The sequence below is a fragment of the Peromyscus eremicus genome, chromosome 10, assembly GCF_949786415.1.
Source record: "Peromyscus eremicus chromosome 10, PerEre_H2_v1, whole genome shotgun sequence".
Lineage (NCBI taxonomy): Eukaryota > Metazoa > Chordata > Mammalia > Rodentia > Cricetidae > Peromyscus > Peromyscus eremicus.
Genome location: NC_081426.1, coordinates 96981666 through 97125844, shown reverse-complemented (window position 1 = coordinate 97125844; position 144179 = coordinate 96981666). Strand labels below are relative to the sequence as shown.

At 42.7% G+C, this 144179-nt stretch overlaps 1 protein-coding gene across 4 annotated transcripts; it reads left to right on the top strand.

The window, feature by feature from the left end:
• The first annotated feature begins 47652 nt into the window (after window positions 1-47652).
• Window positions 47653-118754, top strand: Rnf212 (ring finger protein 212). Of its 4 annotated transcripts, XM_059274981.1 has the most exons (14): window positions 47653-47737; window positions 71567-71693; window positions 71887-71947; window positions 88064-88125; window positions 96661-96735; window positions 99910-99966; window positions 100491-100549; window positions 106265-106317; window positions 106424-106475; window positions 107746-107788; window positions 109461-109524; window positions 115989-116061; window positions 118033-118196; window positions 118569-118754. In XM_059274981.1, the coding sequence occupies exons 3-14, from the start codon at window positions 71941-71943 to the stop codon at window positions 118679-118681; spliced, it is 822 nt and encodes a 273-aa protein (XP_059130964.1). In that variant the 5' UTR covers window positions 47653-47737; window positions 71567-71693; window positions 71887-71940; the 3' UTR covers window positions 118682-118754. The 4 variants fall into 4 exon arrangements, with proteins under 4 accessions (XP_059130964.1, XP_059130961.1, XP_059130963.1 ...); XM_059274980.1 differs by lacking the exons at window positions 47653-47737; window positions 71567-71693; window positions 71887-71947 and adding an exon at window positions 83288-83493 and having other exon boundaries at window positions 118049-118196; XM_059274979.1 differs by lacking the exons at window positions 47653-47737; window positions 71567-71693; window positions 71887-71947 and adding an exon at window positions 83289-83493.
• The last annotated feature ends 25425 nt before the right edge of the window (window positions 118755-144179 follow it).

Genomic DNA, 144179 nt, shown 5'->3' with positions numbered 1-144179 from the left:
ACTAATGTAATGCTGTCCTTTCTGGACAAGCGGGACATAAGGAAAGCCATGGTGATATTTTATTTGTACTAAAATGTGACTTGTATGTTAATAAATAAAGTTGCCTGGGGGTCAGAGCTATTAGCAAGCCATAGCAAAAGCTGGGCGGTCGTGGTGCACGCCTTTAAGCCCAGAACTTGGTAGGCAGAGCTAGGTAGATCTCTGTGTGTTCAAGGATACAGCCAGCATTGGAGACACATGCCTTTAATCTCAATATCAACCATAGAAGACCTGGAGGTCTGTACAGACAGGCAGTGACTAGGAGGTCATGTGGTTGGGTTTACAACCAATGAGAAGGCAGAACAGAAACTATAAAAAAAGACAGACACAGGAAGTAGCTCTCTTTTGGAGAGGTACAGCAACAGTGAAGTGTAGCATGAATCTTAAAGAGTCTTATTAATAAAATCAAACCCAAGGCCAGTTATTGGGGTCAATGCTGGTGAATCAGAGAGACAGAACAAGCCACAGCTACCTCACCTTGCTAGATCCTCAGCTGGTCTTATTTCCTCAGACTGGAGGCCTCTGAGTCCTCATCCAGAATGAATCTCAGCTGAACTGTGTTGCTCCAAAGCCTGAAAGCTTAACCAGCCAAATGCTTCTAGTTTCTCATCCTCACGCCTTATACACCTTTCTGCTTTCTACCACCACTCCCTGGGATTAAAGGCTTGCTTTCTGGGATTAAAGGCGTGATGAGTCACCATGCCTGTCTGTATCCTTGAACTCATGGATTTCTGTCTCTGGAATGCTAGGATTAAAGGCGTATGCTATCACTGCCTAACTAGTGGCTTTTCTGTTCTCTGACCCCAGATAAGTTTATTAAGGTACACAATATTTTGGGAAACACAATACCACCACAGTGAAGGGTAAGGTTTTTAGCTCTTAGCTATTGCTCTGACCTCTTGGCTTTCATCTCTGTATTGCCTCTGTGTTTCTTATTTAATAAGACTGTTGGTTACATCTACAGAAAGCGACCACTGTACTCTGCCAAGACAGGGTAAGATGGTCTTTCAGAATTCCTGCTTCTGAAAATAGTCTGTTGTCAGGGACAAGGATAGAATCTCTAGTTAGTGGAAAAATACAGACCCCCATAAGACAGGGAACTAGATCATCTTACAGTCAGGTTGCCTAGCAACAGGACATTGAGGCAGACCCCTTGACCCTTTCACCCTGTAAACATCCTATGCAAACATCCTTAGCTTGCCCCACCTTATGCAGATGACAGCTTCTTGCTCCCCCCTTCCTGCAGAAACTATATAAACCCTCTTGGAGAAAAATAAAGTTGCACCTTGATCAGAATCCAGACTTGGTGTGTTTCCTTGTGTCTCCTGTCCCTATCATTCCGTCCTTAGGGTGGTCGAGAACCCGTTGAAGCCCTGCAGGCGGGGCAAACTGGCGCCCAACGTGGATGAAACCACCTCTTGAGGATTCGGAACGTCGTCTCCCGGAGGAAGACCAAGGCCTTGGTGAAGTTGTTGGATCCCCCTGAAATCGCCCGGTTCAGGACGCGATCCCGGAGGAGGGTGGAGACGACGCAGGTAAGAAAGTGATGAGCCATGGGACAGGCAACATCGTCACAGGATTTATTTATTTCTGGCCTAAATGAGCCCCTCAAGATACAAGGAACTAGGGTAAAGAAAAAAGATCTTAAAGCCTTTTTTGATTATATTATAGACACATGTCCTTGGTTCCCCCAAGAAGGAACCATAGATGAAAAAAGTTGGGCACGTCTCGGGGATTGTTTAGATAATTACTACAGGACTTTTGGACTAGAGAAGGTTCCCGTCACCACATTTTCTTATTGGAAGCTTATTTATGACATTCTTAGGGTCTAAATATTCCTCTGACATACAAGAGCTTATTAATATAGGAGAAAAAATCTTCAAAGAAGCCTTTTGCTCCCCCTCTACCTGCCCTAAGACCCCCCGAGCGCTTTCTGGTCCACCTTCAGTCTGTCCCTCGGTTCACGACCTGCGCTCTATGGAAGAGGGGATGCTCACAACTTTTAAACCTAGGAATCCCCAGGAATCTGCTTTTGCCCATCCCCATGCCTCTGTTAATAATTTGACCTCTAACTCCCTTCTAGACCCCACCGAGGAGGCTTCCCTAGAGAAAGGGGCGGCCTGTTACCATAATCCAGACTGGCCCCCCTGCAAAAATCTCCCCTTAACACAGGAGTCCTTGGGCCCTTTTATACCACCTCAAAAATCTCCGGCAGTTCCCCCTTCTGCAATGCCCCCTCCCTATATTTCTCTGTCTTCCCATTTTTGCGGGCCTATTCTTGATGAGTTGGCTCCCCCTGTCCCAGATCTCGGCTCACTGAGACCCTCCAGGCTCGCAGGGAACATGTTGAGCTTTTAAGGGAATTGAAAACTCTTGACAAAGAACTTAAAGATCTTGCCCTTGAAATGGTGGCTCGGTCCGCTAAAACCATCTCAAAAATCTAGTAAATCGAAGAGTAAGCCTCAGCCTGTCCTGGCGTTTCCTGTTACCAGGAGTCAGACCTCTGGGGACTCATCCGAGGCAGCCGCCCAGAGTGGCCCCTCAGGGGGTTTGGAAGATCAAACTGAGGAGAGGGAGGAGGGGGAGGAGGGGGAGGAGGGGGAGGAGGGGGAGGAGGAGGAGGAGGAAGAGCGGTCACCAGAGGACCCCCCGCCAGGACAGACTTATCACAAATTAAATTTCCGCCTAGTTGAAAAGCTGAAATCTGCCTGTGCTCAGTATGGTCCTACGGCTCCTTTTACATTAGCCTTGGTGGAAAACCAGAGCGAACATTGGTTGACCCCTAATGACTGGTATTTTCTTGCCCGTGCGGCTCTTTCTGGGGGTGACTTTGTCCTCTGGAAAACAGAATTTACAGAAAATTGTCGAGAAGTTGCTCAAAAAAATACTGAACAGCCGTCCTCAAAAACTTGGACATTAAAGAAACTCCTTGGCAACCCCCCTTATGATACAAATGCAGCACAGGAAAATTCCCTCCTAGCCTCCTGGCCCAGATTCAAAACGCGGGGGTCCGGGCCTGGAAACGCCTGCCCCAAAAGGGTTCGGCTACCACCTCATTAGCAAAGATTCATCAGGGCCCTGATGAACCTTTTAGTGAATTTGTCTCTCGCTTAAATGATGCAGCCGAGAGACTTTTTGGGCCGAACACGAAAGCACCTTTGTTAAACACTTGGCCTTTGAAAATGCAAACCCTGCCTGCCAGGAAGTCCTCCGCCCTCATAAAAACAGAGTGGACCTGTCTGAATATGTGAGACTCTGTTCAGGTGTTGGCGCCGCCCATGCCATGGGATTAGCTATAGGTGCTGCCCTCAGGGCTTCACAACAGCCTGGAGCCCACACCTGTTACTTCTGTAAACAACCCGGACATTTCGCTAGGGAATGTCCCCAGAAATGTCACAGCCTCGTGCCCTTAGCCCAGCCGGCTCAGGAGGCCGCCTCTATGAGGGCCCTGCCTTCCACTCTCTGCCCTCGCTGCAACAAGGGCTGTCATTGGCTACAGAATGCAGGTCAAAAGTCAATTATCTCGGTCAGCCCCTTCCTCCGAGGGTGCCGGGAAACTTCCAAAGGGGCCAGCCCCTGGCCCCAATGCCTCCAAGAGTGCACCCTGGGGCCTTGAGGTCCGCTCACCCCCTAACTCCCCAGCCTCAACAAATTCTCCCGCCCCAGTTCCATTCTCCTCCCTCCGGAGAGCAACTCCAGGCAGTGCCGGATTGGACTTGTGTGCCGCCGCCGAAACAGTATTAAACTCCCTTGAAGGGGCTCAGGTCATCCCTACAGGGGTGACAGGGCCCCTACCTCCTAATGTTTGTGCGCTTGTCCTTGGCCGTGCTTCTGTGGCCCTCCGAGGGGTCCAGGTCTACCCTGGCGTAGTAGATAGTGATTTCACAGGTGAAATTAAGATTCTGGCCACTGCTGTAAACGGCATGGTCACAATTCCTCAAGGTATGCGCCTGGCACAGCTAGTTCCTCTACCCTCCTCTGTCTGTGATAATCCCTCAATTACAAACACCCCTCGGGGGTCAGCTGGATTGGGCTCCTCGGACGCCTACTGGGTCCAGCCTGTTACTCAGGATCGCCCTACTCTCACTCTTACTATAGAGGGAAAGAAGTTTCAGGGTATCTTGGATACAGGGACAAACACCACAGTCATTTCACATTCTCACTGGCCGTCTGCTTGGCCACTGGTTCCATCCCTCACCGATTTAAAAGGAATCGGGCAGTCTAATAATCCTTTAATTAGTCTCACCTTAGATGCTGCAGGGCATTCTGCCGCTGACAGGCACTGGCACCCTTCTCCAGATGCCACCCGGCCACTAGCCATGTGGCGAGATCCCCTCACGGGGCATTGGAAGGGCCCCGACCTGGTCCTTATTTGGGGACGAGGTTCGGCCTGCATTCTTGACCAGATACACTCTGCTCCCAGATGCAGAACGCCTGGTTAGAGCTGTAAATATACCTGATCTGCCCAGGACAGATAGCCCCTCTCCTGAGGAAACTTCTTCTGTTTCAAATGCTGTCCCTCCAGCAAGCCCTCCAGGCTGTTGTCCTCACCCACAGCAAGCCCCACCAGCCCTTTAGCTCTGTTATCACTCTGCAAAGAGTTCCTGTGGGGGGGACAGTGGGAACTTTACAGCAAACTGTGTTTGAGACCTTTCACACAGTATACAAGTCCCATAGTCAATCATGTTCTGGGCTGTGACACTGCTTGTCACAAATCCAGTCTGACAGCAGGGGTCATGTTTCCAAGGGCAGTGCTGAATTTTCATCCATGGTGTCAGAAAGACTTGTCGGACCTGCTGGCCTTGGTGTCACAGGTGGTCACAGCCGTGTTGGGCCAGCTTGACATAGCCTGTGGCTGGCAGGTAGCACAACAAACAGGGTAACACCAGAGATGCCACTCAGGGCACTTAGGTCCCTTCCACGTAGACTAACCTTTTATTCCTCAGATCAATTCCTAGATCTCTAGGAAGAGAAGCCGCGCTGAGACGACTGCCTTGATGGGAGCCTGTTACTGCCATCACCTTAGCAGTCCTTCTGGGGGTTGGAGCAACGGGAACAGGCTCAGGAATTGCCTCTCTGGTCCTGTCCAACTAACATTAATCTGAGCTTTGACTGTCCATAGACGAGGATATTGCTCAATTTGAACAGGGAATTTCAGCCCTCCAGTCATCCCTTTCCTCCCTAGCTGAGGTAGTTTTACAGAACAGGAGAGGCCTGGATCTCCTCTTTCTACAACAGGGTGGTCTTTGTACTGGGCTCAAAGAGGAATGTTGCTTCTTTACAGACCACACCAAGATAGTCAGGGACAGTATGGAAGGTTAGAAAAGGACTAGAAAAAGAAAAAAAAAAGAGAGAGAGAGAGAGAGAGAGAGAGAGAGAGAGAGAGAGAGAGAAGGAGAACAAGAGCTTGGGTGGTTCTAGAATTGGTTTTCCAACTTCCCTTGGCTAACGACCCTTCTTTCCTCCCTCCTAGGACCTGTTGTAGGCCTGCTCCTGGTCCTTGCCTTTGGGCCATGGGCACTTTCCTGGCTCACTCGGTTCATCCGAAGCCAAATAACAGACCTGCCAGCCAGGCAGATCCAGGTTCATTACCATTGCTTTGATATGCAGGACTCCAGGGTTGAAATTTCCCCTGATGGGAGATGCCCCACACAGACCCCTTCACTCCGGGGAGGCTGCACCTGTGTGTGGGAAAAAGGCTCGCTCAAGGCATGATTGGAGTGCAGCTGGGACTGCACAGGCTGGGGACCATGGTACCCCAAAATCCCGAGAGCCTGGATTATATGCCCTGTTGCATAGCGGTTGTGCAGTAACAGCCTTGCGCTTACCCATTCCCGCTCCCTCAAAAAACTGCACGGTCCATTGATTCCTGCACTATGGGGACGCCTGTGGTGCTTGAGTCTGGAGAGACATTCCCTCTCGGACCTTTTTTCACAACCTTTAGAGGGATAGGGCCTCTGTAATCCTCCATGCAAAGCCTCTTTCAGAGTCCTCCTTTTAGACCATTTGAACCTGGTTTATGTTGGCCCTTAGATTTATTACTAAAAAGGGGGAGATGTCAGGGACAAGGATAGAATCTCTAGTTAGTGGAAAAATACAGACCCCCATAAGACAGGGAACTAGATCATCTTACAGTCAGGTTGCCTAGCAACAGGACATTGAGGCAGACCCCTTGACCCTTTCACCCTGTAAACATCCTATGCAAACATCCTTAGCTTGCCCCACCTTATGCAGATGACAGCTTCTTGCTCCCCCCTTCCTGCAGAAACTATATAAACCCTCTTGGAGAAAAATAAAGTTGCACCTTGATCAGAATCCAGACTTGGTGTGTTTCCTTGTGTCTCCTGTCCCTATCATTCCGTCCTTAGGGTGGTCGAGAACCCGTTGAAGCCCTGCAGGCGGGGCAGTCTGTCAGATATTCTAGGCCTATAGCCAATTTGAATGCACCAACAATGCTAAGAAACATTAGGTGACTGTCCAGGCTGCCAGCTGTCTCTGTCTACTCTTGCAAGATTCCTGAACATTGCTTGCATCCATCTACCATTTTTAAGGTACCATTATATTCCTTCTCAGGTCTTTGATGGGATTGAAGACTAGCAGTTATAGTTACAACTTAGTATGTGTATATATATATATATATATATATATATATATATATATATATAATATCTTAGAACATACTAAGTATTAGATTCAGGTTCTTTATGATAGAACACCTTTTGGAATGATCTTTGTAACATGCCATTTACTTATGCTCTATACTTCTCTGGATTTTGTATGTGTTTGTTGCTTGATATTGTTCGCATTGGTTGTAGTTCCATCTTATCTAGGTCATTATCCCTCATTATTCCTGGACAATATTTGATAACCATTCCTTTGTATATAGTCTTGTATTAGGTTAGAACCTTCTTATTTAGGCAAAAAGGGGGAGATGTAGTAGGTAGCCATTCCAGCTTTCATCTGGAAGTTTCAACTCCCATTGAGGCTTCAGCAACTGTCACACCTACAAGGTAGGGCCAAGGGAGGACCCTGGAGACCCGAGATTGGGATGGGCCAGTGCTCTCTCTGTTCTGGGACCGTGGACAGTGGAGGATGAATGAGCAGAGCTCCAGAGAACACCACTGGACTGCGATACACCTTCCCCAGACCCTGCGACCTACCTATCCCTTCATTTGTAAGTTACCCACTAAATAAATCTTCCTTTTAACTACATGGAGTGGCCTTAATAATTTCACCAATAAGACAGAGTCTATCTGTGTCATCCTGGCTGTCCTGGAACTAGCTTTGTAGACCAGGCTGGCCTCCAACTCAGATATCAGACTGCCTCTGCCTCCCAAGTGCTAGGATTAAAATCATACATCACCACAGCTCAGCTAATTTTACTTTTCGTGTGTGTGTGTGTGTGTGTGTGTGTGTGTGTGTGTGTGTGTGGCACTGGGTACAGGTGTATGAGTTCCTAAGTTGAGTTCAGTGATCATGAAAGACAGAGGCAGGGTACTCAAGGCACATCTAATGAGCAGAGAATCATATTTAACCAAAATTTGCAAGAACCTCTCATTGACCAGCATGGGAGTGGGGCCTGACTCCCCTCTTTCCCAGCTGAGTGCTGGGATTACAAGGGTGGGACAGCACGCCCGGCTCATGCAGTACTGAGAGGATGGAACCCAGGGCTTTCCCCTCCACTCATAAGTCAGATCCCCAGTGCTGCTGTCCCTTGCTTTTGTTTTATTCAAAGTTAATTATAATTATTTTTTAAAATTCTTCCTTCCTTTTCTTTTTTCTTTCTTCCTCTATTATGCATGCTCACTCCAGTAAACCCAATACATCTGACCTCTCTAGGCACCAGTACTTATGTGAGCAAAGCCACAAACATATACATTTACACAGTTAAAAATAATAAAAATGAAAACAATCAGCTACCATGGCATTTAAAAAAAGAATGTAAAAGCAAAGGAAAACAGGGCTGGGGATGTTATGAGGCTTCCAGTGGTGCTGGGTTAGGAATTGAGTTGGTCTAGGCTGTCTTGTCACAGCACACAGGCAAAACAAACCCATTTCTGACAGTTGTTGGAGGATAAGAAGAAGCCTGGGTACTGATTGGAAGTCTGTCTATCTTTCTTCTTTTTTTTTCAGGGTTTCTTTGGATAGCCCTGCCTGTTGTAGAACTCACTCTGTAGCCCAAGTGGGCCTCCAAGTCTCAGCCTCAGCCTCAAGAATGCTGAGAACACAGGTCTGAGTAATCACTTGTGGCTAAAAGTTGGGATTTTTTTGCTGTTTGTTTAGTCTTAGTACATGGGACTCAAATCTAATAGTAGTAGAAACAAACTTGGGAATCAGTTGCTCTGCCTTAGTAACTCTGAGACCTTTTGTTTTTCTGGGGATTTTTTTTGGGTATTGTTGTTGTTGTTGTTGTTGTTTCCTGTCTGTAAATCATATTTCTTTTCTTTTTCTTTTTCCCCCTCATCCCAGACAGGAAGCTAAATTTTTATGGTGTTTTCCTTTTCACGTGGAGTGTACTGTGTCAGTCAGGAGAGCCTCCTCACAATTCTGCATATGCAAATTGGTTTTTAGTTCTGGCCCTCTAGAGGCTAGGAAACACAGGGAACAAAAAGGATCTTGAAAAATATGTCACATGGTTGCCTCCATCTTGTTGAAGTCATCAGCCAAGATGGCTGCCATCCTTCTGAATGTTTCCTTCTTGGTGAGGTAAACAGCCATGCTGTAGGCTAAGTGTAGTTACTGGAAAGTTTTGAACTGTGACCCCACTACCACACACATACACAGGCACACCCAGAGACATGTAAATTCAAAGAACCAAGGAGATGCCATAACAGGCTGCTCAGTCTTCTCTCAGAGATCAGGCCTCAATTTCAGTTTCCTGAGACTTGAGCAGGCAGTTTCTTGGAGGGCCATGAACAAAAGACACAGTCCTTTGAGTAGCTCCCTTTCTGCACATACACTGACTACTCAAGGTTCAGTCAACTGTTTAGTGTCTGGGACCCCTCACCAACTTAGAGCTACATGCACAAGTCAAGGACAGAGCCTGGGCCACTAAGTCAGTCCCCACAGTCAGTACATGCTAGGCCAGTCAGTCTTCATGGCAGCTCAAGGACAAAGCCTGGGATTTGTCCAGGCCTGCCCAAAAATGGTAACTGTAACCCCCAACTAACCCTAGCCAATTAAAAGTTACTAACATGATTGCCACTCACATAAACCAATCCTAGTCTGTTCCTAAGTAGTCTGTAAACCCCAAGCCCCCTTGCCTTAAAAACCCTGCCCAATCACTACTCAGGGTCTCTCCTGCTCTGTTGCTGTGTCAGATGGACAGAGAGTCCCAAGTTAACTCATAATAGTAAAAAGACTATGCTTTTGTATCAGATTCAGTCTCTTGGTGGTCTTTGGGGGACTCTGGGTACAACAAAATAAAATTTGAAAATAAACTAAACATACAATAAAGTAACAGAACAAGAAATTAAAAACAGACAAAGAGAAAAACTTTCCCAGAGTTGCAGAAATAAAAGGAAGCCTGGTATGGTGGTGAAAACCTTTAATACCATCATTCAGGAGATAGAGGCGGATGGACCTCTATGAACTAGAGGCAGATCTGATCTAGGTAGTGATTTCCCAGGCTATGTAGAGAGGCTATGCAGTCACGTGTTTAGGTTTACAATCAATGAGAAGGCAGAACAGCTAGACTATATAAAGACGTACACACAGTAAGTAGGCCCCTTTTTGAAGAGCTCTCTTGGCTGAAGCAGGATTGCTGAAGCAGGAAGGGTAAGGCTCTTAGTTCTGACCTCTTGGCTTTCTTCTCTGAATCGGCTCTGTGTTTCTTATTTAATAAGACGGTTGGTTACATCTACAAATGGCGTCCAACGTGGTGGCAAGAATTTCCACCTAAAAACTGAGAAAAAAGATTCTAAAACGGAGCTAAAAACAGCTTCCTAATTGTCTCTCTCAAATGAGCAGCAGCTGCCGGTTTGAGCTACTGGCGGGTTCCTAGCGTGTGCGCTTGACCTGCAGTATGTCGGGAATGAGGCCTCTGCAAGTGGCACATTAAGCTGCATAGTGGATTTAGACTTTGCTAGTACAAAACAAAACAAAAAAAGGTTTCTGGGCTACACTCTGCTTGGATAAAAGCATAGACCCACAATGGCTCCCAGAGCTGGTGGTAAACCACCGCCATGTGGGGAAGCTGAGGTGGGCGGAGCCAGCAGCCACAGCTGCTGCAGGTTAAAGCAATAGATTCACAATAAGACAGATTCAGATGTAATAGTTTACAATGTGTGTAAAAATGTACATAGGCTTGAAAGAGAGAGAAAAAGGAATATATACAGTTATATAAACAAATACATAGTTTAAAAAAAATAAAGTCTTTAAAGAGACAGTAAAGTTAATATAAAAAATAAGCCACGTGAAGATGAATATTACACAGAGAATGTGGATTGTGTTGTCTTTGGGACTTTTAACTGCAGAAAAACATTTGATTGTAAAAGCTGTTGAGTTATGCCAAAATGTATATTTTAAAGATACCTTGACTTCAAAATTTGAATATAAGGATATGTTGCTTTGGAAAAGAGTCTCTTTTGTTTCCACAGAAAGCCAGAGGCTATGGATTTGTTCCAGATTAAGATACATCAGGTTTGACCAGCCAAGACTCCCTGAAAGGTCTCCGATGACACCATGGCCCAGATAATCCAACGTCCAGATCGGATTCAAGGCAACTGGCTCAGACGATACAGCCTCACGGACTATTCCATAATTCTAAAATTTTCTTTGTATCCCCATAAGATACAGCGCCCCCCTCCAGCAGGAAGTAGTAAGAGAAGCTACGCCCAAATTCCCAAATTATATGTAATTTTACTTTGTTAAGGTTAAAACCTTCCTTTTGGAAAAAAAAAAGGAGGAAGTGCTGTGGGATGTTCTGTATGGCAAATGTGTTGCTAATTAGTCGACAAATAAAACACTGATTGGCCATTGGCTAGGCAGGAAGTGTAGGCGGGACAAGGAGGAGAATAAAGCTGGGAAGTGGAAGGCTGAGTCAGAGAGACACTGCCAGCTGCCACCATGACAAGCCGCATGTGAAGATCCCGGTAAGCCACAAGCCATGTGGCAAGGTATAGATTTATAGAGATGGATTAATTTAAGCTGTAAGAACAGTTAGCAAGAAGCCTGCCACGGCCATACAGTTTGTAACCAATATAAGTCTCTGTGTTTGCTTGGTCGGGTCTGAGCGGCTGTGGGTCTGGCAGTTAAGAGAGATTTGTCCTGAGGTGAGCCAGGCAGGAAAACTCTAGCTACACCCCTGTCCCAACTAATTCATTGAATAGAAAATATATAAAACTTGGAATCAAAAAACAAAGAAACAAACAAAAGAAGGCAGTGCTGGGGGCCTGGCTCATCAGGAGGAGGGAGCCCTGGCCTAAGTGCCCAAAGTCCTGGGCTCCATCCTCTGAACTGCAGAAACTCATCATGCTGGACCCATCTGCAACCCTAGCACTCAAGCACTGGAAATAAGCAGATAGCCTGGGGAGGGGCTGCTTCCATGCTGCTTTTCAGAGTTGGCCCTTTTCAACTTTTTGAGGGAACTCTATGCTCGTGGGTCTTTTAGGTGCTCTAGCATGCTCTCAGACTCTAGGTGTGTCCTTGCCTTGCTGAAACCTTCTCTTTCCTCTGTCCTCTGGTAGGGAGACACAAATGCAAAATAGTTGCTCAGATCTGAACCCCTGTTCTCAAGAATGTGCAACAGGCACTCTGTCTGATCTAACCATCTCCCCTCTCTCCAGGTTGGTGCTTCATTTATTTTGTTCGATCTTGATTTTATGACTTGTTTTGTGTGTGCCTGCTTGCATGCCTGCCTGCTTGTCTATCAGTGAAGTGAACCGTGTGCATGTCTGCCTAGTGCCCACAGAAGGCAGAAGAGGGGTTTGGATCCCCTCTAACTAGAGTGACAGGTGTTTGTCAGCTGCCATGTCAGTGCTGGATTTGAACACATCCCTCAGGAGAGGTGGTACTTTTCACAGCTGAGCTATCTCTTCAGTTACTGTATCTATCTATCTATCTATCTATCTATCTATCTATCTATCTATCTATCTTTTTAATGTAGCCCCGGCTGTCCTAGAACAATTCTGTGGGATTGAAGCTGGCCTCTTCTATGCAGCTAGCTCAAGGACAGCTTGAGTTATGTGAAAGATCCTGTCTTTAAAATAGATAGATAGATGGATAGATAGATAGATAGATAGATAGATAGATAGATAGATGATAGACAGACAGACAGACAGAACAAATAAATACAGTCAACTTTGAATAAACAAACACAGAACAAGGAAAAGCAGAAGCCAGTTCAAGGGCAGCCCGGTGAAAGATTCTGTGTTTAAAGTAGATAGGTAGGTAGGTAGGTAGATAGATAGATAGATAGATAGATAGATAGATAGATAGATAGATAGACAGAGACAGAACAAATAAACACAATCAACTGAATAAACAAACACAGAACAAGAGAAAGCAGTGCTGGGTATCTATCTGGCTTATGAGGGGAAGGGAAAACCATGTCCTAGGGTGCTTCAAAAGCCCTGAGCTCTGTCCTCTGAGTACTGCATAAACTTGAGTGTCTGTAATCCCAGCAATCAGGAGCTGGAAATAGAAAGATCAGAAGACCATCTCCAGCAACATAGCAAGTAGGAGCCATTCTGGTTGAAAATAGATCCTCTAAAATAAATAAATAGAATGATACTATTTTCTGACTCAAGAGAAAACATTTAAAACAAATCACTAAAACAATGTATTATTTCTGGAAATAAAATACAGGTGGGAATTTTAACTATTCCACTGCTGTTTTAATATGCTTTAACTCAGTATTTAGTCTGAGAATTGGGGGTGGGGTGGAGATGGGCAGCAGTGGCAGCAACAAACACAACAAAAACAAAACCCCGAGCAAGCGGTGAAATGTTTTTAAAAGGACATCTAAATGGCATAGAACTGCCATCACTGCTTCCCTCCCTCACCATCCCCTAATTATGCCAGCCGTTGGCCCCATATACTCCTGTAACAGATATGTCAGTCATACTAACCTTAACCCTTCAAGGCTGTGATCTTTGAAGAGGTCTCTGCAGATGAATGGATTGGGGCACTGTGCTTGTCTGGCATCCATGTGCTCCTGGTCTGGTCTTCCAGTTACACACAAGTTAGATATTTTCCTTCTTCATTGCCTCGGCAAGTGTTCTACAAAAAACAAATAAAATGAAATAATGAAACTGAACTAAAGTGAAATGCACAGGCAGCAGCAGGATCCCCTTTGGAAGTAGTGCAGTCGCTGCTGTTGCAACAGCACGCACATATCTGGGGAAGAGAGCACATGTGCAGCTCTGTGCTCCATGCTCTGAGATCAAACGCAGCTGAGCTTAGGGCTGCGAATTGGAGGGCAGAGGAGGAAAAAAGACAGACAGAGGGCAAGAGGCCAGTGGGAGTGGAGGAACCAAGGAAAGACTAGGAGGAAAGAAGAGAAAAGCAGAGGAAGGAAGTAGAGGAAGAGGCAGGGGAGGGGTGAAGAGTCAGTGTCAGTTGTGGGGGAGTGGGCAGGAAGTTGAGCTTAGGATAAGGCAAATTATCCACAAAGTTGCATCAGTAGATACTAGTGGCAGAGCCACTTCATCTTTTAAATCATCTTAATGCTACAAACTTACAAAAAAAATGTGCTGATGAGCCCCTGAGGAACAAAAGCTCCCTGGGGGTGGGTGGAGGACCTCTCATTTCCCTCTACCCCTGGGTACATCTGTGGTAAAGTGAACATGGCCTTGGTTTAGTCCAGAACATTCACCATCCTAAGAAGGGCAATGAAGAAAAACTGACTCCTGTCCCTTCTGACCACAGGGACCCTGGACAGTCAGCCTCTGGGGAAATAAGTGAAGCCAGGGCCTTTCCCACATCTCAAGAAAGGTGGCAGACACCATCCCATCTCCTCACCAGCTGCTGAGGCTTTGTCTTCAGTGAAGACTCTCTCTGTCACTCCATCAGCATTCCAGTAGGAAAAGGAGCAAACCTGCCACCAAGCTCCTGACACCTTTGACTTTGGAAGTGGAGTGCTTGGGAAGACGGGTCCTTAAGGACCCCTTCCCCCAACAACAGTGACCAAGAAACAAAGTAATCCTCTCAGGGAAGCATGGGCAGCTCAGTTATTTGTCCTGGTCCAGGGGTGAGTTGAAGCTGATTAGAGGGGAGCTGCTCCACAATCTGCTGCAGAAGTGATGTGACAGCTCCAGCACGTTGTCAGAGCCTTACAAAGAGAAAAGGGATGGTACTGGTAGTGGCAGCACAGGCTGGGGCATTAGCACTGGTTTTGGAAATCAGTAGGCAGGGACTATTGTCTAGGCCTGAGCACACAAGAAGAGTCCTCTAGTTCTCTGGTTGGCTGGCACCTCCTCCATCCCTTCCACTTAATGGTGTGGGGGGCACAGTTCCTCCAGACAGCAATCACAGGAACCTTATTCTCCCACTCTCTCCTTCCCCCTCCACTGGGTGCAGTAGCCTGCTCTCAAAACCTACCCCAGGCTTCTGCACCAAGCCCATCCAGCTACCTTAAAGGCTTTCTCCCCTGAAGCCCTTTCCTCATTCCTGCATTGCCAGCTCCCTTTACTCTCCTACATAATCACATCAGCACACAACCCCTTGATAACTCTTATCTTTTAAAAGCATCCTCCAGGGCTCAGTGGTTAAGAGTGCTTACTGTGCTTGCAGAGGACCAGAGTTTGTTCCCATCTCCTACACCTGGCAGCTCATGACAGGCAGCTCCTGATCTAGAGGATCTGGTGCCCTCCTCTGGTCTCTGTGGACACCTGTAATATATATGCACATAACCACAAATAAGTAATTAAAAAGAAAATAAATATTTTTAAAAGCATTGCCATCTCACCACCAGGGGAAAGTCCTTTTGGTAAATGATCCTGGGAGACTGGAAAGTCCATGTGCAGAGGAATAAAATTAGACCCTTATATTTTTTCCAAATATCAGTTCAAAGTGGACTAAAGAACACATGCAAGACCTGAATCTACTAAATTCTTACAAAAAAACCTAGAACAAAAGCTTACTGGCAGGTATGGCAGCTTACACCTCCAATCCTTGGCAGGCAGAGGAAGGAAGATGCTAAGTTTGATAATAGTGTGGGCTAGAGAACAAGCCCCTGAAACAAAAGAATAAGGGCTGGAGTGATAGCTCAGTGGTTAAGACTGCTTGTCCTGCAAGTAACAGGGCCTGAGCTGGATTCCCAGCATTCATGTGAAAGCTGACAGTGCTTATAATCCCAAAACTGGCAGAGGGAGCCAGGTGGACCCTGAGAGTTCACAGTTCAGCCAGTCTATTTAAATAATAGCAAGCTTCACATCCAGTCATTCAGTCTCAAGGAAACAACCAAAATGTTGACAAAGGAAGACACCTGATGTCCTGCTCTGGCCTCTGCATGTGGATGATTGTCACATACACACACACACATAAAAAAAATCCTGCTCTGGCCTCTGCATGTCTATACATAGTTACATATGGATGCCTGTGAGACATACACACACACAACACATCAATTATAAGCAAAGTTTGGGGCTGGAGATATGGCTCAGCAATAGAATATTTGCCTAGTATGCACAGGTCCTGGGTTTGCTCCCCAGCGCATCACAGTCTTGGCACATTGCTGAGGTTGCAGAAAGGTGCCTGGCATGGGAAGAAGAATGTGGATGCAAACCCCAGCCCTGCTGTTCAACAGTGTATCTGCTATTGGACTCACATGGTTCTCCAGCTTTCTTAGGAGCATAAAGTAGATACTACTCAGGCCTGCAGGGAACAGAAACTGAGGGAAGAACTGTAGAAGCCCTGGGGTTGGGCCTGTTCTCCTTCCGGTTGCTTATCAGGGCCAGACTGGAGCTGTCCTTTGCAACATCCATTGCTCTGACTACTCTGAATGGCTCCAAACTACACTAGACCCTGCATGGGAGCCTCAGTTCACATGATCTGTTCATAAAGACTACATTCCGGTAGTATCATCCCCTGGGAATGGGCCCTGTGACATTAATAAGATAATGTGTGTAAGAGAAGTGATACTAGGAATAGAAGTCAGACTCTTGCACATGCTAGGCAAGCACTCCACCATTGAGCTACATCCTTAATCCTCTTTATGTGTATTATTTTGAGACAGGGTGTGAATAAATTGACTAGGCTGTTCTTCAACTCACTGTAGTCTAAACAAGCCTCCCACTTATGACCTTCCTCTCTCAGTCTCCCAAGAAGTGGGAATTATAGGCTTTTCCCACTAGACCAGGTGGATATTTATTTGTTTGTTTATCTACATATCTCTTGAGCCTGGGTCTTACTACTTTAACAATATAAGGAGTTCTCATAAGAATTAAGTATAACCCTTTTGTGTCAGATTGTTCTTTCTTAGCTTAACTTTTAAGTTTTTCTTGAACTGAAGTCATTGGAAGTTAGTTTTAATTCTGGTTGTGAAGCTGAAAATGATTTGAGACAATTAAGGCTTAGTGGGTGTTGAGGAGACTGGAGTTGCAAGGCTGGGCCCTGTATGAACCTGAGATGAGCTTTACTGGGTTTTATAGTGCATGCTACATTCAGTGCAGACCATGCATTGGTTGGTCAAAATGAGGGAATGAGGAGATTTTGGACACTGCATTCTCTTAACCATGTAGCAGTCCTGCTGACAAATCAGGAACATTGTTTTTGTTTATAATAAAACTAAACAATAACAACAACAAATATCACCCCCCCCCAAAAAAAAAAGCAAAATTTAAAATAATTTTTAATGTAAGCTTGAAAGTTGAAATTTTGAGGTAGGATGTTACAAGGAAAGTAAATCTTTAAAACAATGAAGTAAGAAAGTTTGAAAATGTAGGTTTGACTAACACTAACCATAAAACACTGTGATGGCTACTTTTATGTCAACTTGACACAAGCTAAAATTATATGAAAGGAGAGAAACTCAGTTGAAAAAATGCTTCCCTAAGATTCTGCTGTAAGGAATTTTCTTAATTAGTGATTGATGCAGGAGGGCACAGTTCATTATAGTAGTACAATTCCTAGGCTAGTAGTTCTGGGTTCTATAAGAAAGCAGGCTGAGTAAGTCATGAGGAGCAAGCCAGTAAGTAGCACCTCTCCATGGGCTCTGCATCAGCTCCTGCCTCCAGGTTCCTGACTTATTTGACTTCATGTCCTGACTTCCTTAGATGGTAAACAGTGGTATGGAAGTATAAGCCAAGTAAACCCTGTCCTCCCCAAGTTGCTTTGGTCATGGTGTTTCATCACAGTAATAGTAACCATAAGATGCCTAACCTGAATCTTGACCCCTAACCACACCCCCACCCCTGACCCCACCCCTGACCCTGACCTGAACCTGGCCCTGGATTTGACAACAACCTCAGATGCTGGAACAGTCAGGTGATAATTGTAGGGACTCTTTCAGTCTGAGGAGATACTATAATTGAAGTTGTAAGTGTTCAAATTTTGACTGTTGTGTTCAGGAGTGTTCAGCCCTATGTAATCCAACAACCTCTTGAAGTTGGATGCTGCTCTTTACTTAGAGGTGGCCTAGCAGGTTTTTGCTTGTTTGTTTTTCTTAAAACTGTTCTTTCTTTCCACAGAGAGTGGCTGTGTTCTTTGGTTTCTTGCCATACCTACTTACACTTAACATAGATACCTGTGTATTCACACACACTCACACACACACACACACATCTTGCAGATCAACTTTCACAAGACAACCTCAAACTACCACTTTTCCAAATCCAAAAGAGCTCTTTCACTAATACTAATGATTCCATGCAAACACTAGAGGTAAAAAGGATGATAGTCTAGACTATCTGGTCTTAATTGACTAAGACGTGGCCCACTAGTTCAAGAGAAAGCTCCTACAGAAGAGGTCTGTCTTAGTGTTTACTATTGCTGTGAGTAGACACCATGACCACAGCAACTCCTGTAAAGAAAACATTTAATTGAGGGGGCTTGCTTACAGTTCAGAGGTTCAGTCCATCATGATGGGGAGCATGGCAGCATACAGGCAGACATGGTGCTGGAGCTGAGAGTCCTACATCTTGACTCAGAGGCAATAGGAAGTCCACTGACTGTCTCACTGAGGGAAGCCTGAGAAAAAGACCTCAAAGCCTGCCCTACAGTGAAACATTTTCAACAGGAGGTGTGGCACAGATTAAAGGTGTGTCCTCCAACCTCAAGGTTTGGATTAAAGGCATGTGTCATCCAGCCTGCTCCAACAAGACCACAGTTCCTCCAACAAGGCCACGCCTCCTAATAGTGCCACTCTCTATGAACTTATGGGGGCCAAATACATTCAAACCACTACAAGGTCCCAGAGTCACGTAGAAAGGACACTCTCCAAACTGTTAAGCTACCTGCAGCCTGTGCACTGTGTGCCAGGTTCCCAGCTTTGGTGAGCTATCAGTTGTCTTTGAGTCATTTCTACTCCTAAAAGTTACACCTGGACCATATTCCTGTAAATAACCCCAATAAACCCCATTGGTTCACCAAATTAGTGTTATCTATCTATACTTTGGTCTGTTGTGAGTTCCCTGTGTGGAGTGAATAGACATGTGTGTTGCATCTTCCCAGGAAAAATTTTGCCACACAACACAAGTTAACAACTGAAGCTAATTATGACTTCTCCAAATACCAACATGTTGGTCAGATATAGGTGGTTTAGGTTAAGTATTTCACAACATCTTGGCTCTGATCCACTATGGCACTTTTATACTCTTGAAGCATTCTTTGCCCTCTTTCTATAGCTCAATGATCAGAGACATTCATTGCCCATGGATGCTGATTATTGATGCTCCAAGTCTCAGGATTCTGGGTGTCTAAGTTACAAATGAATATTTGTTAGAAAATGATCTTCCTTGAAAAAAGACCTGAAGCTCTGTGATAGGGCTTTTGGCATAATTATTGTGAGATGTGCTGACCATGGGATAGGGCAAACATAAAGTGTATGGTGTTAAGTAATATGCTAATAGAACAAAGACACGGACTTCCTGTGGCTTTAAAGCTGTAATTGCTCACTCAGCCCAAAGCAATGGGAATAGGTGAGTAATGCTTCCTTAATGCCTCTACCTGCATAGTGAAAGTGTTTACTGTTGGCCATTTTCTCTTCTTCCCTGTTTGGGAGTATTATTTGTATAGCCTTGAAATATATTCAAATCTGTGAACATGTATTTGGAGTGTGCGTGCCTAGACATTTTTTTTTATATTGAAGAAAAAAAAAATCTTACAATCCTGAGACTGTGTAAAACTTTTCAGTACTTAGAAGTGAATTTAAGGGTGGTCCAGTTATTTTTATTGCTTTAATCTTTCCCATTTATATAAAAGTCAATGGTCACCTACCAATGAAGCAATTACGGTTCTGCCAGACATCTCTGAGGTGTCCTAGAAGCTCCTGCCTTCTTATCCACCTTGTGATTTCATGTAAAATGTGAAGCACTACACTTGCATTCAGCTCACCAGTAGAAGTTGTGCTGACAAAAATCAAGCCGACATCTAACTAAGCAGTTTGGTCCCGTAGGGCACTGATAACCTCTGTTCAAAGCTCCTGGTAGACTTTGCTTGTTTTCACTCCAATTTTTTGTTACTCTTTTGAAAGCACGTATCATCTTACATAAAAATTATCAACATCAACTCAAACAGGAGCCCTTCCCTGCTATATGGAAATCTGCTGCTTTGAATTTTTCCCCTGTATGAGGTACGGGGCAGCACCAGCATCACCATGGCTCCAGTTTCAGCTAACAAAATACAGGTCCTTCCAGAAACTCAAGTGCAGCATATGATGGCAAAACTCTGCTCAAGTCTAGGTTTTGGTGGGCTGAGTCAGACTGTGACCTTTAGATGGAAAAAAAGAGTCAACTTTTAGGCCCATAGTCTTAGTAATTGGGAAGGGCAGGAGTCCCAGACCAGGAGAGAGAAAAATACCGCTGTACTAATCTGGAGTCCTTTTGACCTCTGTAAAGTGGTTCCAAGTTTTATGACTGTCCAGAGAGCCAGGTATAAATTGGACAGAGATTTCTTTGGTCTGATGTGAAGCATTTTTAGGTTTATTTTTAATTGTTTATCAGGGATATAAGCAGTTATTATTGAGAGCAGTCATTTCAAATCATATTTGAAACATGTTTGTCCCTTGATATGAAGTCTGTGAGTAAGGCAAACCTGTTTCTTTGTTGTAATAATGAGACCTAGTAGTTTTGGAAAAAGCAAGGCTTGATTATGTATATATAAAATGAGTTAACAAGCTGGCTATAGCCTTGTGGAAGAAATCTGGTTGTCTGATGCTACTAAGCCAACAAAGTTATAGTTAGCCTAGCCATCAATTACTGTCAGAGATCTGAGAAGGATAAATTATACCTGAATGCAGACCAATCACTTTTTGAATCTATAAAAAAATGACAGAGACTTGTAGCATGAATCTTAAAGAGTCTTATTAATAAAAGCAAACCCAGGGCCAGTTATTGGGGTGAATGGTGGAAGATCAGAGAAGCAGAACAAGCCACAGCCACCTCACCTTGCTAATTCCTCAGCTGATCCTGCTTCCTCAGACTAGATGCCTCTCAGCTGAACTGTGCTGCTCAAAAGCCTAAAAGTTTAACCAGTTCTTTTCCCAAGACTTTGGAATATTTGGTTATGAAAGCATCTAGTTTTTTTTTTTTTTTGGTTTTTTTTTTTGTTTTTTTTTTTTTTTTTTTGGTTTTTCGAGACAGAGTTTCTCTGTGTAGCTTTGCGCCTTTCCTGGAACTCACTTGGTAGCCCAGGCTAGCCTCAAACTCACAGAGATCCGCCTGGCTCTTCCTCCCGAGTGCTGAGATTAAAGGCGTGCGCCACCACCGCCCGGCTTCGCATCTAGTATTTTTGTCTTTTCTTAATTTTGACTTTTAACCAAGCTTAATGATTTTGTTCAGAGGTATAAAGCAGAGAAGGATGCTTTGGATGTGGATAAGATCTGCTCCAGGTATCATGCATTTTGATGTTTATTCCTAAACCAAATCTCAGGATGATGCCTGAGAAATGATACCCAAAGTTGTCCTCTTGCCCTCTTATAAACATTGTATCCTGTTGTTGGGGTATTCCACTCTTTTGAGTAAACCCGCCACCCAGCTCCCCAGTAAACCACAGAAGCTTATTCTTTTTTTTTTTTTTTTTTTTTTTTTTTTTTGGTTTTGGTTTTTTGAGACAGGGTTTCTCTGTGTAGCTTTGGAGTCTGTCCTGGAATTCACTCTGTAGCCCAGGTTGGCCTCAAACTCATAGAGATCCACCTGCCTCTGCCTCTCCAGTGCTGGGATTAAAGGCAGGCAGCACCACCACCCAGCCAGAAGCTTATTCTTACTTATGAATGCCCGGCCTGAGCTTGGCTTAGTTTCTAGGCAGCTTTTCATATTTTATTTGTACTAAAATGTGATTTTAATTGTATGTTAATAAATAAAGTTGCCCAGGGGTCAGAGCTATTAGAGCCATAGCAAGAGCGTGGTGGTGGTGGTGGTGGTGGTGGTGGTGGTGGTGGTGGTGGCACACGCCTTTAATCCCAGCTCTTGGTAGACAGAGCTAGGTAGGTCTCTGTGTGTAATAGGAAACAGCCAGCATGGAGACACACGCCTTTAATCTCAATCCCAACCATAGAAGACCTGGAAGTCTCTACAGACAGGCAGTGATGAGGCAGTCATGTGTTTGGGTTTACAACCAATGAATTGGTTGTAACTAGAATTAGTTAGTACTCTATATGACCATTCATATCTTAACAAAGTTTAAAATGTATATATGTATATATATTAATCTTGAATATTTTGATATAAAATTCATACTTTAAGAAAAGTTTAAAGAATCAGAATAGAATCAAAGAGTTGAGATTAGTAATAGAATAGTCCCTTAATTAATTTGGCTTTTCTCCTGTCCCATAGCAGAAGATGGCTCTTTTCTGGCATGATACAGGGAGTTTGCATTTTCCTTTTAACAATATGCTTGAGTTTAAAGAACTCAAAGAGAGAGCCATTCTCCAACTCCAAAGTCAGCTTTAAATTTTAATTGAACTGGAACTATTAGAAGACCAATAGTGTTAAATGTCTTTAGAGAAGAGCAGAAACAAACATTTAGGAAGACTTATAAAATTTTATAGATGATATACCAATAGGCCATTTTACTCTGCTTCCTGCGATAGATGATTTGTCCTTTTTCTTCAGTTGTCTCATTTGTCCAGTGTTCTTCAGATTCCTTAGCCTTCATTCTCCTAAAAGACAAAAACAAAATCCTTTCCCCAAGACTAATTTTGGGGAGGTTCCTTTTTGGCAAGTTATTATCTGATTAAATAAAAAGGTATGTGTTACGGTATAAGTTAGTTTAAATTGAATGTTCATGCTGGTTAATGAACTATCACCTCCTCTAATTAAGAGGTTTCTCTTGTTCCAATCAAACCTTTATCAATCTTGATGGTATCCACAGCTTATCTTCTCCTGTAGAAACAAAAGCAAAACCTCATCCCCAACGTAACACATATCCTGGTATCCATTCTGAGGTCAGCACATCCTTGAAGTATATAGGCTGATTTAATTTTGTAGTTTTTTCTATTATCCAATGTCTCTCTGCAGCTGTTGTTCCTTTCTCATTGGCATTGAGAAAATTCAGAGTTAATAAAGCATTATGCAGTCTATTTCTGGGGATTTTTGTTACCCCTTTCTGTTTATATAGCATAACCTGTAACATGCTTTATATTGTAATAAGCAAAAAAACTGTTTCATTTTAACAGAGACATATGATGGACCATGGTCAGTTTAAGTTATGATGGCCATAACTTCTAGCAAATGAGTGATTACAGAATCAGCTTTTTCAGAACTGAAAGCAGTCGCCCATTGAAATCCTGAATAAGTATCAATGGTATGGTGTACATATTTCAATTTTCCAAATTCTGCAAAGTGAAACACATCCATCTGCCAGATTTCATTCCTCTGAGTACCCTTTGGGTTACATCCTGCTGGTAATGGCATTTGATCATAAAAGGAACAAGTAGGACATTTCCTTATAATTTCCTTGGCTGGTTGCCAGGTTATAGAAAAATCCTTTTTTAAACCTTCACTATTGACATGATATTTTTTATGAAATTCTGAGGTCTCCAGCACATTTCCTATCAATAATTTATCAAATCTCATCATTGCCTTGTGCTTGGCAGACCAGTATGGGATTGGATGTAAGTTATATATAAAGGATGACTCCTTTTCCTGATTGTATCTTGTAACTGAATAAATAGTGAAGTTAATTCTGATGCATCAGGGATAAATTCTGCAGTCTCAAAATGTAATACCACTGTGGTGGTATTTTACTTGTACTGAAATGTGATTTTAATTGTATGTTAATAAATAAAGTTGCCTGGGGGTCAGAGTTATAGAGCCATAGCAAGTGCGTGGCGGTGGTGGCGCACGCCTTTAAGGACCTGGAGGGCGGTACATACAGGCAATGACAAGGCAGTCACGTGTTTAGTTTACAACCAATGAGAAGGCAGAACATCTAGACTATTTAAAGACATACACACAGGAAGTAGGCCTCTTTTTCGGAGAGCTCTCTTGGCTGAAGCAGGATAGCTGAAGCAGGAAGGGTAAGGCTCTTAGTTCTGACCTCTTGGCTTTCTTCTCTGAATCGGCTCTGTGTTTCTTATTTAATAAGATGGTTGGTTACATCTACATTTGTCGCCCAACGTGACAAGAATCCATTAAAACCGCTTAACTTGGCTTGGCGGCAGGTCCGGGTTCCCGCCAGGGCAGCTATATACATTTTAAACTTTGCTAAGATATGAATGGTCATATAGAGTACTGATTAATTCTAAAAAAAAAAGGCTTCAATTAGCTGCATATATATGTCTTTGTGTTCGAGTCTCTTATCAGTTTTCTGCAGGAATTCACGGCCAGGCCTAACATCAACTGAAGTTTCCAGGAAGAAGTTGGGGCCCCACAACAACAACAATTCCACGTGGACAATAATAACATCACTAAGCTGACAAACATCATCTACATATCAGCTTTGAACTACAAGGTGCTCAGAGCAATTTTGAGATGACTAGCTGAGATGATCCAGTCTCAAAGACTACTTGAATAAGGACTTGAGATAAACCCTGAACTTTGGCATTATACACAGAATGGATAATGAAGGATATAGTTACCTTTCCTAGAATTTGACAATTAACCTAAAATTTTTCTTTCAGGATAAAGATACCTTCGCCCATACCCAGCAGGAAGCAATTTTAAGAATACGACACCCACATTCCCAAAGAGGTGGTGTGGGGTGGTTGGTTTTTTGGTCTTTTTAATGGGTTTTGGGTCTGGGATAATTTTCATTGTTTAGGAGGGTTGGTTAAAAGTTGTTGTTAAGGGTTAGGAAAAGGTCTAAGCAAAGGAGATTAGATTTAAGATTCTTGTTTAAAAACAAAAGAAAAGAAAAGAAAAGAAAAAAAAGAAAAGAAAAGAAAAAGACAATTACTAGTTTTAAATACTTTACATTGGATTGGATTGTTTTATATTGTATACAAATTATATACATTGAAATTGATATTGTTAGAAAATGCTATATGTATATTTCTAATTTTGTTCAAGATAGTGTACTTATACCGTTCATTTAACAATGTAATGCAAATTGCTGATTCTTGAATGTTATTATTACCAACTCTTAGGATATAAAGAAATGAAAGTTAGTAGTTAGACATTACAATAGAACCTGTAGTCTTATTAGGTATGTTTTCAAGATTGAGCAGATATATTTTAGATAGACAGGTCATCTTCAAACCCTTCAGAGATCTACAGAATATGGCATTTAAATTGTTTTAATAACTTAGAAAATTTTTCTTTTTTGTTATGACTATGAGACATGTCGGCTCCTGGCAGTACCAATCTACTTCAGAAAAAAAATATGGGCATTGAAAAAAATTGCATATGGAGTTAACTTTCATTGTGGCAAAAGTTAGCCACTGGACAACAAAGTATCCTTGAATCAACTGCTGACATACAGGACAGACAGGACATGAAACAAAGGACTACCGATTCTTGCCAAAACAAGTATGGTTGTGGCTTTATCAAAAGGCATCTTCTAAGGCCAAGACAATATGACACCATCCCTGAAGTGACCTTTGCAAGCTGGAAAAGGTACCGTGCCCTTTTCTTCAAAGGCAGCTGAACAGGCAGTGGGCCAATGGCTTCTGATGTGCAATGGAACAGCAGCTGAAACAGTTTGAAGATTAACTAAATTCACACCTCTCAATAGTAGACTGGCATTTAATAGAGGGATGTGGAGAAGAATGGGATGCCAAGATGAAGACACACATACACATAGCCAAGAAGAATGGACAGCTGAATTAAAAAAAAAATCAACAATTTCCAGAATTTAAAATCCTGAATCATGACATGACACTAGTGGAATTCAGGTGTTTCTGATACATGGACTGCTCTCACCCAATGTGAGGTCGAACTATTGACCTTGTGTACATCCTACTTCACAAATGAGTCTGTCAGATATGCTAAGCCTATAGGCCGAAAATGATGCCCCAACACTGCGGAGAAACCTCAGGTGACTGTCCAGGCAGTTGGCTGTTTCTGTCAACTCACATTTTTTTTTTGGAAGCTGCTTGCATGCACTTCCTGTTTTTATTTTTGTTAGCTAATATTATTTCCTTCTTGGGTTTCTGAGGGAATTGAAGATTAGTTAGTTATAGTTGAAGATTAGTTAGGATAGAAAGTGAATTAGGTACATTTTGGACTTGCCAAAATAGGATAGATAATGGAATTATTTTCTCTGAATTTGTCAAGTACAAATGGACTAGACATTGTTTAGGTATTTATTACTTGTATATATGGTATATAGTTATTGTACTTTTGTATATAGTTTTTCTTATATTAGTTATAACTTTTTTCTTTTTATTAAAATAGAAAAGGGGAAATATGGTGATATTTTATTTGTACTGAAATGTGATTTTATTTGTATGTTAATAAATAAAGTTGCTTGGGGGTCAGAGCTAATAGTAAGCCATAGCAGAAACTGGGCAGTGGTGGCGCACACCTTTAATCCCAGTCACATGACAGGCAGATCTCTGTGTGTTCAAGGATACAGCCAGCATGAAGACACACGCCTTTAATCTCAATACCAACCATAGAAGACCTGGAGGTTTGTACAGACAGGCAGTGACGAGAAGGTCATGTGATTGGGTTTACAACCAATGAGAAGGCAGAATAGAAAGTCTATATAAAGACAAACAGACAGGAAGTAGGTCTCTTGCTGAAGAGGACAACAGCAGCAGTGAAGGGTAAGGTTTTTAGCTCTGACCTCTTGGGCTTTCATCTCTTCATTGGCTCTGTGTTTCTTATTTAACAAGACCGTTCATCTACAGATAGGGTCTCGTTAGAGCCCACCCTCCAAACCTTCTATGTTAGTATGTCTACTGACCATGTTTTCTCCTTCACCCGAGATCTTCTTGCAGGGCTCAGGGTCTGTCTACCTTACCAGCTGTGGATTTGGCTTCCCACCTCCTGTATGATGCCTGCTCTGGAGGTCCACGTCTCCTCTTCCAGGTACCTGTAGTTGCAGTGGATGGGTTGCCCTACTGTCTCCACTGGCCTTAATCTTAGAACAACTCCAGTTTAGCTGCCAAACATTTCTCATTCTGCCTTTCCCTCAAGCTGAGGTCACCACAGGATTCCCAGGTCCTCTGAGTCAGGTTAAAAAAATGTTTGGAGTCATTTCCAGGGAAGGAGAATGTCTATGAGCTTGCTCTGTGTGTGTGTGTGTGTGTGTGTGTGTGTGTGTGTGTGTGTGAGAGAGAGAGAGAGAGAGAGAGAGAGAGAGAGAGAGAGAGAGAGACTTGCCTGGGGGTGCATCTGAAGATTGCTGTGCTTGTGAGGAGATGAGTAGAGGAATTTTGGCTGGATTTGCCTCAGGGAGAGGATGTGTTTAGAAGGTGTTTAGAGAGAATATGTTTAGATTGGCAGGCTTGGTCTAGGGAGGCAGTAAAGTGGGGCTACACAATCTCACAGGCCCTGTGCACCAACCCAGCTCTTGTCTTGTCTATCTCAAATATCTGTGCAGCTGAAGGAGGTGTTTGTGGAGTGTCACCTCACCTGATCACTTGCAACCCTGAAATTATTCTCTGGATATCCCCAGGACCTGAACTGAGCCTAGCAAGAAGTCAACCAGGGCTGATGAAACCCAGAGAGGTGGAGGTCATAGTACTGATGCTATAGTTCTTAGGAGTGGCAAGATACTGGAAATAGCCCAGGAACAGCTTGCCATGGTCATATATGTGAGAAACGGATGCAAGAAAAGTGAGATGGACACCCACCTACCCTTTTTAAGGACCTTCCTGACACCAGGTTGCCTTCTGATTCTTTATTCTCTAAGCCACTCTCCAGACCCTTCTTTGAGTCCAAATGCCTTCAAAATACTTCCTGGTGCCCAGTGGCTTTACACAGCTTTCTAGGGGGCTCCTATTGCCTTCTGAGACTTCAGAAATTGCTAGAGTCTTGAAACGTTCCTGGGACAGCATGGGTGACCCTCATAGGTGAGCTCCTTGGTAAAACTTGAAGTGTTATAAGGCAAACAAATTCATAACTGTTGTTTTGAGGCATTTGCTATTTTGTATTTAAAAAACTAGTTATATTGGCTATTGTCAGAATTAGGAAGCTTATTGATACTATAAATTGTTGCTGTTTCTATAGATTGTGGTTTTGGTCTGTTGGTAAGAGTTGTGGTAATTGCAGTCAAAATGACAAAGAACCACCAAACAACTGACAACAAATGCCGAAGAGGAAGTGGAGGAGAACAGTAATGTCACGAGCAAGAAGGTAGATATATGCAGTTAGTTAACAAAAGTTATATTTTCTCATGCTGATGGACATCACATAAAGTTCACACTCTCAATTCCTAACTAAGGTCCTAAACCTCCTTCTCAAAGGCTGCTCACCTGTGCTAAGTATGTTAGCTGAAGGGTTAGGTCCAATCTCTAACAAAATCTGTTTTGAGGGTCAGGATCCTGAGTGAGACTTTCCAGATGCAGGGTAGATCAAGGTGGTGTCTCTCCAGATGTACAGAGCAGACTGTTGCTCTTGATTTCTGCTTATGTATTGTCCAGTGGGTATCATGGGGTTCCAGGACTGTCTCTGCTTGTCTTGAGTGAGTGATGTCACTGGGTTCTGCTTATCAGGTGCAACCTTGGGTGTAGTGGTGTTACTAAGCTAATGTTACATGTCTAAAAGACATTTTTACTATGTTCATTACAATTAAGCTTCTGATTCATATATACTTTTGACCATGAATAACAAATAATATACCAGGATGCCTTGGAATTAATAAGGGTATGGCTTTTCATTAGGCACCTGAAAAATGGAAAAAATAAAAGTTTAACCTGTAGAAGTTATTGGAAGCAATGTTATTAAACAGGCATCTAAAACATAACTGATATTAATTATGTTTAATTAGAATGCCTCACTAGACTCTGTCCAATTTGAGGACTAGGAGCAACCTTGTCATTATTCCCACATTGGATTAAATTTAAGCTGAATACTCTATGTAATCTATCATGGGGCCTTAAGTGGGTCCCACCAAAAATTATATAGTGTAATAAATTATGGTGTGGAAACAAACATATTTTTAGTCTTTCTCTATAGTATAGGTTCATTGTTTCCTCTCAGAAGAGGACACATCATATTTCCTTGTGAACATTAGTACTTAGTACCTGTGTTAGTCAGAATGTAATTGGCTCCCATAACCTTATAGGGAGTGGCACTATTAGGAGGTGTGTCTTTGTTGTTTGTTATATGGCCTTGTTAGAAGAAGTGTGTCACTGAAACCATGTCCAGTGACCAGATCACTTCCTGTTGCCTGCTGATCAAACTGTATAATTCCCAGGTCCTTCTCCAGCACCATGTCTGCCTGAGCACCACCATGTTGCACCATGATGATAACGGACTAAACCTCTGAAAATGTAAGCCATCCATATTAAATGTTTTTCCTTTATAAAAATTGCCATGTTCATGGTGTCTCTTCACAGCAATAAAGACCCTAAGGCAGTACATAACTCTAACCCTAACCCTAACTCTTTAGAAAGGAAATATTATAAGAAACACTGTAATTTTCCTTTTGATAGAATTGTATTATGCATAGGCTTGTGTAGTTGCTCCTCATGTACTATTAATAGAAAATCTAGTAATCCATTATAGTCATTATTTCATGTAACATATAATAACAGCTATTTAACTCAATGTATTGATAGCACAACAAATAATACTATAATTGTGTAATTAAAAGTAGAGTGGCATTCAAAAATTTCAATACAATATTTGGAAATTTTCTAACTGTTTCAGAAAAACATTCTTCAAAATTCATTGGGTTTGGATTGTCGCGTCTGCCTCGACCAGCAAGGAAGACGTGACGCCAGGCTCTTCTCCAAGCAGTTTATTCAGGAACCTTGAACAATCTTCTGACCCCAGGGAAAATCATTTTCTTCTTCTCTCTCACTCTCTTTCTTACTCTCTCCCTCACTCATACTCACTCTCCCATTCTCTCTCTCATTCTCACTCACAGTCACCCCCACAGTCACTCTCCCAGTCACTCTCCCAGTCACTCTCACAGTCACCCCCACAGTCACTCACACAGTCACTCCCTGGGAAAGTCAGCCCACGCCCTTTATAGCCACTGCGCAATCAACCCCGTGGTGCCACGTGGACAATGCCGCTAGGGTCAGACATACGCAAGCAAGCCAGATTAGGTCCAGGTGTGCAGAAGCAAGCCAGATCCTAGCCTTAGCCAAATAAGGAGCATCTGCCATCGGGAAGGCAGAAACCAGATGCCGCACCATCTTTGAGGCACGGCCGTGCACGGCTCTCTACATTGGATATCAGCCCTCTGTCAGATGTGGGGTTGATGAAGATCTTTTCCCTCTGTAGGCTGTCATTTTGTCTTATTTACTGTGTCCTTTGCCTTACAGAAGTGCCTGGTCCCGCGGGCCAGGTTATTTGATGAGACTCGAGGAGGCACCTCCTGAAAGATCAATGGGGGCGAGAGAGAAAGGAGACCAGGCGCGTAAAGGAAGACAGAGACATTCTGAGTTGCGTCGAGGTCTCCGTTTATTGACTGGGTGTTGAGGCTTATAAACAGGGCTTCAGGCAGGGAGGGGGAACAGGGGAAGCACTGAGAGAAGAATGGAAAATTCCTAAGAGAGGGTGAGGTCACTTTGGTCCCAGGCCCCTGCAGCTGGCTTATTAGCAGGTACTCCAGGAAGTTGTACAGCCCGAGGTTAGGCCAGGAACTTCCTGCCTTTGTAAGGTTTGATAAAGTAAGGACACTGCTGTCCGGAATCGGTCCCCAACAGTTCCCCCTCTTTTCTCAAAAATGGACCAAGTCCATGTGATCGGGGTGGCTAAGGTCCGAGAGAGTCCCTGTCTTAGGCTACACAGGGGGCTTCCCACGCTCGGCAGCATGCCGTGTTGAGCCGGTCTCGGGTGACCTCTGTATGCTGTTGTCTCCGGCGTGGGCCCTGTACTATTCCCGTCATTGAGTACCCTCTAGCAGGACCGTGGGGACGTTAGGGCCTTAGGACACTGAATCTGAGTCCTTGATGGGGCTCCTGGCCGGCCTCCTTAGAATCTACTCTGTGATAATGAATCGAGACGTGTCGTGGTAAGGCCGAATCAATCTGATTTTTGATAAACCGAGTCAACCGCTGAAAGGCCCAGGGACCAAAGGTCAAACCACCCGTGCTGATTTTCAAACTCCCTTTTTCTTTGAGCCAGCTTTTCCCTTAATTTTTCTATCGATTCCCTGACAATACCAGTATGGTTGGCATAAAAGCAGCATTCTTCCTTCAAGGCTGCACATAATCCCCCCTCCTTTAAAAATAGTAAATCCAGACCTCTTTTGTTTTGTAACACAACCTCAGAGAGCGAGGTTAAAGATTTCTCCAGAGCAGAAATGGATCTTTCTATGGCCTCTAGGTCAGTAGTCATAGCCATTTGTAACTGCATAAGGTGGTTGCTCTGCACAAGAGCAGTAGTTCCTGTACCAATTCCTGCAGTGATGCCCCAATACCTAACAAGAGGGCAATAGTCATAGACACAGGTTCTCGAGTGTATCTGCCTCTCTGCTCAAAGAATTCCATATCAGAGACTAACTGGACCAGAACATAAGAGTTTTCCCATTATCAATGGCAAAGCGAGCTTCCCCTTATTTAGTTTTTGCCATCTGCAAGTGTGTCATGGGTTCCGAGGTGGATATTGGAATTCTAGCATCCTCAGTTTAGTGGTACCCAGACATGAATCATCATTTAGTTAAGACATCAGTGATATAAGAGCCAACAGTAATTAGCAGAAGCACAAGGCCAAAAGCCTTATGATGGCTGACAGAGTTTCTTATCCTCAAGCAACTTGGAACTTTATCTCAGGTTCCCTATGACAAGAAATTCCCTTTTGAGCTAACATTCCAGGGTGGGGGGGAAACAGGGGCGAAGTTTTCTCTCTTCTATAATTACTTCCTGCTGAAATTGGGACGTTGTTATCAAGGCCCTGGAAAGCCAGAATGTTAGTCAAAGACAAGAGGGAACGTTTTATTGACCAGCTGAAGAAATGGTATGCGTATCGGCTGAATTGGTCCATATCAGCTTTCAGCAAGTTCAGGGCTCACAGTCATTTGCAATAGGTTGTCACCAGCAAATGATGCTTGGATGTATCTGTCAGCCAAGTGGAAATCTGCTGAGATAGATATAAACTAGGAACAGGAGTTAAAACTTACGAACTTATTTGGAACTTTTAGACCCATAGTCTTAGTAATTATAGTATTATCAATTTGCCCTGAAATTCATAGTGTCTTTTCTATCTAGAGAACCAAGTATAGATTAGACTGAAATTTCCTTGGCCCAATGAAAAGCATCTGTAAGTCTATATTTAGAACCTTTTTAAAAGAGGCTTATTAGCTTTAATTAATTAATCCATTGATCAATCAATTACTAAGCTGAGAAAGCTATAGCTAGCCCAGTCATCAATGTCATCAAAGATCTGAGAAGGATAAACTTTACCTGAGTGCAGACTTTTAAGTCTATTTAAAAAAAAACAACATAGGGCTGGAGAGATGGCTCAGAGGTTAAGAGCACAGGCTGCTCTTCCAGAGGTCCAGAGTTCAATTCCCAGCAACCACATGATGGCTCACAACCATCTATAATGAGATCTGGTGCCCTCTTCTGGCATGCAGGCATACATGCAAGCAGAACACTCTATATATAATAAATAAATCTGTTAAAAAAAAAAAAAAAAAAAAAAAAAACAACAACAACATAGACTATCCATTACCCAGACTGTCATCATCCCAGGCTCCTATAGTCTTCATAGTGTTGGCAGGACAGGTGTCAGGACAGCATTGTCCACAATTCAGGTGGCATCTTCTTGTCATTGTTCCATTTCTTCTTTGGAGACCTTGGGAGTCATTGCTAGGAGCTGGGGAGCTCAGAGTCTCTGTTTGCTATAGTAAGCTTTTTATCAAATAATGTAAATGCCATATTCATCAGATCTTTCACAGGTTTGAGGACCATTATCTATTAAATGTATCTGAGCCAAACAAATCTAGGCCTAATCTTGAAAATATCTCTGTTTGGTAACAATAACCAGGCCAATTTGTTCTCCTATAGATGTATTAGTCAAATATACCTCTTAGTTTTTTTTTTTTTTTTTTAAATAGAACAGTTTATGCTTTAAACTAGTATCTGGATAGCCAGATGACTAGTATTAACTTGCATTTCTTAACACAAAGGACATGCAAACTCAGACATTCAAAACCAAACATACATGTGGCCACATTTTTCATTCATACCTGTAGACAGACATTTTTACAACTATGACCCTTTGGAGTCTCAATGTAACAGCAGAATAGCAAGACAAAGAAATATGAAACATGTTTCATTTTTTTATATATCTCAAGTCATTTTTTATAAAAACATTATTTTTTATCTTAACCAACAATAATTTGAAACCAATTCTCTTAAATGATGGCAAGTATTTGTAACCCATTGAACTCAAATGACCAAAACCCATGTAAATTTTTATTTTTCCTGTGGAAACAAAAGCATAATTTTCCCAGTATCTTGAACTGGTAATTTAACATTTCTTTTTAAGCAATATCAGGACAGAGAAGGGTTAACAAGAGAAGCTGCTGGCCGGCAGAAGAGACCTTGAAGTTATCACAGTAAAGGAAGGGAGGGTCAGATTCTCTCTTTAGTGTTCACACAGTTTTTGTCAATTGCAGGCAGTCCCCATTGCCTTGTCCAGAGCTCCCGTCTTTGCCCGCCTGTACCGAGAGCACGCACCCCCACCCTCGTGAGAGCAGCTAGCTGGCTGCAGTCCTGATAGCAAGAGAGCTAGGGAGGGACGGAGATGGCCTTTGTTATGCCTCTCTTTCCTCCTCTTCCTCTAGGAAAATAAGGGAGGTTAGCAGACAGAAACAAATAACATTTACACAGACAATCCAAGAACCGGAACATCAGCACTGAGACGACGGCCTCATTCACAGCTAGTGAGCCCCTCTTGCAGTATGCAAGCCCCACGTGGCAGGAGCTACCTGTTTATCTCAGTTCAATCGGGGAGTGGGGGTGGGGGACCCAGTTCCCTCTATTGTGGCTCACACATCCTTCCAGTGGGCTAGGCAAAGGTCTAGTAGAGAAGAAGGGAACTGTCCCATAGCGTCCGACACAGTCAAGTCAACAAAGAGAACAATTAATACATTACACACAAGACCAAGGGCACAAGAAAAAACTTTGCCCCAACAAAACAACCAACAAAGCTCCAAGAACAATGACAGCCTGATGTGCTCTGGGGGGAGACTCTCCAGGCTCAATCACACCAAAAACAATCCAGACTCGAGGATCTCTGTCCTTGATCAAACAGACATCAGGGGCTTCCACATCCCTGTCAGTCAGACATGCACCTTTTTTTTTGTTTTGTTTTGTTTTGTTCATACACTTTATTATTCTGTGACAGTTCTCTCTCTACATAGCTTCTATTCTGCTCTCATGTCTAGCTCCTTTCTTGACTGATTTCTCTATATTTATCTACCTCTAGGTTCTATCTTAATTCCTTCATATAGTTCTGACCCTTCTAGGTTCTCATCTATCTAGTTCTTTCCCCTATCAGCTCCTCTCCCATCTCCTTCTCTCTCATCTGGCTCTTTCTCATCTTGTTCTTCCCCATCTGGCTCTTCCTCATCTTCCATCTCGTTCCTCTAGTCCTCTTTTAGCCCTTCGATCTAGTTCTTCCCCATCTCAGTTTGTTCCTCTCAAGTTCTTACCCATCTAGTTCTTCCATTCTCTTTTCTCTTCTCCTTTCTGTGCCCTGGAAGTCCCGGTATATAAAAGGGAGGGTCCGAGCTAAACTGTATAAAGCTATTACTTAACATCCACCTCTCCTAGGCGGTGTCTCCTTGTGGAATTTACCTTAAGTCAGGAGACTTGTATGTGGGTGGTTATCACTGTTAGATCTCGGAAATTGGGTGACCACCTGGGCGGTGTCTCCTTGTGGAATTTACCTTAAGTCAGGAGACTCGCCTGTGGGTGGTTATCACTGTTAGTCCTCGGAAATTGGGTGACCACCTGGGTGGTGTCTCCTTGTGTCCTTGAAAATGGCTAGGGGAGATATCTGATTCCAGAGAAAGCCTTTCCTGGGGCTGTTCTCCAAATGCCTGGAATGTGTATGTCTAGAGAGTGATCAGTGCACATTGTTAGCCCTTCTTAGGGAAAAATCAATTGGGAAAACTATGAAGGCACACATGATTTTTATAACAGAATACAGCTGATATATAACAAGCCAAGTAACACCAAAAACTCCTTAGGATTTGGCTTCCTCTGGAGGAATTCCCTGATTCCTCCAGGTAGTGACTTTGCCATAACCAGCTGAGTTTTTATGATATATTCCTGCGGCCTGCAGCAGTTCCCCTTTTTTCATTTAGTTAAAAAATTTTTTTCTTGGAAGAGAAGGAGAGACAGTAAAGTAACAATGATCACAACAAAACATACAAAAAAACCCCACAAAATGGCTCTGACAAATTCCCAGGACAAAATACAAAGTGGCACTTCCTCCCATTGTGGGGGAAGATACCCAAAGATGCTCCTAAACCAAATCATCACCTCTGAGGTGGCCTTAGGGCTCTGGGACGTCTCCCTTCCCCGCCAGGTTCACTGTCCGGACATGTCTGCCCCAGTGAGAGCCTGCAAAGTACAAATCGGTCGACCGGTACAAAACAAAAGTAACATGACAGAGACACAGACAAGACAGAGAGCGCTCTTACCGGTAGATGTCAATAAACCTCTGGACCCTTGGGTGTCAGGCAGGGGGAGTTTGAGAGAAAATCCTCTGCAAGGGCTAGTAAATGTGAAACACGCCCATCTCCCTCTGCTTCCTTTAGAACATCTCTAATCACACCATAAAAACTAAAAAAGGCGTCGGGGACATTTTCCCCATCTCTGATTAATTTGTTAATATCTTTTCCAACCTTGTTCCAAGTCAGAGGGTGAATTCCTGGTCCATTAATCACTAACCAGGGACATTTCTCCTCTGCATATCGGAAGAATTTTATCAAATCCTTTTTCTTAACTCTTATTCCTCTCTCCCTAAGATTACCTTTTCATCTCCTTTAGAAAAACAGCCTCTTTAGATAAATTTTTGCCCATGATCGATGGGACGACATACTTACCTCAAGACTCTCCCGCGTTGCACGAGTGATGCGGTCTGGGCGTCTCTACCCTGATCCTCTCCGGGGCCCCTTCCGTTGTCCGTCGTCCGGCAGGTCACCGTGCCTCGAGTCCCTGTTCGGGCGCCACTTGCCCGGTCCCGCGGGCCAGGTTATTTGATGAGACTCGAGGAGGCACCTCCTGAAAGATCAATGGGGGCGAGAGAGAAAGGAGACCAGGCGCGTAAAGGAAGACAGAGACATTCTGAGTTGCGTCGAGGTCTCCGTTTATTGACTGGGTGTTGAGGCTTATAAACAGGGCTTCAGGCAGGGAGGGGGAACAGGGGAAGCACTGAGAGAAGAATGGAAAATTCCTAAGAGAGGGTGAGGTCACTTTGGTCCCAGGCCCCTGCAGCTGGCTTATTAGCAGGTACTCCAGGAAGTTGTACAGCCCGAGGTTAGGCCAGGAACTTCCTGCCTTTGTAAGGTTTGATAAAGTAAGGACACTGCTGTCCGGGATCGGTCCCCAACACAGAAGCTTCTCAGTTTCAGGAGGCTCCATTTATTAATTGTTGCTCTCAGTGTCTGTGCTACTGGTGTTATATTTAGGAAGCAGTCTCCCATGTCAATGAGTTCTAGGCTATTTCCTACTATCTCTTCTATCAGGTTCAGTGTAACTGGATTTATTTTGAGGTCTTTGATTCACTTTGACTTGAGTTTCATGCATGACAATGGATATGTATCTATTTGCAATCTTCTACGTGTTGACATCCAGTTATTCCAGCACCATTTGTTGAAGATGCTTTCTTTTTTCAATTGTACAGTTTTGGCTTCTTTGTCAAAAAATCAGGTATTCATAGGTGTGTAGATTAATGTCAGAGTCTTCAATTCGATTACTAGGCATCAAAATACCAAACAATCCAATTAAAATGGACTACAGAGCTAAACAAAATTCTCAACAGAAGAATCTCAAATGGCCAAAAGACATTTAAGGAATTTCTCAACATCCTTAGTCATCAGAGAAATGCAAATCAAAATGATTCTGAACACGGTAACAGCCAAATTAAACCTTCCTTCCTCTTCCCCCAACTCTTCCTCCAATCCTAGATGGTCTTAATTCCTAATCCTCCTGCCTTGACCTCCAAAGTTCTGAGATTATAGGCAAGTACCACTACCTCAATTTTTAAATGATTAAGAAACACTAAAATCTATGTTTTTCCTTTAATTTTGAATTTATGTCAATTTTTTCCTTAAATATAATGACACAAAAGCTAAAAAAGAGAGAGAGAGAGAGAGAGAGAGAGAGAGAGAGAGAGAGAGAGAGAGAGAGAGAGAGACAGACTCTGAGATACCATCTTACACCTGTCAGAATGACTAAGATCAGAAACACTGATGACAGCTTATGTTGGAGAGGATGTGGAGCAAGGGAAACACTCTTCCAGTGTTAGTGGGAGTGAAAACTTGCACAGCCACTTTGAAAATCAGTATGGCAGTTTCTCAGAAAATTGGGAATCAATCTACCTCAAGACCCATTGATACCACTCTTGGGCATATACCCAAGGCATGCTCAACCATGCCACAAGGGCAGTTGCTCAACTATGTTCATAGCAGCATTATTCGTAATATCCAGAACCTGGAAACAACCTAGATGCCCCTCAAACAAAGAATGGATAAAGAAAATGTGGTACATATACACAATGGAGTACTACTCAGCTGTAAAAAACAATGACATCATGAAATTTGCAGGCAAATGGATGGAACTAGAAAGTATCATCTTGAATGAAGTAACCCAGACTCAGAAAGGCAAACATGATATGTACTCATTCATAAGTGAATACTAGATGTAAAGCAAAGGATAACCAGACTACAACCCTCAGCTCCAGAGAAGCTAGCTAACAAGGAAGACCCTAAGATGGATGAATGGATCTCCCTGGGAAGGGGAAATAGATGAGATCTCCTTAGTAAACTGGGGGTGGGAGGCAATAGAGGGTAGGGGATAGGGGATGAGAACATAAGGGAATGGGATGGTTGAGCTGGAACTGGGACAGAGTGGGAGAGCAATGAAAGAGATATCTTGCCGGGCGGTGGTGGCGCATGCCTTTAATCCCAGCACTCGGGAGGCAGAGCCAGGCGGATCTCTGTGAGTTCGAGGCCAGCCTGGGCTACCAAGTGAGTTCCAGGAAAGGCGCAAAGCTACACAGAGAAACCCTGTCTCAAAAAACCAAAAAAAAAAAAAAAAAGAAAAAGAAAAAGAAAGAGATATCTTGATAGAGGGAGACATCATTGGGATAGGGAGAAATCTGGTGCTAGGAAAATTCCCAGGCATCCACAAGGATAACCCCAGATTAGACTACTAGCAATAGTGGAGAGGGTATCTGAGCTGGCCTACCCCAGTAAACAGATTGGTGAACACCCTAACTGTTATCATAGAGCCTTCATTCAGTAACTGATAGAAGCAGATGCAGAGATCCACAGCCAAGCACAAAGCTGAGCTCCAGGAGTTCAGTTTAAGAGAGGGAAGAGGGATTCTATGAACAAGGGACATCAAGATCATGGTGGGGAAATCTACAGAGACAACCAAACCAAGCTAGTGGAAACTCACGAATCTTATACCTATAGCTGTGGAACCTACATGGGACTGGACTAGGACTTCGGCATAAGCCAGACAGTTGTATAGCTTGATCTGTTTGAGGGGCCCCTGGCAGTGGAATCAGGATCTATCCCTGGAACATGAACTAGCTTTTTGGAGCCCATTACCTATGGTGAGACACCTTGCACATCCTTGATGCAGGGGGTAGGGACTTGTACCTGCCTCAACTGAATGTACCAGGCTTTGCTAATTCCCCATGGGAGGCTTTACCTTTTCAGAGGAGGGGATGGGGGTGGGATGAGGGGGAGGCTGGTGGGGAGTGGGAGGAGGGATGAAAGGGGGATTTGTGTTTGGTATGTTAAAAGGAATAAAAAATTTCTTAATAAAAAATTTTTAAAAATTCATTGAGTTACTGGTAGCTGAAATATTTAGTTAATAGGCATTGTTTCAGCTTCCACAGTTGGAGTCTTAGCTTTAAAACAAAATGTACAAATGCCTCAATTTAGAAACAAACTAGTTAAAATGTTTCTAAATTAGAAAAAGTTAAAGAAAGGATTGATACTAATTTTATAGAATGATGTAATGGAGGAAAACAATCTAGGAATCTAAACAGTATAAAATTTCTCCCACTTCCAGTTCTCTTGAAATTTAAGTAAATATAAAGACAATTGTTTGAAAGCTCCTCTTGTATAGAAAACTGTCATTTTTGACTAATGAGCCAATGGTATAGAATGAAATGTTTACTGGAATTTGTTTTAAAATATTCAATATATATTATTCATTAAACTATATAGTGTGAGTTTTAGGCTAGCTGAAGCTTTCTAATAAGATCTTGTCTCAAACAACAAAGCAAAATTATATTCAACTATATTTGTGTGTGTGTGTGTGTGTGTATGTGTGTATGTGTTATTGAGAAATGTCTTCCTATCATATTCACTATGTAGACCAAACTTGCTTGAATTCAAGAAGATCTGCTTGGCTCTGCTGTGTAGCTAGAGTTTTCCTGCCTGGCCCATGGTCAGGGCAAATCTCTCTCACCTGCCAGTCCCACAGCCACTCAGACCTGACCAAGTAAACACAGAGACTTATATTGGTTACAAACTGTATGGCCATGGCAGGCTTCTTGTTAACTGTTCTTACAGCTTAAATTAATCCATTTCCATTAATCTATACCTTGCCATATGGCTCGTGGCTTACCGGCATCTTCACATGCGGCTTCTCATGGTGGCGGCTGGCAGTGTCTCTCCCTCAGCCTTCCACTTCCCAGAATTCTTCTCCTTGTCCTGCCTATACTTCCTGCCTAGCCAATGGCCAATCAGTGATTTATTTACTGACCAATCAGCAACACACTTGACATACAGACCATCCCACAGCACTGCTGCCATACTTGACTGTATTCATTTCTGAGAATGATTTGACAGGGACCAGTTGCTGATATCTGAATTGACTTTAAGGGATATTGTCCTGAACCACAAGACCTCTGCTGAGGTTAAGCTGGGACACTTCAGTGAATTTTGGAGAAGAATTTCAGGATAAGTCAATATAAGTCAGAATTGGAATTTTATTTTGAGACAGGGTCTCTATGTATCTCTGGCTGTCTTTGATCTCAGAATACAGACTAGGTTGGCCCCAAACTTCCAGAACTCAGCCTGCATCTGCTGCCCAAGTATTGGAAATAAAAGGTGTATGCCACATCATCCAGTTGTAATTTTACTATTTATTTACTTATGACTATATGTATGTGCTTATTTATGTATGGAAAGGTGTGCATGTGTGTCGTGGTTTGAGTGTAAAAGTCAGAGAACAATTTTGGGTGGTGGTCACTTCTTTTCAGCATGTTTGAGACAGGGTCTCTAGTTTGCTATCACATGTAAATAGGCTTGAAGGATTTCTCCTGTTTGCTTCTTGTCTTGCCTCAAAAGCACTGAATTATTACAACTGGCTTTATAATGCCGAAGTAAAGGGATAGTTGCAAGGTGAGCACTTTCTCTGTTAAGCCATTCTTTCAGCCCTAGAGTTTAAGAAGAGATTTTTTTGAGTGAGTCTGTTTTGAGTCTCACTTTCTAACCCTGTCTGGTCTGGAATTCACTATGTGGTAGATAGGCTAGGCCTGGAACTTGAAGAGATCCACCTGCCTCTGCCTCACACGACCACACCTGGGTAAAAGAGATGTTTATCATGGATTTAGCACAGATATTAGTAGAAAGGAAGGATGTTCTTGTGAGGGAGAGCCACACTTAAGATTTGATACAAAATCTTGTTACAGTTTTGGTGACTTTGTAAATACCATTTCAGTGGGTTCTTAGGGAGTCTCTGTCTCTATCTCTTTCTCTCTCTCTCTCCTCTTTGTCTCTCTTCTCTCTCTCTACTCTGTGATGACAAGATCATAGGTCAGTTACTGAGGAGGCTTGTGTAGGATTCTGATTTAATAAGGAAAAAGCATGAGTCAGAAGAATTCTGCACTGTGCCTTACTCTACATGAGGTTTGTAATTTTGACCTGGAGATCCTCAGAAAAATTGCTGCTTATATCATTGAAAAGAGTAAGTCCATAATCAAAAGATTTTATATAATTTGGTCTCAAACATGGCTCATTAGTATTTGAGATATCACTAAGAAAATGAACGTTTTCTCTGTCTACACAGCAAGTTTTATTAGTTTTGTGTGTTTGTTAATATTGATTTTCAACTTGATAAGATCTAGACTCAGCCAAAGGACATTCTCCCAGGCACACATATGAGGGCTTATCTAGATCATGTTATTCTCTTGGGTGTGCTTATGAGAGATTAGCTTGTATATTAAATTTACTGAGATGGGAAGACTCTTCTCCCTTCCAGAGGTGAGAGCACCATCTGTTCCATGGTCTTGGTAATGGATTATGTAATAAGGACCAACATTTATCACTCTCTGGTTCCTGACTGTGGATACAGTATGATCAACCACCATTACCTGCCACCATGGCTGTTTTTTATAAAAGTTCTTTTTATTTATTTTTAAAATTTTACGTTTTGAGTGTCTACATGTTCATACTATGGCAATGAGTAAAGATGAATAAGAAATCACCCTAGGCAGTCATTTTGTCCCAACTCTGTGATCACAAAACTTAGGAAACAGAGGCCAAAGTTTAATGGTTTCAACATCATCCAAGGACTGAATGTATATAACGGGGTATTGAAGCAGGCCTTTAGGAACAGACAGGACTATGATGGGCCCAGATAACTGTCCCTTGGTGTCTTCCTAAGACCAGAGCAAGCATGTAGGTCTCTGGACAGTCTTCTTCCATGAGGCCTGTTAACCCCAAGGTCTGAGTAGTGTGAGATGTGAGTCCCAGTTGCCTTGAGATCCAAGATCACAATATTTCTACAGTGGCTGGGTCTCAGGATGTGTGGGGTAGGGGATGGGAAGGAAACTTTGCCAGGCCAGTGATTGGATGGGGCTAATATCTTTCTACCCCCTCCCTGCTCACATTTCAGGGTCCTTGTCACTTGACTGAGGGAAAGCTAAGCTGGTTTGAGAAATAAAAATTAATTACAAGCCTGGGAATAGGAGCAGTTCATCAGGCTCTACCCAGTGCACTATCTTCAGGAGATCATGACTAGGTAACCCAGACAGTAGAATCTCCAGGGAGATGATACTGGGGCTCAGAGACCTGGCAGCAGCTCCAGTGCCCTAGGGTAACTCTGATCCTCTCCTGTCTCCTCCTGTCCTTTCCCATATCCTTCAAGTTTCCTCCTGTCTACTGGATCTCCTCTTTTCCCCCTTTGCATCTCCTCAAATCCAGATAGTTGTCAGGTTAATAGTAGAATCAACATACAGTAGGATGGAAGAATAGAAACTGACCGACACGTAGGGCAAAGGCAGGTTCGTCTCTCCCTGGGGCTGAGCGGGATGATGAGTGTCGGAACGACCCAGACCTCCCCTGTCCACCGGAGAGAAACACACTGGGCCAGGAGTCTTGTCAAAGCAGGACTTTATTGCATCAGGATTGAACTTATATAGGTTGGGGTGGTAGGGGAATGTGGTGAGGATAGCTGGCCAATGAGATGATGCCATCTCAGCAGTTACTAGGCAGAGGCCAATTCTAGGTCAGGTAGTGCTGAGTCACTCATGCAGAAGTCATGTCCCAGGACAGGTCGCCAAACTTGAGCTAGGCTCAGGAAGTTACACTGGGCCTCATGCCCGGGCCTTATGGGGCCCAACAAGAAACTACACCTGCTTGCTATCCAGACTGTTTGGGAGTTTGCTGGGATCCTTCTGTCTAATGTCTTGACTGCTAATCCAAGATTGAAGGCCTCATGGAAAGCTGATGACACTGTAACAGATTTGAAACACCTGCAGAGAGGACCTGAGAGAACACTGCTAGCAAGGTGTGGAAGATTGGACAGCTCTATGTGTGATACAGAACTAGCATGGTAGGAAAGCTGCATGTGCTAGGGATGACAAAGCCTGAAATATGGAGCTTCCCCAAGCCATAAGAGCCCAGAATATCATGAAGAGTCTCAGATTTTGCACAATGTGATACAGGAAGTTGTTAGCTTTTGGTTTTGTTAGTTATTTAGCGGCGCTCTTACCCTGTGAGGAAATGTCACGAAATGTGACAGAATCCACTAACAAGAGTTTTATTAAGATGAGAGAGACAGACAAGTGCTCAGGCTTGTGGAAGAGACACGTGTGTGGAAAAGAAGAAGGAAGCCAGGAATATGTCGCCAGCTTATAAAGGGAGCTAACCATTTGCCCAGGCATTTCCTACCTTATACTGACCTCTGTAAGTACTGTGCACACACACATGCAGGCAAAACACTCATAAAACCAAAATTTTAAAAAGCTAGGAAAAGGAAATAATTGTGTTCTCTATAGTGATATCACAGCCATGAGATAGCAGCCAGGGCTAGTTAAAATGAATTCCTTCTGGTATTATATGGAAGCAGCTGTGGCCTTCCCCTAAGCCACGCTGCTCAGAGGCAAAAGCAGCTTTGTTCTGAGGTTAATAGAGCTCAGCATAACATTCATCTAAGAGCAGAGTATATAGTGCTATTATGTGACTTTTCCTTGATGTTTCACTTTCTGTGTTCTCTGTCTTTTGTATTTGTGAGAATTGTGGCATTGGTACAGCTATCTTTTAGATCAAACATCAAGATTGACAGGTAGCATAGGCTCCAAAGCAATCTACTTTCCCAGTGTCATATACTTGATTTTTCAGCTAAGAGTTTGTAGTACAAGATGAACATGCCAAAGGCATTTCTTTCCATCATTTTTATAATTTATATATGTTCCTACATGCTTTGAGGTAAGAATGTCCCCAAATGTCTCTGCTCTTACATTATGACCATGTTCAGAAGTGGATTTGTTAACTGAGTGTCAGGGACAAGGACAGAATCTCTAGTTAATGGAAAAATACAGACACCCACCCCCCCCATAAGACAGGGAACTAGAACATCTTACGGGCAGGTTGCCTAGCGACAGGACATTGAGTCAGAGCCCTTGACATTTTTACCCTGTCAACATCCTGCATAAACATCCTACACAAACATCCTGTTAGCTTGCCCCACCCTATGCAGATAACAGTTTCCTGCTCCCCCCACCCTGCAGGAATTATATAAACCCTCCCAGAGAAAAATAAAGTTGCACCTTGATCAGAATCTTGTCTTGGTGTATTCCTTTTGTGTCTCCTGTCCCTATCAATCCATCCTTAGGGTGGTTGAGTTCCCATTGAAACCCTGCTGACTGGGGCAACTGAGCATACATAGGAATAGGCAGAACTCTACATGAACATGTTCAGACTCCCTAAGTAAAATTCCATGCTTTCCTTGCTTAGGAAAAGCATTGCTTTGGAAATAACTCCCATGCTCTGCTTGCATCCTGCAGGTAAGAAATATTTCTCATTTCTTCTGTCTTGGCTATTGTTATGGCTATTCTTGGTAGTCAAATTGACTACCTCTGGAACTACCTAAAACCCAAAGCACTGGGTACACCTTTGAGGGATTTTTTTCAGAAAGTTTTGAAATTAAAGACCCATCTTCAATCTAGATCATTTGAGGTGATAAGATCCACCTTTAGCATCATGATGGCAGTACACACCTTTAATCCCAGCACTCAGGAGGCAAAGGCAGTTGACTTTTCTAAGTTTGAGGCCAGCCTGGTCTACAGAATGAGTTTCAGGATTACACAGATAAGCCCTGTCTCAAAAACACCAAGAAAACATCAAACAAAGAATAAGATCCAAATTTAATCTGGATCACACTTTCTGGTAGCAGCCTACATATATAAAGGATATAGAAGAAGGAAGTTCTCTCTCTTTGCTGGCTTGCCCTAGCTCTGGCTACCAAGTTCATTCCTTTACTAGCATTAGAGCCTACTTCTTTGGAATTTTGATGTATACTGAAGACCAGCTGAAACATCTAGCCTCATGGACTGACAACTACTGGATTCTTTTCGTTTGTGGAAAGCCATTGTTGGACTAGCTGGACCACAGCTTGTAAGACATTCTAATAAATCCACTTTCTACATACATGGAGAGATTGATTTTTACCAGTCCTGATCATGTAGAGAACCTTGAATAATGCAGCCATGTTTTTTTTCATCCACCTACTAAGGAAGATGTGCTGGCTAACAATAGTACTCATAAAGACATTCTTCCTAGCTCCATTATTCTCTAAGCATTCAACTTATTGTGAAGACTACTCTTTTCATTAGTATTCATTTGTCAAGAGTTGCCCTGAATTCCAGAAGAAAACTTTGAAAGCAATGGAGACATCAATCAGCCTTCTGGTGAGAGAAAGATATATCATTATGGTTTTTGTAAATCTGGTTCCTGCATTTCTCTCCTTGTTCTATGTAGTGACTAACAGGTAGAAAGCACCTTCAGTTCACCTGAACTCAGCATGAAGCCACAGAACAAACATCTCCTTTTGTGTCCTTAAATCTCTCTTTACTTTTTTTGTTTTTGTTTTTGTTTTTCGAGACAGGGTTTCTCTGTGTAGCTTTGGAGCCTGTCCTGGAACTCACTCTGTAGCCCAGGCTGGCTTCGAACTCACAGAGATCCGCCTGGCTCTGCCTCCCAAGTGCTGGGATTAAAGGCGTTCCCCACCAACGCCCGGCAAATCTCTCTGCTGTGGGATGTATGGCAAATGTGTTGCTAATTAATCAATAAAACACTGATTGTCCGTTGGCTAGGCAGGAAGTATAGGCGGGGCAAGGAGGAGAATAAAGCTGGGAAGTGGAAGGCTGAGTCAGAGAGACACTGCCAGCCGCCACGATGAGAAACAGCTTGTGAAGATGCCGGTAAGCCACGAGCCATGTGGCAAGGTATAGATTAAAGGAAATGCATTAATTTAAGCTATAAGAACAATTAGCAAGAAGCCTGCCATGGCCATACAGTTTGAAAGCAACATAAGTCTCTGTGTTTACTTGGTTGGGTCTGAGAGGCTGTGGGACTGGCAGGTGAAAGAGATTTGCCCTGACTGTGGGCCAGGTAGAAAACTCCAGCTACAAATGGCGTCCAACGTGGTGGCAAGAGTTTCCACCTAAAAACTGAGAAAAAAGATTCTAAAACGGAGCTAAAAACAGCTTCCTAATTGTCTCTCTCAAATGAGCGGCAGCTGCTGGTTTCAGCTACTGGTGGGTTCCTGGCGTGCGTGCTCAACCTGCAGTATGGCGGGAATCAGGCCTCTGCAAGTGGCACATTAAGCTGCGTGGTGGATTTGACCTTTGCTAGTACAAAGCAGAAGAGATTTCTGGGCTACATGCTGCTTGGATAAAAGCATAGACCCACGATAGCTCCCAGAGCTGGTGGTAAACGTAGCCATGTTGGGAAGCTGAGGTGGGCGGAGCCAGTAGCCACAGCTGCTGCAGTTTAAGGCAATAGATTCACAATAAGACAGATTCAGATGTAATAGTTTACAATGTGTGTAAAAGATACGTAGGCTTGAAAGAGACAAAAAAGGTGATATATAGAGTTATAGAAACAAATACATAGTTTTAAAAAATAAAGTCATTAAAGAGACAGTAAAGGTAGTATAAAAAATAAGCCACGTGAAGATGAATATTACACAGAGAATCTGGATTGTGTTGTCTTTGGGATTCTTAACTGCAGAGAAATATTTGATTGTAAAGGAAGCTGAGCTAAACCAATATGTATACTTTAAAGATACCTTGACTTCAAAATTTGGATATAAGGATATGTTGCTTTGGAAAAGAGTCTCTTTTGTTTCCACAGAAAGCCAGAGGCTATGGATTTGTTCAAGATTAAGATACATCAGGTTTGACCAGCCAAGACCCCCTGAAAGGTCTCCGATGACACCATGGCCCAGATGATCCAACATCCAGAACGGTTTGAAGGCTACTGGCTCAGACAATACAGCCTCATGGACTATTCCATAATCCTAAAATTTTCTTTGTTTCCCCATAAGATACAGCGCCCCCCTCCAGCAGGAAGTAGTAAGAGAAGCTACGCCCAAATTCCCAAATTATATGTAATTTTACTTTATTAAGGTTAAATCCTTCCTTTTTGAAAAAAAAAGGGGAAAGTGCTGTGGGATGTATGGCAAATGTGTTGCTAATTAATCAATAAAACACTGATTGGCCATTGGCTAGGCAGGAAGTATAGGCGGGGCAAGGAGGAGAATAAAGCTGGGAAGTGGAAGGCTGAGTCAGAGAGACACTGCCAGCCGCCACGATGAGAAACAGCTTGTGAAGATGCCGGTAAGCCACGAGCCATGTGGCAAGGTATAGATTAAAGGAAATGCATTAATTTAAGCTATAAGAACAGTTAGCAAGAAGCCTGCCACGGCCATACAGTTTGAAAGCAACATAAGTCTCTGTGTTTACTTGGTTGGGTCTGAGAGGCTGTGGGACTGGCAGGTGAAAGAGATTTGTCCTGACTGTGGGCCAGGTAGAAAAACTCCAGCTACATCTCTCTTTAAAATAGTTAATATTCTGGGCATCCTTCCACCTGTGGGACAGGGAATCACTCCACTCAACATTGAGGAAAGGACTGTGCAAGCTAGCCACAATGTGCCCAGGAGGAAGAATGGGAAGTGCCTATGGAGTGCAGGAAGATAATAGGGTCAGCAACTGGAGCCTGGGGCAAGTGCTATTGAAATGCATATCTCTGCAGCTCTGGAAAAGGTCTGGGTCTAGGCTGGAAGGCAGGGTCAGAACCATTGTGCTGTGTCTTTAAACGCACTGTAATCCTATGGGAGGTGCTTCTGTCACTCGGGCCTTACTAGCCAATCAGGGCCTCCAGGCCAAACTGTCAATCAGAAGTGGTGCAGAATCCTTCCAGGAGCCACACAGCAGGCTTGGTTTTGCCGAGGAGCTGGCGCCAGTGTTTTCCTGTGCTGTGCTGTGCTGTGAGCACTGCTGCAGGGAGCTGTGAGGGGGCCATGGGCAAGCTGGGAAGCCATAACATGGTGAGTGAGGGGCTGCTGTCCCTAGATGGGGAAGAGCCGATGGGGAGGTGCAGAAGCTAGTGTGGTGGGTCCTCCCTGGGGCTGGGTGGGAATCTGTAGCCAGATTTCCTGTTCTGTGAGTACCCATGTGGTCCCTGCAACTTCCTGGATCCAGGCACAGGTCTCTGAATAACTTTGCTCTGTGGGCTGCATCTATGCAGAGCAATTTGGGACAGGGACTCGTGTGTAGAAATATATAGTCAACAACAACATGCTTTTGGTGCATCCATGGACGGCAGGTTGCCTGTGGGGCGTTTACCCACCATCCCCACAGTTGCCCGGAGTTTTCTTGAGTTCGAGCAGCAGGAAATATTAGATAGAAGGATTTATTGCAGAGAATCTTGCGGAGATAAACAGATAGAAAATAAAGGATAGCCTCGAGAGGGTCTGGAACCTATTCCAATGAGCCCTGACTGTCTCTGCCCCAGGGTTTTTATAGAGACGCCTAGGGGTGAAGCAAAAGACCTCCTCCCCCAGCATAGCCAAGTGCAGACCATCTCAGACACCTGTACTCAGGCCCGTGGTCCTAATCATCCTCTATACGGACCTGCTGGGTAAAGCCACAAGGAACCCGAGAATGGGCTCCCACAGTTGCCAAACTTGGAGAGGCCTAGTTTCTCCAGTATCTTCTAGACATTCAGCACTTTGCATTTAACCTTTACGTGTAAGGTCCATTTACAGTTAATTTTGTGGAGTTGCTAAAAGGCATCTCTTGTGTTGGATAGCACTCCATTACTTAGCTGTGATGTAGAAGAGTAGAATTGGTGATATAAAGGATTTACACAAAGGATAAAGGGAGGTCGTCTCTAAATAAAACACCCCAAAGATACTATGTTAACTAGGTTTGGTAGAGATAAGGATGCTAGGATATACTTTTTTTTCCCCACCAGGATTGTCCAGATATTTGGCTCCAAACCATTACAAAGGAGACACCCCTGATTTAAAACCAGTCACTAGGCTCATCTCCATATCAAAGAACAGGCCTCTAACAAGCTGCTCAAGGAGGTATTACAGGGTCACACCCTACTTTAAGGCCTGGTGTGCCTTAAAGTTCCAGTTTTCTTCTTGAGAAAAGCACAGTTCTGAGAGATGGGCAGCATGACACCAGGTGACAACTTTTTGAAAAGTAAAACACTGATATGTTAAGGACTGGTCAAGCAAAGCTTTCATTTAAGCCCTCAGGCAGGGAGGAGGAACATCTTGGGAAAGTTAACAGTCTGGGGCCTGGGCTTTGGGTGCTTTGCCTAAGGCCTTGATATATTGAGAATAAAACAGAGCTCATTCTCTAAAACCAGGAATATAGAGCTGGTAATAATCTGGGGCCAGGGCCTTTGTGGAGGGGTTGCTTCAGATCCTTAGAACCCAACTCTTCCCACCACGTGGAGCTGTGGTTATCAGTGCCAAGGCCACTGTGGGCTTAGTCAGTGATGTTCTTGAGGTGCCCTGTGTTCCCTTGTGCAGCACTGTTTGCAGCCTACCCCTGAGTTTGTACCATTGTATGACACTTTCTGCTGACTTACTTCATAGAAGTCCCTCATTGCCTTCCGTTTTTCCCCCTTGAAGTAGTATCAAGAAGCTATTCTTCTTAAGAAGCTTACTTAGCATGAGACATAGCTTGTAAAAACCTCCCCACCCCAGCTTTTCTTTCTTCTACTTTATACTTTTTCTATCTTTCTCATTCCCTGGCACTTTCACCTCAGGACCCCGTCACTGAAAATGACCTGCTGTATCAGTTAACTGGTGTACTTCAGAAATAATTCTGATAATATATTTGCTATGTAAGTCTACCATCTTCCTAAGTGGCTAAACTTGCAGTCTCCTGTCCCTATTTAATTGTTCAAAGTGTAACCTGAAGCCTGAACCTAAAAGACATAAGGATGACAGCATATGTGGAAGGCAAAATATGTCTAGGCTGGCTCCTCTTTGAGCATTAGCCAGAGATAGATGCATGCTCTCATTAAAGAGATTTTTCTTCATTAATCTCCTAAGTGTGTGGAGTAATTTCTTCCTGGAAAGACATAATTTTAGAGCAGCTGCATTTCCAGCCTTTTAGAAAAATGTTTCTGAAACAAGCTCTGTTCTATTGACACAAGTGGCCTTGATTTCAGACTGTTGTACTCCAGGGCAATGACCTTGTTGTCCTCCATATTATACCTCTAAAACTCTTAAATGTCTGTACCACTTCAGAGTTTTAAAATTATCCATTTGAATCATATAGTTGACTGTCCATTTCAATTCCAGGAAGGATTTGTGTGTGGAGCATGGCTTCTGCCTTCAAACCAGAATAGGAGGAACAGTGTATTGTGTACACTGCAGGGGGAAACAGGGTAGGCAGTCAGCTGCTGCAGTCACCATAATCAAAAAGTCACCATTATGATTGTGGCAGGAGGGGTTAATTTTTAATTTCCCAGCATGTATTAATTCATGTCATGTGAATGAAGACAGACCAGATTGGTGGGTATGCAATTTGAGAAAGTTACCTTGAGGCAATAAATATTGAATTCGCAATTAGGGAACTCTCCTATGCAGATATGCTCATTTAAGTCAGCTTAGAGGTTTGAGAAACAGGCCATTGACTGTAACTCTGTGTGTCAGGTTAAAGATCTCAACAGCTAACATTTGCATATAGGCAAGATCAATCAGTCTCTTATTAATGGCCTTCCCTCTATTAGGGAAGGGCCTACTCTTTTTCAAAGTCAATATAGCTAAGTTTTTTAATCTTAAAAATACATTATTTTTATCATTTAAAAATTATTGGTATCATTTTTAAACATTTTCTTTATGTGAATTAGTGCTCTTATCTCTATTTGTTTCTGTTCTCTAATGTTTCTTGATCATTAAAAATTTCATTCCTTTTTTTCTCAAATGCTATTGATTTATTTATTTCTGTTTAGAGTAATATCTCCTGTAGCCCAGGCTTGCCTGGAGCTATGAAGTTGAGAATTATTTTGAACACCTAAACCTGCCTCTGCTGCCCAGTGCTGGTAAGACAGTCCTGCACCTCCTCCCAGGCTGGGCCTTGACTGGTCAGTGAGAAGGATAAGAGAATAGTAAATGAGTGTCCTCCAGTCTCTGTGACTTTTATCAGAGAGTTACAAATGAAGAAGGACCTGTGCAAGAACTGAGTTCACTGACCAACTTTGAAGCTGATATAGTCTCAGCACAGAAAGGGAATGGCAGGAAGGAGGGTGAGCACTTTCCTGCTTTTGGCAGTAGTTGATATTAGCAAACTTGAGACAGGTAATCAATTTTAGATGCTCCATAAGTGTCCTGACTGGCCATTTCTTGAGGTCCACAGACCAGGACCATCTAGAATCTGGGTAAAGGACTGACCTTATCATGGAACCAAATTACTGCAGTTACACTAGTTCAACCAAAATAGAGGATCTTTATAAAAAGTTGTGGCCCTGCCTAATAGGATTGGTATTTTCCAGGTTTAAGATGTACAGGCTGAGAGAAAATATGTGAGTAATCCTTGGTGTGCTCTCATACAAATCCCTGGTCTCTGGATCATATGGCCCAAAAGCCTGTTTCAACTTTTCAAAATAATTATTTGAAATAAAAACTACATCATATCCACAGTCTCTTCATTGCCCCCAAGCCCTACCATGACCCTTCATTGTTTTCTAATTCATGGTCTCTTTTTTGCTTTAACAACAGTCACTGTTTGAATGTGACCTATGTTTGGCTGCAGAACTTCCCAGCTAAGAAGCAAAGGATTGGCTACACTGGACATTGAGTGTGTAATGGAATGTGCACACAAAGAACCTGTGCCTTGGACAAAGAATAGGAAGTGTTTTGGGAGAGTGGAAGAATGTCTACTAAAATGCAAACTTTCCAGACTAAGGCCCTGTCTGCTGTGCTGGAAGGGCAGTGCTGGGGAGGCCTGTGCTGTCTGAGTCATTTGATCTCTGCTCACCCAGTAGGGGAGCTGCTAATATTCTGAGGCCCAGTAGGGTGACCCTAGCTAATGAGGGACTTAGCAAGGCTTAGCAATAGGAGTACTAGCTTTCAGGTTCTTTCCAGGATTTTCTGCTTCTGCTGTACAGAGTTAGTTGTAAGGAAGACCACAAGCCATGCCATGGTGAGTGTGGGGTGTTCAGAGCAGGTGTGCTGTGCTGTCATTTCTGCTGGGACTTGGATGGACCATGAGCCAGACTATGGTTCTGTTGGTCCATGTGATGACCTGGGCAGTGGCCCTTGTCCTCTGAGCCTCCCTGTGTGAAATTTCCTGGGGAGGGGGAGGCTCTACAGCTTTGTCATGGGAGAATATGATACGTGGAGTATCACTGTCCAGTGTGCACACACAGGCATTGCTTTAGTGGGAAGTGGGAAGACAGACTGGGAAACTGAAGGTCTGGTTTCTAGAAGTTCTGAACATTGCACTCCACTTTCAGGTTTGTCTTATAAATGTTACAAATAATTTAGAAACTGGTAGAAACATGTGATGGGAATCATCTTTCAGTAATACATGATTAGAATGTTTTTAAATTTATGATACCAGCTTGACCTGATTCAGGAAAGTTCAGTTCCCGGGGAGAAAAGAAGTTTCTGAACTTGCATGGTATTGGGCAGGTGTATAAAGCAGACTCCACATCATGTGCCATAACCTGTGTGGCAGGAAATAGACATTAAATTATTCTTCTACACTGTTGTATGATTAGGCATCATTGAGGCTGGGTTTACCTGAAACCAGGAGACATGAGAGTTTGCAGAGCCATAGGAGGAGATTAACTCCATTTGCCAAGAAAGTGATAGAGCATGGGGCCTGTTGGTTGTTTTTATTCTTTGTTCTTTTGGCTCTCTGGGGGGCCTACCACCCAGCTCCCAAATAAATCACACATGGAGGCTTATTACTTATAAATACCTAGCCTTAGCTAGCTTTTCATAACTTAAATTATCCCATCTACCTTTTACCTCTGTGCTTTTTCCTTTTCTTCTATAGTCTTATTATCACTCTTACTCCATTGCTGGCTGTGTCGCTGGGTGGCTGGCCCCCTCTTTTCTCACTCCTTGATCTTGTTCCTTTTCTCTCTTGGTATTTATTCCCTCTGCCTGCTGCCTCACCTATCCTCTTTCCTGCCTTGCTATTGGCCATTCAGCTCTTTATTAGACCATAAGGTGTTTTAGACAGGCAGAGTTGCACAGCTTCACAGAGTTAAACAAGTGCAACAAAAAAGAATGCAACACATCTTTGCATCATTAAATAAATGCTCCACAGCAGAAACAAATGTAATACATCTTTAAATAATATTCCACAACTGGGGCCTCTCTGTTTGGAGGAAATATCAGTAGCTGGAGGGTCATAAACATAACTGTTTAAGGGTCACTTTGAGTTAATTTTGTGGGAATTGTGAAGTATGTTAATTTCTATACACATAAAATTATAGGAAATTGGTAACATTAGTCAAGATCACACTTTTCCTGGCTGAGTTTCCATTGGTCTTTTGATTAAAAGTTGACTATATTTTTTTTGCTTTTATTCTTGGCTCTTTCTCTTTCCTTTATTCTTTCACAAATATTGTACATATTCTTGATTGTTGTAGTTTTGTAGAAGTCACATTGTGTCAATAAGCATATTATTTTTTCATAATCCCATTGAGCATCTGAGTGTTTCCACTGTGAATGTAGCTTTGGAATCAGGTATAATGTTATAAATTTTTGGGAATTTTCTTTGGACTGTATCCAATTCACGTTGCAAATTTACCATACACACATCTTAATATTGATGCATCATGTTCCCATGGATCATTTATTTACTTCTGTGTTTATTTAGGTTTTGTTGTTACTGTTGTTGTTGTTGTTAATCTATGAAAGACTTTCAGTTTATTGGATAAAAAATTCTATGGGCCTGGGCAGGTGGCACAGCATGTATTCTTCTTGGGGATGACCTGAGTTCATATCCCAATGCCCAAGTTTGGAGGCTCATAACCACTTACTACTCCAGATACAGGATCTGACACCACAACCTCTTTTCCTGTATGTCACCTGTATATGCATGGAGCATATTCTCTCTCACACAAAGACATGCACAAAATGTGGGGATAAACTTTTCTTTCAAAAGTTCTTGTGACTCATAAAGCAATTAGAGCCAAACAAGTTGCTTTAGGTGTATAATACAAATCATACACTGTTTCTTTAAAAAAATCTGTTATCTTGCATTTGGTTTGGAAAAGTTTTCATTTCCTCACTCTGATGCAGACTTACAGGCAATCATTAGTTATAGGAAACAAAATGATGCCTAAGTGATCCTAACAATATCCTTTTCCTTATTATAAGAGAATGAAATCCTTTTAGTTATCAAAACTATTTTCTACAAAGTTAAAACATCAGAAAGCTTCACACAAAATTCTCCAATTTTGATGGAACAGCCCCCCTCCCCCCCCCCCACCCCGTAGCTAGAGTTTTCCTGCCTGACCCACAGTCAGGACAAATCTCTCTCACCTGCCAGTCCCACAGCCACTCAGACCCAACAAAGTAAACACAGAGACTTATATTGGTTACAAACTGTATGGCCATGGCAGGCTTCTTGCTAACTGTTCTTACAGCTTAAATTAATCCATTTCCATTAATCTATATCTTGCCACATGGCTCGTGGCTTACTGGCATCTTCACATGCTATTTGTCATCGTGGCGGCTGGCAGTGTCTCTCTGCCTCAGCCTTCCATTTCCCAGCTTTATTCTCCTCCTTGTCCCGCCTATACTTCCTGCCTAGCCAATGGCCAATCAGTGTTTTATTTATTGACTAATTAGCAACACATTTGTCATAAAGAACATCCCACAGCACTTCCCCCCTTTTTTTTTCCAAAAAGGAAGGTTTTAACCTTAACAAAGTAAAATTACATATAATTTGGGAATTTGGGCGTAGCTTCTCTTACTACTTCCTGCTGGAGGGGGGGCGCTGTATCTTATGGGGACACAAAGAAAATTTTAGGATTATGGAATAGTCCATGAGGGTGTATCATCTGAGCCAGTTGCCTTGAAACCATTCTGGATGTTGGATCATCTGGGCCATGGTGTCATCGGAGACCTTTCAGGGGATCTTGGCTGGTCAAACCTGATGTATCTTAATCTGGAACAAATCCATAGCCTCTGGCTTTCTGTGGAAACAAAAGAGACTCTTTTCCAAAGCAACATATCCTTATATCCCAATTTTGAAGTCAAGGTACCTTTAAAATATGCATATTGGTTTAACTTAGCTTCCTTTACAATCAAATATTTCTCTGCAGTTAAGAATCCCAAGACAACACAATCCAGATTCTCTGTGTAATATTCATCTTTACGTGGCTCATTTTATATATTAATTTTACTGTCTCTTTAAAGACTTTATTTTTTAAAACTATGTATTTGTTTCTATAACTGTATATATCACCTTTTTTGTCTCTTTCAAGCCTACATATATTTTACACACATTGTAAACTATTACATCTGAATCTGTCTTATTGTGAATCTATTGCTTTAACCTGCAGCAGCTGTGGCTACTGGCTCCGCCCACCTCAGCTTCCCAACATGGCGGTGGTTTATCCCCAGCTCTGGGAGCTATCGTGGGTCTATGCTTTTAGCCAAGCAGCATGTAACCCAGAAACCTTTTTTTTGTTGTTGTTTTGTACTAGCAAAGTCTAAATCCACCATGCAGCTTAATGTGCCACTTGCAGAGGCCTCATTCCCACCATACTGCAGGTCGAGCACACAGGCTAGGAACCCACAAGTAGCTCAAACCGGCAGCTGCTGCTCATTTGAGAGAGACAATTAGGAACTGTTTTTAGCTCCGTTTTAGAATCTTTTCTCAGGTTTTAGGTGGAAACTCTTGCCACCACGTTGGACGCCATTTGTAGCTAGAGTTTTCCTGCCTGACCCATGGTCAGGACAAATCTCTCCCACCTGCCAGTCCCACAGCCACTCAGACCTGACCAAGTAAACACAGAGACTTATATTGGTTACAAACTATATGGCCATGGCAGGCTTCTTGCTAACTGTTCTTACAGCTTAAATTAATCCATTTTCATTAGTCTATACCTTGCCACATGGCTTGTGGCTTACCGGCATCTTCACATGCTGTTTGTCATCGTGGCGGCTGGCAGTGTCTCTCTGCCTCAGCCTTCCACTTCCCAGCTTTATTCTCCTCCTTGTCCCGCCTATACTTCCTGCCTAGCCAATGGCCAATCAGTGTTTTATTTATTGACTAATTAGCAACACATTTGTCATACAGAACATCTCACAGCACCCCCCAGTCCATTTTCTATTATTAGCAAAGGAGAGAACCTGAGTGCACAGGATGAGAGCTGGCCAGTGATTTCTTGTGGTTAAATTTTGATTAGAATCTTGTTTAAGGGATCATGATATATATATTTGTAGATATGTCTTTTTGCCTTGTTTGGTCACTAGTGCCATCTATGTTGTTGAATTTTACTAATTGTCATCTAAATTTATTGTTTCTCTGGAAAATGATGGAAATTCACCTTTTTTTTTTCCAGAAATTTTACTATATTATGTTTTGAGTTCCTTGAGTTTTTGTTGGTTTGGGAAGTTTCTGTGGAGAGACAGTTTTAGTTTTCTCTTCTTGATTTCAGAGGCTTGCTTCTCATTTCTTGACATATCTGTGTAGCTGGAGTTTTCTCTCCAGGTCCCACAAGCCCTGGCAGTCCCTTAGCCCACTTATAAAATAAACATACAGACACTTATATTATTTAAACTGCTTGGCCATTAGCTCAGGTCTATCATTGTCTAGCTCTTACTCTTATATTCAGCCCATTTCTATTAATCTATACTTTGTCATGTGTCTCGTGGCTTACTGGTACCTTACATCTTCCTTGTCCTGGCAGCGGCGGCTGCAGTCTCTCTCCCTGCCTTCCTGTTCCCTCAATTCTCTCTGTTAGTCCCACCTATACTTCCTGTCTGGCTACTGGCCAATCACTGTTTTATTTATTAACACATTTGCCATACAGCACTTCCTCTTTTCTTTTTTTTTTTAAAGGAAGGTTTTAACTTTTACATAGTAAAATTACAGATAACAAAACAATTATCAAGCAAGAATTACAGTTATAATATCTATTCTATTTATAATAACTAGTCTATTTGGCAAATTTAAAGAAAATATTCTATCTATCTTATATTTGTGAGTCTAAGGTTTCATATCTAACTTATCTTTTATCATAACTAAGGAAAATTGTATCTAGCTTCAACTACATCAAAGACCTCAGAAGGATATAATATTACCTGAGAAATGGGAGAAGGATGCAAGCAACTTTCAGGAGTCTTGCAGTGTAGACAGAGACAGCTGGCAGCCTGGACAGTCATCCAAAGTTCTCTTGTAAAGTTGGGGCATCTGCCTTCAGCCCACAGGCCTAGAGTCTCTCAGTCATTTTTTTCTATGTCCTGTAGAATGTCTGGCAGTTTTCTCTGTGAAGCAGGAACCTAAAGGACCATTTTGCCAAGCAAAGTTCAGTGATCACCTTTCCATGGGTCCTGCATGTCCAGTATCAAGCAGTCCAGGCAAGAACAGTTTCTTGCCCAAATGGCTACTTTTGTCAAGGCGAAGATAAACTCCTTATGGAGTGTCTTCGATGCCCATTCTCTTCTCTGAAGTAAATCAGTGCTGCCAGGAGCAGACATGTCTTACTATCCAGAAAGTCTAAATTTTTAAAAATATTTTAAATGCCATATTCTGTAGGTCTTTGAAGTGTTTGAAGATTACCTGTCTATCTGAAATATATCTATGTATATCTAGAAAACTTAACTAACATGCTACAAGTTTGACCATCATAGAAGACTAATTACTAATCTGTATTTCCTAATTATCCATTACAATCTAAATGAGTTACATAAACATAATACCTCAAACGAGAATAGAAATATATATACAGTATAACAAAATTAAGTTTAAACTTGTATCAATAAACTAAAATCTATACCAATGTAAAACATTTTAAACAAGTTGTTCTTTAAAAGTAGGTTCATTAATCTATCCTTTAATCTTATCATATCTAAACTATTCCTTTTTTTTCTTTATAAAGAGATTGTATTTATAAGCAACCTGTTTTAAATAAAAATATTGGTTTTTCTCTGTCCCACATCAGAGGGCTCTTCTGATTTGGGACACAAGAATCTCTTAACTTTTTTTTTTTTTTTTTTTTAGCAATATGTCTGGATTTAGAGGGGGAGTGAGCCAATTCCATCTCCAAAGCCAGCTTGGTGTATTTGGGAATTTGGGCGTAGCATCTCTTACTACTTCCTGTTGAAGGGGGGCGCTGTATCTTATGGGGACACAAAGAAAATTTTAGGCTTATGGGGTAGTCCATGAGGCTGTATTGTCTGAGCCAGTTGCCTTGAAACCATTCTGGATGTTGGATCACCTGGGCCATGGTGTCATCAGAGACCTTTCAGGGGGTCTTGGCTGGTCAAACCTGATGTATCTTAATCTGGAACAAATGCATAGCCTGTGGCTTTCTGTGGAAACAAAAGCAGAGCCTCTTTTCCAAAGCAACATATCCTTAAATCAAAATTTTGAAGTCAAGGTACCTTTAAAATTTACATTTTGGCATAACTCAACAGCTTTTACAATCAAATGTTTTTCTTCAGTTATGAATATCAAAGAGAACATAATCCAGATTCTCTGTGTGATAGCCATCTTTACGTGGCTTATTTTTTATATTAATTTTACTGTCTCTTTAAAGACTTTATTTTTAAAAACTATCTATTTGTTTATATAACTGCATATACATATATTCCTTTTTCTCTCTCTTTCAAGCCTACGTACATTTTTACGTACATTGTAAACCATTTCATCTGAATCTGTCTTATTGTGAACCTATTGCTTTAAACTGCAGCATTCTAAGACTGAAACTGCACTGTGGCTGCTGGCTCCGCCCATTTTAGCTTTCCAACATGGTGGTGGTACGTTTTCTCCCAGCTCTGGAAATAGTGGGTCTGTGCTTCTATCAAAGCAGCGGGTAGCCCAGAAACTGCTTTTTTTTTTTAAACTAGCAAAAACTATATCCAACACACAGCATAGTGTGAAGCTTGGAGACACCTGTGTAACATAGCCTAGGTCAAGCCTGCACGCACACCACGAACCCGCCATAGCTGAATCCCGCATGTTGCGGCATCTAGCCACCTGGTATAAGATATGAAGCAGGAACCTGGTTTTGGCTCCGTTTAGGGTTGATTATTAAATATTCTCAGGTTTAAGGTGGAAACTCAAGCCCTTGGGCACCATTTGTAGCTGGAGTTTTCTCTCCGGGTCCCACCAAGCCCCAGCAGTCTGACAGGCCACTTATAAAATAAACACACAGACGCTTATATTATTTAAACTGTTTGGCCATTAGCTCAGGCCTATCATTGTCTAGCTCTTATTCTTATATTCAGCCCATTTCTATTAATCTATACTTTGCCACATGGATCATGGCTTACTGGTACCTTACATTTTCCTTGTCCTGGCAGTGGCTGCAGGCAGTCTCCCCCTTCCCTTCCTGTTCCCTCAATTCTCCTCTCTGTTAATCCCACCTATACTTCCTGTCTGGCTACTGGCCAATCACTGTTTTATTTATTAACACATTTACCATACAGAACATCCCACAGCATATCTGTGTTTTCCAGTTGTTTCTATCTTCATGTTTGGGTTTTTGCAGCTTAAGTGATTGATATGGTTAATATATTCATTTTGTGTTTTTAAAACCTTCTCAAGGCTGGTCAGTGGTGGTGCATGCCTTTAATCCCAGCACTCAGGAGGCAGAGGCAGGTGGATCTCTATGAGTTAAGAGCCAGCCTGGTCTACGTGAGTTCCAGGACAGGCTCCAAAGCTATAGAGGAATCCTGTCTCAAAAAACAAACAAACAAACAAACAAAAATCCCTTCTCATATATTATTGTTTCTTTGTCTTAATAACCTTCAGCTGTCAACATGATATAGCCTAGAGACATCTGAGGGAACATCAATTGAGGCTATTCCTAGATCAGAATCACTACTTACTATGTTTGTGAGAAACTGTATTGATTAATGATTGATATGGGAAGGCTCTTCTACTAAGGTTGCAATACCCTAAGCAAGTGGACCTGAGATGGATAAGAAAGCTAGCTGAGCAGGAGACAGTGACCAAGAAAGAGAGAAAGCCAGTAAGCAAAATTTCCCTGTGAGTTTTGCCTTCAGTTCCCAATATGAGTCTCTATCCTAAACTCCCACAATTGTGGGTTGTGATCTGGCAATATCAGCCAAATAAACCTGTTCATTATCTCTAGCTGAAGTTTTTCTGTGTCCTACCCAGTCCTCAGCCACTCAGGCCCAAGTAAACACACAGAGGCTTATATTAATTAAAACTGCTCGGCCATTAGCTCAGGCTTACTACTGACAAGCTCTTGCACTTAAAATCAGCCCATTTCTGTTCATCTATATGTTGCCACATGTTTCATGGCTTTACCTGTGTGCCATTACATACTGCTCCCTGGATGGCAGGCTGGCGTCTCCTGACTCAGCCTTTTTCTTCCCAGAATTCTCCTTGTCTGTTTATCCTGCCTTTACTTCCTGCCTGGCTACTGGCCAATCAGCGTTTTATTAATCCAGTGTACAAAAGCATTATCCCACAGCAATTATCCAAGATTATTTTGGTTAGAAACAAGCAAGTTAGAACAAAATATGGTACACCAAAAGTTATTTTGTTGCTGAGAACTCAGAATGTTGTCTTTTGGAGTAATGTTGAAGATATTAGGACTTTAGATGGCAACAGTCATAGAAAGCTGCACACAGAGCTTAATCAGCTATTCTTGTAGGACTAGGAATATGGGAGTTTTGAAAGTAACAAAGACAGTGGAGATTGAGATCATAGGATTTCAGTGAGAAATAGACTCCATGAAAAATTTAGCTAGGTCATTTGTATACAAATCATTCTTATTTTCTCTATTCCCTGAGAATTGAGTAAAGCAGAATTAAAAAGTAATTAGCCAATTTCTTAGACAAAGTACTGATTCTGTTGTGTGTTTATTACTGATGATTTAATCAGGTCTACAGTGTAAAAGAAATAAGTGGTGCAGAAAGAAATAAAAAGTCAGTTTCTTAGAGAAAAACAGCACTAGGTAGTTTCAAATGGGAGTCCTATGGTGAAGCAAAGGCAGGAAATTTCAAGAAGTTTAGCACCATTTAAGAGAAGGCCTTTCTTGGCATGTGAAGCCTAGGAAGGTACCCTAAGGGTAAGACTCCATCCATCTAAGCCTTCAATTTATGGAAGGAATAGGCAACTTTATTTCTAATCCTCAAAATCAACTTCATACAGAACCTGCTGCAACTCTGGTCCAAGTGTGGTAGAGTCCATCACAACTTAGAAGCCAAATTTCGGGGGATTAACCCACATTGTACTGGTCCTGGAAACAAGAACGATGCAAAGTTTATAGGTCATAGATTCTTCCTGTGTGGTTACAGTTCAGCACTGTTGCATCCATCTATGTTTGGCAGAGTCAGAAACCCAATGAGCAGACTGTGAGAGTTCATTACATGAAGCTGTGTAGATGAAGCCAGTGTTATATGTTGAGATGATAGAATATTGAGATACCCAAGCTATGAAACATCTGCCATGGAAAGCTATATGCAGAGTATGGAAGTAGCAAAGGAGAGACACATATGAAAAATTTCAGGGATAGAGCTAAGCCCTTTGAGAATGAAGCCCCACCTGTCTGAGACAGAGCTACAGGATTTGTTGTTTACCTTGCTGAGTTTTAGTCTTGCCTTGGTCCAATCTTCTCTCACTGTGTCCACATTTCTTTCTTTCTTTTTTAAAATTTATTCTCTCATTCATTACATCTTGATTGAGTTTCCCCTCCCTCCACTCCTCCAAGTCCTCTACTGCTCCCCTCTTCACCAGACCCATTCCTCCTTCATTTTGCATTCAGAATAAAACAGATATCCCAGGGATATCAACAAAACCCTCTATAACAAATTACAATAAGACTAGGCACAAACTCTCATATCAAGGCTGGATGAAGTAACCTAGTAGGAGAAAAATGATTCCATGATCAGGCAAAAAAGTCAAAGACAACCCCCCCCACACACACACACACTCCCACTGTTAGGAGTCCCACAAAAACATCAAGCTACACAACCATAACATGTGCAGAGATCCTGGTGCAGACCCCTCTAGTCTGTTATTGCTGTTTCAGTCTCTGTGAGCCACTATGATCCTTGCTTAGTTGATTCTGTGGGCTGTGTTCTCCTGTGTCCTTTAAGTTAGGAAAATTTTCAACTATCAATTTTTTTGAAAATATTTTCTTTAAGCTGAGATTATTCTCCTTCTCTTCCTGTTATTCTTAGGTTTGGTCCTTTCATAGTGTTCCAGATTTCCTGGATGTTCTCTTTCAGGAAATTTTTAGATTTAACTTTTTCTTTGATTGGCATATCCATTTCTTCTATCATGTCTTCAAAGCCTGAAATTCTCTGTTCTATGTCTTGCATTTTTTGTCAAGCTTGCCTCTGTAGGTCCTGTTCAATTACCTAGATTTCAATTTCCAGAATTCCTTCAGTTTGCGTTTTTTAATTGCTGCTATTTACATTTTCAAGTCTTGTACAGATTCATTCATTTTCTTCACTTTTTTTTTTTGCTTTCTTTAAGGGATTTATTCACTTCCTCCAATGTTTCATTTATCCTTTCCCTACTTTCTTTAAAGGATTCATTCACTTCCTCTTTAAGGACTGTTATCATCTTTATAAAGGTGGTCTTAATGTCTCTTAATTGTGCTTCAACTGTGTTGGAATATTCAGGGCTTGCTGTAGTAGGATAGCTGGAATCTGGTAGTGACATTGCTCTGGCTGTTGTTGATTGTGTTCTTATGCTGGTGTCCAGGTATCTGGGTTTGAGGTGACTATGGATCTAGGTGCCAATTTCTCAGTTTGTCTTTGTTGGATGGATGGTTTGTTCTTTGGTTTCTATTTGCTCTCTGGTCTTCTGGTTTATGTGGCTTATGATTGAAAATGGGTTCTCACCCCAAGTTGGGGACTGGAAATCTTATAGTACATGTGGCCTTTGTTCTAGCAAGGAGTATCTGCCCAATTTGGGGGCTGAAAAAAGGGAAGAGGGGAGGAAGCTTGGGGATAGTGTTGAGGAGGCACTGAGAAAATGGGGGAGGTCTGTGGGCAAGTGGCCTACATGGACTTTTGGCAGATGGTGTGTCGTTTGTTTGAGCAAGGGGTCTCCACCAAAGTTGGAGTCCACAACACAGAGATGAGGAGGGAAGTGGAATTGGGGTAGTGTTGGGGGATTATTGAAAAAATGAAGGAGGTCCACAGGTGAGCAGCCTACATGGATATCTGATGGCTGGCATGGCCTCTGGTCCAGCAGGGAGTCTTTGCCTCAGTTTGCCTACTTGTTCTTCTGGCTGGTGTGGCCTGCACTCAGCAGAGGCTATCTATCTATTTGATTTGGGGGTATGAACATGGCTTTGGTGTAGGGTTGGTGGGGGGGATTATGTCTGTGGGAATGTAGGAAAAGTGGAAGTTTCATAGGCTAGTGGCCTACCTTCCTGTTCCTCTGACTGGTGTGACATTCACATGAGCAGGGGTTGTCTGCCTGAGTTGGGGCCTAGAACACAGTCCTATATCTCTTTTTCTGGATGGGACTATATCCTGTGCCATTGTGTTTTGGAAATCCTTAATTTGTTTCTTGATTTTATAAGATGTGACAGTCAAGAAATTGTCTTGAGTGTCAGAAGAGACCTTGGACATTTGTGCTATTTGGGCTGCTACAGATTATGAGGATCATTGAAGTTAGACTAAATGCATTTTCATTTTTCTCTTTATATTTATTCTTCACTCATACAATACATCCTGTCTACAGCCTCCCCTTCCTCCATTCCTTCCAGTTCCCCCCTCAAATCTCCATTTCCCCAGACTCACTGCTACTCTGTTTCCCTTCACAAAAGAGCAGGACTCCCAGGGATATCTGCCAACACATCATAACAAGGTGCAAACCCTCATATCAAGGCTGGACAAGGTAACCCAATAGGAGGAAAAGTGTCTCAAGCAGCCAAAAGAGTCAGAGACACCTCAACTCCTATACTTAGAAGTTCCTCAAACACCCCAGGCTAAAAAACCATAGCATGTATGTAGAAGACCTGGCACAGAGCCATGTAGGCTCCATGATTGCCACTTCAGTTTCTCTGAGCCTCTGTGAACCCTGCTTAGTTGATTCTGTGGGCTATATTCTCCTGGTTTCCTCAACTCCTCTGGCTCCTACAATCCTCACCCCCTCCTTCCACAGGATTCCCAGAGCTCAAGCTAATGTTTGTATAGAGATCTCTGCATGTGCTCCCATTAGCTATTGGAAGAAGCCTCTAATAACAATTGGGCTAGGCACCAACACACGATTATAGCAGAAAATTGTTACAAATCATTTCATTGACTTTTTTCTTGGTTAGATGTATTTGGTTCTACCCTAGTTCTCTGAGCCATCCAAGTTCTGGTTCCTGGCTGTCCAGGCAGTGTCAAGCATGGGCTTTCTCCCACAGTTTGGGCTTCATGTTAGACCAGTCATTGGTTGGCTACTACAGAAACTCTGAGCCACCCTTGCCCCAGCATACCTTGCAGGCAGGACAAGTATGAGTCAAATGTTTTGTGGCTTGGTGTCCCAGTCCCATCACTGGGAGGCTTATGTGGTTACAGAAGATGACTGGTTCAGCCTCCATATTCTTGATTATTAGGAGTCCTCACTAGGGTCACCCTTATAGGTTCTAGCAAGTTTGCAGTGCACTGTTTTCATATCACCTGCTAAAAGCTCCCTATACCATTCATCTCTCCCTGTATTCTCCCCCTCAGTCCCTTCCTTACTCATCTAATCCCTCTTTTTCCCAACCTCACCTGCCATCAGTACATTCACAAAATCTATTTCCTCTTCCCAGGGAGATCTATGCATCACCCCTAGAGATATTCTTGTTACTTAGCCTCTCTGCATCTATGGATTGTACTGTGATTACTGTGATTGTACTTTATTTAATTGCTAATATCCACTTATAGGTGAGTATATACCATGTTTGTATATGTGCTTATGGTTGCCTTACTCAGGATAATAAAGAACTCAGGAAACTAGACAACAAACCAAATAATCCAATTATAATGGGATACACCACTAAACAGAATTCTCAGTAGAGGAACCTAAAATGGCTGAGAAACACTTGAAGAATGTTTAACATCCTTAGCCATCATGGTTATCAAAACTACTTTGAGATTTCATCTTACACCTGTCAGAATGATTAAGATCAATAACACAAGTGACTTCTAATACTGTCAAGGACATGGAACAAGGGGATTCATTTCTTTTGCAAGTGCAAACTTGTACAGCCATTGTGGAAATCAATATGCAATGGTCAGAAAATTGGGAGTCAATCCACTTCAAGACCCAGCTGTACCACTCCTGAGCATATACCCAAAAGATGCTCCTCCATCCTACCAAAAGAATACTTGCTCAACTATGTTCATAGCAGTTTTATTCATAATAGCCAGAAACTGCTATGTCTGTGAGAGACTGTGTTGATTGATGATTGATGTGGGAAGAATCTTCCACTGAGAGTAGCAATATTCCTAAGAAAGTGGGCCTGGGCTGAACAAGGGAGCAATCTGAGCATGAGACAGTGACTAGGCAAGAGAGAAAGCCAGGAAACAATCTTTGCCCATGGATTTTTGCCTTCAGTTGCTAGCTTGAGTTTCTATCCTAAGTTCTCAAAATGGTGGACTGTAACCTAACAGAATTAGCCAAATAATCCTGTTCTTTACTTGAGAATCTTTTGGTTAATGGATTTAATCACAGCAACAGAGAAAAAGTTAGAACAAAAATGGGACAACAAAAGTGATTTTATTGCTAGGTAGAACCTGGGAATGTTGTCTTTTGGAAGAATGTGGAAAGTATCAAGACTTTAGGTGGCAAAAACCATAGAAAGTTGTACACAGAACTTAATTGGCTGTTCTTGTAGGACCAGGAAGGTGAGGATGTTGAGAGTAATAGCAGAAAGTGGAGATTAAAATCATAGGATTTCAGTTGAAATAGACTCCATAAAAATTGAGCTAGAGGTCATTTGTGTGATACTTTGGCTCCAAAATCTTTCTTGTTCTGCCTACGCCCTGGAAATTTAGTAAGGCAGAATTAAAAAAATAATGGGAAAAATTTTTAAATGGAATATGGAATCTGTTAGATGGTTATTACTGATGATTCATTCAGATCTACAGTGGAAAAAAAAACAAGTGGGGCAGAAATAAATGAAAACTAAAAGGTAGTTTCAGATGGCAGTCAAGTGCTGAAACAGGCAGAAAATTTCAAGGAGTTTATCACTATTATAGAGAAGGCCCTTGTGCTGGAATTGAAGCCTAGCAAGGTGCCCAAAGGGTAAGACTTCATCCAGCTAAACTTTCAATTTATGGAAGGAGTAAGCAAAGTGATTTCTAGTCCCAGGAAGCAACTTCATACAAAACCTGCTTCACCTGTGCTCCAAGTGTGTTAGTGTCCATCCCAATTAAGAAGTCAAGCTTTGCAGGATCACCCATCATGTGCTGGTCCTGGAAACAAGAAAGAATCAAAATTTAAAGTCACAGATTCTTAGTCTGTGGTTACAGTTCAGCATTGTTGCAGGCATCTATGTCTGATAGAGTCAGAAACCCAGTGAGGAGACTGAGAGTTCATTGCATAAAGCTGTAATGATGCAGCCAGGTGTTTGTTGTTGTTGTTGTTTCTCTTTACTCTTTTGGGGGCTGGCGACCCAGGTCCCAAATAAATCACACATGTAAACTTATTCTATAGAAATGCCCAGTCTTAGCTTGGCTTGTTTCTAGACAGCTTTTCTCAATTTAAATTATCCCATCTACCTTTTGCCTCTGGGATTTTATCTTTTTCTATTCTGTATATCTGTCTTCTTACTCTGTGGCTTACTGTGTAGCTGGGTGGCTAGCCCCTGGTGTCTTCTCCATTTATTGCTCCTCCTTCCTCTTTTCCTCCCAGATTTCTCCTCCCATTTATTCTCTCAGTCCACCAGCTCTGCCAATCCTTTCCTGCCAAGCTATTGGCCATTCAGCTCTTTATCAGACCAATTAGGTATTTTATATAGGCAAAGTATCACAGCTTCATAGAGTCAAACAAATGCAACATAAAAGAATGCAACACATCTTTGCATCATTAAAACAAATCTTCCATGGCATAAACAAATATAACACATCTTAAAATAATATTCCACATTTCCCCCTTTTTGTCTAAATAAAATGAAAGGTTTTAACTTTAACATAATAAAACTATATACAACTAAACAGTTATCAAGTAAGAATTACATTCACAATATTCAGTCCATTTGTATTTAGCAAATTCAGAGAAAACACTCCATTATCCATCCCATCTTAGTGACTGTAAAATTTAATACCTAATTTGCTTTCTATCATAACTATGGAAAACTGAAACTCTAATTATTTGGTCTTTAATTCCATCAAAGATCCCAGAAGGAATTAATATTACCTAACAACAGAGACATCTGCCTGGACAGTCACCCAAATTTCCCCTACAACATTTGGACATCCATCTTCAGCCTACATGCCTAGAGTATCTGGCAGACTTTTCAGTGAAGTGAGAAGTTTGTAGGACTGTCCTGCCTTGTATTGACAAAGTTTCTCAGTCATTTTCCTCTGTGTCCTGCAGAATATCTGACAGACTCTTCAGTGAAACAGGAACTTCAATGGACTGTCTTGCCTTGTTTTGGCAAAGTTCAGTAGTCAGTTTCATGTGGGTCCTACATGTCCAGTCTGCACAGCACACTGTCAAGAAGTCAAGGCAAAAGCAGTTTCTTTCCCAAATGGCTAATCTTGCCACAATGAAAGCAAACTCCCATGGAGTTTCTTCAATGCCCATCATCTTTTTATGAAGTAAATTGGTACTGCCAGGAGCAGATGTGTCTCATTGTCATGAAAAAACCTTATGTTAACAAAACATTTTAAATGCCACATTTATAAGTGTTCGAAGTGTTTGAAGACCATTTATCTGTCTAAAATATACCTATTTAACCTTGAAAAATACTTAATGTGACTACAAGTTTGATTGTTATAGATTAACTACTAATCTCATTTCTTAATTATACATTGCATTTTTAAATGCGGTGTAAAGCACAATACCCCAAACAAGAGTAGACACACATAGAGAGTGTAAAAAAAATTAACTTTAATTTTTTTATCAGTATACCAAAGTCCATGCCAATGTAAAATATCTGAGATTAATAGTTGGTTTTCTTTATCCTATATTCCCCTAAGTAGTAACACACATCCATAACTCACCAAATAACCAAAAGCCTTTTATACCCCTCTTGGGAATGTGGGCACCATGTTCTCCAAATTGCTTCCTGTAGTCTATGGGTGAAGGCATCTTTAGGGTCTCAGAGAGAAAATTTGAGATAATGGCCAAGTCCTGGGAAGACAGGTGATAACCTTTGTTGGTAGATATCACCTGCCAATATTCAGGAAGTGTACCCTCATCAAATCTGATCCATCTCATCCCTGAAGGGAATCCACAGCCTCTCATCTCCTATGGGAATAAAAGCAAAAACTCTTCTCCAAAGCATTTTTTATTTCCATTTGACACATATATTTTTTTACTTCCATTTTAAAGTTAAGATAGCCCTAAAGTATCTAGGTTGGTTTAGTTTTGCAGTCCAGTTTATAATCCCATGTCTGCAAACAGTTGTTCTTTGCTCATCAACATTCAAAAAATTCAAAATCAACACAGTAATATATAGGATCTAGACTCTCTGTGTATTTCCCATGTTTACATGGCTTCTTTCTTCTATATTATTTTTACTGTCTCTTTAAAGACTTTACTATTTTTAATCCATTTATTTCTTTCTTTGAGAAACACACTGGAACCTGGTCACAGTTTTGTTTTGTTTTTTCCATCTGATCCGCTTTTACTGCATATCACTTAGTCTTTTTTGATTACATGAGCAAACTTTTAAACTGGCCTAAAGCTTGCAGCCCAACAGGAGGTGCGTGACAGAAAACTGTTCAACCTTCCTAGCTGTAGAATGCAGATACTTGCACTGCCACGGGCATTTTGTTATTATTCTCGATCTTAGCTCTTTTGTTCTTTATTCTTTTTTTTTGGGGGGGGGGCACCACACAGCTACCAAATCAATCACACAGAGTCTTAATATTACTTATACATGTCTGACCTTACCTTGGCTTCTTTCTAGCCAGCATAACTTAAATTATTCCATGTACCTCTTGCCTCTGGGCTTTTATCTTTCTCTATTCTGTATACCATTCTTTAATTCTTACACCATGGCTTGCTGTGTAGCTGGGTGATTGGCTCCCAGTGTCCTCTTCTTCTTCTTTTTTTCCTCACAGATTTCTCCTCCCATTTATTCTCTCTGTCTGCCATCCCCACCTATCCTTTCCTGCCAAACTATTTGCTTTTCAGCTCTTTATTAGACCAATCAGGTATTTTAGACAGGCCAAGTATTACAACTTCACAGAGTTAAATAAATGCAACATAAAAGAATGCAACACATCTTTGCATCATTAAAACAAATCTTCAGGGCATAAACAAATATAATACATCTTAAAATAATATTCTATAACAGCCTGGATTGTATTTTGAGACCACAAGATGTTGAGATACCTAACCTATGAGATATCTTCCAGGGAGAGCTAGCTGCATATAGGAAGTCAAAGTAACTGAAGGGAGAGATGTATGAGAAGTTTTGGGGATAGGGCCATCTAAGCCCTTTGAAATTGAAATTCCATGAGTCTGAGATAGAGCTACAGGATTTGATGTTTGTGCTGCTGTGCTTCAGTCTTGCCTTGATCCAATTTTCTCTCACTATGTCTCTATTTCTCTATTTTGGAATGTGAATGGTATTTTGTACTGTTGTATGTTTGAAAGATGTAACTTGTTTTCTGATTTTACAAGATATCATGGTCAAGAGATTGTCTTGGGTATCAGAAGAGTCTTTGGACATTTGAACAGTGTAGGGGTTGATGCAGACTATGAGGATCATTGAAGTGACTAAATGCACTTTCTTCATAGATGACCATGAGCCTATAGTGACCTGGATCAGAATGCATTGAATAAAAAAACCTCCCAGATAGGATGATGTATTTGAACATGTGTCTCTCTTTGATGACTATCAATTGTTTTTGAAACCTTTAGTAGAAGGAGCCTTCCTTGATAAAATCCTCACTGGGGATGTGATATGAGTCTCTATAGACTCAGCCCACTTCCTGTTCTTTGGGTCTACTGTGTTGTGTTTGAAACTAATCAGCCAGCTTCCTTCTTCTCCTGTCATGCCTTCACCACCATTATAGACTCTATCCCTAAATCACATAAGATTCAGTAGAAGCAATTGATATTCATTGCTACCAGTTTGCTACCCTTCTGTTTTTGTTTTTTTAAATTTATTTGTTTTTGAAAACAGGGTTTGTCTGTGTAGCCCTGTCTGTCCTGAAAGTAGCTCTATACACCAGGCTGGCCTCAGACTCAGAGATCCCCTTGACTCTGGCTCGCAAGTGTTAGGATTAAAGGTGGGCCAACATTCTTGGCTTTTTTCTTTTTATATTATTGTGTGATGGGCCTAGAACATAGGTTTTTGTCCATGTTGAGTATATGGTGTTGTACTGAGCTTTACCCATAACTTAAATTTTAAAATTTGGCAGAGGGTATCATTCTGTTTCTCAGGATGACATGTATTCATGACATTAATACTGCCTGAGCCTTCTGAGTCATTGTATTGCAGGTACATCACCTTCTTCCTGCCTGTTGTGTTTGTTTTGAATTTTTTAATGAAAATGAGTACATTACCTGTATGCATGGATATGTACCACATGGGTACCTGATCCTCACAGTGATCGCCTTTAATCCCAGCACTTGGGAGGCAGAGCCAGGCGGATCTCTGTGAGTTCGAGGCCAGCCTGGGCTACCAAGTGAGTTCCAGGAAAGGCGCAAAGCTACACAGAGAAACCCTGTCTCAAAAAAAAAAAAATTGTCTCAGAAACCCTGAACTTGGAATAATGGATAGTTGTGATTCCCCGTAAGTTCTGGCAATTGACCCCACTTGTATGAAAGACCAGCAAGAGCTCTTTACTACTGAGCCATCTCTTCTGCCCTGTGTTATAATCAACATTTATATTGCTAATGCTTTCATCTATCCATTTGTAACTGTTTCATCATGCAGTGCCTTTTAGTAAAATCTTATTGATGTTACAGTTTAAATTGAGGCACTTCAGGTTTGTGGAAGATGAATACAGAAGTGGAATGAATGCATAACTCTTTGTAAGAACTCTAGTAAAAAACCTCTAAGTTCTATCTTTTTTGTTTGTTTGACTGATTTTTGCACAGGAGACAGGGTCCTAATATGTACTTCTGGTTGTCCTGTAACTGATTGCATAGACTAGGCTGGCATTCAACTCTGAGACAGATATACCTGCCTCTGACTTCTGAGTGCAGGGGTTAAAGGTATGAACCAATACACCCAGCTTCTCCATCTTATTTTTCTTTTTTGCAGTTAGTAATTATTCACACAATTTCTCTCATGTGTACTCTGTATTGTTGATCTGTTTACTTGTCTCTCTATGTTTTTTAATAGGTATTTTCTCTTGCAAGTTGATATTCCATTCACAGGGTACAGAAATGACAGAGGTGAACTTCCTATTCAAATGACTTGGTGATTACATTATAATGTCTATGTCATGGAATTAGTGTGGGGAGCACCAGAATTACATGACTATACTATCAAAGAAGTATACATTTACAATGTTGTCAGTATCATGCTTTCTGTTGTATATATGTGTGGGATATTTTAGAATGCAGTGACCTATGATGATGTGCATGTCAACTTCACTTGGGAAGAGTGGACTTTGCTGGATCTTTCCCAGAAGAATCTCTACAAAGATGTGATGCTGGAGACCTACTGGAACCTCACTACTGTAGGTAAGATTGAATTTTCCTTCAAGTTTTAAAATAAGGAGACAACTGTCCCTTGTTTTTTATGTTCTTCTGTAATTTGATTAAGAAGAGTGAGGTGAATAAATCAGTCATGGTTCTAAGATACCCTGAAGACAGTAACTTAAATTTTGCACAGTTTTCAATAGCATAACATACATTTTCTGGTACTATATTTTAGGATACAGTTGGGAAGACCATAATATTGAAGAACATTGTGAAAGTTCTAGAAGACATGAAAGGTAATTTTCATGTGCAAGCTCATACCAATGTGCCCCTGAAGAAATTTTAATGTGTCCTGGAAGTTTTAAACAAAAGCAACAGTGTAAATAAGCACAGCTTAATGTGCATTGATGATTATTAAATTCTCACAAAACCATATACCTCAATTTCAGGTAGGTAAATTGCATTTGCAAGGCATTATTTTAAGACAGAAGACAAAGAAACTATGCCTTAACAGATCTCACCATTTGAATCATAACACCATGGGAGCTAGGCTGTAGAACTGCCAATCTATTTAGTTTCATACCACTCATATTACAGAAGCTATACATGTTGAAGAGGTGATGGCTATATCTCCAAAACCTAATAAGCAAATAGTCCATTGAAAAGCTAGTGTAATTCATATACTTGTTGTGACTGTGCTAAATTTAGTGAGAGGATCAGTCAGAGTCAAGAGTCAAGGGAAAGTTGTTGTGGAGAAACCTTAATACCTATACCACATGTCTAGAGGAACAGAAAGTCAAACTTTATGAATTCAATGTAGAAACCTTTTAATTCATTATTTTCCCTTTACTAGGCATGTGATATGTCACTCTGGATAAAAGCCATATGAGCATAGGGATATGGAAAATTTTAACATACCTCTCTCTAAGAACAATTAAAAAATGTATAGCAGTCCCCACATTGAGTATACTTGTTGAATTTGATTCAAATATACAAGTAATTGGTTTTCCAGGTTTTTTTTTTTTTTTTTTTTTTTTTGGTTTTTCGAGACAGGGTTTCTCTGTGTAGCTTTGCGCCTTTCCTGGAACTCACTTGGTAGCCCAGGCTGGCCTCAAACTCACAGAGATCCGCCTGGCTCTGCCTCCCGAGTGCTGGGATTAAAGGCGTGTGCCACCACCACCCGGCGGTTTTCCAGTTTTATTGTTAATACATCAACAAACTCACACTGCAAAAATCCCTTTGAGTACTAGGAATATGTAAACACTTTTGTTTCTCCTAGTTCACTTTGCAAATGTAATATGACCCACATTATAGGAAAATTTATGAATGCAATAAGGGTGGTAAAGCTCTGAGTTTTTCCAGTTCTCTTCAAATATGTGAAAAATTTCATATAGAAAAAAGATTCTGTAAATGTAAACCATGTAATAAAGGATCTTACCATCACAGGTATCTTCAAAGATACAAAACAACCCTTAATGAAGGGTAACAACACGAGTGTAAACACAGTGATAAAACCTTAAGATCTGATTCCTTTTTACAATTGGACCAAATAGTGAAATTAATTCATACAGATATAAAGATTCAACAGTGTATTGAATGTGGTAATGCTTTTACATGTGCCAATTATCCTTGCAGGCATGAAAGAAGTAGTAGTGGAGAGAAGCCTTCTGTATATACTCAATGTGTTAAAGCCTTTGCATTTGACAGTCATCTTCAAAGGCATGAAAGAACACATACTGGAGAGAAACTCTATGAATGTAAACAATGTGGTAAAGCCTTTGCACATAACAGGAATCTCAGAATACATAAAAGAACACATACTGGAGAGAAACCTTATGAATGTAATCAATGTGGTAAAGCCTTTGCACATAACAGGAATCTCAGAATACATGAAAGAACACATACTGGAGAGAAACCCTATGAATGTAATCAATGTGGTAAAGCCTTTGCTTATCACGTTAATCTTCAAGTGCATGAAAGAACACATACTGGAGAGAAACCCTATGAATGTAATCAATGTGGTAAAGCCTTTGCACATAGCAGGAATCTCAGAATACATAAAAGAACACATACTGGAGAGAAACCCTATGAATGTAATCAATGTGGTAAAGCCTTTGCACAACACAATAAACTTCAAATACATAAAAGAACACATACTGGAATGAAACCCTATGAATGTAATCAGTGTGGTAAAGCCTTTGCTCATCATGCTAATCTTCAAGTGCATAAAAGAATACATACTGGAGAGAAACCCTATGAATGTAATCAATGTGGTAAAGCCTTTGTACAACACAATCAACTTCAAGTGCATAAAAGAACACACACTGGAGAGAAACTCTATGGATGTAATCAATGTGGTAAAGCCTTTGTTCATCACAGTACTCTTCAAAGGCATAGAAGAACACATACTGGAGAGAAACCCTATGAATGTAATCAATGTGGTAAAGCCTTTGCACATGACAAAAATCTCAGAGTACATAAAAGAACACATACTGGAGAGAAACCCTATGAATGTAATCAGTGTGGTAAAGCCTTTGCACAGCACAGTACTCTTCAAATGCATAAAAGAATACACACTGGAGAGAAACCCTATGAATGTAATCAGTGTGGTAAAGCCTTTATATGTCATAGTTATCTTCAAAGGCATGAAAGAACACATACTGGAGAGAAACCTTATGAATGTAATCAGTGTGGTAAAGCCTTTGCACAGCACTGTACTCTTCAAGTGCATAAAAGAACACATACTGGAGACAAACCCTATGTATGTAATCAGTGTGGTAAAGCCTTTGCATGTATCAGTAGTCTTCGAAATCATGAGAAAATGACATATTGCAGAGAAACCCTGTAAATGTAGTCAGTGTGGTAAAGTTTTGCAGTTTATACAGGAGTAAAGTTTTTTATGTAACATCATTCTGTTAAAGCCATACATATTACAATAGTCTTTGAGTACCTGAAAAAAAATCATGAGAGCTTCTTATTATTTGGGAAGATCTTTATCCAATACACTTGCATTCAGTTACACAACAGTATTCTGTAGAAAAAAAATTGATGTCAACAATCTGTTCAAACATTATTATGTCCATTTTTATATTGTTTGTACCTGCAAACTTATAGAAAAATTAATTTATAAAGCTCTACATGTAGCGTAAAAGGGCCAGCCAATGAAACACACCCTGACCCTGAAACCACAGCCAAAGAAGCATACTTTGTCCTTGAAACCAGAGCCAAAAGGTTAAAAAAGGCCAGTGAATGAAACACACTTTGGCCCTGAAAACAGAGCCAAAGAAACACACACTACCCCTGACCAACTGAGCACGAAACCAACCAATGCCTTAGCAGGAATTCTGGATCTAGGCACCCAAACCCCTACAAACCTAAGCTGAGACAACCCTACTCAACCTGACAACCAGCCAATCACCAGAATGCTTGGCCATTCAGGCTGAAAGGCAATAAAGGAAATAGAAAATAAAGGAACAAAAGACCCATCCAACAGAGACATCACAAGAAGCAACACCTATACCTGTAATTATCCCAAACCCAGATGGGTAAATGACAGTGTAAGAATATATTCAACAACATAAAGGGCAATATGGCACCACCAGAACCTAGTGGTCCTACCACCCCAACTCAGATAAAGTAGAAGAAAACAACTGTAAAAATAACTTTATGAAGATGATAGAGGCCCTTAAAGAGGAAATGAAAAATTCCCTTAAAGAAATTAAGGAAACAATAAAGAAGAAATTGGAAGAAATAAATAAATCCCTCAAAAAAAAAAAAAAAAACAAAGAAGAAGCAATCAAACAGGTGACAGAAACAGTTCAAGACCTGAAAATTGAAATAGAAGCAATGAAGAAGACACAAACTGAGGGAATGCTGGAAATGGAAAATCTGAGTAAACAAACAGGAACTACAGATGCAAGCATAACCCACAGAATACAAGAGATTTCCAGAGAATCTCAGGAATGGAGGATATCAATAAAGAAAACAGATTCATCAGTCAAAGAAAACACTAAAGCCAAAAAAGTCATAATACAAAATGTCCAGGAAATCTGGGACACCATGAAAAGACCAAACATAATAATAGGGATAGAAGAATACCAGCTCAAAGGCACAGAAAATATATTCAACAAAAATCATAGAAGAAAACTTTCCCAACCTAAAGAAGGAAATGCCTATGAAGATACATAGAAGCTTACAACGCACCAAATAGACTAGACCCACCAAAAAAGTCCTCTTGTCACATAATATTGAAACCACTAAACATACAAAATAAAGAAAGAATATTAAGAGCAGTAAAGGAAAAAGGCCAAGTGACTTATAAAGACAGACCCATCAGAATAACACCTGACTTGTCAATGGAGACTCTGAAAGCCAGACGGTCCTGGACAGATGTTGGATGGATGTCAACCCAGACTACTATACCAAGCAAAACTTTAAATCACCATAGATGGAGTAAACAAGATATTCCATGACAAAACCAGATTTAAACAATACCTATCCACAAATCCAACCCTACAGAAAGCACTAGAAGGAAAACCCCAATCTAAGGAAGTTAGATGCAGCCAGGAAAACAAAGGCAATAGATAATCCCACAGCAGCAAACCACCAAAAAAAAAAGTAATAATAATAATAATAATAATAACAAGAGTTAACAATCACTGGTCATTAATATCCCTTAATACCAATGGACTCAATTTGCCTATAAAAAGACACAGGCTAATGGAATGGATATGAAAACAGGATCCATCCTTCTGTTGCATATAAGAAACACACCTCAACTTCAAAGACAGACACTACCTCAGAGTAAAAGGTTGGTAAAATACTTTCCCATCAAATGGACCTAAGAAACAAGCTGCTATAGCTATCCTAATATCTAACAAAATAGACTATAAACTAAAATCAATCAAAAGAGATTGGGAAGGACATTACATATTCATCAAAGAAAAAAATTCATCAAGATGACGTCTCAATTTTGAACAGTTAGACCCCAAATACAAGGGCACCCACAAGTGTAAAAGAAACATTACTGAAGCTTAAATCACACATCAAACCCCACACACTAGTAGTGGGAGACTTCAACATCCTACTGCCAGACAGAAACTTAACAGAGAAATAAGGGATCTAACAGATGTTATGGCTCAAATGGACTTAACAGATATCTACAGAACATTCCACCCTAACACAAAAGAATATACTTTCTTCTCAGCACCTCATGGAACCTTCTTTAAAATTGACCACATAATAGGTCACAAAGCAAATCTCAACAGATACAAATAAATTGGAATAACCTATATTTTATCAGACCACCATGGCTTAAAGTTAGATTTCAACAATAACAAAAATTACTCAACTGAATCACCAATGGGTCTAGGAAGAAATAAAGAAAAAAATTAAAGACTTCCTAGAATTCAATGAAACTGAATGTACAACATATCCAAACTTATGGGACACTATGAAAGCAGTGATAAGAGGAAACTTCATAGCATTAAATGCCTACATAAAGAAGTTGAGGAAATCTCACACTAGCAACTTAACAGCACACCTGAAACCTGTAGAACAAAAGGAAGCAAACTCACCCAGGAGGAATAGATGCCAAGAAATAATCAAATTGAGAGCTGAAATCAATAAAATAGAAACAAAGAGAACAATATAAAGAATCAATGAAAGAAAGAGTTGGTCCTTTGAGAAAATTAACAAGATAGACAAACTCTTATCCAAACTAACCAAAAAGCGGAAAGAACATCCAAATTAACAAAATGAGAAATGAAAAGGGAGACATAACAACAGACAATGAGGAAATTCAGAGAATCATCAGGTCATATTTCAAAAACCTGTACTACACAAAATTGGAAAATCTGAAAGAAATGGACAATTTTCTTGATAGGTACAGATAAACAACTTAAGTAGACCTATAACCCTTAAGGAACTAGAAATAGTCATTAAAAGTCTCCTAACCAAAAAAAGCCCAGGACCAAATGGTTGCAGTGCAAAGTTCTACCAGAATTTCAAAGAAGAGCTAATACCAATACTCTTCAAATTGTTCCACACAATAGAAACAGAAGGAACATTGCCAAACTTTTAATGAGGCTACCAAACCACACAAAGATGCAACAAAGAGAATTATAGACCAATCTCCCTCATGAACATTGATGCAAAAATACTCAATAAAATACTGGCAAACCAAATCAAAGAACACATAAAAAATATCATCCACCGTTATCCAGTAGGCTTCATCCCAGACGTACATGAATGGCTCAACATATGAAAATCTGTCAATGTAATACACCATATAAACAAACTGAAAGAAAAAAAACACACGATCATCTCATTTGATGCTGAAAAAGCCTTTGACAAAATCCAACACCCCTTCATGATAAAGATCTTGGACAGGTCAGGAACACCAAGAACATACCTAAACATAATAAAGGTTATTTACAGCAAGCCAACAGCCAACATCAAATTAAATGGAGAGAAATTCAAAGCGATTCCACTGAAGTCAGGAACAAAACAAAGCTGCCCACTCTCCCCACATCTATTCAATATATACTCTGTAGCATGAATCTTCAAAGTTCTTATTAATAAAAACAAACCCAAGGCCAGTTATTGGGGTGAATGCTGGAAGATCAGAGAAGCAGAATAAGCCACAGCTTCCTCACCTCGTCAATTCCTCAGCTGATCCTGTTTCCTAAGACTGGAAGCCTCTGAGTTCTCATCCAGAATGAATCTTAGCTGAACTGCTGCTCCAAAAGCCTAAAAGCTTAACCAGCACTAGGTCCTGGTCCTCACGCCTTATATACCCCTCTGCCCTCTGACATCACTTCCCGGGATTAAAGGCTCTTGTTACCACGCCTAGCTGTTTCCAGTGTGGCCCTGAACTCACAGAGATCCGGATGGATCTCTCCCTCCCAAGTGATGGGATTAAAGGCATGTGTGCCACCATTTTCTGGCCTCTATGTCTATCTAGTGGCTGATCTGTCCTCTGACCCCAGATAAGTTTATTAGGATGCACACTATATTGGGGGACACAATATATCACCACAGTACTCGAAGTTCTAGCTAGAGCAATAAAACAACAAAAGGAGACTAAGGATATACAAATTATAAAGGAAGAAGTAAAACTTTTGCTATTTGCACATGATATGATAGTATACATAAGTGAGCCCAAAAACTACCAGGAAACTCCTACAGCTGATAAACACCTTTAGTAATGTGGTGGGATACAAGATTAACTCAAAAAAAAAAATCAGTAGCTCTCCTATATAGAAATGATAAACAGGCCGAGAAAGAAGTCAGAGAAACATCACCCTTTACAATAGCCACAAATAATATAAAATACCTTGGGGTAACTCTGACTAAGCAAGTGAAAGATGTGTATGACACAAACTTTAAGTCTTTGAAGAAAGAAATTGAGGATATCAGAAAATGGAAAGATCTCCCATGCTAATGGATAGGTAGAACCAACATAATAAAAATGACAATCTTACCAAAAGCAATCTACAAATTTAATGCAATCCCCATCAAAATCCCAACACAATTCTTCATAGACCTTGAAAGAACAATACTCAACTTCATATGGAAAGACAAAAAACACAGGATACCTAAAACAATTCTGTACAACAAAGGAACTTCTGGAGGCATTACCATCCCTGACCTCAACCTCTACTATAGAGCTATAGTAATAAAAACAGCCTGGTATTGGCATAAAAACCGACACATGGACCAACAGAATCAAACTGAAGACCCTGACATTAATCCACACACCTATAAATATCTGGTTTTTTTGACAGAAGCCAAAACTGTACAATGGAAAAAAGAAAGCATCTTCAACAAATAGTGCTTGATTAACTGGATGTCAACATGTAGAAGATTGCAAATAGATCCATATCCATCGTCATGCACATAACTCAAGTCAAAGTGGATCAAAGACCTCAAAATAAATCCAGTTACACTGAACCTGATAGAAGAGAAAGTAGGAAGTAGTCTTGAATGCATTGGCACAAGAGACCACTTCCTAAATATAACACCAGTAGCACAGATACTGAGAGCAACAATTAATAAATAGGACCTCCTGAAACTGAGAAGCTTCTGTAAGGCAAAGGACACAGTAAATAAGACAAAATGACAGCCTACAGAATGGGAAAAGATCTTCATCAACCCCACATCTGACAGAGGGCTGATCTCCAAAATTTATAGAGAATTCAAGAAACTAGACATCAAAATACCAAACAATACAATTTAAAAATGGGCTACAGAGCTAAACAGAATTCTCAACAGAAGAATCTCAAATGGCCGAAAGACACTTAAGGAATTGCTTGGCATCTTTAGTCATCAGGGAAATGCAAATCAAAACAACTCTGAGATACCATCTAAGATACCTGTCAGAATGGCTAAGATCAAAAACACTGAAGAAAGGATGTGGAGCAAGAAGAACACACACTCCTCCACTGTTGGTGGGAGTGCAACCTTGTACAACCACTTTGGACATCAGTATGGCAGTTTCTCAGAAAATTCATAATCAATCTACCTCAAGACCCAATGATACCACTCCTGGGCACATCAATGTTCAATCATAGCACAAGGATATTGGCTCATCTATGGTCATAGCAGCAATATTCTTAATAGCTAGAACTTGGAACAACCTAGATACCCCTCAACCAAAGAATGAATAAAGAAAATGTGGTACATATACATAGTGGAGTATTACTCAGCTATAAAAAACAATGACATCATGAAAATTTGCAGGCAAATGGATGGAACTAGAAAGTATCATCCTGAATGAGGTAACCTAGACTCAGAAAGACAAACATGGTATGTTCTCACTCATAAGTGAATACTAGATGTAAAGCAAAAGATAACCAGACTACAACCTACAGCTCCAGAGAAGCTAGAAAACAGGAGAACCCTAAGATGGACACATGATCCCCTTGAGAAGGGAAAACAGATGAGACCTCCATGAAGCCTTCATCCAGTAATTGATAGAAGCAGATGCAGAGATCCATAGCCAAGCACCAGGCCAAGCTCCGGTGGAAGAGAGGGAAGAGGGAGTATATGAGCAAGGGGGGTCAAGATCATGATGAGGATATCTACAGAAACAACTGAACCAAGCTCATAGGAACTCACAAACTTTAGACCCACAGGTGTGGAACCTGCATGGGACCAGTCTAGGCCTTCTGCATACCAGAGACAGTTGTGTAGCTTGGTCTGTTTGAGAGGCCCCTGGCAGTGGGATCAGGATCTATCTTTCTGGAGCCCATTACCTATCATGGGATGCCTTGCTCAGCCTTGACGAAGTGAGGAGGGGCTTGGTCCTGCCTCAACTGTATGTACCAGGCTTTGCTGACTTCCCACTGGAGTCCTTACCCTTTTAGAGGGGGTGGGGGGTTGGGGGGTGGTCTGGGGAGAAGAAGGCTGGGGGGAGTGGAAGGAGGGATGAGAGTGGGATCTGCAGTTGGTATGTAAAATGAATTTAAAAAATTCTTAAAAAAAGAAAATATATTACCTTAAGTAATACTTGTTTTGCCTGATGGTAAAATATGTATAAAGTAATAGATCAAGTAAATTGCTGTCTTGCACTTGATTAAATAACAAGTTACAGCTTAGAAAATAATATTCAACTTTTTAATATTAATTGGATAATATTAAATACTAAGAACACATAAAGCAACTTTCCCCTCAAAAATCACACACAAAGCACTTTAGCAAACTAAAGCTATTTGTTTCTTTTCTGAATAGGACTGTGTGAAATATTTCTGTATGACCAGTGAAGATGCAAACTGAAATGTTTTATGGTGGGCTTTGCACAAATATTAATCTTTTCTCAATTGGAATTTTTCAAATGACACACCGTAAAGATTTCTCCATAGCTAAGAAGCTTGTTTAAAATATTATAAGTGAAAGCAAATAATTTGCACAATTTTGAATCAATAAACCAAAATATATGCATATATGTGTCTTATTTTATGCTTTAAAAGACATTAAAGGTTGAAGTTAATATTACAGAATGGCATTCCTGGTAAAAATGTTACTTTAATAATGTAACAAAATAAGCACATCATTTTATTTTAAGCTTTATATAAATCAGCAACAACCAATGAGCTATAGATACAATTTTAAGTTATCTGGTCAGAACTTAAAAAGTATTTTACAAAAGGGTACAATTTTAACCCTTATGGTATATATTTAATCTAACATATCAAAATACTATCAGACAGGGCATGTGGCATGGGCCTCTAATGCTAATTCCTAAGGAGGCTGAGACAGGAGGATCCCTAGAGCCCCCAAGTAGAGATCAGCCTGGCAGCAAAAGGAGACTGTCTTACTCACTGTTCTACTGCTGTGAAGGGACACCACGAACACGGCAACTCTTATGAAAGAAAAAATTTAATTGGGAATTTTCTTATAGTTTCAGAGGTTTAGTATATTAACCAGTGGGAACCATGGTGGCATGCAGGCAGGTGCTAGAGCAGTAGCTAAGCGCTACATCCTGACCAATAGATCAGGGAGAGATCAATAGAGCAGAGAGAGAAAGACACTGGGCCTGGTGTGGGCTTTTGAAACCTCAAAGCCCATCCCTAGTAACACACTATCCCCAATAAGGCCACACCTCCTAATCCTTATAATCCTTTCAAATAGTGCCTCTCCCTGATGACTAAGCATTCAAATATATGAGCCTATGGGAGCCATTCTTACTCAAATCACCACAGAGACCTCACATATATAACACAAAGAAACAAAATTACTTTAATTTTAATGTACACTTAATACAAAAACAATATTTTATATCTTTTTATTCATACTAAGTTTGTAAACCTGGGTTCTATATTATGCTAACAGCATAATTTCGACCAGCCATGTTTTAAGGGCTTGATGAAATAAATGCAGTTCTGCACAGATCAAATGCATCTTTACTTTTTCCTAATTCCTTAAAAGACATTAAACTTTTCTCCATACATGTAAATAGCCCAGGAACTTTCTCATACAGCCTCTACCAACCCTTCCAGACTTAGGAAATGGGAAGGAAAGGTATCCAGAATTATGTAAGAAACAACTATTAAAAAATGTTTTTAATTTTGAAATAATTTTTAATATCACCAGAAATTAGCCCCTTCCACTATCTTTTGTTTCAAAGGTAAAATGATCTTCCTTAAATTAAGTCCTTTCTTGTGTACATGTTGGTGGCAAGCAGGGATTCCTGTCCTGCCCTGATATAATCTCTCAACCATTGTTCCCTCGGTACTTCCGGCCCTGCTAGCCTGGTCCATAACTCCATGCCCCATCCTCCTGGTAGTCCTTTCCTCCAGCCCTGCTAGGACACCATGGTTCTCTTTGGTTTCAGTGGTTCCCCGTTTTCCCTCATCTCCATTATGGCATGTACAGATGTCCCTGGGCCTATCTCTACCCTGAGGTCTGATCCACCCAGTCTCCCTTGATGTCCAGTTTCACCAACTTCCTCATGATGTACCAGAAACCACTGTCCTGGCCCACACTGTCAGGTTTCCCTCCATCAACAAGAAGGCAGCCTTTCCTTGCCTCAGTGCTCTTGGTACTGGCTTCCTCAGAAAACCTGGATCCGCTCCAAGGTTGGTTCCCTGTCTGCGCGGGAAGTCACGCCCTAGTACGCATGCGCTGAAATTAGCGCAGGCGCAGAGCTGTCTTTCTAGAAGTGCGTCCGTACCTCGGCGGCCTCGCTGATCTCGCAAGGGTCTCACGTGGGCCTCACGTGGGCCTGCGGTCATGGCCAACTGGGTGTTCTGTAATCGCTGTTTCCAGCCGCCGCACAGGAAGTCGTCCTTCAGCCTGACCAGCTGCGGGCACGTGTACTGCGACTCTTGCCTCCGCAAAGGTGCGTGGGCAGAGGAAACGGGCGAAGGAGGGTCGCTGGCCATGGTTCACAGCGTGGGTTTCCTCCCACGGGCGGGGCAGAGGCACGAGACCTCTATGGGCCTGCACTGCTCCAGTACCACCGAACCCCCACTGAGATCCAGAGCTGGAACTGCAGAAAGACAGCTGCTGCATAGTGGAAGCTGGTTTGCAGCGGCCAGTTTGTCAGATGTGAATGTTTTTGTTGTTGAAGTAAAGCTTCTGCGGCGGGGGAGTGGGTGGTGAGAGGGTGGAGGGGTGCAGAAGCAGTGGGTTTTCACAAAGTGACCGACATGTTTAACTTGGCAAGTAAAGGAACAGGTACACCACCAATCCACGGAAGATTCTCGGAAACTTCTGGTTCATTTTGTTTCCCAGCCTTACCTTAATTGTCTAGGAATTTACACACAGTATTTTGTGTGAGCATTGTACATGTAGGTGTCACAGTCATGGAACTCTGCTGTATGGTCACACTCCAAATTATTCATTAGTTGAACTAACATAGTGGCTTCCAGATATATGACAGATGATGCTACTGTGAAAATTCTGGCTCGTGTATTTGTAGGTACAAGTATGCAACCAGGGGTAGAATTCCTGGTTTTCTGGTGTATGCTCTAAGAGGAAGCCTAGTGTGAAAAGTAGTCTGTAATGAGAGAAATTCAGTAGAAACTGTGTAGTGAGACTTGTGAGAAGCAATGTGATAAGCAAGATGTACCCCTGGGATCAGGAGAAATGGGTTTGGGGAATGCTAAGCAGATTCAACAGACTTAATTCAAGGAAGTAAGGAGCTGAACTCTTGCTGATAGATGCTGTACAGGGAACAACAGCAGAATGGAGGGCAAAGCTGGTAAGCCTCACCTTAGAACACTGGTTCTCAACCTTCCTAATGCTGTGATCCTTTAATACAGTTGAAGTTGTGGTGACCCCTCCCCCAACCGTAAAATTATGTTCATTGCTACTTCATAACTACTTTTGCTACTGTTATGAATCGTAATGTAAATATGTTTTCCGATGGTCTTAGGCGACCCCTGTGAAAGGGGCCTTTGACCCACAAAGTGGTCACGACCCACAGGTTGAGAACTGCTGCTTTAGGCCCTATCTTGTGGGAGCTGGCTAGGGAGGAGACAAGAGGTAGTCCTAGTTGGGGATCTGGAATTCATAAGAGTCAGAAATGTTAATGGTGAGTCAGTAACATGGAAGTAAGTGCCAAAGGATAAGGCAGTTGGAAAATACTACCACCTTGGGAAGTATAGTTTGTAGGTGGTAAATAGAAACAGAAGAAAGATGTTAGGTAAAGAAGGAAGTAGAGGTGTGTAGATGTCCTAGATTTTCTCCTGAAGTCAAAGAATCAGTGTTTGAAAATATCTACTGGGTCAGTGATAGAAGTCACCAATGATTTGAAATAAAGTTAAAACAATTTAGCACATAACCTAAAGATATGTATGTGCCTTCATGATGTTGCAAATTACAAGGCCCCACCCAACACTGGTGTGGGTGACTAGTTTAGGGTCTTGGATATGGGCACATCAAGGTACTTCCGGCTCTTGAATCATGAAGCCTACATAGGTTCCAATACCCTGAACTTATTCTTTCAAAAACCACAGGTACTGCTTGTTGGAAGTATATCAACCCCAGAGACACACAAAAAAAGTTGGAGGAAAAGGATAGGGGCCTCTAGACAGAGTCTTAACTTAGCTAGTTCTAGTGATTCTTGTTCATACACTCTTGTTAAAATCTGATATCCTCCCAGACTTTTTCAGGTAATACAATTTTTTTTAATTTTTTACTTATTTTTATATGTATGAGTGTTTTGCCTGCATGTATGCCTGTGCACCATGTTTGTGCCTGGTATCTGCAAGGTCATTGACTCTTCTAGAACTGTAGTTAGAGAAGGTTGTGAGACACCATGTGCTGAGAATTGAGCTTAGGTCCTCTAGAGGAGCAGCTAGTGTTATTAACTACTGAGTCATCTATCCAGCCCTTGATGGAAATTTTGCACACACACACACACACACACACACACACACACACACACACACACTGTGGGGTGGATGTCAAAGGACTATCTGTAGGTGTTGTTTCTCTCTCTCCACCATGTGGATTACACATTGTAGCAAGTGTTTTTACTCAAGTTGATCTAGTTTGTTGGCCATGGTATTTCAGATTTTTAAAACAAATGATATAGTATGTATACTATTTAGTAAACTGCTTGTATTGCTCACTAGGGCACAGATTGCCTTCACTGTTAAAATTAGTCTGTTTCAGTCAGGCAGTGATGGAGCATGCCTTTAATCTCAGCACTCAGGAGGCAGAGACAAGTGGATCTCTGAGTTCTAGGTCAGACTGGTTTATGGAGAGAGTTCTAGGATAGCCATGGCTACACATGTCGAGAAACCATGTCTCGAAAACACACACATACACACACACATACACACACACACACATACACACACACACACACACACACACACACACACACACACACACACGCCTTTCCTGGAACTCACTTGGTAGTCCAGGCTGGCCTCGAACTCACAGAGATCCACCTGGCTCTGCCACACACACACACACACACACACACACACACACGTCTGTTTTATTTTTAAGGTTGTAAATATCCTCAGTTACTATACTATAAGTTGTTCCCTACCAAAAGACATTTATGTTTTATGTCATTTGACTATTAAAACAGTTTTCCACTTGGGGGTAGAACTGCTAAAATGTGGATGTGCACATTAAAGTAGGCCAAACTGCTCGCCATAGAGGCAGTGCCTATCTAGATTCCTGCTTTGATGTGCCCTCCTCACTTGTGTGTTTTTCCTGAGTGGCCAAAGTTTTCTTATACACTTATTGGCTCTTATCTTTTTGCTGATTGCTCATTCAGGTCCTCTAATGGCCTTTTAGTGTAGTATTTATTTTTAGTTGACATATAAACAGTATATATTAAATATCAGCCACTTTGGCAGTGAGCTGCAAGGGATTTCCTCTCTTCCCCTCTCAATCTCCCTTCTCCAGCACAATGCTTGTGAGTCTGTTCTGTAATCATTTACTGTGCAGCATCTCTATGAGAGAGTGCAATAGAACATGGAGTAAGAAAGAGAATAGAAACATGTGGAAAGTGGATGCTAGGGGTGGGGAAAGGTGACTTGAAGGCCTTTATAAGAAGAGAGGAGGGGTTGGTAAAGATATATCAGCAGTTAACCATACTTGCTGTAAAGCCTGATTATTGGAGTTCAATCTGTAGAACATACTGTAGGAGACTCTTGGAAATTGCCCTCTGACCTTGATGTGCTTGCATTTGCTCACTCTCAACACCCCCTACCGTGTGTGTGTGTGTGTGTGTGTGTGTATGTGTGTGTGTGTGTGTGTGTGTGTGTGAGAGAGAGAGAGAGAGAGAGAGAGAGAGAGAGAGAGAGAGAGAGAGAGAATATACAATTATCTCAACATAGGGAGTTTAATTATAAGAAATTCTGTGGCAAGTCTGCATTTTTACATAGGGTACTAAGGAGGTCTAGGACTTGGTAGCCACAGATATGGGCCTAGAGTGTTGTTTATAAGAATGGATGAAATAACAAGGCTGGTATTGAGAGCTAGCCATGGAGTTCAGATTCAAGCCAAGATAGAGGTCAGTTTCATGGAGAAGAGGATAGTGGAGTATGGACAGAATCCCTCTAGGTGGTCAGCAAAGAACTAGAGCATGAGCAGGTGAATTAGTTACATGCTTGAAGGTAAACAGGTGTATAAACCTTTTGTGCTTCAGCTGAGACTGGTTCTTAGGTAGCAGGAACACAGTGGTGATGTAATGGTGACCTTTAGAGGTATTATAGAGGCTTAAAGGAGTTATTTTCATTTTAAATTGTTAAAATTTTTATGTTAAAATCACTAACCAGGTGGTAGTGCTTGCCTTGTATCTAGTTAAAAGGTAGGGTACCTGTTTGGGCAACTTAGCAAAACCCAGTCTCAAAAAGTTTTGGGGTTTTTTTTTGGGGGGGTATTTGTTTCGTTTTGTTTTGTTTTGTTTTGTTTTGTTTTGTTTTGTTGAGATAAGGTATCTATGTAGGCTTGTCTATCCTGGAGTTCACTGTATAGACCAGCATCTCACAGAGCTCCTTCTGCCTCTGTCTCCTGAGTGCTAGGATTAAAGGTGTATGCCATCATGCCTAGCCCTAAAAAGAAAATTTTAAAAGGGCTGGTGCTAAAATTTAATGGTAGAACATTATGTGTATGTGAGTTCCTGCATGAAACACACACACACACACACACACACACACACACACACACACGAGTGCACTGGGTGTGGGGAGAGAGAAAGGATACTACTGTAAAATCTAATTTAAGTATTGCTGACACTTAATGGTCACTGTTGTGGGGGCACATTTACAAAGCAGAAAAGTAAATGGTTGTATAAGTGTTTCACTGAGTCCACAGCCTCATCACATAAGAACGTAAAAACATTTAGACATTGTAATCCTGCATTCTAACTCAGTCTGTGTTCACACATATTTCACAGCACTGTTCAGTATAATGTAATCAAACATTTTTTTCTTTGATAGGTAAAAAGGATGAATGCTTGATCTGTCAAGTTCCTTGTCATACAGTTTTACTTTCAAAACATGTAAGTTGAAATCTCTAGAATTTGAATATTCATTATAGTATTATTTCCTTTTAACTTGAGTTTAAACTTTTAGTAACTAATATCTAAAATTTTTATTCATTTTGCTAGATTAACTGAGACTTGTGAGTAATAAAACATAGCAGGATTTGGTTTTGCTGTTTGTTCTGTGATTCAGTTTTACTGTTGATTGGTTTTGGTTGATGTTTGTTTTTAATTTTCTTTATTTTTGTTTATTTTTGCTAAGTAAAATTTGTTTGTCATGTGTTTGTCACTGTGTCATCCAGGATGTCCTTAAACACAAGATCCTTCTGCCTTAGCTTACTGAGTGCTGACATTACAGACAAGAGCCTCCATATCAATCAAGATTTGGTTTTAAAACCTTATTATACTTTCCTTCTTACCCACAGGTTGGCCTTATTCACAGTTTATTGGATTGTGCTATGTTCTTAGAAATGAAAATGGGTTAGATTTCCTTTGTACAACACTGGCTTCCTAATTGGACAAGTTTGGTTTTTCATAAAAGTTATAATGAATAATTAAGAGCATTGTTCATAATGTAAGTTAAAGTCAGTTAATTATTTGCTCCATTGTCTTAAACCAGTGCCTTTAGTTCTATCTATAAAATATGTCAGATTAATTTATTCTTTGGTATAAATTTCTTATCAAATGATTTGTCTCTTCTATGCCTGTTCTCCAAATGTATATTTGAACTGCTATTTTTAAACATCATGATTTTTATAACAAAAACAGAGTTACCCAACAACTCAGACAATATAGAAAGTCATAATAGAGAATGTAGCCATCCCCAGATCCTGTTCAAAAGTTGACAACATCCAGGAGTGGCACCTAGTCCATGTATCTTATGACTTTTCTTTTTACAGAATGTTCTCTAAATGATACCATGTTTGGAGTACATTCTTTTTACATGATTGCATAATATCTTACTGTTTTCCTTTTAAACAATCTTTTTTATGGTGGGTTTTTTTTTTGTCTATTTGTTTTGCCTTACACTCATCATTTTTACCAATTTCTGTCCAAAATTGCTAGAGTATTTATATGGCATAAGTTCCTAGAAGTAGAAAAAAGGGAAAATATTTAACTTTTAATAGAAAGTACCTTATTTTTCTCTAAACATTTAACACACTTAACAGTTTGAATTCCTTGTAAATGCCACATTCTACTGTTTACGTAGCTCTGCAGCCTTTTTCTTCCATAAGGCCAGGGTCAGTCTGGAAAGAGAACCTCTGACCTTGACCCTTCTCCAGCTTCCTGGATTGAATATTTAGGCCACTTGTTTCCCTTGTTTCTTTCTTTCTTTCTTTTTTCTTTCTTTCTTTCTTTCTTTTTTTTTTTTTTTGTGACGGTGTTTCTCTGTGTATCCCTGAGCTACCCTGGAACCAGATCAGTAGACCAGGCTAGCCTCAAACTCACAGAGATCTGTCTTTGCCTCCAGAGTGCTGGGATTAAAGAGGTGCACCACCAATGCCCAGCCCCTTCTTGATTCTTAATTGTGCTGGCTAGTTTTATGTCAACTTGACCCAAGTTAGCATCATCTGAGAAGAGGGAACCCAATTGAGAAAATGCCTCCATAGGATCAGGCTGTGAGCAAACCTGTAGGAGGTTTTCTTAATTAGCAATTGATAGAAAGGGCACAGCCCCTGGGCTAATGGTCCTGAGTTGTATAAGAAAGCAGGCTGAGCCAGGCAGTGGTGGCACACACCTTTAATCCCAGCACTTGGGAGGCAGAGCTAGGCAGATCTCTGTGAGTTCAAGGCCAGCCTGGTCTACAGAGCGAGACCAGGACAGGCACCAAAACTGCCCAGAGAAACCCTGTCTCGAAAAACCAAAAAAAATAAATAAATAAAAAAGAAAGAAAGAAAGCAGGCCACAATGAGCAAGCCAGTAAGTAGCACCCCTCCATGGCCTCTGCATCAGCTCCTGCCTACAGGTTCCTGCCTGTTTGAGTTCCTGCCCTGAATTCCCTCAATGATGGACTGTAATCTGGAAGTATACGCAAAATAATCCCTTTTTTCCCTAAATTGCTGTTTTGGTCATGGTGTTTCATCACAGCAATAGTAATCCTAACTAGGACATTAATAAATGTATTTAAGCTGTCCATTTCCTTCCATGCACTATATGTCTGTATTGTCTTGAGGACTGCTTTCCTGGAATCATGTGAAAGTTTATACCAAAGAATAAGTTAATCTGATGTATTTTATAAATAGAACTAAAGTGGATATGCCTGGATGTCAGTTGTATCAAATCTTCCTGATTCTTGAATAAGCTATAATGTGTTCTTTTTCATGAATGTGCATGTTTGATGTGCATGTGGGTAGTGCATGTGTATGTGCATACATGCATATGGAGGCCCAAGGTTGACACTAGGAGTCTTCATCAATCACTTAACACCTTGTTCATTGAAGCAGGTCTCTGATTTGAACTCAGCTCATCAATATGGCTAGTCTGGCTAGCCAGCTTGCTCTGTGGATCCTCTGTCTTTGCCTTCTAAGTGCTAGAATTACAGGTGGATTATCATGCTCACCTGGCATTTTGTGGGTTCTGAGGATCTATACTCTGATCCTCATCCTTTAACCACTGAGATATCTCCACAGTCTATAATTTGCTCTTCTTCTTTCTTTCATTTTTCTTTCTTTTCTTTTTTTTTTATTTTGATACAGGATCTCTCTGTGTAGACCATGCTAGCCTTGAGCTCACAGAGATCTGCCTGCCTCTTCCTCCAGAACTGAGCATGGTGACATATGCCAAACATCCTAACACTTGGGGGGCTGAGGCAGAAAGATTGCTGTGAGTTCATAATCAGCTTTGGCTACAGTGAAAGAAAGGAAGGAATGGAGGCAGGGAGAGAGGAGAAGAAAGATAGGAACATCTTTAATTTCTAAATGGTTAGACTTTAGCTCCACCATCACCTTTGTGCTGAAATTTTATTTTATAGCATGTGAACAGAGGTTTTGGCTTTAAAGTATTTATTTTTTTTAGTTAATCAGGATTTTCATTGTGTTTTTTAAATTGTTTTTTTTTATTTTATGTGTATGGTTGTTTGGCTTGCATTTATGTCTGTGTACCACATATGTACCTGGTACCCACAGAAGCCAAAAGATGATGTCAGATCTCTTGAAACTGGCGTTAGAGTTATGAGCCACCATGGAGGTGCCAAGAATCAAACCTGGGTCCTCTGGAAGATCAGCCAGTGTTCTAAACCACTGAGCCATCTCTCCAGCCCCTTTTATTATGTTTTAATATATGGTAGTTATGGCTGTTCTGTGGCTGCTTGTAAAAAGCCTATCTTCTTTTTTCTTTGTATGAGAGAGCAAGCAAATGAACCTTTAGCAAGCAGTGAAGCTGCTAAAAACATTGAGGCCATTCCTTCTGCTCTTGCTGCCACATTATATCCTAAGCCATCAACACATGGTAGGCTTCTCCTTCAGCAGTCTCTTGGGAACCCATGTCTTCCTTCCCTACTGCTATACCCTACCACAGGTGCCAATCCTTCCTGCTTTTCATTCTGTAGCCAGTGAATCTACTTGTATGTAGGGCATATCCCACTTTTATGAGTCATTCTTCTTAGGAAAAAGTCAAAGGGCTCTTGTGTCCTGGCCTCTGGGGGCCTCCTGGTCTCCAGGTCAGCAATTTCAACATGGTGCTACTTCTGCAGCAGGATGACTCCATCTCATGCCTGGTCTTTCTGCTCTTTCTGGAATATTTTCTCAGATGGCCATAGTCTGTCCCCCACAGCATTCAAGTTAGGTCTCTGTAACTGTCATTTCTATTGTTCTATGTAACATGCCCTGCTGCACACCTTCTGAATTTCTCTCACCCCAGACTACTTTTCACTCAACCACCAGAATTTCTTTTTGAGCATACTCCAGAAACTCAGCAATTCTACCCCTGGTTGAACGTGTGTATCTATGTTCAACAAATATATGACCTGCAGTAGGAAGGCTTCTGTAATGTGCTCAGTGTGTATCATCTGTACCTGTGCTTAAGTCTAGGAAGTAAGTTCTAGGGAAGTGCCCTCTGGTGGTTTCTAGTTTAATCTATTCCTTCAAATCCGTTATATAAGCAGATTTTCTCAGAAATGTCCCAGACTATTCAAAAGGTGCGCCTGGATCGATACTTTTACAGGAGACATATTTGTGTATTGATTTGTTTGTCAATAAAATGAGCCACTACTAGTTCACACATGAAATACAATACCAATGCAGTAAATCAGATACCTGCAAGATGCAGGGGGCAACTGGGCCTCTGGAAGGAAAGCCTCTCATGACCTCAGAGCAAAGCAGAAGGATGTTTTATTTGGAATTTGCCTCCCTAAGGGACCACAAGGAAGAATGAGTCCAAGTGAAGTGTAACTGGCTTTCAGTTAGAGGTAGAAAAGAATAGGAAACTTTAAGGAGACAGATGCTTAATGAGACTGGAAAATCTCTGCCTTTTAGACTGCAAGTAATATAGTCATGTTTGTAATAATAAAGACCAGTCTGGGTAAGGGAAACTCCTTGTGCTCCTTAACCTTGGAGATCCCTGAAACAGACAGAACCATGGCTGGAGATAAAGAGGCAAATGTGCTTCAGAAGGCAAAGAGGGTCTAGCAAAGATCTTCTGCAGAAAATGAGCCCCCTGAGGCCTGTGTCCTTCTATTTCTGGTCCATTAAGCATTTCTTCACTGTCTTACCTAGGTCCCATTAGATATTGGGCCATGATGAGGGCCCAAAAATATTCCTTATGTTTCTAGTTCATAAATTGCAGATCATAACAGGACCTGAAAGAAAGGACTACAAGTTGCCTGAGAACCTATGCAGTGACATGGACAGTAGCAGTGGCATTCAGGGTATTCCACTGGAGGAATGATTTGCTGTGAAAGCTGTGGTCCAGAGTAGTCCAACAATGACTGTCTCACAATGGAAAGGCTGAGAATCTGGTAGTTGTTCAGTCCACAAGGCTGGGTATCTCAGCAGTCCAAATCTGGTGCTGTAGTCCTGGAGGATTCCTGAGGAGCTGCTGATCTATGCAGGAATCCTGAAAAACCTGGTTCTAATACTGGTGAAAGAATGCCTTAGCAACAAGATAGATGAGCTTACCAAGAGGCAAAAAGCAGTTTCCTTCTTCTATGTTCTTTTATATGGGCTGCCATTAGAAGATGTGGTCCAGATTTAGGGTAGGTCTTCCTACTTCAAATAATCTGATTATGAAAATACCTCTCCTTCTCCTTCCCCCTCCCTCATTGACATTTTTATTTTATAGTTGTTAAGGTACAATTGACATCTATCCAGTAATGGCTCCTTTAGCTCATGAATTTGGGGTGTGTTTTGTTCAGGTGCTCTCTCACCTCTCAGTAAATTACAAATGCTTCTCCTTGGAGGTCTGCAAACTCTAGTAGCCCCGTCCTTAGGTGTTGGCTGCTTTAAAGAGCTACCACAGCAGCTTTGAAAATATCATCTCCTAAGCATTCATTATTAGTATGTACAAATGTTGTGTTACCTTCTTCATTGTTGGTGTAAATGCAAACATGTACAGCCACTTTGGAAGTCAATATGACAGTTTCTTAGAAAATGGGAAATCAATCTACCTCAAGACCCAGATATACCATTCTTGGATGTATACCCAAAGGATGCTCAATCATAACACAAGGAAACTTGCTCAACTATGTTCGTAGCAGCTTCATTTTTAATAGTCAGAACCTGGAAACAAAACCCTCAACCAAAGAATGGATAAAGAAAATGTGGTACACTTACACAGTGAAGTATTACTTAGCTGTTAAAAACAATGACATCAGGAAATTAAAAGGCAAATAGATGGAACTAGAAAAAAAAATCATCCTGAGTGAGGTAACCCAGATCCAGAAAGACAAACATGGTATGTACTCATAGGTAGATATTAGCTGTAAAGTAAAGAATAACCATGCTACAATCCACAGACCTAGAGAGGCTAGGTAACAAGGCGGCCACAAGGTAAGGGAATGCATGGGTTTCCCTGCGAAGGGGAAATAGATATCTCCTGGGTGGACTGGGGGCAGGTGGGGATAAGAACTTGAGGGATCAGGTTGGGGGTTGTTGGAGGGAGAGAGTACTAAAAGAGATGACTGAAAAGGGGGTGCATTTCGGGGTTAGGTAGAAACCTGATACAAGGAAAATACCCACAAATCTACAGGGATGACCCCAGCTAAGATTCCTAGTAATAGGGGATACATAGCCTCAAGTGGCTATGGCCTATTATCAGATTGGCGACTACCCCCAATTATCATCAGAGAGTCTTCATCCAGTAATTGATGAAAAAGAGACCCACAGCAGCCAAACATTAGACTGAGCTCAGGGAATCCTGATGAACAGAGGGAGGAAGGATTGCAGGAGCCAGAGGTCAAGGACATTACAAGAAAACCCACAGAAACAACTAACCTAGTTCATAGGAACTTAAGAGTCTGAACCAATAACCTGGGAGCCTACATAGGACCGACATAGGCCCCTTACATATATGTAATAGTTGTGTAGCTTGGTCTTCTTGTGGGACTCCTAACAATGGGAGCAGAGGCTGTCCCTAATGTTTTTGCTGGCTCCTGGAAACCTATTCCTCATACTGGATTGTCTTGCCCAGCCTTAATACAAGGAGAGGTGCTTAGTCTTACTGCAACTTGATATGCCATGCTTTGTTGATACCCATGGGCAGCCTGCCCCTTTCTGAACAGAAACAGAGGAGGAATGGATTGGGAGGGCCAGAGAGAGGTGGGAAGGAGGGAATGGGAGGAGAGGAGGGAGGGGAAACTGATCAGTATGGAAAAAATAATAAATTTTTTTAAAAATGTGTTACACCAGTGACTTTGCTATTCACTAGGTCCTATTCTAGAATATTTGTATATGCAGTAGTGTCTGGAGTCATTGGCAGGAACAAAATATGGTAAAACAGAATACTATCAAGAGTTACAGAAAAGTAGTAAGATTCTAGGAATAGAGTCAACTTGTGATGACATACTTCAGCTTTTACAGATAGATTCAATTTGCTGTTATTTCACTTGGAATTTCTTGCACCCATGTTCATATACAAGCTGTAGTTGAAAGTTCCCTTTCCTGAATTATATATTCAAGTTTGATGAATCATAGTTTATAACTTCATAAAAGTTCTTAGAGTAGGGAGCAGTAGCACATGCCTTTAATTCCAGCACTTAGGAGGCAGAGACTGGAGTTCTAGGCCAATCTGGTCTACATAACAAGTTTAAGACCAGCCTGGATGTGTATGTGTATGTATTTATGTACATATGTATGTATATATGCATGTATAAGTTTATTATAATGAACTCACAAATAGAAAAACTACATGGCTAGATTAACATAGCCACTCAAACCCATCCCCAAACTATACATCTCAATGATTTTCTGTAAAGTTAAAATTCTGAAGCCATGGAGATTCACTTAGAGTTTTATATACTTTCAGTATCAATTACATTTTTATGTACTTACTTACCTCAAAACATGTCCATAAGGTCTAGAATGGTGTTCTTTTATTTTATTTTACTTATTTACTTACTTTGGATTTTTGAGACAGAGTCTTTCTATGTAGTCTTGACTATCCTGGAACTTGCTATGTAGACCAGGCTGGCTTCAAACTTAAAGAGGTCTGCCTGCCTTTTCCTCACAAGTGCTGGGATTAAAGTCATGTGTCTCCCTCCACATATGGCTCCTTCCCCCCTCCTAATTTTGAGTGACTATTATGAGTCCTTTTTTCTTGAGCAGCCTTGCCAAATGTGTATTAAGTACTATGAACTCATTTCAGCATTTTCAGAAAGCTAATTTTTGACTCCACTGATCTCACATGAACATACCTACATATAGACACACAGGTTATACACATTATTAAAATAAAAATAAAATCTTTTTTTAAAGATTCATCTAAGTTAGATTTTCCTGACCATGCATGGACTTCAGGTGGTTTCAGTCCATTGATCTTTCTACCATCCTCTCCCTTCTCAGATGGAATATTGGCTCTTAATTTGTGCTAAATTGACAACCCAGCACTACCACACATGGCTAATTGGTTGAATTTTCTCCATACTTCCTCTTCTCTTGCTCTTTGCTGCCTCCCAAACTGTGTGGTCTGTCAATGATCATTTCTTACCCTTAGGGAATTCCTTTATTTTTACTTTTAGTATTGATCTGTTGGTGACAAATCCTCTTGGGTTTTTGTTTATTTGTTTGTTTGGTTGGTTGGTTTTGCTTTTATTGTTGTTGTTGTTGATGTTGTTGTTGTTGTTGGTGGTGGTGGTGGTGGTGGTGGTGGTGGTCTGGAAAAATGTCACCCCTTTTACCTTCATTTTGAAGCACATTTTATATATATATATATATATATATATATATATATATAAAGGGGCATATGGTCCAGAGGGACTACCACAGCCCTGAGGTAGAGGTGTGGTTACCTTCACATGGGTGAATTGCTGTTTGTGTTATGTATAGTTAATTGTAGATCTTGAAAGACAATTTTTTAACTAGTGGCCAGAAGTTTATACATAGTCATTTGCTTTCTCTTCAGACTAACTCCAATATCCAGACATTGTTTCTGGGCATAGATGGTCTGTGTAAGAAGTATTCTCAGGAGACCTCTCAGGTGAGTTGTGAACTTGAGGCTTAACTTGGTGATGCCCAGAGCACATTACCTCAGAGACCCTGTGATGTAAGTGTTCTGGAGGCCAGTCTCTTGCAGAGGTGAGTATGAAAATATCTTCTCCTTCACTGAGTTTTCTTTTAAAACCATCTCACTTGTAAAATAGTTGAACATAAAAGTTTCAGTGCTGACATTATCTGCCTGATCTATGTTGTTTTTTGTGCTTTTGTGTGACATTAAGACACATGTGAGCTCAACTTAATTTAGATCTACCCTTCTTTAGACATTGTTCCCCCACAGATACCAGCTATATTTCTAATAATCTCAGTTGGAAGACCAGTTTCCACCTAGGTGGAGCTCTGTTAAGTTCAATCAGTAGATTTCTTCTTGAGACTATCCTTTGTGGGTAGTCACCCAGGGCTGCACATCCTTGCTTTGTTCCTGTTAAAATGGCATATAGCTCCATGGATCCTTTTCCTGGTTCTTATGACACTTGCCTCTCTCTCAGTTCCTTCCTACCCTTCTCTCCATTGACATACTTGCTATATGCTACTTCCTGTAGTTAGTAACACTCTCACTAGACCTCTGTCCATAACATCATGTGTCAGTGTCCCCTATGCTGAGACCAAGGTTCCATGTCATTTACCTTGTTTTCTTGAACAACCTGTGGTATGCTAATCTTCAGAGGAAGCCATCCTTCCCTGCCCCTCAGTCCATCCTCCTGTCTTCTCTTTCTTAGCTGTGCTGCTCTTGTCTCTGAAACAGACCTGGTCCAATGGTCTAGCATAGGGCTTCCTCAGCATTGGGGTTGGCCTTTTCCGCTGTCTCAATCCATATAATTCCTTTGTGTTCTCTGTCTCTCTCTCAACAGGGTGTCATTATTTATAAACTAGCATAGAAGTTGCTATACAGCCTAGGCTAGTTTTAAACTCATAATTCTCCTACCTCATCTTCCCAGATGCTGGAGTACAGTTGCATGCTACCATTCCCAGGTTTCACAGTGCTTTTTCACTTTGTTTTACTAATGAAATCTCCTTTGTGAGGCCATTGCTATCACTCTAGTCTCTAGAGCACAAGCCAGAACTCCTAGACAACCTGAGATTACAGACCTGGGAAAGTTCAGGCAGACTAAAGATTCAGTGACACAAATGCTTGGGGTCTCGCCTGCTCCCATTATAAGAGGCTCTCTGGACTAGTCTCATCTACAGTGCAAGCCTGTCTCTCTAAGAATCCTTAGCCCATCACCATGACAAGATTCGGGGTTCCAATGCTGCTTTCCATTTGGCTCTATCCTAGGGGCAAGCTGTGTCTGCCAAATCTGCATCTGTGGACACTGGACAATCATCCATAGGCCTGAAAGCTGCTCTTACTAGGGTCCTTATACAAAAATCACCATGCCTTGGCAAGGGGAGCATTCCCCATCAACAGGCTTTGCCAGACTCCAGTGTTCACTCCACTGGGAGCCTACATTCTGATTGGTTGGCACATGCTACAGAAATGTGGGTCCCTGAGAGAGTGGCTTAGCAAATTAAGTTTTCTCTCTTGTTACCAGTATGGGATATACTGAGGAAGATGGCAGAAGATAAGCAGCTGGCAGGTTTTAGGTTACTAACAGAAACTGGAGACATCAGTCTGCTACCAGAACAATTCCCCGCTCCACCTGGCCCCTAGGTCAAATTTAGAGCATGGATATGTCATGCGCCTTAACAAATATGAAGAGGAAAATGAAGGAAAAGAAAATCCCCCAGACATAGCCTTACCTGTTCAAACATGACACCAGTGGACTTTCACAGTCAGGGAAGGAAGGTCTATCACTAATCTACCATGAGTGTTAAGAGCTGGAAGATCGGGGTTACCCCTGCAGGCAAAGAGGGGGTTCATGACAAGGCCCTTGCAGTTGGGCTTTGAGGGGCAAGAGTTGCTTACACAGTTGAGGAAGATGCTCAAGGATATTGACTGTTACTCCAATGAGGATTCCTACAGGGATGGCCTCAAAGGAGTCTATACTTAGCTATATGAGCAGTAGTCATTCGATTGTCCCTGTCTTGTTTCAAAAGCTGTGATTCTTTTTGGTGACTCAAAGACTTAAGCCACATGAAAAATGTAGAGCCCGAGCTCAGGTATAGGGATGATATTGTCACTGCTGACCTGAAGGTTCATGCCCTATATAGTCCCATCTCTAGGAGCAGGCTCTCATAGTGGATGAGTTGCATACTCTGTGGAGTTGTTGCTTTCTACAACAGACTATACTGGAAGGTATATAGAAGCTGATGCTACTATGATCCAAGGGAAGCCAAGTATGGTGAATGAAGACCATCCTTGTGTCTGCTATTATTACCTAGAGGGATGTATGGAACCTTAAAATATCAATGTTACCTATAATCACCCTATACTTGTGGACCCAGCACTAAGTGGTGGCAGAATTAGATTAAAGGAGTGACAGTTTAGTGTCTCAGCTAAATGGTTGACACTATTTACTCAAACCATCAACAAGCTTTCTTTCTTTCTTTGAGTGAGCCTCAGACCACTGCTCACTTGTTCACACTGCCATTTCTCAGAAGCCCAATTACATAGGATACATGGGTTTTCCTGTGAGTGTGAGGACAAGGATGTGCTGGCTTCAGATGTAGCTGGCTCTAACAGTCCATACAAGGCTACCTTGGTATCTACCAGCTGTACTCACCATGCTGGGCTTCCTTGTTTCAACTCTTTCCACCTCTCTAACACTGTCCTAGAGCATGTCACTCACTGGACAGAAGGCCTTCCTCGGATAATCACTACAATCAAAATGGGACCATGTGTTCTGTCTTACTTACCACAAGAGTAAGCACGCCACTAGAGCATCTTAAACAGGAAGACTGCTGGAGAGACAAAGAGCCTTATTGTTTAGAGTTCATATTGGATAAGCTTACCTGCCTTTGCATTTTATAGCCTTCTGGCATTCTGTCCCTCTTGAAATATCTAAGCTATCTGTCCACTCTGGTCAGACATTAACCACAAGCAAACCCAAGGAATCTGTGACTGTCCCTGTGGGAGGAAATGCAAGTCTACTAGGGGAGTACATGTAAAACAGAACATGCTGCAACCCACTCTTAAAGTTCCTACCAACCTTCTACTCCCACAAGAATTATGCTATGACTTTATGCCCTCAATAGCTAAAATGTGTTGTCTTACCAGATTTCAGAATTTCAAGAAAAACATAGGAGGAGACTGGTGGCCTTCTATCGAGAAAAGGTAAACGAAATCAAGCTCTTGATTCTTGAATTGTTTGATCTTGTAATTTCAATGTCATATTGTTTTAATTCAAGTTCTCTCTCTCTCTCTCTCTCTCTCTCTCTCTCTCTCTCTTTCTCTCTCTCTATGAGGTTTTACATAAGCACTATAAATTAGGAGACTTTAAATCTACCCCTTTTCATTTCCTAGTGCCTTGTGAGAAAGCAAGATCTAAACCCTAACATATTGTAGGCTGCATTCTGAAATCACCTATGTAGAGGAGGACATGTCTCAGACTCGACATCGGACTCTCTAAAGAGTACCTAGCAGAGCTTCATGCTCTGGGCTCCTACTGGCTAGTTCAGATCCACTGCCTTGTAGAGACTGAGCTGGGTGTCTCTAGAGCTGTGACCTGACCCAGCTCTGTACAAAGGTCCTGATGAGCCAGGCTTGCTGAAATGTCACATTTGTAGACAAACCAAGTATGTTCTCTGAACTGCTTCTTGGAATAGTCTGTCTAATAATGGGGTCATATTTATATTCAGATTTCTCAGTTGGAGGAGTCCCTCAGAAAGTCAGTGCTACAAATCAAGCGACTACAAAGGTAAGAGTGCCTTGTGGGGACAGTCATCTAGCTCCATATCACTGAAATGGACAAAAACAGATGGAAGAGATGAAGGGTCCCCATAGAGGCTTACAAATGATTCCCAAGGCATTGTTAAGGGGCCAGGAATTACAGTGACCATAATGCAAATGGTGGTTACCTGCAGTCTCTTGTGCATGACGTGGCAGCCAGCTGAGGGAGAACTTGGCATGACATGTGTTCTTCAAGGCACTTATATTGAGTAAATCATTGTATTAGTTAATTTTCTCATTTCTGTGACAAAAGTAACTTGAGGACGGAGGGATTTATTTTGCCTCACAGTTTGAGGGTACAGTAGTGCATCATGGTAGGAGAGGCATGGCAGCAGTAGCTTGAGGCAGCTGATCATATCATATCTACATTCAGAAAGCAGAGAAAGATGAATTCTGGTTCTCAGCTCACTTTCTCCTTTTTATTAAGTCCAAGACCTCAGCTCGTGGAATAGTGCTACCCAAATTTAGGGTGGGTCTTCCTACCTCATTTAATTCAACCTATAAATTCTTTCATAGATATGCCCAAAGGTTTGTTTCCTATGAAATTTTAGATTCTGTAAAGTTGATATTAGTCATCACCAGTCTACCCTTTGTCAACTTCATACCTGCACATTGTTTTAAAGCCATAACTTTCTACCATGACCATCTCATAATGAAAAATGCTGTCCAACTTTAAAAGTCCACATAATCTTTAATAGTTCCAAAACTGCTCAAAAGTATAAATGTAGAGTCTCTTATGAGACACAGTCTATATCTTAACTGTGAGATTCTATAAAATAAAATTTAAAAAAAAGTTATGTACTTCTAACATACAGTGACACAAATTAAACATTTGTATTCCAAAAGGAAATAATAGGGGAAAAGCAAAGGTAGACAAGACTAATACCAAGAAAGGAAAACACCAAATTGTATTGGTCCATGTCTAGCACTCAAGGGTCTTGCTAGAATCATCTCAGCTCCAAAGGACTTGGGTAGCCCATCACTCCAATGCATAAAGCTCTTCTTTGGAGATGGCTGTAGCTAGAGTTTTCCTGCCTGGCCCACAGTCAGGACAAATCTCTGTCACCAGCCAGTCCCACAGCCGCTCAGACCCAACCAAGTAAACACAGAGATTTATATTGCTTACAAACTGTATGGCTGAGGCAGGCTTCTTGCTAACTGTTCTTATATCTTAAATTAATCCATTTCTATAAATCTATACCTTGCCACGTGGCTTGTGGCTTACTGGCATCTTCACATGTTGCTTGTCATGGTGGCGGGTGGCAGTGTCTCCCTCCGCCTTCCTGTTCTTTCTTTTTTCCTCTCTGTTAGTCCCGCCTATACTTCCTGCCTAGCCACTGGCCAATCAGTGTTTTATTTATTGACCAATCAGAGCAATTTGACTTACAGACCATCCCACAGCAATTCCTCTTTTCTTTTTTTAAAGAGGAAGGTTTTAACTTTTACACATCTCCAAAGCCAGCTTGGTATATTTGGGAATTTGGGCGTAGCATCTCTTACTACTTCCTGCTGGAGGGGGGCACTGTATCTTATGGGGACACAAAGAAAATTTTAGGATTATGGAGTAGTCCGTGAGGGTGTATTGGCTGAGCCAGTTGCCTTGAAATGGTTCTGGATGTTGGATCATCTGGGCCTTGGTGTCATCAGAGACCTTTCAGGGGGTCTTGGCTGGTCAAACTTGATGTATCTTAATCTGGAACAAATCCATAGCCTCTGGCTCTCTGTGGAAACAAAAACAGAGCCTCCTTTCCAAAGCAATATATCCTTACATCCAAATTTTGAAGTCAAGGTACCTTTAAAATATACATTTTGGCATAACTCAACAGCTTTTGCAATCAAATGTTTTTCTTCAGTTACGAATATCAAAGAGAACATAATCCAGATTCTCTGTGTGGTAGCCATCTTTACATGGCTTATTTTTTATATTACCTTGAGCCTATTGCTTTAAACTGCAGCCTTCTAAGCCTAAAACGGCGCTGGTGCTGTGGCTGCTGGCTCCACACACTTCAGCTTCCCAACATGGCGGTGGTATGTTTTCCACCAGCTCTGGGAGCCATCAACTCTCAGAAATAGTGGGTCTATGCTTCTATCAAAGCAGCGTGTAGCCCAGAAACCTCTTTTTGTTTTGTACTAGCAAAGGCCAAATCCACCACGCAGCTTAATGTGCCACTTGCAGAGGCCTCATTCCTGCCATACTGCAGATTGAGCGTGCACACCAGGAACCCGCCATAGTAGATAGTAGGTCAAACACGCAGGCTGCTGCTAACTTGAAAGAGACAACTAGGAACTGTTTTTAGCTCCGTTTTAGAATCTTTTTACTCAGGTTTTAGGTGGAAACACTTACCAACACATTGGGTGCCATTTGTAGCTAGAGTTTTCTTGCCTGGCCCACAGTCAGGACAAATCTCTCTCACCAGCCAGTCCCACAGCTGCTCAGACCCAACCGAGTAAACACAGAGACTTATATTGCTTACAAACTGCATGACATACAGACCATCCCACAGCAGATGGCCCTACTCCATGCCTACAGCTCTCCTTGCTACTGTACCATGATCCTGGCATCTCCAGCGTTCTGGGGTCTCCATTGGGCTTCAGCTTCACATCTTCATACAGTAGTTCTTCAGGACGACCTTGCATAGAAGCCAACTATACCCCACATTGCTTGGTCTCAGTGGCCTTCTGTAATCTTAATACAAGCCTCTATGATTCCCTTATTCTTTCATCTTCCATTCCTTAGAACCAACACCACATGGACAAGGCTACCAAATTATGCTGCCAGCTTGAGCCTAGCCCCTTGGACCATAGTTGCATCAACCTCTGTGTGTGCCTTCCAAGCTGATCCTGAGGAAACATTTCCCTAGGCTGTGATTGTCACTCATTCTCAGTTTAGACTCTTTCCTTTCAAAAGAATTTGGCTTTCACAAGATGGAGCCTTTAATGGCTAGAGTCTTGTCTAGAGCTCTTATCCTATTTTCCCAGTGCAGAGTTTAACAAGTACAGCTGTTTTCTCACCGCCCACCTTGTCTATCTAAAACTTTAAACTATGCCCTTTCCCTGCTAAGGAGCAATTTACTTATTTATTCATTCTACTGTTGCTCTTTCTTCCTGCACACCTGGATAAGAGGTAAGAGCAGTGAGCAGTAACCATGGCATAGTCTGAGTACTATCCTATCTTGGAATATGCTCCACAATCAAATTAGTCTGTTTCTTTTTAATTCAGCCTCACTTAAGTTCTCGGAACATTTTATTCTTCCAAACTCCCACCAGACTGGCCCATTAAGCTCTGCTTATGGTTTTATATCTAAGAATTTTCTAACCTGAAGTTCCAAACTATTCCACATTCTCCCTGAAAACTAGTTTCCAAATCCTAAGAACCATGTGATCAGCTTTATCACAGTAACAGTACCACTTCTCAGTACCAATTTTCTATATTAATTATTTTTCTCATGGCTATGACAAAAGCATATACTTATTAAGGAAATAAGTTTATTTTTATCCACATTTTGAAGTGGCAGTCCTTTGTGGTAGGGAAGGCATGGAGGTAGTAGCAATGAGGCACTTGGTCATATGGCTTCTGCAGTCAAGAAACAGATAAAACCTGATGGCCAGCTTGTTTTCTCATTTTTATTCCTAGACCCTCTTAGCCCATTGGATGGTACTGTTGGTGGATCCCAACAGCTCCCTCGGGGGAGGGGGTAAGAAGGAGCAAGAGACACCAGGAGTCAGTTGAAGGCAAACAGCAGACTCGTTTAATCAGTAATGGGGAAGGCCTTATATACCCTCCTCCCAGCACTCAAGCTGTGTCCCAGTCTGGTGGCATTGCATGGTCGTCTCTCATTGGCGGGGCATGATCCGGAACTCTGACAGCGACCAGGAACTCTGACAGTGCCTGTTGCTAGGCCCTCAGGCAGACTCCAGGTTGGCTCATAAAGAAGTACATTATGTGCATGCCTTGGCAACTAGTTTGACCAATTTCCTCGACCCTATGGGCCTGTCCTACTACATGTTACCACACCCACATTTAGAATGCGTTGTCCAACTCAATCAACTCAAATCTAGAAACTTGCGCACTAATATGACAAAGGTTTAAGCAATTCTAAATCCTATCAAGTTAGCAATTAATATGAGACACATAGTCATGCATTATAATGAGGCACATCTCAAAGTGCTATGAATAATCAGAAGTATATTACATTTTACTATCTGGAAAATAACAAACATTTCTTGTTTGTTTTGGACAATCCCTTAACCATACTGCAACTGTGAAACTCTTTATTTGCACAGATAAATGTCCATGAAATATGGACTCCATAACACACCATAGTTTAGACAACACCGTGATATAAGACATGATTTATATTTTGTCCAGTGGTGGTTGTCTTTTTCTGAGATAATGGTACAATTTCCTGTGAAGCTTTTATGTGTGAAATGGTCAGTTTGGTTTTTTAACCTGAGTTGTGTGGACACCTACTGGCCTGACCAACCAAGCACCTAAAGGTGTCATGGCCATATTGGGCCTGGGAATTCAACTGAGAGGCAGGTGTGAGTACCTGTTATAGCTCCTGACTAACCTCTTCTTTGCCTCCATCTTAAAGAAAAGGACCTCTTTTATCTATCCTTATTCTCAAAAAAAAACTGAGGAGCTGGAGAAATGGCTCAGCAGTTAAGAACATTTGCTACTGTTGTAGTGGGCCATGGTTTGGTTCCCAGCACCCACATCAGGTGGCTTACAGCTGCCTATAACTGTAGTTCTGAGAAATTCAGTGCCTTCTTCAGGCCTCCATGGGCACCTAAGAGGCACCATTCTTGACTTCAGACATTCATGTGAGCCAAGCATGTCAACTCCTTGTGCTCAAATGCTTTTGTTTGAGGGAGGGCAATAAATTAACTTATATGTCAGACAGGGACATGTGCTGTTATGAGAAATGGTACTGAGGAGAGAAATGAATATTATGGACAGCTCCATGAAGTGACCTTATAACAGAGGTCCAAGTCACAATTGTTGATGAATGTCTATTCTTAGCTTATTTGGTCTGACTGGGCTGATTGCAAGCACTATCTTAACATTCAGACTAGGCTGCAGTATCTCATCTGCATTGTTCATACATGTTTTGTGAGTCTGTGGAAACAGATATGCTTTGCCCTACATTCACATAAACATTCCATATCTAGTAAGCTAGGCCAGGTAGACAGAGGGGCCCAGGGTGCATCCTACTGTGAACAGACTGCTTAGCATGCAGCAGACATTGAATAGGATTATTAGGTATCAGACCTCAGGCAAGGTTGTCTCTTCTGCCTTTTGTCACAGAAATCCAGGCTTGCTTTGCTGGGGAAAAAAAAAAAACAGAACCCTCATCTACTTGTCTCCATTTCTCCTGTTAGCCATTAAATCTGATTAGCCATTAGTATCTCTTATTGTTGCATTTGAATTTCATACATTTAAAACATAACTTGCCAATGATCCATCATTATAATAGTTGCAACCACAAATATCAGTTATGTGCACATGGTGGCCAGTGTTGGTTTTCTTTGCTTTCTAGTTGTGAAGGAATAAAGCAATAGGCCAAGAGAATGTGTAGAAATTCATGCAGTTAACTATTTCCAAGCCTTTTTATACTTTGGGATGAATGAGGGAGAAATCAATTTCATTAATTAATCCAATAACTTTACTCCATCTATTTAGTATGAGGTCATCACAACAAGCAGCTTTCAACACAATTAAAACTTCTGTTTCAAGTAAGTGAAGTAATATCATAAAGGAAAATACAAAGATACCTGCTGCTGAGCCATAAAAAGTAGGCACTAATGTAAAGACTAATTTTTTTTATCATTGTTCCTTCAGCAAAGCCAAATGGATATCTCTTGCTGCCACCCAACTCTTCACTTCCTGACAGGTGTGTGGGCCTGGTGGGATGGTGTAAGAATTTGTGAAAATTGAGTAACCTATAGTCATATCTATGGACACATCTACATTTTCTTCCTATCTGGTTCTCCCTCCAAGTCTCCAAATCTCAGCCATTAACTAATAGCATGGACAGTTCACTGGATGTCCAACTACTCTAGTAGTCACTGTAGAACATCTGTGCCTTCTTGTGGAGTGTAAAGACATCAGGCCAGTCAAGCAGACTGTCTCTAGCTGTAGTCACCTAGAGAATATTATGTAGAACATATATCTGGATTGAAGACACTGAAGACAAAGAGGAAGGTAGGAATCTGGAAAACTCTTGAGGTGACATCCCTGTCCAGGAAAATTAAATGTAAAATAGATGTTGGAGCAACTCTGTATATAGGCTGAGCTAATGAGCCATCCTGGGATTCCTGCTGGAGTAGTTAAGAAAGGGTATCTTGCTGTGGGATGGTCTGTATGTCAAATGTGTGCTCTGATTGGTCAATAAATAAAACACTGATTGGCCAGTGGCCAGGCAGGAAGTATAAGCAGGACTAACAGAGAGGAGAATTGAGAGAACAGGAAGGTGGGAGGAGACACTGCCAGCCACCACCATGACAAGCAGCATGTGAAGATGCTGGTAAGCCATGAGCCACGTGGCAAGGTATAGATTTATAGAAATGGGTTAATTTAAGATACAAGAATAGTTAGCAAGAAGCCTGGTATGGCCATACAGTTTGTAAGCAATACAAGTCTCTGTGTTTACTTGGTTGGGTCTGAGCGGCTGTGGGACTGGCTGGTGAGAGAGATTTGTCCTGACCGTGGGCCAGGCAGGAAAACTCTAGCTACAGTATCTCTTTGCTCTGAGGTCACTACCATCATGTAGCCAGGCCAGGGGTGGGCCAAATTGAAAATAAAGCCAGCTGATGTTTCCCTGTCTACTTTTTGACTAATGAATGCTGTAACATGTGGGCTAGCCACATGTGTTAATAGCAGTAAATGAATGTTCCTGCTAGTATAGTCAGTGGTACTAGGCAACAGTTGAAGAACTAAAAAATAGATGTGGGGGCTGTAGCTCTGCTCTGGAGAAGTTATGCCTAATTTACAGTCAATGAACAGCTAGTAGGATACACAGGAAGTAGCAGACTTATACCTGACAACCCCATGAAAGGGCTGGGAAATTCATTCTTTGCCTATTACATGCAAGGATATTTAAATTGATGTTTTAAAATTATAGTAAATCTTCAGTCTCATTAGCATGTTTCACTGTTTAACAGAATAGAATCAATGGAAATTGACCTGACTCCTCCAGCAAGAAAGGTAAGTATGCCTAGGCTGCCACATTTGCTCAAGGCACATGGTGGTCTCTAGCAGAGCTCTTTACTGTGTTGACACCAGAGTTAATGGGTGGGTTGTGATCAGAAACAAGAACATTCCTTTCTGTCCTTATGGCTAGGCCTATGGTAAGGGCAAAAGGGTCCCATGCATTGTTTGTAAAAGTGGCAGGGCTCATAGCCCTGTGTTTCACCTGCCCTTGGCCATAATCTAACAAGAATGAAGTACTTATTATAAACTGAACCCTATCAGCCCATAAAAATAAATGAGCCAGAAATGTGAGACCTAAAAAACAAAACCATAACTGTTAATTGGAGAGAAACAAAAACGGAGGAAATGAAACCTAACCTAGTAATGCACCAAGAGGGTCACCTTCCAAGTTCAAGCAGAACTGGATTCTGTGCATGCCATATTGTTCAAACACGAGGCCCTCAGAGATGTTTCACAAAGCAGGCTGTAACCGGTAGGATGAAGCAGACAGACTGTATACACTCTAATGACACTGTTTCTTTGGAGTGAATTTATTATTGTGTGTTGCTTCAAGGGCCTTTAATAGAGCTGCCTGCCTACTAGCACTGTTTTAAATGCGTTGTAAATGAGGACCATTCTCCTAATAACCCTCCAAGGTAGGCACCAGTGTGTAGACTTGTTAATCAGAAATCATGTCCATTTCTAAGAGAATCTCTTGAACCTGCTTATAATGGAATCTAGATTTCAGAGTAGATAGGTAAGACTTTAGCAGGGAATGAGAAGTTATTCGTGCCTTGAGGAGGAGATACTTCAGGTCTTTGGCAGTTGGCACAAAGACAGACTGCCCCTCCCTGCTCAGCTGACCTCTTGTACATGCTCACTTCCTCCAGTGTATACCCACCGTACCCTGGGCACCTCCACCTCCCTTCCTACCTTAGACCTCCCAGACATTCACAGATTCCCTGCTATATATCTCAGCTCCTTGGAGGCTAGACACCTGCTTCCACCTTTCTACCTGAGAACTTGTGTAGTCATGGTTCTCCAGACCACCATATTAATGGTGGAGAGGGACCCTTATTTTGGGGGGAGGGGGTCAGGTCATTCAGCTTCAGGTTTCCTTAGCACCCAAGCAGTTAGGGTGAGCTAGAGATACTGAAGATAATAAGCACAGTTGATACATTGCAGCTGGAAAAAAACAGAATTCAGTGAGTGAAACTCCAAAGTGAAGTGTCAGACCACACATAGGCAGACATCTGGAAAGGGGGCAGTTAGTAAACATTTTAAACTTTGCAAGGCAGAAGTCTTCTCCGAGTCAAGCAAGGGTAGTAACATTACCTGGGCTCCTAGTGTCTCTGGGAAAAGGGGGCCTAAGCAGGGTTCAGCAAGGCAGCTCCAACCAGATTACTTGAGATCTTACTTGTCCTTTACTCTCCTGATATTCCTAAAGGAATTTAGTGGGGGTCCTGTATCATTTACTATTTCAGAGCCAGGGAGAACAGAGGCAATCCTCTGCCCTGCCCTGCTCTGTCTCGGCCTATGAGGCTGTCATCCAGTGAGCAGGGAGTTTTGTCAGAGGTGACAGGACTGCAAAGCTCGAGCTTCAGGACATGGGTCCTGATGAACAAAATTGGACCCTCAAAAGTGGCAGTTTGGAAATTTCACTGGCTGTTTTCTTTTGCATATGTAGCCTGAAATGGCAGCAGGCCCTTCAAGAATCTCTCTGATTAGTCCACCTCAGGATGGACGCATGGGTAAGTAAAATTTCCTGTGATCTTACTTCAAATTCATTTCACCAAAGTTGTCAGTTCTTACCTACTTAAGGGTTGCCCTCCACTAGCTGGCTGGGAGATTTTGGGTTCACCACAATAGAAATATTGTAAACCATTTTAGGAGAAGCTCGTGGGATCATGCACCATGGAAAAAACTGATCTTGTTTTACTATCTCCTTGTAGTTTAATCAAAAGTTGTTTTGCCTCTTTATTTGCTGGTAATTGATTTGGGTTGCTGGTTCATTGCCCTGGTGGCTCTTGTCCAATGATCCTTCCAGACCCTGATTCTTCTCATGTGGGCTTCTTAATATTCACAGCCCTCCTGCTCTGGCTGTGGGAGCTCTTGTTACCCAACAGATCAAATTCCAAAACCTATAGTCTTTCTTCACAATTCTAGGAAGTGTAGAGCCCATGGCCATTCCCCCTGCTCCATCCTGGTCACGGGTAGAGAGAAAGCTCAGTGAATAAAGTACCTGCTGTGAAAGCATAAGGACCCATGTAAAAACCAGGTGCAACCGTGCACATATTAGTGCTGAGAGAGCAGAAAGAGATGCATCCCTGGAGTTCACTAGCCAGCCAGTCCAGCTGAATTGGCCAGTTTCAGATTTGGCATTTGGCAAGATTCATATCTCAAAGTGATAAAGAAAAATACTTAACATTAACCCCTTGGCTCTAGGTGTATGTGTGTGTGCATGAGAGGAGAGAGAGAGAGAGAGAGAGAGAGAGAGAGAGAGAGAGAGAGAGAGAGAGAGAGAGAGAGAGCGCTTGCACGCACCCAGTTAACATGGCTCATAAAATGTTACCAGCCACTGTTTGGTGTCCTTTGCTCTACCTGGCTGGGAATGGTGAGTAAGTGAGGAAAAGCTCTGCTAGTGCTGAGCTTTGGCAGCTTTTATAACCCTTGGTATCTTCAGCCAGGCTGCAGGCAGGAGCAGGTGGCATTCTATAGTATCATGGTTTATGTGCAGGCCTCACTAGTACCCTCAGTGTTCAGTAACAAGTATTATAGTGATTATGTAGGCCTAGAAAGTTAGGATTCTCCAGCCCTTGACAGTGGCTAGCATTAAGCTTCAATGTCTAAGACATCAGGATTCCCCAGATTTCAGGCCTAGGATGTCTGAGACCCTTGGCTTTAGGGCTTGGCCAATCTCCACAACACTTCAGTTGCCTCTCATTGCTGTTGCCACTATCACTGCCACCACTAGACACTAGGTATCACAAGGCTGAGTTCTCAGAGCAGAGTGACAATCATGTAGCAAAAGTGGAATACCTGTCAGACATGAACCACCGGGTGTAGTCAGTATTAATATTTCCCATTTGAGAAATCTGTGGTTCCAGATCGGACAACTATGCATCAATGGTACACCAGGTAGAAGGGCCATCCCACGATGCCCACAGCCACCAGCTCCTTTATGTTTGAGCAAGGCAGGGCTTCCTGGAAAGCCCATAGACACCAGTTGCTGACACTTCTGCTGCCTCTGCTGTTGCTGCTGTTTGAATTAGAGTTACTGCTATGGTTCTTGCCACTATCCCACTGTAGCTGTCACTGTTGCCATGACTCTAGCTGCTACTCAGCTGCTGCTGTGGTTCCCACTGAAATTGCTTCCACAGTTGTTGTTCCTGCCACTGCTGCCACTTCCTTCTTAATGTTAACCAGCTCGTCCTGCTATATGAATTATGAAAATCTAAAGTAGGCAAGAAAAATACTTGAGAGAGGACTTTTATCGGGCCTAATGTTTCAATACCCAGATACAGCGTAAGAACATATCTCCAGGCTAGCTTCAAAAGTGAGTTGAATAGCCTGCTTATACAGCCACAAAGAAGTTTGCAACAATAACAGCCACTATCATGTAAATGGCCTGCTGCATTCACCAGTTATGGCATTGTCCATTTATATAGTTATCTAACAATCCCTCTGTTAGATCAACAGGGGACATGCTTCCCTCTGGCTTGGGTGAAAACTTCACTGAAATTTGTGATAGCAGAGTCTAGCACAGCTGTTTGGAATCATTGTGGCAATGGCGTGCATGCCTTCAAGAGCTACATCTGTGCTTCAGCAGCAAGCAGCTCTAGTTGTCATGTAGCTACCACAAGACATCCATGGAGTATTTAGGACAGTCAGTGCTCACATAAGGGTAGTCCAACTGCCTGCTTGACTGACAGTCCTTAATTCAAGGCAGCCATACCAGGAAGGAGTCTTCTTTTTTTTTTTTTTAATTCTTCTCTCATGTATTACATCCCAACCATAGTTTCCCCTCCCTCCACTCCTCCCAGTCCCTCCCCACCCGCACCGCCTCCCCTTTCTCCCTGATCTACTCCTCTGTTTCCCTTCAGAAAAAGAAAAAAAAAAAAAAAAAGATCAGGCCTCCCAGGGATATCAACTGAACATTGCATAACAAGTAACAATAAGTCTAAACACAAACCCTTAAGGTTGGATGAGGCAACCCAGTAGGAGGAAAGGGTTCTAAGAACATGCAAAAGAGTCAGAGACACCCCCCGCTCCCACTGTTAGAAATCCCACAAGAACACCCAGCTACACAACCATAACATATATGTAAAGGACCTAGCTCAGACACATACAGGTTCCAGGATTGTTGCTTCATTCTCTGTGTCCCCTGCTTAGTTGATTGTGTGGGTGGTGTTCTCATGGTGTCCTCAAACCCTCTGGCTCCTACAATCCTTTGTTTGGCTGTGGGTCACTGCATCTACTCCCATCAGTTGCTGGATGATACCCAGTTAGACCAGCACCATTTGTTGAAGATGCTTTCTTTTTTCTATTGTATATTTCTTTCTAGCTTCTTTATCAAAAATCAGGTGTCCATAGGTGTGTGAATTTAAGTCTGGGTCTTTGGTTAGATTCCATTGATCAACCTATCTGTTTTTATGCCAATACTATGAGGTTTTTATTACTATAGCTCTGTAGTACAGCTTGAAATCAGGGATGGTGATACCTCTGGAAGTTCTTTTATTATACAGGATTGTTTTAGCTATCCTGGAATTTTTGTTTTTCCATATGAAGTTAAGTATTGTCCTTTCAAGGTCTGTAAAGAATTGTGTTGGAATGTTTATGGGGATTGCATTGAAAACTGTAGATTGCTTTTGGTAGGATGGTCATTTTTAACTATGTTAATTCTACCAATTCTTGAGCATGGGAAATCTTTCCATCTTCTGATATTTTCTTCAATTTCTTTCTTCAAAGACTTGAAGTTTTTGTCATACAAGTCTTTCACTTGCTTAGAGTTACCCCAAGATATTTTATATTATATGTGGATGTTATGAAGGGTGTTGTTTCCCTGATTTCTTTCTCAAACCGTTTGCCATTTGTGGATAGGAGGTCTACTGATTTTTTTTTTTTAGTTAACCTTGTGTCCAGCCACTTCACTAAAGGTGTTTATCAGTTGTAGGAATTCCCTGGTAGAATTTTCGGGGTCTGTCATATCTTCTGCAAATAATGATGCTTTGACTTCTTCCATTCCAGTTTGTATCCTCTCAATCTCCTTCAGTTGTCTTATTGCTCCAGCTACAACTTCAAATACTATATTGAATAGAGATGGAGAGAGTGGACAGCCTTGTCTTGTACCTGATTTTAGTGAAATTGCTTTGAGTTTCTCTCAATTTAATTTGATGTTTGCTATCAGCTTTCTCTAAATTGCCTTTATTATGTTTAGGTATGTTCCTTTTATGCCTAATCTCTCTTAGACATTTATCATAAAGAGGTGTTGGATATTTTCAAAGGCTTTTTCAGCGTCTAATGAAGTGATCATGTGGGTTTTTTTTCTTTCAGTTTGTTTTTATGGTGGATTACATTGACTGATTTTCATATGTTGAACCATCCCTGCATCTCTGGGATGAAGCCTACTGGATCATGGTGGATGATCTTGATGTGTTCTTAGATTTGGTTTGCAAGTATTTTATTGAGTATTTTTGCATCTATGTTCATGAGAGAAATTGGTCTGTAATTCTTTTTATTTGTTGAATCTTTGTGTGGTTTGGGTATCAGGATGACTATGGCCTCATAAAATGAATTTAACATTGTTCCTTCTGTGAAATAATCTGAGGAGTTTTGGCATTAGCTCCTTGAAAGTCTGGTAGAATTCTGTGCTAAAACCATCTGGATTGGGCTTTTTTTGGTTGGGAGACTTTTAATGACTCCTTCTGTTTCCCTAGGGGTAATAGTTCTACTTAAATTGTTTATCTGTTCTTGATTTAACTTTGGAAAGTGGTCTCTATCAAGAAAATTACCCATTTCTTTTAGATTTTCCAGTTTTGTGGAGTACAGGTTTTTAAAGTATGACCTAAAGATTCTGTGGATTTCCTCAGTGTTTGATGTTGTGCCCCCCTTTTCCTTTCTGATTTTGTTGATTTGGATATTCTCACTCTGCCTTTTAGTTAGTTTGGATAAGGGTTTGTCTGTCTTGTTGGTGTTCTCAAAGAACCAACTCTTTGTTTCATTGATTCTTTGTATTGTTCTCTTTGTTTCTATTTTATTGATTTCAGCCCTCAGCTTGATTATCTCCTGCCATCTACTCCTCTTGGGCAGGCTTGCTTCCTTTTGTTCAGGTGTGCTGTTAAGTCACTAGTGTGAGATTTCTTCAACTTCTTTATGTAGGCATTTAGTGCTATGAAGTTTCCTCATAGCACTGCTTTCATAGTGTCCCATAAGTTTGGGTATGTTGTACATTCATTTTCACTGAATTCTAGGAAGTCTTTAATTTCTTTATTTCTTCCTTGACCCATTGGTGATTCAGTTGAGCATTATTCAATTTCCATGGGTTGGTAGGCTTTCTGTAATTTTTGTTGTTGCTAAAATCTAACTTTAAACCATGGTGGTCTGATAAAATACAGGAGGTTATTCCAATTTATTTGTATCTGTTGAGATTTGCTTTGTGACCTAGTATGTGGTCAATTTTAAAGAAAGTTCCATGAGGTGCTGAGAAGAAAGTATATTCTTTTACATTAGGGTGGAATATTCTGTAGATATCTATTAAGTCCATTTGAGTCATAACATCTGTTAGTTCCAGTATGTCTGTGTTCAGTTTTTGTATGGATGCTTTGTCCATTAGTGAAAGTGGGGTATTGAAGTCTCCCATTATCAATATGTGAGGGTTGACCCAAATCCAACTACATCAAAAGTTACCTTAAGTGGAATGGACTAAATGCTCCAGCAAAAAAGCAGAGATTGTCAGACTGGCATAAAAATTCTATATACATTCTGTCTATAAGAAATATACTCAGTTCGAGGCCAGCCTGGTCTACAGAGCGAGATCCAGGAAAGGCGCAAAGCTACACAGAGAAACCCTGTCTCAAAAAACCAAAAAAAAAAAAAGAAAAGAAAAAAGAAAAAGAAAAAAAAAAGAAATATACTCAATTCAAAGGCACAAATAGGCAAAGGAAAACCTACAGAACAGATATCATGCAAACAGCAACCAGAAAGGAACTAGAATGACTTTTATTCATAATAGACAAAGTAAATTTTAAGATAACAATATTACTAGTAACAAAGAGACATTTTATGATGCCAAATGTTTACTATACAAGAAGCTAAAACAATTACTGTGTATAGACAACAAACCCAAATATATGATGAGTTAAAAAGAAATCCAAAGATTATAGTTTGGGTATTTCAATATCCAAATCCTTATAATTGATAAACCACTGAATATGTAATTGCTAAGAAGTTAGAAGACTGAAGAAATTTAACCAAATTAACTTATAAAAAAAGCATATACAGCTGGGCGGTGGTGGTGTAAGCCTTTAATCCCAGCACTCGGGAGGCATTGCCAGGTGGATCTCTGTGAGTTCGAGGCCAGCCTGGACTACCAAGTGAGTTCCAGGAAAGGCGCAAAGCTACACAGAGAAACCCTGTCTCGAAAAACCAAAAAAAAAAAAAAAAAAAGCACATACAGACATCACCTGACAATAGCAGAATGAACATTCTTTTTAAGTGTAAATGGGGCATTCTCCTGGAGATGCTTTCCAGGTCTTCATATGTGGCTACTGGTATTCACTGAGCACTTGTGTACCAGGCATGTATGTCTGGCCCTTGCTGACTAACTACTGGCCATCAGAGAAGTCTCCATGGCTCAGGAGCAACTTTTTGAGGCCGAAATTCAACTGGCCTGGTTGATTCTGGTCCCAACCACTGACGTCAAGCTGCCAATTTATTTGAATTGTTCACATTATCTCCAAGTTGAAAAGGGGCATAGGTGAAAAATAGAAGTTAAGACACATGTTTCTTGTGTGGCAATGGGAAGGATTTGGGGTGCATGGTGAGTCAGTAGTCACACTCAGAGAACTGCCTAGAGTCAGAGATGATCTATGGGTACACATGCCACCTGATACTGGTCTCATAATGGAGACATGACCATACCCGCAAAGAAGCAGCAGTAGGTAATCTGGTACTGTGACACACTAATACCACACAGTGTGTTTTATTCCCTCCACAGGCAGTGTCTCCTGCCGGGGATCCCAGCATCTCAGCTTGACACCCAGCCATGCAAGCATGACAAAGGCTATCAGGTAGGTCCTCGTTAGGGTAAAACATAAGCCAACCAAACCTCCAGCCAAGTGTTGAACTTGACAGGTTGCCTCTTAATCCTATGTGTCCATGTTTGGAGAATGTTGTATTATATGTTTCATTTTATAGCTAGAGTTTTTTTTAATCCAAGGTATGACTTAGAGACCTCAAAAAGAACTACTTAATGGCTGCACAGTAACTGCTTAAAGGAGTAAGCTAGGGTCACAAATGTTTCCTGTAAAAGCCAAGAGGTAAATATTTTTGCTTTTCATGCAGCTTCTCAGCTCTGCCTTTGTATGAGGAGTGTGGCTGGAGAAGTAGAAGCTTGCAGGTGGACTGTGCCCCGTAAAATACTTCACAGAAGCAGAGACAGGCTGGCTTAGCCTATAGCTATAGTATGACAACTCTAAAGACATACCTTTCACTCGGCCACACCTTTCTCCATGGTCAGGTAGGCAGCTCCCAATGTCTCTTACACACATTCTGAGCACTCAAAGGCTAGCCTCCAGAAGGCAAGCCCTGCACTTTCAGCTGCTTCCCTTGAACATTCTACAATGCTATAATCAAGTCTGTATTTTACTGCCTACCTCCGGCTAACCCAGTTTCAGTAAGCACATGGCCTATGTAGCCATGTCTGCCTCTTGGGTCCTGAGGTTATGTGCATTTGTCTGTTGGTTGAAGAACCTGACAAAAGGTTTTTGCCCACCCTGGAGACTTTATCCCCCTTCCTTGATGCTGGTTCACCCTGAAGCACCAACCTCACCTCACTCTCTACTGGCTTTTGATTCCCCTGGTTGGTGGTATATTGTGTTGTTACTGCAACCCCAGCATCCATTTTTTGGCTCCTTTAAACTACATGGTTATACACACAGGGTAAGTATGTTGCTGAGTACCCTGGCTCTCTTTGAATCATCTGTGTTAAGAAGGCAACAGAGATGACTGTCTAGAGATTATTGAAGAAAGGATAGGGAAAAGTGAACATAAACTTGTGCTGTGCTTTCTGTGGAAGGCAAGAAGTGTTGATTGTTTATTCTGGATAACTCTGTAGACCCTGGGCTCACTGGCAGTCCCTGCTCATCCAGAAGATATAGGCAAGAAAAAGGCTGGTGTGTGTGGATTTGAAAAAGGAAGATAGGGGTGTGGGCAAGTAGGTTTGCTTGTGAGAAGTGTGCCCACAGGCAAGCTGTTCATGAGTTACAGAAGTTAGCTGCCCCAGGATGAGCAGTGTCCCCAAGAACTACAAGGTTCCAGGATGTCCAAAACCCGTAAAATCTAGAAAAAGTAGGGATTAGCAAAGAAGGGGAATTCAGTCAGCTGATGATAACACCATACTGAATACAGCCTGTAAGGTGAGCCTGGGTAGCACACATGAGTAAAAAGTCATCTTTCCAGAGGCCATAGTCTAAAACATTGTCTGGACAAGATTGCCAAGGAAGCTCCCATAATCTTCAGAATGCTGAGAATTGAACCTGGAGCCCTTGGTGACTAAAAGATGAGAGGAGGAGCTACAGGCTGGCCTGATGGTACCACATGTGAGAAGATGCTAGAACTGCCTAGAGTTGTTGAAGCGATTGGGAAAGGTGGAGTGAGGTGGCTTCTAGGAACAGGTAGATATGGGCTGAAGCTGGCTGTGGTGACAGGGCAGATCATGAAGTTTTAAAGACCCTAGCTCCCTTTGTTCCTGCTCAGCTACTCATTGTCACAGACCCTAGGGGAAGTGCAGATGCCTCTTGACTTTGGTCAGCATCTGTACAGCAAGTCCCTAGGACAGCAGACAGAACAAGGGCAGCCTCCTGAATGGTCCTGTTCACCACCTTCTCAGCCTAGAGCAGGCCTTATTCATCCTAGGTATTCAGAACATGGTTTTTATCAACAGATGACCTTTAAGGCCACACAGTAGTCAGTGCTTAGATGACCATGTTACTAGAAATATGAAGAGCATTTGTGAATGTTTTTGTTTAATTTATTGTTAGAGTCCCACCATTGCAGATGCCCTACAAGGAACTATCACCAGCTCCAGCATCACAGCTATCCAGCAGAGCAGCACAAGGGCCTTCCCCCAGCCTTAGTAGTTCATGGACTGGACTACCCCGACAGCCCATCAGCATCTCGGGCCTGCTGCAGAGGCAGTGTGCAGGCAAGTGCTCAGCCAGCTTTTTGGCACCAAGGCTGCTCTCAGAAGAGTATATACATGAGATGTTTGTGCAGATACATGTGGTGTGGACAAACACAAAACCTCACACTCCTCAGTTTCTTGGCAGTAGTTCAGAAGCCCATTAGTGCTGGTTCCTGTCTCCATGACAAGTTTTTACATTAGTCATCAGTACTCTGAGAGAACTAACCTGACATGACATTTTAAAAACATATATTTAAACCAGTAAACTGTTCTGGTTTTTTTTTTCAGCTTATTTTTCTTATTTGATGTTTGCATTCACTTTTTTCAGCAGTATAGAATTAAGAAGTCATTTCAAAGCTCACAACTCCTTACATCTCTTAATGCTTCCTACAGGGTCAGCATCCCCTGGGGGGATGGACAGTGAAAAGATGAGCCCATTCCTGCCCTCCACACCTGCAAATCTACGCTCTGCAGCCAGCCCCTGGCATGTGTGTGTTCCTCGGTAAATATCACTGTACAGTTATTCTAGAGAGATGGTGTAACTAAATAAAGTAGCTTTCTGGTAAAGTAGCGTCTGGATAGCCTTGTGGGATTTTTTTGGCAGCTATGTTCTTCCTGACACTGTAGAACTCTCCTAAATTGGCTGTGAAGGCAACGTGAGCAGCCACCTGGGGCTTACTGTCAGGGATCCCCAGCTGCAGCTCACTGGGATTCAGGTGTGCCAGGCTTGTGCCACAACATAATATATGTGCACAGAACATACCCCATGGGAAGCCAACAGTTCAGGGTGATTCCATTTCCTGCATGTGTTGTGGCTTTCCAGTGGCATAGTTCTGTTATGCAGGGCTTGTGCCAGCCAGTGTGTGGTGCTATGTACCATGGACAAATCTCTGCAGAGACCTTGCAGGTAAGGTCTAAGGGCATAGAACCCGTTGCTTTGTGGACAATGGACCCTTCCTGTGGGAGACATTTGGCACTCATAGGTAAGTGTCATGTGCCTCAGCCTCAGTCCCTGTGTCTCTCATAATTCAACACCCTAAGGGCTGGGAAAGGGGCTAATCCTTTATTTTCTATTTGCCTATAATTTGTCAGAGAACTTGTCTGGTTCTGTAGAAGACATTAACAGCAGAAAGAAGTAAGTACCCACTCTGCAGATGGGCTGAGATGCAGGCAGACTGCACACTGGATTATTCCAGTGGTGTGTGACCTCTGTGAATGCTGTTGCCAGTGTTGCACCTCCCCAGCCCTCGGGAAATGATGCTTGGACTGCTGAGCAGAAATAGCCTTCCTCTGCTGTCCAAGAAGGCTATATGACCCAGGCATAGCTTTCTCTCAGGAGTGTGCTTGATCCTAAAAGTATGTGATGGGTGTTCAGAAATCTTGTAATAATATACCTGTGTTAAGTTGCTTCCATTCCCAGAATTTGTTTGTAAAAATATTTTTATAAATTCTTTGTGAATTTCATGCAATGTGTTTGATCATAATCACCACTTACTCTTACTCTTTAAAAATATTTACATTATTTCATTTTATGTGTATGTGTCTGAGTGAGTATCTGTACATGTGAGGGAGCAGGGTTCTGCCAAGTTCAGAAGAGGGCATTGGATCCCTTGGAGCTGGAATTATATACAATAGTGAGCCATCTAACATGGGTACTGGCATCTGAACTCTAATCCTCAAGATTGAACAGCAAACATTCTTTTTCTTGTTGTTATTTGGTATAGTTTGGATTGGGACAGGGTGTTGGTTTTTTGCTTTTGTTTTTGTTTTTTTAAGACAGGGTCTCTCCCATAACCCTGACTGTCCTGGAACTCACTATATAAACCAAGCTGGCCTGGAACTCACAGAGATCTGCCTACCTTTTCCCCCCTAGTGCTGGGATTAAAAGTATGCACAACTACACCCAACTAGCAAGCACTCTTAATTCCTGAGCCAGCTCTACATCTCCAATTCCCATAACTTTACAAAATGTTATAAAATCCATATTTATGATAGAAATGTTTTTCTGTCATATGATGAAAACATGATTACTTAATGCTAAGATATCAGATAAATGTGAAATATAAATGACCTCCTGTGTTTATGATACCTCAAGATGAACCTTCAGCCTAACCCTAACCCATGGGTCAGGTGCAAAGGGGCACAGCAGACTGAGCTCCACACTCATGGCTGTAGTGTTGCTCAGGGAAATAATGTTGAAAACAGTGCTGAAGAATCCAGCAGGTGCATCTCACCCCACTACATTCTTCCCTCAGGGGAGCTCTAGATCACAGGGTCTGATAATTCAGATATAATCTTAAATTTTTACAATTTCTTCCATTGCTTTATATTACATTCTACACATAAAGTTTGATAGCATGATATTTAGCATTGCACACTATTTTTATTAAGTTACAACTGAGCTTTAGGGAGCCATTTAGTTCCAGGGCACATTGGTTGAGTAGAGATGTTTACCCTTGTCGGCCCTTTCATCAGCATTTATCACTAACCCCAGTCCATCTGTTGTTTTTTTCCAATAATCTTCACTTAAGTAAACATGTAGGTAGTTGCCCAAACCCTGCTACTTACACAGGTGGTAGCATTCCAAGATGGGGCTCTTGGGTGTCACCAATCAATACTGGAAGCCCACATTCATCCCCCAACAGCAGCGTAGAAGTGTGAATTATTCAGAGGCAAGGTGTGTGGAAGTCAAGGGGCAGTGGTGGGTGGTGTGAGCAGCAGAGAAGACTGTGGGGGTGGTGAGGAAGCAACCTGTCCCACCTACCCTAACCCTGGAAGACCAGTACCTTTCCTGCTTGCCACAGTCCCACCTGCAGTTCATCAGCAGCTGAGTTCTGCCTTGGCCTTGACTTGCCATGGTAACTAACAAAATAGCTTTGGCTCAGTGGCATGCTGTGTCAGATGGTCACATGTTGTCCACCACATGGACTTTTATTTCCTAAAGTCACAATGTAGCAGAGTTCAGAAGTCCCTCTGGCTCCTCCCTAACTGTACAGATTCATAGGCCCCTTTTCCTGATGAGCATCGCTCTCAGCCAACAAGAAAAGCCCTTGTAAGAGACACAGGGAAGCAGAGCTACAAGTGCTTCACAGTCTCAATGTATGTCACACATGACCAGGAAATGAACACGCTTGTCAGTTTTCTTTTGCTAAGTTTCTGAGTTTTGAAGGGGGAGGAAATCTTTACAACTAAAAATAATAACAGAAAATATCATTGCCATGTGAAATTCTGAGGGAATACTCTAGAAGGAAGTGACCAAGAGGAATTAAATCTGAAGAGTTTTTTTATTTTACTCTATTTTAATTTATTTATGTGTGTGTGTGCATGCATATAGGTCAGAAGAGAGCTTGCAAGAGTTAGTTTTCTTCTACCTTGTGAGTTTTAGAGTTCAAACTCAGTCATCAGGCTTGTCAGCAACCATCTTTACCTGCTGAGCCATCTCACCATTGCCAGATTGTTCACTGGAGCCAGAATGAGTAAGCTAGTGGGATGTTCTTTAGGATAATGACATAATTCTAGTTCTGATTGGACAAGCCATTTCCTTTCAGATGTTTGCTGTTACTAATAATACTGTATGAAAATGAATGGAAAGACAGTCATTTTAAGTGTGGTGTAAGAAAATTTGGGTAACTAACTAGTTGACAGGTAAAGTAATTACAAGTTAACAGTGTCATCTGAAAGCACAGATCCATTTTTGTGGGGCAGTGCCTTCTTGGGGAGGACATGGCTCTGCCACAGTACCATATGGTACACTAGGGGGCGCTGGACCATGCTAGCTGGAGTTGCTCTGAGTCCCTGTAGGATTCATTTCATAGAAAAACAAGCTGTCGATTCATTGTAGCATTGTGAAAAGTTTAGGCAACTGAAGAAACTCACAAAGGGAAAAATGGGATGATGAGGTCAGATGCAGAGGTTCCCTGGTTCCTTTCTAGTGTGTGTGCCTCACGGTCTAACTAAACCAAGTTTATCAATGACACCAGGGAGACACACTGGGAGCAACTGTGTGTCCCTAAAAGCTAGGGTATCTTAGGAGTGTTCTATGTACAACAGCAGGACAGTGAGCCCAAAAGTAAAGACTATCACTAAATATTCAAGAATGGAACAGAGTCCAACAGCCTTAGGTTACTCCACACTAGATTCTTATTTAATAGATAATCAGTCTTATAATGGCATTGTTTCTCATATCTAATCTCCTTAACCATAGAACACCCAATAGGTACTGAGTAAATATTTTACCCTTACCCACTATAACTGTCTTCTGTTCTTCATTATCCTCCTTCTTGAGTGCACACTCCACATCACCACCAACCCCAGTTGTTTGTTATTTAAGACAGGATCTTGCTGTGTAGTCCATGCTATGTGTATCACCACAGCTCCTTATCTAACTTTTATTACAAGATAACACCTTATAGCCCATCTTTTATAACCACATTGTACATACAAGAGCAAGTGACCAAGAGTGCAGGAGGCACATCTGAACCCCTCAAGTCACAAGCATAAGTCGTTTTAAGAATCTGCCCAGAGTTTTTGGCCACAGTTACAAGCACATGCTGCTCTTGCAGAGGACCCAGGTTTGGTTTCCAGCACCAATATGGTAGATCACAATAGTCTGTAACTCCAGTTCCAAGGGATCCAACAACTCCCCTCTTCTGGTTCTGATGGGACTACATGCATGTGGTACACAGATACATGCAGGCAAAATACCCATACATATAAAATAATAATAAGTAAATCTTTTTTGTTGTTGTTGTTTGTTTTTTTCGAGACAGTTTCTCTGTGTAGTTTTGGTGCCTGTCCTAGATCTCGCTCTGTAGACCACTCTGGCCTTGAACTGACAGAAATCCACCTGGCTTTGCCTCCCAAGTGCTGGGAGGGATTAAAGGTGTGCACCACCACCACCCAGCTGTAAATCTTTTTTTTTTAAATCTGTTTCAATCCAGCTTGGTGGCACATGCCTTAATCCCAGCACTGAGGCAGGGAGATTTGGAGGTCTGTGCTATACACGTGCATGTGCATGCATACATACATACATACACACACACACACACACACACGGCAGACAGGCCCAGAAGATGAGAAGGATTTCATAGGTATATAGGGAACAAGAGGGATCAGGGCTCTCACAATGGCCTTCTAACACAGGACAGGATGGGGTGACCCAGCTGAGGGCTCCAGTAGAGATACAGGTCTCTGTCACGTCTCTGCACAGTGGGAACAAAGCTAATAGTAAGTAGCTAAAGAAGTCCTGAGTATGGAGGAGGGTCAGAGATTCATACAAGTACTGCTGGCTGGACTGGGACGCTGTGGTGAATATCCCTAGAAGTGGACAGGAACTGCAAGGGGAGCATAAGCAATGTCCCACCCCAATGAGAATGGCTCAGGAAGGCAAGGGTGGCCACAGAGCTGTGGGCTGAGTGCACTGCTCTAAAGGAGGCTCAGAGGAAAGGGTGGCAGTCTGCTGACCTAATGGTCTTATTGAAAGCGTGGCCAGGCTTAGTGAAGAAAAGCCCTACTACAAAACAGTTCATATGTACATCTAGGACTCAGCTTAGAGTCCAAGCCCAGTGGATGGGTGACTGGTCACATCTTTGTTCTCTTCCCATACCAGCAGCTTTCTCTAGGTACCCTTGTAGGAGACCTTATGTAGATAAACCTCCAGATGAACAAGCAGCAGCACTATGCTTTTGCTCATTTTAGGGATTGTTTCTCCATCTCAGTGTGCTCATAATTCCATACACATACATGGTAAAGTCAGATCTACCTACTAAAAATTTCTAAGACCTCTAACCCCTACTTTGCTCTTCATTGCTCTCTCTCTCTCTCTCTCTCTCTCTCTCTCTCTCTCTCTCTCTCACACTCATTTTTGAGACAGGGTTTGTCTGTGTAGTTTTGGTGCCTGTCCTGGATCTCACTCTGTAGACCAGGCTGGCCTTGAACTCACAGAGATCCACTTGCCTCTGCTTCTCGAGTGCTGGGATTAAGGGCATGTGCTACCAGTGCCCAGCCCCCAAACATCTCAAAGGCATCCTAACACTGCTTGGAGAAACATTCTTTCCCAACATAAAATTCATGGTTCCCATATCAGAATCCCTGTTTTTCCAATGGTTCCAGCACTGTCCCTTCTCATGTGCCTTTGCTGAGCTGACCAGATCCTAAGTTCAGCCTCAACTTCTGCCTTTCTTGACTTTCCATCTCTAAGACTCAAAATTCCCTGACTTCTGGCAGAGATTGCATTTTTGGCTTTAAATTTTTCACAGATAAAGACTGTTGCTGTGGGATGGTCTGTATGTGCTCTGATTGGTCAATAAATAAAACACTGATTGGCCAGTGGCCAGGCAGGAAGTATAGGTGGGACTAACAGAGAGGAGAATTGAGAGAACAGGAAGGCGGGGAGAGACACTGCTGGCCGCCGCCATGACAAGCAACATGTGAAGATGCCGGTAAGCCACGAGCCATGTGGCAAGGTATAAATTTATAGAAATGGATTTATTTAAAATATAAGAACAGTTAGCAAGAAGCCTGGCACGGCCATACAGTTTGTAAGCAATATAAGTCTCTGTGTTTACTTGGGTCTGAGCGGCTGTGGGACTGGTGGGTGACAGAGTTTTGTCCTGACTGTGGGCCAGCCAGGAAAACTCTAGCTACAAATGGCGCCCAACATGGGGCAAGAGTTTCCACCTAAAACCTGAGAAAAAAAGATACTAAAACGGAGCTAAAAACAGTTCCTAGTTGTCTCTTTCAAGTTAGCGGCAACCTGCGTGTTTGAGCTACTATGGCGGGTTCCTGGCGTGCGCACTCGACCTGCAGTATGGTGGGAATGAGGCCTCTGCACGTGGCACATTAAGCTGCGTGGTGGATTTAGCCTTTGCTAGTACAAAACAAAAAAAGGTTTCTGGGCTACACGCTGCTTTTATAGATGCATAGACCCACTATTTCTGAGAGTTGATGGCTACCAGAGCTGGCGGAAAACATACCACTGCCATGTTGGGAAGCTGAAGTGGGTGGAGCCAGCAGCCACAGCGTCATTTCAGTCTTAGAATGCTGCAGTTTAAAGCAATAGACTCAAGGTAATATAAAAAATAAGCCACGTAAAGATGGCTACCACACAGAGAATCTGGATTATGTTCTCTTTGATATTCGTAACTGAAGAAAAACATTTGATTGTAAAAGCTGTTGAGTTATGCCAAAATGTATATTTTAAAGGTACCTTGACTTCAAAATTTGGATGTAAGGATATGTTGCTTTGGAAAAGAGGCTCTGCTTTTGTTTCCACAGAAAGCAAGAGGCTATGGATTAAGATACATCAGGTTTGACCAGCCAAGACCCCCTGAAAGGTCTCTGATGACACCAAGGCCCAGATGATCCAACATCCAGAATGGTTTCAAGGCAACTGGCTCAGACGATACACCCTCACGGACTACTCCATAATCCTAAAATTTTCTTTGTGTCCCCATAAGATACAGCGCCCCCCTCCAGCAGGAAGTAGTAAGAGATGCTACGCCCAAATTCCCAAATATACCAAGCTGGCTTTGGAGATGTGTAAAAGTTAAAACCTTCCTTTTAAAAAAAAAGAAGAAGAAAGAAAAAGAAAAGAGGAAGTGCTGTGGGATGGTCTGTATGTGGTCTGATTGGTCAATAAATAAAACACTGATTGGCCAGTGGCCAGGCAGGAAGTATAAGCGGGACTAACAGAGAGGAGAATTGAGAGAACAGGAAGGCGAGGAGAGACACTGCCAGCTGCCACCATGACAAGCAGCATGTGAAGATGCTGGTAAGCCACGAGCCATGTGGCAAGGTATAGATTTATAGAAATGGATTAATTTAAGATATAAGAACAGTTAGCAAGAAGCCTGGCACGGCCATACAGTTTGTAAGCAATGTAAGTCTCTGTGTTTACTTGGTTGGGTCTGAGCGGCTGTGGGACTGGTGGGTGACAGAGATTTGTCCTGACCGTGGGCCAGGCAGGAAAACTCTAGCTACAGACTGTGAAGTTAGAAATTACCTTACGACATGCTTTTCAAAATGAGTGGTACTTCTGAGCACTGTTTCCCAATGTCAAACAGAATCTACTACTGTAGTGCAAATTCTGGTTGGTCTTAATGAAAATCCAGAGTCAGATATTGGGGTAAATGCTGAAAGATCAGAGAAGAAACCAGCCACTAGAGAGACTTCTTACCTTTAGGAGTCCTCAGACTGAAAAAAGCAGAGCTCCTGTCTCCTCCTGCCTCCTCCCGCCTTATATTCCTCTCCCTGCCCAGCCATATCACTTCCTGTCTCTACCTCCCTAATGCTGGGATTAAAGGTGTAAGCTTTTACCGCCTGGCTCTGTTTCTCATTTAGACTGGATCAATCTCATGTAGCCCAGGGTGGCCTTGAACTCCTGATCTTCCTGCTTCTTCCTCCCAAATGCTGGGATTAAAGGTGTGTGCCACCACTGCCTGGTCTCTATGGTTAACCTAGTGGCTAGCCCTGCACTCTAATCTTCAGGCAAGCTTTATTTGTTAGAGCACAAACAAAATATCACCACCACTACCACTACCCCATACTACTGATGGCATGCTTCTGGAAAGACCAGAGTGCTTAGCCTCAGCTAAACTTGTGCCTTTCCTGACCATAGCATCCAGGCAGTTGTTGATGTAGGCCTATCATTGAGAACCTAGAAATCATAAGATGGGTCTGGGAAGAATAATAGTGTGGGGACCCCTGCATCATCCCATCCAACAGAGCACTTTATTAGAAAGAACAATCCAGAAGCCCCAAGACAGACAGGAAGACCTAGGATACAGGCTCAGGAAGTGGACCAACATGCAGGAGATGGGTCTAGCCAAATGGCCCAAAGCCCTCTGCTGACCTGTCACCACAAGACACTCTCCCTTGAGCCTGAGTCACCTTTAGTTGGCCCTCCAAGCAGTAGTGTTCCTCCTGGCCAGGCCCAGAGGAACCCTGGGCTCCTAGCCAGCTCCCTAAGACAGCACCATGATACTGACCCAGCCTGAACACCAAATGGAGTGGAGCACAGCTAGACAGCCTGAATCCTGATCCTCATAAACATAAACTCTTAAGAAGCCAGGGCTTCTCTGAACAGGACAAAAATTCAAAACCCAAGCAATTGTAAATACAAAGGGATGCTTTGAGCAAGTTTTCAGACTAGGAGGAAATTCCTAAAATTCTTGTGTGGTAAATTCAAGCCTTCACACCGACTTCATTGGTACTGAGCATTCTGTTGGGTAGAAATGGCACCAGAGGAAGGAGAGCCTGGGACTAAGTTAGGCCTGCAACCTGTTATCCATAAAGTTCTACCTTCCCCTGGCACCCATCTTACCCCTACCAAGCCCCACTCCAGGTCTTCCTATATCAGTGCAAATTGGTCTACAAAACCCAAAAGATACCCTACATCCCCAGAGAGGAATGCCCACTGAGGAACTGGGCAGAGAGTATAGTGGACACATACACATCGAAAGCCATGCATCACTGCTATCCTGAGTCTCCCTAGGCCATCATGTCGCACCTGCACTTGCCCTTTCATCAGAAGTGCCTATGGTTACCTTTCAGTTTGAGATTAATTTCACAGTGGCAGAAAATTTACAATATAGATGTGGATACAAAAAAAACCCAGCTTTTGACACCCCACTGAGTATATATTTGTATATGCACACATGATGTTCAGTACACACACTCCTGCATATACTCAAATATGCTTGCTCTTGTCTGCCCACATTTACATGTATACACAATTTTATTGTGAACTATTTGATAGTTGCAGGTTTCATGTACCTTGAGGTCAGCCATAAACTAGTTTCTTCCCAGGACTGTGTTCCAGCTTGCCCAGTCTAGTACATCTGGATCAAGTCTAGTCTGGAACTTGTGCTGCATAAAGTGCCTCTTTGGTGAATTTGAATCTGGAACATTTCCACAAATTTGCCTTTGTTTTCTGACATTGACTATTTTAGACAAAGGCCTGATTTTTTTTTTTTTCATGAATGTCTTCCTTTGGTGAAGACAGAGATTCAGCCCTTTCTACTGGTGATTTTTTTCTAAGCACAACATTTACAAATACATGAATGAGAGTGTAATCCTAGAGGGACTAGCAGATCTTGATTCTGTTTCTTTAAGCTAGTTGCTGGGCTTCAATTTTAATGTGGTGAATTCTCACAGGTGTTAGCCAGTTAACCTAGAACACTTCTCAGGACTCACAGCAGCCACAGAAAGAATGCCCAAAACTCTAATATCCATTAATCTCAAAGCAATAACCACCTGCTAACTCCAGATGAATGTGCACCAGCCTACATTCTGACAAAAGTTTTTGCTCTAGACTGTCACAAAGTGATACTTAGGTAAAATATAGTTGAAAACTTTACTAAACAAATCTTTTAAGATACAAAGTACAGGCCCATTTCTTTCTAGTAACTGCTTATCTCACAGTTTCTTTACTAGATTCAATTAATGTAAAACTGTAGACAGGTTTGAGCTATAGAATGTCCTAAAGTGAATGTCCATGCTGCGCATGTTCCCACCTGCTGTGCAGAGCTGAGCAGCAGCTGGGCTATGTGCCAAAAGACAGTCTTGAAGAACCCTAGTTTGGCTTCAGGACCTGATGGAACACTTTCTCCACCCCATGTACTTTGCATCAGTATCTCTACTTATACCCTTCACTGAACCAACTAGGGCTATGAGAAAACCTTGTGAGGGTTGGGCCAAGAATCCGGAGTTGGGTCTGTATCCATTGCAGGTTAACTCTCTTGGGCTATGTGCTACAGGATAGCCCCTGTAGCAATCTGAAGCCACCCTGTCCCTACCCTACTAGTTGGTGATTCTGGACACACAAGTGTCTTGGGAACACTGGGAACAGAGCTGGAAAGGCAGAAGGTGGCATCTGCACCAAAGACAACCCAGAGTGTCCACAGACAGGCACACCAAAGACTGGCTTTCACATATGCAATGTTATAAATACCCTTGAGTTAGACGTAAATGCACCAACAAGACTAAGCCTCAAAAGTAGTGCTGAGAAGAAAGACAAGTCTGCAGTAGGTATATGAAATCCCATCAGCATATACACCTCTGCCTATCAAGATTTACTCTCATTGTTTGTCTCAGTTGGCAAGCAAGTATTTCCCTATCAATTGGCACTTGCATAATTCTCTTCAGTGAACACGTGTAGTTTCCTGTCAGTGGACACTTACTTATTTGGCACATATGTAGTCCTTCAGTGGGCACTCATATAGTTCTCCCTCAGGTACACAAATGGTTTCCATCACTAGACACATATACAGCTCCCCATCAGTGTATACACATATGGTTTCCCATCAGTGAACACATACACAGGAGTCACCTGGGAAGACTTTGTTGAACCCAGAACTCTTACTTCTTCAGGAAAAATGCCAACTCTGATAATAGGTAGGCCCAGAAAAACCAGGATACACAGAGCTTTGGTTTGGATGGCCTACCAGTCACCCAGCTACAAGGTCAAAGAAGGGACAGATGGTACCACAATTATGGTACAGGTAGAGTGCAGCTGTGGATAGCTGTGGTCTTGTGGGCTTCCGGGAGTGCTGTTCAGCCTACACAAGAGACAGTGAAATACATATTTTTGAGCCTCTCAGGAGTGTGGCATGTTTCAACCTAAGGCATTCATGCCAGGACCCATGATCTTAACCTTGACTATACACTGTCAGTAATAGAGGTGTGTCCTTATGCAGTCACTTAGGAGAAACACAGGGGAAACTGTCTTGGTGTGTCAGGGGACACTGCTTCTGCTGCCTGCTTTAATGCATTTTCCCATAATTCCTGTTTCTCTTTTAAAAAATTAAACTATTGGGGAGAGCTGGGGAGATGGTTCAGTGGGTAAAGTGCCTGCCACACAAGCATGAGGATCTGAGTTCAGATTCCCAGCACCCATATAAGACAGGAATGGTGGTGCATATCTGTAACTCTGGCTCTAAAGGGGTAGGTTAACTGAAGCTCATTGGCCAGCCAGCACAGCTGAATCAACAAACTTCAGGTTCAGTGAAAAACTCTTTTTTGTTGGTGGTGGTTTTCAAAACAGGGTTTCTCTGTTAGCCCTGGCTATCCTAGAACTCACTCTGTAGACCAGGCTGGCCTCAAACTTAGAAATCTGCCTGCCTCGGCCTCCCGAGTGCTGGGATTAAAGTTGTGTGCTACCACTTCCCAGCCTGAAAAGCAGTATCTTAAAAAATAAAGGTGGAGAGAGTGGTAGTTTTAAGATACCTAATATTGGCCTCTGACCTCCATATGCAATGTGTTCACATCCATGTGCACTCATGTGCACCTGTGCACACACACAAGCACATACATCATATACAAAACTAACTGTTGGAGTTGGGCTATAGCTATAGCTCAGTGATAAAGCATGTGCAAAAACTTGGGCACATTGCTCAGCACCACATTCAATTTTCTTTTTAATTTTGTATTACATATTTTTTTATTCACTATATGGGTTTGTGAGCGCATGTGCCACACACAGTGTGTGTTATAGAGATCAGAGGACAGCTTGCAGAAGTGGGTTCTTTCCTTCTATGATGTGAGTCTCAGGGGTCAAATTCAGGTCATGAGGCTTGGCAGCAAATGCCTTTACCTGCTGAACTAATTTGCTGGCCCTCAAATTTTTTAAATCTAAAAAAATTAAAATATTATACTAGGCATAGCAATGAGCAACTTAGGCCAGTGCTACAAGGCCCTTAGTCATAAGATCTGCTCTGTTCCTGGCCTGTCTATGGGCATGTCAGCTTCTATTGCTACTGTCAGGACAGGAGTATTACTGCCACAGATATGAGCATCTACCAGTTCTCACCTTTTCTTCTCACCCAGGGTCAACTGGGCCCTGCCATGCAATTCAACCTCAGGTAAATTGAAAGACTGGCAAAGAGCTTTAAGAACAGATAGTTTACCTGCACCAGGCCAGATACCAGAGGTTTCTGAGAGTCTGGAGTTTCCCACAGTCAGAGTGTAAGGACTGATTAGACCAACAGAAATGGGGTACAACTTAGATGAGGGGAAGCAGAGGCCACCCTGGTCTGTGCAGGCTCTTGGGAGTTGCCTGACTTGATGAGCTTCAGCCCCAGATCAACACTATATGAGGAGCATAAGGCTGTGGGTGGCTATTCACATACCCACCACCATGGACAGTAGCTGCAGGTTCAGCATGATCAGGATGGGCATGAATTGGTCCAAAGATTTCCTGAAAAACTGCTGATAAAATGGCTGGTTTGTGGGATAATGTCACCTCATTTTCTGAAGGCAATAGGCCATTTGTTGTTACATTTATTCAGAAAGCTTCCTCCAGAAGAGCTCCTCTGACCACACAGCATAGAACACAGTGTGACAGGGTTCTCCTTCAAAGGGTGCCATCTGAGCAGAGCATACCAGTCTCAGTGTCATGTCAGCCTACAGAGCACACTAGGGCCTCAGAGCCTTGTGTCCAGCCAGGAACCCAAACTTTCCTCCCCAAGGGACCTTCAGAATACCTGGAAGAGACTCTAGCTGCCTAGGGGTATGGGCAGGAGACCCACGACCCCAATGCTTCCCCTGTAGCCGCTGCCTGAGGTGTATCTCTATGATATAGGGCACTGTGTACCTCTCAGAGGAGGAGGAGGAGGAGGAGGAGGAGGAGGAGGAGGAGGAGGAGGAGGAGGAGGAGGAGGAGGAAGGAAGGAAGGAATTTGGTAATTGGAGTTAGGGCCCTTTAGAAACCTCAGGAATCTGTTTTCAGGAAGTATCTTTTCTCCCACCATAGAAACACTGAGAAATATGACCTTGAACTCCTATGAGCCTTCCATAGCTCTTCCTGAGCTAAGTATGGGAAAGGCCTAGACTTCAGGGCCCTGTTGAGGTGAGGTATTAAGGGGAATGTCCAGGGTGTGATAGTAATGGAAGGGTGCCCAAGGGAATTGCCAGACACCAGGAAGGGAAGGTCTAGGTGTGACCAAGCCTGACAGCCACGGGGGAGGACAGCAGAGGAGGTGACTTAGGGTGAGGGCTGGGAAGAACCAAAAGGTGTAGGGACAAGACTCAGGCACCCCGTAGACTATCTTCTCACCATCTCTATCTCTGCCCCTCCTGTATCCCCTCCGCATGGGCTCTGCTATTTTGCCTAACTATAGCTCAGGCTCTGGGGCCAAGGGCTGGATGGGGTGGAGTGAGACAGTACACTGATTACACAGGTTTGCATCATTCCATAACCCTCACTCCTTTGTGAGGGGCTAGGATGGACAGAAGCCACCACCACCACCCCCGAAGCTGATATGGGGACAAGTAAAAGGCATGAGTCATCCTTAAGAACCCAAATCCAGATCTGAGGGTGTCAGAGTTGGTGACCCAAAGGCACAAATATGTCTGGGTTTGGGCTCCAGAGTTAGGGAAATTGAAGCTTTACCTTATGTACAGCCTGTAGGCCATACCCCATGGCCTGTCTCTCCCAAGAAGGGTCCCTTTGGCTCCCTTTGCTGCTCATGTGCTGACCCCACAGAACGTGGCCTGGAATCTTCTTATACCACACACTTACACTGGGACCTGAGGCCCTGTAGGAGCAGCCTGCACACTGACTATGTCCTGGCATCTAGTGTCCAGTGGTATGCAAAGAGAGATGGACTCTGTTTGGGGATCACTCTCAAACCCACTCTCAAAACAAGGAGGATGTGAAAAATGCAACTGGCCCCAGACCAAGAGGCCATGTTTTTTGCTGCTTGGCTCTTTCTGGCCCTGGGAAATTTGGTCCTTATACCAGGTCCCAGGCTACAGGAAGGAAAGACACTGCAGTTCCCCTAGGGACTGGCTAAATGCTTCCAGTGAGGTGCATGTAGGAAGGCTGCTGCTGGCCTGGCCACAGACATGTCTCAGACCCGCTTCCTGCTGAGACGACCCTCCCATCCTGCTTAGTTTTAATGCTTCTGGTTTCTCTGTTTTTACATCTCAGACTGACACTTGGCAGAAAACTGATTCGCCACAGGAGTTTTCTGAGCCAAGACCTCTGTGAGGACAGACTGGCTAATGATTTGAGTACACGGCCCTGGAGCACTAGAGAAGGCCCTTCTGTTAAAGTTTGTTTTCTCTGCAAAGTTGAGCTGTAGAATCCACCCAGGCCGTTCTTGTTGTCTGTGATTGGGGCAGCAGTAGCAGAGGTAGCCCTGGTGTGCATTTGCACACATTCACTGCAGGAAACATGAGAAGAGGCATCAAGTTCTCCTGTTGTGAAGAAGCACAAAAGCTTTGCCCACAGGAGGCCCTGTTCACACGACCCCTGGGGCTGATGATCCAAGAGGCCCCTTACTCTCTTCCCCCTGCCCACTCTGGTAGAGCAGAATCCCATACTCTGAGAATAGGGCAAGATACACTGTGACTTCTAGAATTCTCTGCATCACCACCTTTACCCATCTCGATCTCCTGCCTCCTGGACTGGTTTTCCCTGAGTTGCCAGACATGAACTGAAGGGCCTGCTGGCCATCTGTCTGATCACAGGGTAATAGGCAGGCACCTCTATACTTGGTTCTGAGCTACTCAAAAAGTCTTATTTGTGTGTATGTGTATGTGTGTGTGCATGCGTGTGTGTTTCTACACGCTCATTCATATGCAGGCACATATGTATGTGTGTGGGTACACATATATGGATGTGCATGTGCACATGGAGGTCAAAGGTGTCATTCCTTGGGTGCTATTGATTTTGGGGAGGGGGGAAAACAGTCTCTCACTGGCCTAGAATTCATCAATAGGCTAGACTGCCTGGCCAGTGAGCCCCACGGATCCCTCTGTGCCTTCCCAACACTGGGATTACAAGCTCATGCTGCCATGCCCAACTTCTTTTATGCGGGTGTTGAGGTCAAATTCATCTCTTCATTCTTGCAGAGCAAGCATTTTACCAGGTGCTACTCAAGAAACTCCTTCTACCTCAGCTTCCAGAGCTCTTAGCCTGTGGTCCTCCTCAGGTACCAGAACTTTTGAGTAGAAAGAGCATGACTCTGGTCCCTGGAGCTTCTAGATGTTTTGGGTGAGAGGAGAATGATCCTCCTGTACACCTGAGGGTCCAGCCTACTCAGGTTCTGGGGCCTCCAGTTTACCCAGTGGGTCCTTTTGTAGCTTGATGTATCAATCATACTGCACCAAAGAGCATCCTCCACCTTCCAAAGAAACAGGTCAGGGGCAGGAGGCTTGTGCTGGGTGGGTGGACACAAGCCCTGAGCCCTGGCAGAAGAGGGGCCTAGCTTGACATGTAAGTGCCTAGAGGCTCAAGAAGCCTCAGCCCAGCAGGAAGCTGTTTGGCTCACCCTTGGGATCCTCCTTGCTAAGGACACTAGGACAAACAGGGAGCTTGCCCTTTGTTACCCAGTGTAGCCCATTCATGCATCCATGATCGCATAAGTACTGGACTCTTTTCTGACCCTGCACTGTTGAGTTAATTCACACTGAGCACACTTACCCATGCAGGTACACACTAATGCATACACCCACTTATATACAGATTCATGTGCATGGACATGTGGCTACCAGGGCACACAGAATGGTATCTGGGAGATTTGGGTCTGGTGAGGCTTACTTTGGAGGTGGACTCCTGACCTGATCATGGGGCTACTTTTGTTGTTGCCTACTCTAGGACACATAGGTGAATTTCTAAGACAGAGGACTGAGTGACTCTCTTGTCCCTCACAAACTAAAGGCTGTCTCACCAGGTGAAGAAGGCATTCTTCCGGGCAGGTCCCGCAGGAGAGGGCAGTGCAGTGGCAACTGTTGCATAGCTTGGAGCCAGCACTCCAGGGGGCTGTTTTCCAGTGGAAACTGAAGCAACAGCACAGAGCAGTTTGTGCTGATCCACCAAAAGACGCCTCCAACACCTGAGGCTGGCAACCCTTACAGGGCCAGGATAAGCCAGCTTCTTCCACCCAGACAGGGACAGAGTTCATCTTCAGAGGGGCAGGTGGGGTGCCTGCCAAGGAGAAGAAACTGAAGGCCCCTATTGAGACTAACACCAGAAGCAGTACAGCTCCAAAGCAGAGGTATGCAGCAGTGGACTCCGCTGGCCCCAGCACTGCGGCAACGTGGCAGGGACATGCTTTTGTCCTGCACACACTCTCTCAGCTTCTGAGATCTCCTGTGGGGGCAGAAATCTGCATCCACCAAGCAAACCTGTGGCTACTTGTCCTCCTGAAAGCAGCCACCCGAACTTGCCTTCACTGGATAAATAAAGCTCAAGACAAAAGCTGTTGATTCTGCAGCCTTCCCCTAGCCAAACTTCTGGAAGACAGAAGGCCTACAGAAGACAGAAGGTGCTTGCCATGTTTGTGGAGGGAACTGAGTACATGGTGGCCCTGTGCATCCAGCAAAATATCGGAGGAGCTCTTTGGGTGGTACAGGGTGGGGTCAGCCTTTCTTCCTCCCAGCTTTCCCAGTTAAGCCCTATCCTGACCTAGGGCCCCTCATCTGAGCAATCTTCACTTCAGAAACTTATGCTCCAAAGAAAGTAGCGGTGATCCCCATCACAGTCAAAGGCTCGCAGAAACCCAGGGCAAGGGTCTGTTTTTACACCCAGACGTGGGCCCTGCCCAGCTTGTGATGCTGTTTCTGGATATAAACTGCAGCCTTCAGGACTGACATGCCCACTGGTCACTGGGAGCATAAGGTCCCTGAATCCCTAAAGTGACAGCCTTGGGAACTTTTCTCTTTCCAAGCCCAGCCATGCTTGGATGCTGTGGATGCAGCATCCACAAATAATTCAGAACCTAGAGCCACCCAGCCAGCAAGCACCCAGTGTCCACTATAGAATCACTATGTGTACAGAGTCTTCTATAGGGGCTAGCAAGTAGGCTTGTGTCGGGAAGCTACCCAACCCACTCAGTAGGATCTTTCCAGGAAGTTTCATGTCCTGTGTGTGGCAAGACTGCATTCCCTGTCACATGCAGCCCTCTAGGAGATCCAGCTATTCTTCACAACCTTGTCCAGACCAGGAGCTATACATGGGTCCCTTGTGCCTGCCTTGAAGCTCTCATACAATGTGACATGTCCCTTTATCCTGACTGCAGCACCCTGAAGCTTTCCACCAGGCAGTGGCTGGATGAATAGCAAGCAGCCTTGGTGTCAGCCAGTCCTGGGCCTGTGTTCCTGGCCAACTGAGCATTGTTCTGGCAAACTTCCTAAGTGAGCCTTGAGATTCTTGGGCAGAGGGCAGACTAAGCCTCAATGGAAACACCAGAAGTCAACCCTACCTTAGTGACTTGCAGCTGATTAGCAGAATTCAGGCTTTGGGCTAGTGATGTGTGGCATATTATAGGAATTCAGGGTGACCAGAGCTCCCAGGAATTTCCTCTCCATGTGCTGGCTACACCCAAAGTGGGGTGGATAATAGCCAGGAAGATCCTGGTCATTTGGTGAACCAGGACAGAATCAGATACACTTTGGATACCACCAAATGTAAGGGTGTTACACAGATCAGAGAACTACTGCCCTATCCCACCCATAGACTGGGTGTTTGCCCACAGTTGCTGGCAACACAGTCCAAGGCCACGGAGCTGTGGATGAGTCTGAGAGGCCCCTGATGACTAATGATTGGCAGGATTAGCACATGCACATGCAAGTGCACAGACATGCCTGAGGGCTTAGGGTATTCAAGCCCAGGTACACTTTTCCTCTCCTGTGGGTGGATATACAAGGCCCCAGGTAATAGAAACCACATTCCCTACTCCTAACCTACACAACATGCTGGTTCAAAGGGTCCAACCCCTGTCCTAGTTCCTAGATGGCCAAGACAGAGCTCACCAAGTAGACTCCCCTAGTCACTGGCCACCCTCCTACTCCCTGTACCGGGCCCCACAGAGTCCAAGAGCTCTACTCAAGCCCATATGGTGCAGTCTTGGGTGCAAGCACTCAGCCATACAGCTGAGCCCAGAACTTCTGGGGAAGGTGATGACCTCTGGACCTCAAGAGTAGCTTTTCAGGCCCCTCACATTCTAGATGAGCTTCAGGTCCCAGGACCTTCCAGAGGGTCTGTCACAAAGGTTGAGGTCTAAGTCCCCAGGGCTAGTGACATGAGAACTCTTTGTATTCTAGGTGACACCGGTCCCCTAGGGTTCCTGGGCCTTGATGGAGATCTGTGCCTGTCAGAATCAAAGGCAGGGGCAGCTGAATAAAGAACTGAACCCAGGATATAAGCATGGAGCCAGGACAAGTCTTCAGAGCTGTGCTTTCAGCCCTGAGCTAGCCAATCTGGAGTGTGCCACAAGATAGGAAATAGTGGGTGACATCTGGCTGCCTAGCTGTTGTCTGAGACCCTGCTGTCTGGGGGTGAGGGGTTTCGGTGGACAACCTTATGGCTATAGGGCCCAGAGCACCATTATGTGAATTTAGCCTTGTCATTGTCCTCCTGACCAAGCCACATGTAGGTAGGGAGCTGCTGAGGAAGGAAATGTGACAGAGGGGACAGCAGAGTCTCAGGAATACATATATATGTATTATATATGTACACACTCACATATGCACACTTCCATCAGTAGCTGTGGAGATGGGATTCTGAGGTGGGCCTGGGGCCAGATGCCTCATGCTACACCCAAAATTGGCTCTCCAGACTCGACTCCTCAGTGAGCACAGAGCAGTAGCCAGAAGATGCCCTGTGGAAGCTTCACTTCAGTCCCTGGGTAAGAGGTAGAGGTAGCAGGAGCAAAACCTTTCTAGACAGCTGGGTAGGGCACCTAATCCCATAGACCCTTAACTGGTTTCTACCAACTCTAACAAGAAAGACCCAAGGACCATAGGGGCAAGAACGTGGGATGGGTGGCTGGGGGTCATAGTGAAAGGGATGTCTTCAATATGGAGGGCAGGTTTTAGGAGGACCCATATGCTAAACCTGGACATAGCACACATGGAACATGCAAAGCAGAAGTTCAGATCATAAGCCCTGCAGATTCAGAAGAGCAAGGCCCCATAAATGCCCCTGGGATTTGAGGGTGGGTTACAGGCTGATGAGGAGCTAGAACCATGTAGTTGGGACCCTTCCCCAGGGTTTCCAGTAAAGGGCTCTTCAGGAGTGTCAGCGGGGGCCTGGGGAAAAGAGACTTTGGTGGCACACCTGTCTCAGGCCACTGTCTTGCCCTTCCAGATTCTCTACCATTTGTATGCATGTCTCAGAGACCTTGAGGCTCCCTCAGGTTCTACTGCCTCACACGTATGCCAGCTAAGGCTGAGCTGTGCAGAGACATGGATGATGACTTGCCCCTCCCCACAGCAGGGCCCTGCAGCTCCTAGGCTGGGCTGGGCTCTGGCCGCCAGGCCCAGGCAGGCTGGCGAGGACTGCTGGCTGCTGCTCCTCTCATTTCCTCTTGGCTGGAAGGCTCGGCTGCCTTGGAAACAAAGGGTGGATTGTGCCTCCTTCAGGCCTGTATACTGGCCCTGAGCCTGAGAGGCTCCTCAGTATAGCCACTGCCTCTACAGCAGCTTGGAGGTGACAGCTGTGCTTCTAGCCAACTAGGGTTCCCCTGGACAATTCTTGTGGGCTCCAAGAACAGGGCTTTAGGACACACCAGCCCCAGGTACCTCCAGAAATTCAAGATAGTGGCTGGGCTGCCTAGCTGTGCCTTTCCAGTGCCTATCCCTGTGCAACAACTTCCTGTCCCCATCTATGCCAAGGACAACTAGCCCAGCCCCCAAAACACTGGGACCCTCTATTTCCTACAACCTTCCCCCAGCCCTTCTGCCCTGAATCAGGAACAAGAACCTCTATTTGACCATTCACAGTCAGACATCCCTGGCATGTGGATTTGGGAGTGCCTTGTGCTCAGTGTTGGCCTTGGGAGACTCTGGAGAGCCAAACAGGGCCTCCTCCCAGTGGGGCAGAGTACCCATGATACACAAATGCTCCCATCACCACACACCCAGTGTGGGTCTAGAATCCACACTACAGAGGCCTCCTCTTGCCCCAATAGGACTCCAGTCCAGTCACTGGCTGGGTAGAGAACAACTTGGGGTATATCTGAATTGAGGATAAGAATGGCTGCACAGGGCTTAGGCAAGGAGGCAGCAAAACACTCCTTTGGGTAGCCAGGACTGTGTCCTAACACAGGCTATGAAGATCTGAGTCCAAATATAGGGTTGAGCTCAGGATACCCAGCCTCATACCAGGAAGCAGGAATACCAATGTCATAGCCAGAACCAGGCATATTCATCATGGTGGTAGGATCCTATCTTGATGCTCACTCCTGACCTTTGGAGGATCTAGGCTTCACCTGAGGGTCAATCTTGGAGTCACATTCCCACCACCCGCACCCTGATCACTGGTCCTCCTGTGGCTGCTCATGTTCTGCTTGTTGTTACACTGGCTCCAGCTACTTCTGTTAAAAGACTTTTTGTACTCTGTAAGTGAGGCGGGTGCCGATTGTCTTGGAGAAGCTCCAAAAGGAGTGATGGAGGATAGCTTTTGGAAGAAAGAGCAAAAAATTGAAAAAACTGTAAATGGACAAGGAACTTCTCTTAAGCTGGTCTGTGTCCCCACCGTGTGTCCACCGCTGGCTCCTGCCAGCTTCTGTCACGTAAGAGTGCACTGAGACATGGAATCTGGGTGGCTTCCTGGAATCTCACAGTAGGTCTTCCTAGCCCCAGAGCACCTGCCTGTACACTCAGGCAGGAGTGCTAGCCCTGGACACTGGCAAATCCAGACAAAAAAAAATGGGGTTCTAGAGGCTATGCTCCCTGGCTTCAGAACAGCACATTCCAGCTTCACAACTGGACATAGCCTCACTGAAGGGTCAGATACTGGACCAATGTGGCTTGAGTCCTCATGACAGCTGGTAGCAATACCTCTAGCCTTAAGGAAGCCTGCCTAGCAGGATCACTGGATCCCCACTAAGGCCAGGGGTTGTCCCCTGGACATACAGCCCTCCACCCTTTGTCAAGAAGGTTGGAGGACCTTGGAAAGGAGAGGGCTAAGGGCTCCTTGAACTAGCTGCTAAAATAGATTGGAGAGGGGTAGGTGTGAGTAGAGAAACAGAAGCCTATGTCCCTAGAAGGATGAATTCCTTAGCTAATCAGCCAGGTATTCTGCCTCTACCTCCCCAGTGTCAGTCTGGGAGGTGAGGTAACCTAGGTACAGAGACCTGCTTGGGAATTCCGCAACGTTCCAGGTGGGCTAGGGTAGGCACATTGCCTAGCAAAAAACTGCCTAGCTGCTCCTCTGGAAGCCAGGACTCCAGCTTTCTGTTCATGATCCTTTAACTGGCTCTCTGACACAGTCCCAAGATCTTTAGATCCTGGAGACAGATGAGCCTCACAAAGTCTCCAGACCCAGTACAGCTGCTAAGATTTTCCTTCTGGGTCCTGTTAGCAGAAGCTCTACACGCTGACTTTCTACAGGGAGGGAGAAATGCTTCTTCAAGACAGAGATATCCATGTTCCTGCATGGAATTCACTAGCGCCCATGCAGCTGAAGAGAGCTCCAGCCCAGCCAGAACCCAGCCCTGAAACTCAGACATCCCACTGCCTCTTCTGCCAGCTGTTGGCAGCTGTCACCACCTGACGGCCCAAGGCCAGATGCCTGACGGCTGTTGCAGCAGAGTGGGGGCCAGGGGGCAGCTGCTTTGGGGCATGAGAGCCTCAGCCCCTCTCACTTACCTCTACTACTCGCACTTAAGGCTACTGCAGACCCAGGCTGGGATCTCATTTCTGGATACTAGGCCTCCCTAGTCAGAGAAGCATGTGGATGTGGGTGGTCATCTTACTTTTCCCATCCAATGCTCACCCAGTGCTCACTTGGGCAAACTGAGGCAGCTGATGGGTCCATCTATCAGCCTCTCCTGAACTGAGCAACAAGGGGAGGAGCTACAAGGGGGAATCAGGGAGTCCTGCCTCCTATCTGGGACAGGTCAGAGTGTTCTCACTCAGGAGATCCTGGATCTCCCAGAGCTACAATTCTCAGGCTTCTGTGATGGCCACTGAGCCTAGTGTAATGTGCTACCCTGTCCACATCAGACAGACTCCAGAGTTGAGATCTCCAAAGGAAACACCTCGCCTGAAGAAAGCAGCTGGCTCACCCAAAAGAAAACAGGATCACCTGCCTATATCTCTCCCTGTGCCTATCCTACCTTCCTAGGCAGCCTGGGCCTTTGAGGCCCCTCTCCCATCCTGTAGGCATGTGAGAGGGCCAGGCAAGATCTATAAGGAGCGTGGTCTTTGGTGGAAGGATACATAACACAATCCAGTATCCAAACCCAGCAGTACTGGGATTGCAGGCAGTCTAAAAGGATGACCCCAAGTCACAGGGTAGAGTTGCCTGTGTGCACATTCAGGGTAACCCCACTGAGAACTGTCAACTCCTCTCTCAGCAGCCAAGGACTTTGGGCCCATTGCCTCACCCTTCTACTCCAAGTCCTACTGCACAAAGTAGGGAACCACGACCTTACTTGGAGGCAAGCACTGAACATCAGAACTCTCTCAGGAAGAATAAAACAATAATTAACTGGCCAATTTCCCTGTCCCTTCATGAGTAGTCTGGTGAGGACCCTCCTGTAGGCTTTCCATTTACAACAGAGACACCGATCAGGGACTGGCTCAGCCCTGATATCTGTAAGGGCTCAAGAGGAACCAGGATCCCACAGCTCCCAGTCTTCAAAGGCCCAGAACTGGGGCCAGATTAGCATCCATTTCTGCTTCACAGACCCTGTCTCCAGCTCTGTTGGAGCCTCCTCCTCTTCAGATCAAAAGGCTCCTATGCAGGCTGGAGTTGCTATCACAGGAGTCCCTCTCAGGGACCTCCCACTCTTTCTCTGAGGAACCCTGACCACCAAGGATGGCTATCCTGCCCAAGCTCACCACCAGGTACCTGGATACTGGCTCAGGCAACAGAGGAATTAAATGATCAGCCAGGTACTTGGTCAGCCTCAGCCATGGCCTGAAGCAAGAATGCCCTTCACAGAAATCTCTCCTCAGAAAGAGACTTGTGAGGTCATAATATCAACTGTCAGCTCTGGGACTGACTATAGGGTGTTACAGAAACACACCTGGGTCTTCCACCCTGCATTGCCACGCACACAAATATCAGAAGGGTTCTGCCAAGCTCTCCTAGACTTGATAACCACAGCTCCTACACCACAAAGCTGGACTAAGATTCTTATTCTATTAGAGAATTCTACAAGAAGCATTTGCATGGTATGCTACCATCAGCTGTGGAAGGAGTTGTCATCGTCACCCCCACCCCCGCCGCCACACACACACACACACACACACACACACACACACACACACACACACACACACACACACACTGCAGCCCAGGTCACCACATTCTGTCCTTGTTGCCTGAAGGCCAGCCTGGCTACATATGGCCCGGCCTTGTGATGTCTGAGAGAGATCAGGGCAGCTCTTTTGAGCCCTGCTTGGTATCCTGGCCAAGTCTGTGCCGTGGAGGTATCTCTACCCCATGCCTCTCTTCTGTGTCACAGGTCCTCTGTGGCCATGTCCCAGTCCTGGAACAAGGCTCTGATCTCTAGCCAGGTCCTCTGACTGCAGGGTGGGGCAACTCATGTCCCGCTTCTTTGTACTACCAACCTACCCTGGGCATTAGCCTTAGCCCCTCCCTGCCCCCGGGGACAGCTGCAGGACAGCTCATGGACATCCTTTGAAGCTGGAGGAGGGAGGGGTGTCACACCCAAGGGTGTCAGTCTGGGCCAACCTTTCAAGTTTGCCGGCTTTCCCAGTGAATCAGCTTATCACTGCCTAGATGGGTCAGATGAAGGCTCAGGCATGGCTCCCTACTGCATCCCTCACACACCCACCACTCATCAAGCCTCAACCAGGACACTGAATCTCCTCCTATATGACTTCCAATCAGAAGCCACTATGCCTGGCCTGGCCTGTGGGTTACCCCAAGGACAGTAGTATCCCCTCCTGACCTCTAAGAAGGGAAGGCTAGGGACTTGTGCATTTGTCCATATGAGGTGTTTTAGCAGGCAGGGGACAGCTACTTCAGGCCCCTTTCTTCCTAGACCCACAGCCTCATCCTAGCAAGGATTTTGCCCTATTTTCAAGCAGCACACCACACTCAACACATGTCCACTCCCTCTAGTCCAAGCAGTAGAAAAAGTCTGACACAGGCCCTGGGAAGAGATGGGCATATAAATGGATAGATAGGTGCCTAGCAGTACAGCCAAGGTCTAAAGCACTGTCTTTTGGCCACTGTCAGGCCACCCTCAGAGGCACAGAGGCCATTTCTTCCTGTACTTGTGGCACAGCAGACTCCTGGACATGTGGGAAAGACAATGACTTCCTCTTTGAAAATGTTAAAGCAACTGGGGCATCAAGTGGGGTGACCAGCATGCACCTCTACAGGGACAAGCCAATTGTATCCACATGAGGTCTTGCCAGAGTTGAGCTGGAAATGGAAACGGAACAGAAAGGCCTCAGGGCTGGGGACATGGGCTCCTAGCTACTACATGTGAGCTGGGACAGCTACAGAGGTCTGAGGTAGACAAGGAGCTCTGAGCTCCAGGGTCATTATTTAGGGGTATTCAGGGGCCCTGTTGGGGGCAGGGTGGGTTGTCTTGTCTACCTTGGAGCCCTTTTCCTAGCCTGTTACTTGATACTTGCTCTCCCCAGACAGATCCTGCTCATGAGGCAGCCAGGGTAAGAGGGTACTCACTCCTCATTGGTTGACTCCTGACCTTAGGCCAAAGACAAGGGCTCAAGATCTGGGTCTCTTCTCCCTCAGGGTGCCGACTCTACCTGTTCTCTGGAGCAGTACATCTGTATGTACAGATTGCCTACTGCCTAAGGTCTCTCCTCTTCCCAATCCCCCATACTTTAGACAAACTTGACCAAGTGCTGAGCCATCCTGTTTAGGGAACATCTGTTTATCACCAACTGTGGACCTGGAACCCCATTGTGCCTTGAACATGCATCTAGGCCTCCCCAGCATCTGGCAGCCAGAGATAGCCATCATTACCAGCCAGGATCCCCCAGTGTGGCCACCATAGGAGGTCAAAGGCTAGGAGTTGTCCTATATGAGGGGGTCCTATAAGAAATGTC

Excerpts from the sequence above, each read along its gene's own strand:
- Rnf212 (XM_059274978.1), top strand. The coding sequence starts at position 47,711 with ATGGGCAAGCTGGGAAGCCATAACATG. Across the intron at positions 47,738-71,566 it reads AGCTGGGAAGCCATAACATG|AATGCAGTGACCTATGATGA; the intron begins GTGAGTGAGGGG and ends GGGATATTTTAG. Across the intron at positions 71,948-73,286 it reads AGTTCTAGAAGACATGAAAG|GCATGAAAGAAGTAGTAGTG; the intron begins GTAATTTTCATG and ends TTATCCTTGCAG.